Source organism: Oncorhynchus mykiss, chromosome 19, assembly GCF_057628025.1.
Source record: "Oncorhynchus mykiss isolate SJ-2025 chromosome 19, ASM5762802v1, whole genome shotgun sequence".
Classification (NCBI taxonomy): domain Eukaryota; kingdom Metazoa; phylum Chordata; class Actinopteri; order Salmoniformes; family Salmonidae; genus Oncorhynchus; species Oncorhynchus mykiss.
Genome location: NC_143040.1, coordinates 67,847,370 through 67,991,548, shown reverse-complemented (window position 1 = coordinate 67,991,548; position 144,179 = coordinate 67,847,370). Strand labels below are relative to the sequence as shown.

At 42.9% G+C, this 144,179-nt stretch overlaps 5 protein-coding genes and 1 long non-coding RNA gene across 20 annotated transcripts; 4 read left to right on the top strand and 2 right to left on the bottom strand.

The window, feature by feature from the left end:
- The first annotated feature begins 11,130 nt into the window (after positions 1 to 11,130).
- Positions 11,131 to 44,280, top strand: LOC110498209 (phospholipid-transporting ATPase IA). 5 transcript variants are annotated; one of them, XM_036955211.2, is made up of 34 exons: positions 11,145 to 11,502; positions 13,249 to 13,363; positions 13,522 to 13,621; positions 13,862 to 13,960; positions 14,212 to 14,257; positions 14,416 to 14,456; positions 16,764 to 16,837; positions 17,326 to 17,395; positions 17,526 to 17,653; positions 17,904 to 18,181; positions 19,391 to 19,518; positions 21,528 to 21,694; positions 23,557 to 23,629; positions 23,730 to 23,835; positions 26,815 to 26,897; positions 27,058 to 27,107; positions 27,219 to 27,288; positions 30,641 to 30,725; positions 31,031 to 31,170; positions 31,529 to 31,667; positions 31,811 to 31,875; positions 32,590 to 32,762; positions 33,258 to 33,441; positions 33,728 to 33,838; positions 34,095 to 34,169; positions 34,308 to 34,430; positions 34,715 to 34,793; positions 34,884 to 34,945; positions 35,167 to 35,223; positions 35,328 to 35,435; positions 35,555 to 35,643; positions 35,755 to 35,847; positions 37,809 to 37,888; positions 42,896 to 44,280. In XM_036955211.2, exons 1-34 carry the CDS (start codon positions 11,457 to 11,459, stop codon positions 42,997 to 42,999), a joined length of 3,441 nt encoding a protein of 1,146 aa, XP_036811106.2. In that variant the 5' UTR covers positions 11,145 to 11,456; the 3' UTR covers positions 43,000 to 44,280. The 5 variants fall into 5 exon arrangements, with proteins under 5 accessions (XP_090067726.1, XP_036811106.2, XP_090067723.1 ...); XM_090211597.1 differs by lacking the exon at positions 42,896 to 44,280 and adding an exon at positions 38,460 to 38,600; XM_090211598.1 differs by having other exon boundaries at positions 11,153 to 11,502; positions 13,887 to 13,960.
- Positions 44,281 to 45,443: 1,163 nt separating this feature from the next.
- On the bottom strand, positions 45,444 to 51,737 carry LOC110498208 (GTPase IMAP family member 9). The gene is made up of 3 exons (XM_021574835.3): positions 51,402 to 51,737; positions 49,621 to 49,659; positions 45,444 to 47,788 (listed from the first exon to the last, which is right to left on the bottom strand). The coding sequence occupies exons 1-3, from the start codon at positions 51,427 to 51,429 to the stop codon at positions 46,866 to 46,868; spliced, it is 990 nt and encodes a 329-aa protein (XP_021430510.3). The 5' UTR covers positions 51,430 to 51,737; the 3' UTR covers positions 45,444 to 46,865.
- Positions 51,738 to 84,348: 32,611 nt separating this feature from the next.
- pomk (protein O-mannose kinase) lies at positions 84,349 to 86,715 on the top strand. Of its 3 annotated transcripts, none has more exons than XM_021574833.3 (3): positions 84,349 to 84,504; positions 85,457 to 85,744; positions 85,864 to 86,715. In XM_021574833.3, the coding sequence occupies exons 2-3, from the start codon at positions 85,472 to 85,474 to the stop codon at positions 86,638 to 86,640; spliced, it is 1,050 nt and encodes a 349-aa protein (XP_021430508.3). In that variant the 5' UTR covers positions 84,349 to 84,504; positions 85,457 to 85,471; the 3' UTR covers positions 86,641 to 86,715. The 3 variants fall into 3 exon arrangements, with proteins under 3 accessions (XP_021430508.3, XP_021430509.3, XP_036811105.2); XM_021574834.3 differs by having other exon boundaries at positions 84,361 to 84,497; XM_036955210.2 differs by lacking the exon at positions 84,349 to 84,504 and adding an exon at positions 84,921 to 85,281.
- A 186-nt stretch (positions 86,716 to 86,901) lies between these two features.
- ivd (isovaleryl-CoA dehydrogenase) lies at positions 86,902 to 98,822 on the top strand. Its single transcript, XM_036955209.2, has 12 exons — positions 86,902 to 87,404; positions 88,274 to 88,363; positions 88,696 to 88,747; positions 88,899 to 89,068; positions 90,781 to 90,874; positions 91,017 to 91,147; positions 94,943 to 95,039; positions 95,145 to 95,238; positions 96,776 to 96,857; positions 97,072 to 97,176; positions 97,357 to 97,429; positions 97,617 to 98,822. The coding sequence occupies exons 1-12, from the start codon at positions 87,282 to 87,284 to the stop codon at positions 97,748 to 97,750; spliced, it is 1,245 nt and encodes a 414-aa protein (XP_036811104.1). The 5' UTR covers positions 86,902 to 87,281; the 3' UTR covers positions 97,751 to 98,822.
- Positions 98,823 to 110,168: 11,346 nt separating this feature from the next.
- LOC149975302 (uncharacterized) lies at positions 110,169 to 114,245 on the bottom strand. Its single transcript, XR_016489067.1, has 3 exons — positions 113,951 to 114,245; positions 113,586 to 113,678; positions 110,169 to 112,237 (listed from the first exon to the last, which is right to left on the bottom strand). It is a non-coding gene; the product is annotated as an uncharacterized LOC149975302 (long non-coding RNA).
- Positions 112,386 to 142,724, top strand: bahd1 (bromo adjacent homology domain containing 1). 9 transcript variants are annotated; one of them, XM_090211593.1, is made up of 7 exons: positions 112,386 to 112,625; positions 132,024 to 133,573; positions 136,936 to 137,294; positions 137,862 to 138,021; positions 138,392 to 138,471; positions 140,222 to 140,313; positions 140,468 to 142,724. In XM_090211593.1, the coding sequence occupies exons 2-7, from the start codon at positions 132,031 to 132,033 to the stop codon at positions 140,655 to 140,657; spliced, it is 2,424 nt and encodes an 807-aa protein (XP_090067719.1). In that variant the 5' UTR covers positions 112,386 to 112,625; positions 132,024 to 132,030; the 3' UTR covers positions 140,658 to 142,724. The 9 variants fall into 9 exon arrangements, with proteins under 9 accessions (XP_090067719.1, XP_090067716.1, XP_090067720.1 ...); XM_090211590.1 differs by having other exon boundaries at positions 136,933 to 137,294; XM_090211594.1 differs by having other exon boundaries at positions 112,387 to 112,602.
- The last annotated feature ends 1,455 nt before the right edge of the window (positions 142,725 to 144,179 follow it).

Below are 144,179 nucleotides of genomic sequence, written 5' to 3'. Positions count from 1 at the left end.
GTAAGTTGACATTACATTCACCCCTCTTGAGATGGTTGTGTTCGAGAGAAAACATGTTGCATTCCATTTTCCGACGGTGTCCGTGACCTATACACGACAGATGTTGGCACTAAATGCTATTGTTTTAACCGTTGGAGTGTTTATGAATCACCTATAAGCAGTACAGTGTGTGGTTCATGTCATCCAGCTCTTTATTATCCCTGGATTGCTGCCCTAGAGATATTAATAGCCATTTTAATCACAAGAGTGGCATTGCTTTTCAAAACTGAGACATTTGATCAAGCCAACATATTACTAACAGCGTATTTCTGGTAGGGGGGTAGGGATTCAGCTGGGGAAAGTGCCCTAACTTAGCTTTGCATATGTTTTCATTTAATATAATGGAATGATTTTCAAAGATCAAATCAATTTCATGGTTTCCGGTCCAAGCGAAGTCCAAAAACTATAGGAGCAGTCAGCTTTACGCATATCAAGAATAATTTAGAATTTAACCTTTGGCAACACCAGAGTAGTGATGCTTGGTGCAAAAGATGATGGAAATTGGAACACTCGTCAGAGTCTGGGTCACACTGTCTGCTCTAGTCCTCAAATGTTCCATTCTTAGAATTACCCATTCTAATATCTAGAATTACCCATTCTAATATCTAGAATTATTCATTCATTGTTATATCTCAAAAAGGGATGTGAAAAAGAGCACCAGCATGTCATAGCCGTAGGAAGTAGGGGTGCTGAGGGTGTACAACCCCTGAGTCAGGCCTTTATCACTCCTGTATGAGTGGAGAAAGATACTCCTCAGCACCTCTCCACATCCTTCCGGGGGCCATGCACCATGTGGTGGTCTCTGAGAGAGGTACCGATTTCGATTGGAGGTGTCCTGGTAAGAGGACTAATAATGACCAGCTTGTGACAGGGGTAAAACTCACACTTTACTGCCACAACGAACAGACAGGCACACACACACACATGCACATGCACACGCACACGCACACACACACACACACACACACACACACACACACACACACACACACACACACACACACACACACACACACACATACACACACACACACACACACACACACACAGAGAGAGAGAGAGAGAGAGAGAGAGAGAGTGCCAACCAGAAGAGGAGACTAGTAGTAGTGTTAGTGGAAGCGTTGTAGTTGTTTTCTGTAGAACATAATAAACAGGGAATATACTGTACTACCAGTGTAATAGCAATGTAAGGCTATAGAAAGGGAATGGCAGTCTGCCGCCTCACGGCCCGTTGCAGGTGCACATGAGCAGCGTCCCAGGTCTCCTCCTTGTGCTTAAACCATTCGTCCACTGCAGGAGCTTCGATCTGGCTCTGATTCCAACGTTCCAGTACCTGGAAGGGGGAGAGGTTAGTGGAGGAGTGGAGGAGTGAGTTTTGGGGCATCTCTGCCCAGGGAATGAACGCTGCCCACTCCCCTGGCCGGTCATAAGAGACTATGTCCTCAGGCATCCCGTAGTGCCGGAAGACGTGAGTGAACAGGGCCTCCCCTGTCTGTAGGGCCGTAGAGAGACCGGGCAAAGGGAGGAGACGGCAGGACTTAGAAAACCGATCAACAACGACCAGGATCGTGGTGCTGCCCTGTGAGGGAGGAAGATCCATCAGGAAGTCCACTGACAGGTGCGACCACGGCCGTTGTGGAACGGGTAGGGGTTGTAACTTCCCTCCGGGCAGGTGCCTGGGAGCTTGCACTGGGTGCCCACCGAGCAGGAGGAAACATAAACCCTCACGCCTTTGGCCAAGGTGGACCACCAGTACTTCCCACTAAGGCAATGCACCATCCGCCCGATGCCAGGATGACCAGAGGAGGGTGACGTGTGGGCCCAATAGATCAAACGATTGCGGACAGCAGACGGAACGTACAGACACCCAGCTGGACACTGGGGAGGAGTGGGCTCTGTGCGTAACGCCCGCTCAATGTCCGCGTCCAACTCCCACACCACCGGTGCCACCAGGCAAGAGGCCGGAAGTATGGGAGTGTGATCCATGGACCGATCCTCTGTGTCATACATCCGGGACAGTGCGTCTGCCTTAGCGTTCTGGGAACCTGGTCTGTAGGACAGAGTGAAAACAAAACAGGTAAATAACATGGCCCATCTTGCCTGGCGAGGGTTCAGTCTCCTCGCCGCCCGGATGTACTTCAGATTGCGGTGGTCAGTCCAGATGAGAAAAGGGTGTTTAGCCCCCTCAAGCCAATGTCTCCACGCCTTCAGAGTCTTGCCAACAGCCAACAGCTCCCGTTCCCCTACATCATAGTTTCGGTCAGCCGGGCTGAGCCTCTTCGAAAAGAAAGCACAGGGGCACAGCTTTGGTGGCGTGCCCGAGTGCTGAGAGAGGCTCTTATCCCAGCTTTGGACGCGTCCACCTCCACTATGAATGCCAAAGAGGGATCCGGATGAGCCAGCACGGCAGCCGAGGTAAACAGAGCCTTCAGGTTACCAAAAGCCCTGTCTGCCTCAGCCGACCACTGCAGTCATACCGGTCCCCCCTTCAGCAGTGAGGTAATGGGAGCCGCTACCTGACCAAAACCCCGGATAAACCTCCGGTAGTAGTTGGCAAACTCTAGAAACCGCTACACTTCCTTTACCTTGGTGGGAGTCGGCTAATTACGCACGGCTGAAACTCTCCATCTCCACCCCTGAAGTGGAAATGCGGTACCCTAGGAAGGAGACGGACTGTTGGAAGAACAGGCATTTCTCAGCCTTGACGTACAGGTCATGCTCCAACAGTCTACCAAGCGCCCTGCGCACCAGGGACACATGCTCAGCGCATGTAGCGGAGTATATCAGAATATCGTCGATATACACCACTACACCCTGCCCGTGCAGGTCCCGGAAAATCTCTTCAACAAAGGCCTGGAAGACTGATGGAGCATTCATCCACCCGTACGGCATGACGAGGTACTCATAGTGCCTTGACTCGCACTGGCGATGAGAGGCAGCGGGTATCTGCGGGTATCTGTACCTCACAGTGACCTGATTGATACTCCGATAGTCAATACACGGGCGCAGACCTCCATCCTTCTCCTTTACATAAAATAAACTCGAGGAGGCAGGTGAAATGGAGGGCCGAATGTATCCCTGCCCCAGGGATTTGGAGACATATGTTTCCATAGCCGCCATCTCCTCCTGTGACAGAGGATACATGTGACTCCTGGGAAGTGCTGCGTCTACCAGGAGATTTATCGCACAATGACCCCGTCGATGGGGTGGCAATTGAGTCGCCTTCTTCTTACAGAAGGCGAGAGCCAAATCAGCATATTCTGAGGGGATGCGCATGGTGGAGACCTGGTCTTTCCACAATAGTCGCACGGATGGAAACCCCCACACACCTCCCTGAGCACTTTCGTGACCAGCCGTTGAGATCCCTCTGTAGCCACAAAATATTGGGGTCATGACAGGCCAACCAGGGTAAGCCCAGCACCACGGGGAACGCAGGAGAATCAATAAGAATAATAAGAAAGAGACTGATTATCTCCTTGTGACCCTCCTGCGTAACCATGTCTAGTGGAGCTGTGGCCTCCTTAATCAGCCCTGACCCTAGTGGTTGACTATCTAGGGCATGCACAGGGAAGGGCATATCCACAGGAACAAGGAGATCCCTAAACTATGGGCAAAAGAACGATCAATAAAATTCCGAGCTGCGCCTGAATCTACGAGCGCCTTATGCTGGGAATGCGGGGAAAACTCAGGAAATGTAATAAACACATACATGTGAGCAACAGGGGGCTCTGGGTGAGCCTGGTGCCGACTCACCTGGGGTGACACAACTCCCTGAGGAACCCCCCCAGCACCGACCAGCAGTGTGCCCTCTGCGGCCACAGATGGTGCAGGGAATGGCCCCTCCTCTGGTCGTAGCAAGCGCAGCACCTCCCAGCTCCATGGGCGTCAGAGCGGAGGTGCTGGGGATGGAACTGACAGGCCCCAATCAGGACGTCAGCGAGCAACAGGTAGTCAGCAGGTTGTCCAGCCGGATGGACAGGTCCACCAGCTGGTCCAACGTGATGGTGGTATCTTGGCAGGCCAACTCCCGATGGACGTGAGTGAGCGATCAGTGCCCTGTCATTCTCTCCCGCGCTGGCAGCCAGGGTCCGGAAGTCCAATGCGAAATCATGCGCGCTCCTCGTCCCCTGCCTCAGGTGGAACAGATGTTCACACGCCGCTCGACCCTCAGGCGATTGGTCAAAAACTGCCCAAAATCGACGGGTGAACTCTGCGTAATGGGCTTTGCCTGAGAGGTAGGAGACGAGAGCGGACAGGAGGAGCCGGGTGGACTGTCGCCAGGTAGAGTTCCAGCTGGAGTAGGAACCCCTTACATCCGGCAGCCGTCCCATCATACTCCCTCGGGAGCGCGAGCCGAATCCCGCTGGGACCGGGTGAAGGAGGGGTGGACAGTGGGGTCTGCGATAGTGGGGCTGGGTCCTCCTCTCTCCCAACAATCCATCGTCTGCAGCACGCGATCCATGGCGGTGCCCAGGCATTGCAACATGGTTGCGTGCTGCTGGACGCGCTTCTCTATCGCCAGAGAGTGGGTGTCTGCTCTTGCTGACTCCATTCGTGGGTGAGTGATTCTGTAATCGGCCTGTGTGTAGCTGGTGTGGAGGAGTCAGGCGCAGGACAGCAGATATGATAATGAACGTACTTTACTCAAGACTATCAAATATATACAACACAATAAACTAGCCCACAATAACGAACCGTATACATACAAACAATCACTCCCAAAAAAACAACTTATTTTTAACTAAGACAAAATTATTTATAACTGAATTTTTCCAGTATAATATAGGTTCAGCAAATCCCCTTATTGTTTGGGATACCTTTAAATGTACCTTCAGGGGTGATTCAATGCAATATTCATCAATAATAAAAAAGAGACAAGACTAACAAGGGAAATCCATGAACTAATAGTACAGGTAGATAGCAATAAAAACAATACTACAGAGATACAAAATAAGTTAGAGGAAAAACAAAAAGAACTTGAGGAACTTATTCAAGAACGATCTAATGTAATCTATTACAAAAATAAAGCAAACTGGATGGAATATGGAGAAAAATGCACAAAATTCTTCCTGAATCGCCAATATAGGAACGCTAACAAAAATAATTTGCAGAAACTCGTTACTGACGGAGTCATCTATGATTCTCCAAATTATATTTTAAAAGAGGAAGCTAATTATTTTTGGCAGATGTTCTCTTTTCCATCTCATCCTCTCCCAATGAATGAAGATTATGGTAAGGAATTATTTCCAAATAATTAAAAAAAAATGGAAAACTAACAAATGTACAGAAAGGTCAGTGCGAAGGCCAAATTACAGAAGAAGAACTTGTTGAGGTGATTAAATCCTTTCAGTCTGAAAAAACTGCAGGGCTTGATGACATACCGGTAGAGGTATATCAAGTATTTTTTTTATATACTAAAAGCTTCATTGTTAGATTGTTTAAACTACTCCTATAGAGATGGTAGTCTGTCAGGTACTCAACAGGAAGGTCTGATTTCTCTATTATTAAAACAAGACTCAGATGGAAAATACAGTATAAAGACCCAGTCTATTTAAAAAAAACTGGAGGTCCCTTACACTTCAATGTTGTGAGGCAGCAAGGTAGCGGCAGGGTAGCCTAGTGGTTAGAGTGTTAGACTAGTAACCAAAAGGTTGCAAGATTAAATCCCTGAGCTGACAAGGCAGTTAACCCACTGTTCCTAGGCAGTCATTGAAAATAAGAATTTGTTCTTAACCTGTCTAGGACAGCCAGTGATTAAACATTTTTTTTTTCAAAACAACAAAAATCTAATAATAAAAATTCCTCAAGCATACAAATATTTTACACCATTTTAAACATAAAATTCCCGTTAATCCAGCCACAGTGTCTGATTTCAAAAAGGATTTACAGCAAAAGCACCACAAACGATTATGTTAGGTCACCACCAAGCCAAAGAAAAAAAAAAATCATTTCTCCAGCCAAAGAGAGGAGTCACAAAAAGCAGAAATAGAGATAAAATGAATCACTAACCTGAATGAATAAGATGACGTAAAGGCCTAATCGTGAGTGTAACTTGGCTTCTCTTACCGATGCACTCAATGTCTAAAAACTTCTTAGGGCTGCAATCCCATTTACGGGATCGATATGACAACAGCCAGTGAAAGTGCAGGGCGCCAAATTTAAAACAACAGAAATCTCATAATTAAATTCCTCAAACATACATGTATCTTATACCGTTTTGAAGGTAATCTTGTTGTTAATCCCACCACATTGTCCGATTTCAAATAGGCTTTACAGCGAAAGCACCACAAATGATTATGTCAGGTCACTACCAACTCACAGAAAAATTCTGCCATTTTTCCAGCCAAAGAGAGGACTCCCAAAAAGCACAAATAGAGATTAAATTAATCACTAACCTTTGATGATCTTCATCAGATGACACTCATAGGCACTTCCTCAGATGACACTTCATGTTACACAATACATGTATGTTTTGTTTGATAAAGTTCATATTTATATGAAAAATCTGAGTTTATATTGGCGCGTTACGTTCACTAGTTCTAAAACTTGCGGTGATTGTGCAGAGAGCCACATCAAATTACAGAAATACTCATAATAAACATTGATAAAGATACGACTATGGAAATTTAGATAAACTTCTCCTTAATGCAACCGCTGTGTCAGATTTTTTAAAAACTTTACGGAGAAAGCAAACCATGCAATAATCTAGGTACAGCCTTTAGACAACAAAGCAGACAAAAAGATACCCGCCATATTGGGTAGTCAACATTACTCAGAAATAGCATTTTAAATATTCACTTACCTTTGATGATCTTCATCAGAATGCACTCCCAGGAATCCCAGTTCCACCATAAATGTTTGATTTGTTCGATAATGTCCATCAGTTATGTCCAAATATCTTATTTTGTTAGGGCGTTTGGTAAACAAATCCAAAAACGCGTTAGTCCGAACGTCGGACGAAAAGTTAAACAATTTCCGTTACAGCCCGTAGAAACATGCCAAACTAAGTATGGAATCAATCTTTAGGATGTTTTGAACATAAAACTTCATTAATGTTCCAACCGGACAATTCCTTTGTCTATACAAATGAAGTGGAACGTAGCTACCTTTCACGTGAGTGCGCCAGACTGAGGCTGTGGCACTCTGCCAGACCACTCACTCAAAGAGCTCTCATGAGCCCCTCCTTTAGAGTAGAATCCTCAAAACAGGTTCTAAATACTGTTGACATCTAGTGGAAGCCTTGGGAAGTGAAACATAACTAATATCCCACTGTATCTTCAATGGGGGCTGAGTTGAAAAACTACAAACCTCAGATTTCCCACTTCCTGGTTGGATTTTTTCTCAGGTTTTTGCCTGCCATATGAGTTCTGTTTTACTCACAGACATCATTCAAACAGTTTTAGAAACTTCAGAGTGTAAAACCAGCTCTAGATTTGTTTCATTACTGGTAGCTAGCATGTTTTATCCAACAGTGATCATTGCTTTGGTGATTGATTCTATGGGTTGTCATGGATACAGCCAACGATGTGTGTCTCACCATGCAATAATTACTCCAATTGCATCTTCTCATTATGTATTACATACCTTTCAACATCTGTTGGAAACTGGAAAAGGGATTTTTTTCCCTTTCCATTTTACAATAAACAAAGTATTTATTGATGACAAATGTTTCTTATTGTGAAAAAAAGTTGATTGACAGAGGGCGTACTAGTAGTGGGAAAAATTGAAAATAAATCGATTTCTAGCTATTTAAGCCTAGTACGTTTTGTTTTCGTTTTTTGTGTGTGTGTGTGAATTAACTAACCAGCTAGATATCTACTTGGGACAAGCTAGGTACAGCCAAGAAGAGGATGAAGACCATTTGTGCCTTACTGAATATGCATGACGTTCATTAGGAAAACGGCCACTGTCTCGTGCACTCGTCCTAAACAAAGTAATCTCTATAAGCAACTAGGTAAGTCAAGTCTACCAAACTTAGTGCACTCTGTTTGATATAGATTCTAGTTTTGGAAAAAGAAAACTGTATGGAGATCAAATGTTTTATTTATGAGAATAATAACAGAATCTCGGCCAAAATCCATCTAGCTCAGTCTTCTCCCACTGCCGGACACTGGGCTTCCTCTCACTACCATATTTGGCAGGGAAAGGAAACTTCAACCTGATGTCTCACATTTATACATCCAGTGCAATCTGTCTCACATATCTGTGATGTTAGCGTCATGGCAGCAACATTCATCCATGTAGCAGCATTAAGACTTTTGGTTTTCCGGTTTTGCCTTCAAAATAAAAGTATGCATTAAAAAGCTATGCTTGCGGTATGAAAAAAAATCATTTTTGCACCTTAACATAGTTCATTATGCTGAAATTAAATTATAAAATTATAACGGCATCAGGGAAAAACCTAAACTAAAGGGAATTACTACTTTATATAAGATAAATAATATTATCTATCAAATGTATGTATAAAGCCATTTCTACATCAGCAGTTTTCACAAAGTGCTTATACAGAAACACAGCCTAAAACCCCAAAGAGCAAGCAATAGAGATGTAGAAGCACGGTGGCAAGGAAAAACTCCCTAGAAAGGCAGGAACCTAGGAAGAAACCTAGAGAGCAACCAGGCTCTGAGGGGTGGCCTGTCCTTTTCTGGCTGTACTGGGTGGAGATTATAAGAGTACATGGCCATTAAGGCCAGATTGTTCTTCAAGATGTTCAAACATTCATAGATGACCAGCAGGGTCAAATAATAATCACATTGGTTCTAGAGGGTGCAACAGGTCAGCACCTCAGGAGTAAATGTCAGTTGGCTTTTCATAGCCAAGCATTTAGAAGTCGACACAGCACGTGTGGTAGAGAGAGAGAAAGTGCGAGAAAGCGTGAGAGAGGGGGAGAGAGAGGCTCGAAACAAGGGAGCACGACCGGTGAACAGGTCAGGGTTCCGTAGCTGCAGATGTAGCAGTGTGATGTTGTTCCCCTAGATTATGCACCAAGTTGCACACAAGGACCAATTCAAATAGGCCAGGTCAAGAGGGGATGTTAATAATAATAATTCAGTGTGTTTTTTTTTTATTACAGCTGCATAGCTAATGTTATTCTTTAGTGTACAAACACTTTTTCATATCAATATTGTACATACATGTGATTGTAAAAGTTTTGTATATTTTGGTTTGGCCCATCGCGGGTTATCTGTATTTCCGTACCCCCTTATTGTTCTCTTTTGCCTGACCTTCGGCATAGCAAGGTATGTTGTCCTTGGCTCCGAAATTGTTCAATATAAAACCGTGGTAATGTTACACAATGTGCTATTATGCAACCATAAGTTTGTTACAATGTGGACAATATAAAGATTTATGTTAACAAGTTTCACCAAGCTCGCTAACTAGGGTATCTATTGTAACTTCTGAGTACTTGGGACAGTGTTTGAGTGAGTGTCCATGTGCTTGCGCAGGTACCTGAGAGCTAGGACTGCGCCAAGGGCTAACATATTGTGTGTTGTCTCTTCGTGTGCAGGGCAAATAAAAAATTATTCAACCAGCAGACCTTCAGTTGTGACAGTGTCCTAATTAAAAAGTACACAACGCAGAACATACCACGCTACACAGACATAACAGCAGAAACTGGATCAGCAGCAAGACCAGGTGGATTGAGGATAGGGACAGCCAGGAGTTGTCAGGCCAGGTAGTCCTGAGGCATGCTCCTAGGGCTCAGGTCCTCCGGGAGGCGAGAGAGAGATGGAAGAATTAGAGGGAGCATACCAAAGATCACACAGGAACCAGATAAGACAGGAGAATTAGATCAGACAGGACAACTACTCTGTCTGAGAAGTAGTTGGTGAACCAGGCGAGGCAGTCATTTGAGAAACCAAGGCTCAAGTGTAGATGAAGGGTAGGAGACAGGTGAAAATAATATTTTTTTTGCCTTGATACATTTGAGACATGGATTGTGTATGCCATTCAGAGGGTGATTGGGCAAGACAAAAGATTTAAGTGCCTTTGAACAGGGTATGGTAGTAGGTGCCAGGCTCAACAGTTTGAGTGTGTCAAGAACTGCAACGCTGCTGAGTATTTCACGCTCAGCTGTTTCCCCGTGTGTATCAAGAAAGGTCCAACACCCATCCAGCCAACTTAACACAACTATGGGAAGCATTGGAGTCGACATGGGTCAGCATCCCTATGGAACATATTCGACGCCTTGTAGAGTCTATGCCCGGACAAATTGAGACTGTTCTGAGGGCAAAAGGGGATGCAACTCAATTTCAGGAAGGTTTTTGTTCTGTACACTCAGTGTAGTGTATTGTGACCAAATGAGTGGGTGGAGTAAAATGTGTTGATGGGAATATAGAACTCAGTCCCTCATGAAATAACACCATATCTATATTCTATAGACCCTACTGAGTAATTTCAATCCCACATTTACATTGGCACCTAGAATAGTTTTTGCTCTATAATTTTTTTCATTGTAGCTTAATTTTACCAGTTAAGTTGACTGAGAACACATTCTCATTTACAGCAATGACCTTGGGAATAGTTACAGGGGAGAGGAGGGGGATGAATGAGCCACTTGGAAGCTGGGGATTATTAGGAGGTCATGATGGTATTAGAGCCATATTGGGAATTTAGCCAGGACACCGGGGTTAGCACCCCTACTCTTACAATAACTGCCATGGGATCTTTGGTGACCACAGAGAGTCAGAACACCCATTTAAAGTCCCATCTGAAAGACATAAGCATTCCATATAAATGGAATCGCATTGTGTCAAATCGAATGGGTGGAGTAAATTATTCACTCCATATTATTCAGTGCCCCATGAAATGACACTATATATACATTCCACAGACCCTACTGTGTATTCCTTACAATACCTTTAATGTGGCACGTAGAATAGTTTTTGCTCTACACGCCAATATGTTTTCCATATACAGTGATGTGCATTGGGGACATTTATTTGACTTTGGAACATTGCAAATGTCACTTAAATATGAATACATTTTAATCATTGTTAAATGTTTATACAATTATTTTGCATATACCATGAATAAACACAGGTTATTGAAAGTTTTATACTATTACGTGGGGGGGCTTTTATTTTGAACATTTGCGGGAATTCCGTGACACGGAAGTACTTTTTGTTGTTGTTGAGCATTGTTGATAAAATGCTGATATGATAATGCATTTTCACTGAAATCTACAAAATGAAGGGAACGGGGGGAAAAAATGATTTAACGGCTCAGGTCGACTTGATATCGTAACGAATGAACTCCTACTAGCTTCATTACCTAAGTTCGTAGTGGTAGTTCAGAAAGGAGTGTTTTTGGCGTAGCTGACGTTAACGTTGCTAGCTTGGCTACGGTAAACAAGCCATCTGGCGACCTGTCACTGCTGGTTGTGGTCACTGTCAGGTGCTTTTCACTGTGGTGAGATGCCTATCGAAAGAACTCTCTCGGATCTCCGTTCACGGTTGGGGGGTAGGTGTTCTTCGTCTTATCATATACTCCATTGATGCACTACTACTCCTAGGTACTGGCTAGCTAGTTTTAGGATATGTTCTAAAAAAAGAAAGAAGAAGATCTCAATTAACATAATGTTCACTGACTAGCTAACGTTAGTTACCGTTTCTCTAGCTAGATATGTTTGTGAATTAGCTAGCTAGGTTGATAGAAAATGTTTTTTCATATCACATCATTGTGAAAAGTAGTATGCATGGTGTTTGCTAGAGAATTGAACAATATACAGCATTTCAACTTGCACTACACTTTCTGTCTAATGTCTAGCCTATTTCTGTCCTGCTTTTCCAACCCACACCTTAAGGGTCGAAGGGCAAAGGCTCCTCCACTACTGATTGATTACACATTAATCTGAAGGATCATGCCCCTAAACCCTGCTGCTCTTCCCTGTGTTTGTCAGAGACGTAGCTAGTCACTGAACCAGTCTGATGCAGTTCTGACCGTCATCAGTGCATGTGTCTATACGGACTCTCTCAAGATATTGTATCCTGTTAATTAATTTCTGAACTGAAGCACAAAACCCTCAGAAGTTATTGGCTGCATTTTATATGGTCATGTTGATGACCGTGATCGTCTATTCTATTCACTCCATTGTCTCCAAATCTTGCATTCACTAAGAAAGCAAGGGCTGTACCAGCCCTTGATTTCTCCCCAATTTCCTCTTGAAGACAGTGCAGTGACAGAGTAATGCATGAGTAACAGTGGAATCAATTGTATTTGTCATGGTTATACTGTACTGTATGAGGATTCTGTGTGGGCAAAATCGCTCTTACTGTGTCATGAGATCACACCATGTTTATGTGGGCATGACCACTGAATTAAGCTCTTTGTTGTCTGTTGACTGTTAAATAGGCCTAGCTAGGGTTTAAAGGTTCCACAGCCTATGCAGTGAAAGTGTTGTTGGTCTAACTAAAGATTTGAATTAAAATGATTATGATTCAGGTTTGCATTGATGTCAATGGAAGATTTGTGTGTAGTGTAAGCTTCTGTTGCTCCTGCAGATAGTCAGGATTAGGCCCAATGATTTATATATATATATACACTAGATGACTAATTGGGGGTGCTGTTTTGATGCCACCGTGCCTCCATCTTGGCACTCCCCCAAAATGCATTCATTAATGTCTACATTCGTTGTTGCCAAATTTTTTCTATTGCAAACACCTTAATGCATACTTTTAAATTATATTATACGAGCTAAACATAAATAAAAAAAATAAATAAAAAAACATTTCCTTAATGTATATTTTTCTGAGATTACTAATGTTACTGTCCCCGCTACAACAACAAAAATATTTAAATACTGTACATATGATTTTTGTCCTTCAAAAGTTTAATTGAAATACAGTATAATTCTATTTATTCCTATGGCAGACTGCTCCTACTAGGGAGGGCCAATATGGCCGACCGTGCGTTCAAATCCTCTCAATGGCCAATACATAGCAAAATGCAATCTAGGGCTTATATACATCATTGATTTTGTCTAAATGAGTTTACACTCTGTAGGAGTGTGAGAAGATGCACTGTTTTTCTTAGACACTCTAATCTATTTAGCCTATAGGCCAGTGCCATACAGGGCGGCGATGGTCTTGCACCATGGTTGAATGTGCAGGAGAAAGTAATTACACACAGAAACCTAGTATGTTAAAAGCCTATCAGTTGTTGTAAAGCCTGATGGGGCAATATGTCTTTTTTACCGTTATCCCATAGGATATGAGAAGATTGAGGAAGCTACATCGAGGACCTCTATAGCTGACCTTGAGGATGCCAGACTTATATTCATCAATCAGCCTCAACTCACTAAGTTCTGCACCAATCACGTCAGGTAGCCCGAGTGTTTACATTTTATAAGTAAACTAATTTATAGGCCTATGTTATTATTTGGTAATGACCATTTTGCCCAGTCAATTCTTAGTAAACACCTGATAATTTCTCTACCGTGCTGCTGAATATTGTTGTGGGTTTCTCTCTCGCCTTTTCCAGCACAGCCAAATACAATGTGCTTACCTTCCTGCCTCGATTCCTATACGCTCAGTTCAGGAGGGCTGCTAACTCATTCTTCCTGTTCATTGCACTACTGCAGGTGGGTCTAAATAATTACACAGTGTATTTTGCACATTTCAGCACTGTTTAGCAGACAGAAATTCTCACCTATCAGACACACATCATGGTTGGTAAATGGATAGTTAACTTTTTTTTTTTGGTTTTGCCTTATTAAACGACTTAATCGAAAATCGGTTTTGTAAAAAAAAAAATGTTTTTAAAGGGTTAACTATCGATTTAACACACAGACTAACTATGTCTGTCTCCATTCTCCTGGTAGCAAATTCCGGATGTTTCTCCCACAGGACGGTGGACTACCCTGGTTCCTTTGATCCTCATCCTGTTGGTGGCAGCCCTGAAGGAGATGGTTGAGGATCTGGTGAGGACCATAGAACTAGAATGACATTAAATATATCTGTATTTCTATAGAGAGGACATCCGTTATGTGTTCTCTGAAAACGTGCCCAAGTGCATGGGCACGTCTGAAAGTCGTTCTTGTACTCGCTGACCGTGTGGTCTTTGATTTTCTTCAAACTGATTCCATGAAAAGGTCCTTTGGATGAAGGATGCTTGACATACAATAAAACATTGGACAGAGATCATTTCACTTTTGAATGTTCTTCCCAACAGAAACGTCACAAAGCAGATAGGGTGGTCAACAGGAAGGAGGCCCAAGGTAAGAAACTGTTGAAATGATTGATCTTATTACTGCTTTTCAAACAGGTGTAGGTTATTGGACAGATTTTAGTATCAGGATTTGCTAACATAGTTTTCTCTCTGTGTCCCCCTCTCCTCTTCCTGTTTCCCTATTTCTGCCTTCTCTCTCTTTGTCAGTTCTGAGAAATGGAGCATGGGAGATTGTTCACTGGGAGAAGGTATGTCACTCAATATCAGGCCAGAGTCAGGTATTTTCTGCTTACGTTCCTCTGCCTTCAGATGGGCTAAACCCTAATTGTCGTTTGATGTCTAGTGATTCAATGGTTAAGTTGAGCAACAGTCTGTCACTGAATAGGATGTACATTTTAAGTTGTCATATTTTAAGTTGTCATATTTTACATTGCCTAGTAGTTTATTCTTCGTTAGGGGGAGAGACTTAGGATTTAGACCTAGCTAATGATTTAAACACATGTAAACTCAGGGAAAAAAAGAAACGTCCTCTCACTGTCAACTGCGTTTATTTTCAGCAAACGTAACATGTGTAAATATTTGTGTGAACATAACAAGATTCAAGAACTGAGACATAAACTGAACAAGTTCCACAGACATGTGTCTAGCAGAAATTGAATAATGTGTCCCTGAACAAAGGGGGGGGGGGTCAAAATCAAAGTAACAGTCAGTATCTGGTGTGGCCACCAGCTGCATTAAGTACTGCAGTGCATTGCCTCCTCATGGACTGCACCAGATTTGCCAGTTCTTGCTGTGAGATGTTACCCCACTCTTCCACCAAGGCACCTGCAATTTCCCAGACATTTCTGGTGGGAGTGGCCCTAGCCCTCACCCCTCTGATCCAACAGGTCCCAGATGTGCTCAACGGGATTGAGATCCAGGCTCTTCGTTGGCTATGGCAGAACACTGACATTCCTGTCATGCAGGAAATCACGCACAGAATGAGCAGTATGGCTGGTGGCATTGTCATGCTGGAGGGTCATGTCAGGATGCGCCTGCAGGAAGGGTACCACATGAGGGAGGAGGATGTCTTCCCTGTAATGCACAGCGTTGACATTGCCTGCAATGACAGCAAGCTCAGTCCGATGATGCTGTGACACTCCGGCCCAGACCATGAGGGACCCTCTACCTCCAAATCGATCCCGCCCCAGAGTACAGGCCTCGGTGTAACGCTCATTCCTTTGACGATAACGCGAATCCGACCATCACCCCTGGTGAGACAAAACCGCGACTCGTCAGTGAAGAGCACTTTTTACCAGTCCTGTCTGGTCCAGCGGCGGTGGGTTTATGCCCATAGGCGACATTGTTGCCTATGATGTTTGGTGAGGACCTGCCTTACGACAGGCCTACAAGCCCTCAGTTCAGCCTCTCTCAGCCTATTGCGGACAGTCTGAGCACTGATGGTGGGATTGTGCATTCCTGGTAGATGTTGTTGCCATCCTGTATCTGTCCCGCAGGTGTGATGTTCGGATGTACCGATCCTGTGCAGGTGTTGTTACACGTGGTCTGCCACTGCGAGGACGATCGTCTGTCCCAGCTGTCCTGTCCCATCTCCCTGTAGCACTGTCTTAGGCGTCTCACAGTATGGACATTGCAATTTATTTCCCTGGCCACCTCTGCAGTCCTCATGCCTCCTTGCAGCATGCCTAAGGCACGTTCACGCAGATGAGCAGGGACCCTGGGCATATTTCCTTTGGTGTTTTTCACAGTCAGTAGAAAGGCCTCTTTAGTGTCCTAAGTTTTCATAACTGTGACCTTAATTGCATACCGTCTGTAAGCTGTTAGTGTCTTAACGACCTTTCCACAGGTGCATGTTCATTAATTGTTTCTGGTTCATTGAACAAGCATGGGAAGCAGTGTTTAAACCCTTTACAATGAAGATCTGTGAATGTCTTTGAATTGTTAGGTTCATCTTTGAACGACAGGGTCCTGAAAAGGGGACGTTTCATTTTTTGCTGAGTGTGTGTTTATCTACATAAGGTCTAGTAACTGCCGTAGTGTTCTTTGCAGGTAGAGGTGGGAGATGTAGTCACATTAAATGGGAGAGAATACATCCCTGCAGACTCGATCGTGCTGTCCTCCAGGTAGTGCTAGAATCACAGACGGTAGATTGGTAGTTTGTTGTGGTTATGCCTCTCTGCTTTAGGCTTCAGTAACCTCTGTTCCCTTCTAGCTTCAGTAGGTCACGCTATCTGTGTTAGTTGTTCTGATATCTTGTTTTGAAGTAGTCTCACTCTTTCTTCCCTTCCTCTCCTCTCCCCTTCCCGACATTCCCTGTGTTCTGTCTGTCAATGTGTCTCTGTGTGCCCATGTCTCTGTCCGCACCCCCCACCCCGACCGTTCCCTGTGTTGTGTCTGTCTGCCTGTGTGCCCATGTCTCTGTCCGCACCCCCCACCCCGACTGTTCCCTATGTTCTGTTTGTCAATGTGTCTGTCTGCCTGTGTGCCCATGTTTCTGTCCCCACCCCTTACCGTTGCCTGGTCGCTCCTGGTACGTTCTTTTGCGGGTAACTTAGGTGACGGTCGGGGATGTAGTCAGAGCCAGTGACGGGGACCACCTCCCGGCAGACCTCGTCCTGCTGGCTTCCAGGTCGGGGTCTTGTAGTCTACTGGCATTGGGGCTGAAATCAAACCCGTTGTACAGTGTTGCACCTATCACCTTTTTACTAGTCCACGTGGTTGTAAAGGACACGAGGAAGAAAGGATCCTACTTAATTATTTGAACATGCTAAATGCCAAATGCCCCATGTCATACTTGAATCCTGCGGAGCGGGACTGCTCCCCATGTTGGCAAGATCTCTGTTTGTACCAGGCATCTCTTCCTCTTTACGTTACTGTCTCAAATCAAAGGACTACCTAGGTTATTGTACTGATAACAAACCTAGTTATTAGACCACAGAGCACACTCATCTTGGAGTTTAGTGCTTTACTGTCTCCCTGTTGCTATGGCTACTGTAGCATTGTTCTCTCCCTGGATCTATTTTCTTACCCATCTCTTTCCCTGTTGTTAGATCACTTCTGTGAACACCATTCTAGATGCATTCTAGATTGTTTTGACGGCCACTTTCTTTTCACCAGCGAGCCACATGCTATGTGCTACATCGAGACTTCGAATTTAGACGGGGAGACCAACCTAAAGATACGACAGGTGAAGGTTCTTAATTCATCCACACACACACAGACACACCAAACGTACCACTTATTACGTTACACTGTGGCCCAGATAGGAGGAGTCAGCTCGTCAACTCAACCCCTGCACCTCTTCCTTCCCCAACCAGGGTCTTCAGGTCACAGCGCATGACAAGGATGCTGATAGTCTGTCGCGGCTGAGCGGGTGCATGGAGTGCGAAAGCCCCAATCGCCACCTCTACGACTTTGTAGGCGTCATCCGATTAGAGGGTCATAGGTGAGAGAGATCTACCTGTCTATCAATCAATTATATATATATATATATATAATCTGCATAGGTCCTAGCCCTTTTTACAGCGACAGTAACCCAGCCTAGACCTCCATAGAGCATTCAACAGCACAGTGCCAAGGAAAAGTTCTGTCTCAGTATTCTTTCATACAGTTTCCACCCTCTGACACAGCTTAGTGTGAATCACTACTTCCTAGGGTTGCAATAAATCTGATATCCACCGATTCGTTCTCCTCAGTCCCGTCCCTTTAGGTCCGGAGCAGATCCTTCTCCGTGGAGCCCGGCTCCGGAACACCCAGTGGGTGAACGGCATGGTGGTGTACACAGGGCACGACACCAAGCTGATGCAGAACAGCACGCGGCCTCCGCTTAAGCTGTCCAGCGTGGAGCACATCACCAACACGCTGATCCTGGCGCTGTTCGGCTGCCTGCTGGCCATCTCCCTGGTCTGCTCGGCCGGACAGACACTCTGGAAGACCCAGTACGGGGACTTCGCCTGGTACATGGACCTCAACTGTGAGTCACCTTACTTTATGTTAAGTTACTTTATGTTAAGTTACTTTATGTTAAGTTACTTTATGTTAAGTTACTTTATGTTAAGTTACTTTATGTTAAGTTACTTTATGTTAAGTTACTTTATGTTAAGTTACTTTATGTTATGTTACTTTATGTTATGTTACTTTATGTTATGTTACTTTATGTTATGTTACTTTGTTACTTTATGTTAAGTTACTTTATGTTACTTTATGTTAAGTTACTTTATGTTACGTTATGTTAAGTTACTTTGTTACTTTATGTTAAGTTACTTTGTTACTTTATGTTTTATTACTTTACGTTAAATTCTACTTTGCGTTATTCTACTTTCCGTTATGCTACTTTACGCTATGCTACTTTACGCTATGCTACTTAACGCTATTCTACGTTACTTTATTCTATTAGTACAACGTGATGTAGGATGGATATGATCATGGAGGCACTTTCTATCAGACTGATATATTATTGGATAATACCAATGAATTAATACCAATTATTGGATAATACCAATAACAACTGTAACTTGTGTATGATCCCAATTTAGTACCCAGCAATTGTCTGATGTATAATAATTTACATGGACCATTACCCTCTCAGTAAATGTAATGACATGTTGTTTTTATTTCTTTACCACTGTAGTCTTAGCATCTCCAGGTAACAACCTTTCTCAAAGGCCTGTAGAAATGTTTTTGGTTGTGTCCCCCAGACTAGTGACTTAGGACCCCGTTGCTCATTAACATAGATCTTGTTTAGAAGTAAGAGCTTGTTAAAATAGAGCTTATTTAGAAGTAAGAGCTTGTTAAAATAGAGCTTGTTTAGAAGTAAGAGCTTGTTAAAATAGAGCTTGTTTAGAAGTAAGAGCTTGTTAAAATAGAGCTTGTTTAGAAGTAACAGCTTGTTAAAATAGAGCTTGTTTAGAAGTAAGAGCTGTAGATTATTTTATATGTGAATTCCATGGCCCATGGTAAACAATGTGTCTACCTAGCTAGTCATGTTTTAAAGGCATACTGTAGCAAAACAAAAAAAACGAGTGTTCAGATTATAACTCCTTTTTTTTCAACTCTGTTTTGCACCGTTTTATCCCTAGTGAACATGTCCCAGGTCTAAAGAAAGGGTTTGTTGTGGCACCTGGATTCAAATTAGATTAAAGGTCATTTCTCTGTGTAACTTGCTCTAACTCCTTCCTACCAGATGGTGGCGCTGCCAACTTTGGCCTCAACTTCCTCACCTTCATCATCCTCTTCAACAACCTCATCCCCATCAGTCTACTCGTCACCCTGGAGGTCATCAAGTTCATCCAGGCGTACTTCATCAACTGGGTGGGAATATCACTGCACTACACAGCCTCTTACTTCATCAACTGGGTGGGAAAATCACTGCACTACACAGCCTCTTACTTCATCAACTGGGAGGGAAAATCACTGCACTACACAGCCTCTTACTTCATCAACTGGGAGGGAAAATCACTGCACTACACAGCCTCTTACTTCATCAACTGGGAGGGAAAATCACTGCACAGCCTCTTACTTCATCAACTGGGAGGGAAAATCACTGCACAGCCTCTTACTTCATCAACTGGGTGGGAAAATCACTGCACCTACACAGCCTCTTACTTCATCAACTGGGTGGGAAAATCACTGCACCTACACAGCCTCTTACTTCATCAACTGGGAGGGAAAATCACTGCACTGCACAGCCTCTTACTTCATCAACTGGGAGGGAAAATCACTGCACTACACAGCCTCTTACTTCATCAACTGGGAGGGAAAATCACTGCACTACACAGCCTCTTACTTCATCAACTGGGAGGGAAAATCACTGCACTGCTTAGCCTCTTACTTCATCAACTGGGAGGGAAAATCACTGCACTACACAGCCTCTTACTTCATCAACTGGGAGGGAAAATCACTGCACTACACAGCCTCTTACTTCATCAACTGGGAGGGAAAATCACTGCACTACACAGCCTCTTACTTCATCAACTGGGAGGGAAAATCACTGCACTACACAGCCTCTTACTTCATCAACTGGGAGGGAAAATCACTGCACTACACAGCCTCTTACTTCATCAACTGGGAGGGAAAATCACTGCACTACACAGCCTCTTACTTCATCAACTGGGAGGGAAAATCACTGCACAGCCTCTTACTTCATCAACTGGGAGGGAAAATCACTGCCCTACACAGCCTCTTACTTCATCAACTGGGAGGGAAAATCACTGCACTACACAGCCTCTTACTTCATCAACTGGGAGGGAAAATCACTGCACTACACAGCCTCTTACTTCATCAACTGGGAGGGAAAATCACTGCACTACACAGCCTCTTACTTCATCAACTGGGTGGGAAAATCACTGCACTACACAGGCTCTTACTTCATCAACTGGGTGGGAAAATCACTGCACTACACAGCCTCTTACTTCATCAACTGGGAGGGAAAATCACTGCACTACACAGCCTCTTACTTCATCAACTGGGAGGGAAAATCACTGCACTACACAGCCTCTTACTTCATCAACTGGGAGGGAAAATCACTGCACTACACAGCCTCTTACTTCATCAACTGGGAGGGAAAATCACTGCACAGCCTCTTACTTCATCAACTGGGAGGGAAAATCACTGCACAGCCTCTTACTTCATCAACTGGGAGGGAAAATCACTGCACTACACAGCCTCTTACTTCATCAACTGGGAGGGAAAATCACTGCACTACACAGCCTCTTACTTCATCAACTGGGAGGGAAAATCACTGCACTACACAGTCTCTTACTTCATCAACTGGGAGGGAAAATCACTGCACTACACAGCCTCTTACTTCATCAACTGGGAGGGAAAATCACTGCACTACACAGCCTCTTACTTCATCAACTGGGAGGGAAAATCACTGCACTACACAGCCTCTTACTTCATCAACTGGGAGGGAAAATCACTGCACTACACAGCCTCTTACTTCATCAACTGGGAGGGAAAATCACTGCACTACACAGCCTCTTACTTCATCAACTGGGAGGAAAATCACTGCACTACACAGCCTCTAACTTGGTATCTCAGAGTGACGGTCAATTTCAATTTAATTCTGGTAGTGAACACTCTAAATAGACGTTTAAATGGAATAATACCACAGGAGTAAATGTATCTACTTCAAAAGTTTGGTGAGAAGTTTTGGCAAATATGGAATTTGATCTAGTACACACGTGAGTGAGCTTACAAATTGATGTCCGTACTATGGTAGATTTGGGACATTCAATTTATGCAATGACTTTCTCCACATCTTGTTTGTGCTGCCAAGCCTATTGGGGATGTGAATGTGTTTGTGTGTGTGTGTTCAGGACATGGATATGCATTATGAGCCTACGGATACCTCTGCCATGGCACGGACGTCCAACCTAAACGAGGAACTGGGTCAGGTCAAATACATCTTCTCTGACAAAACAGGTACCCTCACCTGCAACGTGATGCAGTTTAAAAAGTGCTCCATCGCAGGTGTCGCCTACGGGTGAGAAGGACTTGCGTTAATCCAACCATTTTATAGGCATGAATTAGCATGAATAATACTATGTACTTTGCTGGATAGGTACGGTTGAAGTCAGAAGTGTACATACACTTTAGCCAAATACATTTAAACTCAGCTTTTTACCGTTTCTGACATTTAATCCTAGTAAAAAATAACCTGTTTTAGGTCAGTTAGGATCAGCACTTAATTTTAAGAGTGTGAAATGTCAGAATAATAGTAGAGAGTGATTTATTTCAGCTTTTATTTATTTTATCACATACACTCAAGTTTACATACACTCAATTAGTATTTGGTAATATTGCCTTGAACATTTTTTAACTTGGTCAAATGTTTTGGGTAGGCTTCCACAAGCTTCCCACAATAAGTTGGGTGAATTTTGGCCCATTCCTCCTGACAGAGATGGTGTAACGGAGTCAGGTTTGTAGGCCTCCTTGCTTGCACACACTTTTTCAGTTCTGCCCACAATTGTCCTATGGGATTGAGGTCAGGTCTTTGTGATGGCCACTCCAATACCTTGACTTTGTTGTCCTTAAGCCATTTTGCCACAACTTTAGAAGTATGCTTGGGGTCATTGTTAATTTGGAAGACCCATTTGCGACCAAGCTTTAACTTCCTGACTGATGTCTTGAGATGTTGCTTCAATATATCCACATACTTTTTCTGCCTCATGATGCCATCTATTTTGTGAAGTGCACCAGTCCGTCCTGCAGCAAAGCACCCCCACAACATGATGCTGCCACCGACGTGCTTCACGGTTGGGATGGTGTTCTTCGGCTTGCAAGCCTCCCCCTTTTTCCTCCAAACATAACGATGGTCATCATGACCAAACAGTTATTTTTGTTTCATCAGACCAGAGGACATTTCTCCAAAAAGTATGATCTTTGTCCCCATGTGTAGTTGCAAACCGTAGCCTGGCTTTTTAATGGCGGTTTTGGTGCAGTTGCTTCTTCCTTGCTGAGCGGCCTTTCAGGTTATGTCGATATAGGACTCGTTTTACTGTGGATATAGATACTTTTGTACCTGTTTCCTCCAATATCTTCACAAGGTCCTTTGCTGTGGTCCTGGGATTGATTTGCACTTTTCGCACCAAGGTACGTTCATCTCTAGGAGACGGAACGCGTCTCCTTCCTGAGCGGTATGATGGCTGCGTGGTCCCATGGTGTTTATACTTGCGTACTATTGTTTGTACAGATGAACGTGGTACCTTTAGGTGTTTGGAAATTGCTCCCAAGGATGAAGCAGACTTGTGGAGGTCTACAGTTTCTTTTCTAAGGTCTTGGCTGAATTATTTTGATTTTCCCATGATGTCAAGCAAAGAGGCACTGAGTTTAAAGGTAGGCATTGAAATACATCCACAGGTACACCTCCAATTGACTCAAATTATGTCAATTAGTCTATCAGAAGCTTCTAAAGCCATGACATCTTTTTCTGAAATTTTCCAAGCTGTTTTATAGGCACAGTCAACTTAGTGTATTTAAACTTCTGACCCACTGGAATTGTGATACAGTGAATTATAAGTGAAATAGTCTGTCTGTAAACAATTGTTGGAATAATAATGTGTCATGTACAAAGTAGATGTCCTAACCGACTTGCCAAAACTTGTTTGTTAACAAGAAATTTGTGGAGTGGATGAAAAACGAGTTTTAATAACTCTAACCTAAGTGTATGTAAACTTCTGACTTCAACTGTATCTCGTTGTCTTTTACTGTAGTGCTTGTCCACACAGTTATGTGGTGTAGGACAGATCTTTATTCTCATCTCAATTGTAAACATATTTAAAATTGTAGATAAACCAAACATGTCAGAATGTAATATTAGTTTTTGTTGTTGTTGTTGTCTGAAAGGCACAACACAGACAGTCCTGAGGAAGAGGGCTTTGGCGATCCGACCTTACCGGAGAATCTCCACAATGATCACGTGAGTACATAACATTAGACGATGTACTAGCTGTCAGTATCAACGTGTTTTTGTTTTTTTAATCTCTTTTGTTGTGTATTAATTGTGTTTGTGCCCCCAGCCCACAGCCACTATTATCCAAGACTTTCTGACCATGATGGCTGTGTGCCACACTGCTGTTCCTGAGAAGACTGAGGACACTATAGTCTATCAGGCCTCTTCCCCAGGTAGCTCTCAAATGCATTGGATTACACCTCTTGTACTATATTACACCTCTTCTTCCTCTTCTACAGTATTATAGCAGACGAGGTGTATTACACCCCTTCTACTATATAACACCTCTTCTACCTCTACTATATTACACCTCTTCTACTATATTGTCAATCAATCAAATGTATTTATGAAGCCCTTTTTACATCAGCCAATGTCACAAAGTGCTGTATAGAAACCCAGCCTAAAACCCCAAACGGCAAGCAATGCAGATGTAGAAGCACGGTGGCTAGGAAAAAACACCCTAGAAAGGCTGAGGGGTGGCCAGTCCTCTTATCTGGCTGTTCCGAGTGGAGATTATAGCAGAACATGGCCAAGATGTTCAAACGTTCATAGATCACCAGGTAGGTCAGATAATCAAAATCACTGTGGTTGTAGATGGTGCAACGGGTCAGCACCTCAGGAGAAAATGTCAGTTGGCTTTTCATAACAGATCATTCAGAGTTAGAGACAGCAGGTGCGGGAGAGAGAGTCCAAAACAGCAGATCCGGGAGCACGTCCAGTGAACAGGTCAGGGTTCCATAGCCGCAGGCAGAACAGTTGAGACTGGGGACAGCAACGAGTCATCAGGCCAGGTAGTCCTCAGGTCCTCTGAGAGAAGAGGGAGAAGAAGAGAAAGCGAGAGAATTAGAGGTAGCATACTTAAATTCACACAGGACACCGGATAAGACAAGAGAGACACTCCAGATATTACAGACTGACCATAGCCCCCCGACATGTAAACTATTGCAGCATAAATACTGGAGGCTGAGACAGGAGGGGTTGGGAGACACTCTGGCCCTGTCCGACGATACCCCCAGACAAGTCCAAACAGTCAGGATATAACCCCACCCACTTTGCCAAAGCACTACAATATACACCCCTTCTACTAATATTACACCCATTTTACTATATTACACCCATTTTACTATATTACACCCCTTCTACTATATTACACCCCTTCTACTATATTACACCCCTTCTACTATATTACACCCCTTCTACTATATTACCACCCTTCTACTATATTACACCCCTTCTACTATATTACACCCCTTCTACTATATTACACCCCTTCTACTATATTACACCCCTTCTACTATATTACACCCCTTCTACTATATTACACCCCTTCTACTATATTACACCCCTTCTACTATATTACACCCCTTTTACTATATTACACCCCTTCTACTATATTACACCCCTTCTACTATATTACACCCCTTCTACTATATTACACCCCTTCTACTATATTACACCCCTTCTACTATATTACACCCCTTCTACTATATTACACCCCTTCTACTATATTACACCCTTTCTACTATATTACACCCCTTCTACTATATTACACCCCTTTTACTATATTACACCCCTTCTACTATATTACACCCCTTCTACTATATTACACCCCTTCTACTATATTACACCCCTTTTACTATATTACACCCCTTCTACTATATTACACCCCTTCTACTATATTACACCCCTTCTACTATATTACACCCCTTCTACTATATTACACCCCTTCTACTATATTACACCCCTTCTACTATATTACACCCCTTCTACTATATTACACCCCTTTTACTATATTACACCCCTTCTACTATATTACACCTCTTCTACTATATTACACCTCTTCTACTATATTACACCCCTTCTACTATATTACACCTCTTCTACTATATTACACCCCTTCTACTATATTACACCCCTTCTACTATATTACACCCCTTCTACTATATTACACCCCTTCTACTATATTACACCCCTTCTACTATATTACACCCCTTCTACTATATTACACCCCTTTTACCATATTACACCCCTTTTACTATATTACACCCCTTCTACTATATTACACCCCTTCTACTATATTACACCTCTTCTACTATATTACACCCCTTCTACTATATTACACCCCTTCTACTATATTACACCTCTTCTACTATATTACACCCCTTCTACTATATTACACCCCTTCTACTATATTACACCCCTTCTACTATATTACACCCCTTCTACTATATTACACCCCTTCTACTATATTACACCTCTTCTACTATATTACACCTCTTCTACTATATTACACCCCTTCTACTATATTACACCTCTTCTACTATATTACACCCCTTCTACTATATTACACCCCTTCTACTATATTACACCCCTTCTACTATATTACACCTCTTCTACTATATTACACCTCTTCTACTATATTACACCCCTTCTACTATATTACACCTCTTCTACTATATTACACCCCTTCTACTATATTACACCTCTTCTACTATATTACACCCCTTCTACTATATTACACCCCTTCTACTATATTACACCCCTTCTACTATATTACACCCCTTCTACTATATTACACCCCTTCTACTATATTACACCCCTTCTACTATATTACACCTCTTCTACTATATTACACCCCTTTTACCATATTACACCCCTTCTACTATATTACACCCCTTCTACTATATTACACCCCTTCTACTATATTACACCCCTTCTACTATATTACACCCCTTCTACTATATTACACCCCTTCTACTATATTACACCTCTTCTACTATATTACACCCCTTTTACTATATTACACCCCTTCTACTATATTACACCCCTTCTACTATATTACACCTCTTCTACTATATTACACCCCTTCTACTATATTACACCCCTTCTACTATATTACACCTCTTCTACTATATTACACCCCTTCTACTATATTACACCCCTTCTACTATATTACACCCCTTCTACTATATTACACCCCTTCTACTACATTATACCTATTTTAATATATTCCACCTCTTCTTCTATTGCCTTTATGACGTTGTACAGTGTAATCTTTGATTCTAGAATGATTCTACAGCTTCACTCCTGAATTTGAAAATCCCCAACAATCTCAAGTTTACTTTATTACGATGTTCCTTTCCCCTGTCTAGATGAAGGGGCCCTGGTGAGAGCAGCCAGCAGCCTGGGCTTTGTGTTCTCTGGACGAACCCCAGACTCAGTCATCATACACGCTGTAAGTGGAACCAATTTATTATGTGATGCAGAATTAGAGTTAAACAATGTTTGTTTGAATCAGAGCCATATATTTAGATGAATAGTTTGGATTTCTAGCTGCTATTTATGCTACATATTACTGTATAGGAACACATGCCATTCTTTGTCTTTGTTTACAGCTGGGAACAGAGCAAAGGTTTGAGTTGCTGAATGTCCTCGAATTTACAAGGTAGTTTTTGTATGCATTTGATGAGTCGTTCTAGATGTGTCCTGTCTATTGTTGGACTGTATTTGTCTCTTGGTTCTCATTTGAAAACCCTGATCTTTACTCTTTCTTTAGCGATCGCAAAAGGATGTCGGTCATCATGCGTACACTGTCCGGGCGGATCCGACTTTACTGCAAAGGAGCGGTTAGTATGGAGGACCAAGACTACACACATTTATATTTTTCATGTGTTCCTCAAATGAACGTAATGCAACTGCAGAGTTAGCTTTTTACACATTCTTTGAAGGGTGATTGTACTTCCTGATTTGGCCTCATTTTAGATTTGGTTAATTAAGAAATGCTAGCTGCCATGACTGAATTCAAACGTTAGTTGGTTTCGGGGTGTGGTTTGATGTGGGTGTCTCTTGTGTGTCTTCGGAGTTGGGAAGAGTTAGCCAAATCATTTCGCCAAATAACCCTGCTGTAAAGGGCCGTGAGGATCTCCACTCTCCTGAAGAGACTCTGTGTCAGATATGGCCCAAAATAACACCTTTTGTGTCAATCTCTGGTGAAATAGTGGAGGGCAGTTCAGTGACTCTGAGCTGCAGCAGTGATGCCAACCCTGCAGTGGACATTTTATACTTGGTATTTCAATAATACAACTTAGGCAAAGTGTATTCGGACACAGTTATCACATCCCTAACCTCAGCTCTGAGGACAGTGAACTCCAGCGCTGAGATGAGATCATTGTAGCATCTCTCCAGATTCCAGTGTCTGCCTGGGTTCCTGTGGTGGGGGTCTGTCCTGGATGCTGGAGCTCTTCTAGTCCTCATCTACTGGATTCTGAAGAGGAGGTCCACAGGAGGAGGTGATACCATAAGTCACACATAGTGTTCACCCTGACCCCAACAATGACACGTACACAGCTGTGAACATATTGTCCAGGTCCCTTGAGTACGACACACTGGCAAGTGTGAGGGACTACGCCATTGACACGTACACGTCTCCTCAGAGAGACACTCAACCCCCACTGTATGCGAACATGCAGAGGAGAGAATAACCACAGAACCCGGACTGAAGAGAATTACCACAGGACCCGGACTGAAGAGGATTATCACAGGACCCGGACTGAAGAGGATTACCACAGGACCCGGACTGAAGAAGATTACCACAGGACCCGGACTGAAGAGGATTACCACAGGACCCGGACTGAAGAGGATTACCACAGGACCCGGATTGAAGAGGATTACCACAGGACCCGGACTGAAGAGGATTACCACAGGACCCGGACTGAAGAGGATTACCACAGGACCCGGACTGAAGAGGATTACCACAGGACCCGGACTGAAGAGGATTACCACAGGACCCGGACTGAAGAGGATTACCACAGGACCCGGACTGAAGAGGATTACCACAGGACCCGGACTGAAGAGGATTACCACAGGACCCGGACTGAAGAGGATTACCACAGGACCCGGACTGAAGAGGATTACCACAGGACCCGGACTGAAGAGGATTACCACAGCACCCGGATTGAAGAGGATTATCACAGCACCTGGAATGAAGAGGATTACCACAGGACCCGGACTGAAGAGGATCATGAAAGGACCAGGACTGAAGGGTCTTGGCACAGAGAGTCACTGCAACAAACCAAAGCTAGTCCTAACATTTATCTACCCCTGCTATCGTAACGACCTATCACCACAGGACCAGGACTGAAGGGTCTTGGCACAGAGAGTCACTGCAACAAACCAAAGCTAGTCCTAACATTTATCTACCCCTGCTATCGTAACGACCTATCACCACAGGACCAGGACTGAAGAGGATCACCACAGGACCAGGACTGAAGGGTCTTGGCACAGAGAGTCACTGCAACAAACCAAAGCTAGTCCTAACATTTATCTACCCCTGCTATCGTAACGACCTATCACCACAGGACCAGGACTGAAGGGTCTTGGCACAGAGAGTCACTGCAACAAACCAAAGCTAGTCCTAACATTTATCTACCCCTGCTATCGTAACGACCTATCACCACAGGACCAGGACTGAAGGGTCTTGGCACAGAGAGTCACTGCAACAAACCAAAGCTAGTCCTAACATTTATCTACCCCTGCTATCGTAACGACCTATCTGGAAATTTTATTTTATTTGAACCTTTCATTGAATATTGAATTTTAATGATCTTCTCTTGAAATTCTCATTATCTATGTTGATGAATACAGTATATTGGATTATGTAGCCTACATATTTATGTCTATAGTAGCTTATGTTCTAACTTTGGGATTTGCTATTTCCGCATTTTTTTATTACAACATACTTTTCTCAGCTGCTAAAATGGATTATATTAGTAAAAGCCTTTTTAAAAAATGTTTAGCTTCTGGAACAAATTGCTCTTGATATACACTCAGAGGCCAGTTTATTAGGTACACAACCCTGTTCACAAATGATTCGCTCCTACAGACATTGAGTCGTGGCCGTGGCTTGCTATATATAGCAGGCATTGAGGCATTCAGTTACTGTTTGATTGAACGTTAGAATGGGAAAAACAAGTGACCTAAGCCACATTGAGTGTGGAATGATTGTCGGTGTCAGGCATGCCGGTTCCAGTATCTCAGAAACAGACGGCCTCCTGGGCTTTTCACACACGCGTGTCTAAGGGTTTACTGAGAATGGACAAACAAAAAACATCCAGTCAGCGGCAGTCCTGTGGGTGAAAACAGCTCGTTGATGAGAGGTGGAAGGAGAAGGACAAGAGTCATGCAAGCTAACAGGCGTCCCACAAACAGGCAAATAACGGCGCAGTACAACAGTGGTGTGCAGAACGGCATCTCGAAACGCACAACTCGTCGGTCCTTGTCACAGATGGGCTGTTGCAGCAGACGACCACACCGGGTTCCACTTCTATCAGCTAGAAACAGAGCTCCAGTGGGCACGCGATCACCCTCACTGGACAATTGCCGAGTGGAAAAACATTGCCTGGTCTGATGAATCTCGGTTCCTGTTGTCATGCTGATGGCAGAGTCGGGATTTAGCGTCAGCAGCACGAGTCCATGGCTCCATCCTGCCTGGTGTCAACGGTACAGGCTGATGGTTGTGGTGTAATGGCTCGGGAGCAACGGTTGAACTCCACAGCGTATCTGAACAAAGAATTCAGGCTGTTCTGGAGACAAAGGTGTGTCTGACCCGGTACATAATTAACTGGTCACTGAGTGTAAATGATATATTTTTGTTGCTTTCAGATACAATGCATTTGAAGGAAATACTTGTTTTGATCTTTGCCATATTCTTCTTTCTCATGATAGTCACACTTGTTTTCTTATTCTATTACAAACTATTAATGAGGACCTTTTTGGAAAAGTTCAGTGTAAATTAAATGCATGTTGTAAATTAGCTCAAAGTTCAATGTTCGAAATATACAAAAAATAAAATGAGTTTGCAGCAGTGCAATGTCCATTTGTGGTAAAAAAAAATAAATAAAAAAAAAACAGTTATGATATCTTGCACATTCAAAGAATTAGCCACGTTTGTTGCAACAATCTGGGTGTGTTTTCTGACAGGACTCTGTCATCTACGAGAGACTGGCGGACAGCTCCAAGTACAAAGACATCACTCTCAACCACCTGGAGCAGTTTGCCACAGAGGGTGAGCCACAGTTCCACTGTTCTCACGCATTCCAATGGCATTGTTATAGAGCAGGACTAGCTAGCCAATGAACCTCTTCACATGCAAGTATAGTGTTGTTATTTCATGTTTTCGTAATGATCTGGTTAGATCTGATAGGTTTAACCTATATGGTAATAGCTCCACCTTGCCCTCTGATTGGCTGGGCTGAATTTATCACTATGTTTCTTATACGTATCCAATTCTCTCAGATCTGTACTGTACAGGAGCATTGTATCATCTCTCTCTGTCTGTCTCTCTCTCTCGCTCTGTGTGTGTTTTGTCAGGACTAAGGACGTTGTGTTACGCTGTGACCAACATCTCAGATGAGTCATACGAGCAGTGGGCTGAGTTGTACCAGAGAGCCGCCACCTCCCTTACCAACCGAGCTCTGAAAATGGAGGAGAGTTATGAGCTCATCGAGAGGGTAACCAATAGAAGAACCCGTCTTTACAATAAAATAAAGACACACCGTAGACCTACAACTGTTTTTTTTCTTTTCTAAAGGACCCTGTGCCTTCTGTTTGTCAGAAAATACTATCATAAAGCGATAGAGTTTCCCGTAAGACGATACAAAATGCATTCTTTCAAGAGTTTTCATGATGTAGCTACGATGTGGCATTTGGTGTAGGCTGCCTCCATATCTTTACGTGTTTGATTTAAGCTTGACGGAAAGCAGGGTGGGAAGAATGTGTACTTTTTGCTGCTGCTCCACCGATGCCATTGGACCAGGTAAGCCAAATCAAGTGCACCTCAAGTATTTGAAATGTATTTTTTTTTCCCAGAACCTGCAGTTGCTTGGTGCCACGGCCATAGAGGACAAGCTACAAGACAAAGTCCCCGAAACCATAGAGACACTGCTCAGAGCTGGAATCAAGATCTGGATCCTCACCGGAGACAAGCAGGAGACTGCCATCAATATAGGTGAGGAGGCAGACCGACTGACTGACTGGTACGCACACACACAACTCCACCTGCCAATACACACTAAAAGTGCTCAGACCCACTTAGGTCCACTATAAATCAGTACCGTCAAATTAAATCCTTCTTACCCTCTGCCTCTCAAGGTCACTCGTGTAGGCTGCTGAGGAAGAACATGGGGCTGTTGGTCGTGAACGAGGAGACACTAGAAGTAAGTGTCAATCCCAATCTCACCTTCCTGTTGTCAACAACAGAAAACAAAACATAGCAACTGGATATGAGGCCTTTTCTGTTCTGAGCATGTCGTTCATAAATGTACTATTATGACGCTAGCAACACCACGGACGAGAATTCCATTCCCAGAGGAACCACATGTACAAAAAAATCTATGTACTGTAAGTTGCTTTGTATAAAGGCATCTGCATCACAGTGCTAGCTGTGCCACCAGAGATTCTGGGTTCAAGCCCAGGCTCTGTCGCAGCTGACTGTGACCGGGAGGCCCATGGGGCGGCACTCAATTGGCCCAGCGTCGTTCGGGTTAGGGAGGATTTGGCCGGCAGGGAAATCCTTGTCTCGTTGCGCACTAGCGACTCCTGTGGCGGTCCTGGTGCAGTGCACGCTGACCTGGTCGCCAGGTGTATGGTGTTTCCTCCGACACATTGGTGCGGCTGGCTTCCAGGTTGGACGTGCATTGTGTCAAGAAGCAGTGTGGTTGGGTTGTGTTTCGGAGGACGCGTGGCTCTCGACCTTCGCTTCTCCCGGGTCCGTACGGGAGTTGCAGCGATGAGACAAGACAGTAACTACTACCAATTGGAAACCACGAAATTGGGGAGTAAAAGGGGGTTAAAAAAAATAAAGAAAAAGCTATAAAAAAAATAAAGGCATCTACTAAATGGCATTCATTCAATAACCTACTATATCCTAGGGGACGCGAGCGGCTTTGAGTCATCACTGTGGCATGCTGGGAGAGGCGCTCCACAGGGAGAACGACGTTGCCTTGGTGATGGATGGCGAGACGCTGAAGTACGCCCTCAGCTTCGAGGTGCGCCAGTACTTCCTGGACCTGGCCCTATCCTGCAAGGCCGTCATATGCTGCAGGTAGCCAATCACAGGACCCTTCCATTCAGACTGTTGCTGAAGAAGGAGAGAAACCCTCCTGTCGGTGTTCACTCCAGCCCTGTTCCTGGAGAACCACCCTCCTGTCGGTGTTCACTCCAGCCCTGTTCCTGGAGAACCACCCTCCTGTCGTTGTATTCACTCCAACTTTGTTCCTGGAGAGATACCCTCATGTTAACTCCAACTCCAGTTGGAACTAACCTGATTCAGCTAATTATTAGAATCAGGTGCACTAGTTTAAGGTTGGATTGAAAATCTACAGGACTGTAGCTCTCCATGCACAGGGTTGGAGTTCAAACCTACAGGACGGTATCTCTCCAGGAGCAGGGTTGGAGTGAAAACCTACAGGACGGTATCTCTCCTGGAACAGGTTTGGAGTGAAAACCTACAGGACGGTATCTCTCCTGGAACAGGGTTGGAGAGCCCTGCTATAAACAATCATATTCAGTGATGATTCAATATCACGTGTGTGCCCAGGGTGTCTCCACTGCAGAAGTCGGAGGTGGTGGACCTGGTCAAGAGGCAGGTGAAGGTGATCACCCTGGCCGTCGGTGACGGTGCCAACGACGTGGGCATGATCCAGACGGCTCACGTTGGCGTGGGCATCTCTGGCAACGAGGGCCTGCAGGCCGCCAACTCCTCCGACTACTCTATCGCCCAGGTAACCCCTCTTATCACCTTAACACATCATTACTTCTGAATGTATTTGAGGACTGGTTTTTAGGGGGCAATAATATAATTTATGGCATTATTTAACAAGGGCAAATCGACGAAATGATATTGTGGATATCACCTAACCCTAATATGTGGCATCTGGTCTCTGTCTCGCTCCGTCTGTCTCGCTCCGTCTGTCTCGCTATTCTGTCTCGCTATGTCTCTCTGTCTATGTCTCTCTGTCTATGTCTCTATCTTTATGTCTCTCTCTGTTTCGTTCCCTGTCTTTTCAGTTTAAGTACCTGAGGAATCTTCTTCTAGTCCATGGGGCGTGGAACTACAACCGAGTGTCCAAATGCATCCTGTACTGTTTCTACAAGAACATAGTGTTGTACATCATAGAGGTAGGGCTGCTTCAGTAGGGCTGGTTCAGTAGGGCCGCACAATTCTGGTCAATTTCACTAAAGATCTAGAGTTTCCAGAAGTCCCGGTTGGAAGATTCCCAGAATTAGGAAGGAATAAGCAGAAAATCCTCCAACCAGGATAATGTCTCATTGGGATGTTGTGAAAGTTCCCATAATTCTGCAACCCTTTGAGATCAACATGGATGTCAGTGTGTAATAGAGAACCTCAGTCACTCATTCATCTTGTTTTTTTTAGATCTGGTTTGCGATCGTGAACGGGTTCTCTGGTCAGATTCTATTTGAACGTTGGTGCATTGGTCTTTACAATGTGGTAAGTGTGTGTACACTCCTTATTCAACCCTTACATGGAGTTCTCCCTGATTTACCCCCTGGTAAAATACGACTGATTCACTTTTTAGTCTTTGTGTGTGTACGTGTGTGTGTGTACGTGTGTGTGTGTGTGTGATAGATCTTCACAGCGATGCCTCCTCTGGCCCTGGGTATATTTGAGCGCTGCTGCAAGAAAGAGAACATGCTAAAATACCCAGAACTCTACAAGACCTCCCAGAACGCACTGGGTTTCAACACCAAGGTACAACCTCCATCCATTAACCCCGGTCATTATTGCCTTGTGAAAAGGAGACGAGGGGCCTTTCTCATTTATCAATCGTGATCAGGACGAATTTGGGCGTGTAACATTTGCATAATACATTTTCTTTCTTCACATTTCAACATTTGGGCATGTTACCAAATGTTCAAAGATAAACGAATAATGCCTGCACAATCAAAATGTTTATAGCATTAGGGACTTAAGGTCCATGTGGAAGTTGGAACTAAGCCCTCTTGGTTCATTTGTTTCCCCCTGTCCCACTGCAGGTGTTCTGGGCTCACTGTCTCAACGGCCTCCTCCATTCTGTCATCCTCTTCTGGCTACCCCTGCTGATCTTCCAACACGGTACGCTGTGTGTTTCTGTCCCGTCTGTCCAGCTGTCTCGGTCCGTTCTAGTATTAAACAGTCCTGCATGTTTGGTTTCTTTTATTCCAGATACTGTGTCTTGGAACGGGAAGACTCCAGACTATCTTCTCTTAGGAAATATGGTTTACACGGTAGGTTGACTGCATGCCCAAAATAAAGGTCTGGTTTGTTTTTGGATAGTCTTCCCAGCTCTCAATGAAATATCTGAAAACACTTTGGTAAAATTGTTTCTGAATTTAGTATACACACAGTAGCAAGACTTCGATAGAGACACGACACCTCCTGATTTTCTATATCCTCATGAAATGTTGCCTGGTAAAGTGACTTGTTTTCTCTCTTCTCCGTCCTCCAGTTTGTGGTGATAACCGTTTGTCTCAAAGCTGGACTGGAGACTTCGTCATGGACACTGGTGGGTTCAGTAGGCTTCCCATTTCTGTCATTCAGAATATGACGATGAGAAACAATTGCAAAGTGTGATGTTTTTCCTGACCTGCTCTGTTGCTCCCTCTGTAGTTCAGTCACATAGCCATCTGGGGCAGTGTGTTCCTGTGGGTGTTGTTCTTCTGGCTCTACTCCACCTTGTGGCCAGTTATAGCTATTGCACCAGACATGTCTGGTCAGGTAAAGTACGGATCACTCTATCTATGTTCAACAATATGCATTTGTTGGACAAATATGTTGCACAATAAGCAACACAGAAGCAAACTTACTATTTGTGTGTGTGTGTTTGTGTGTTGCAGGCAGAGATGCTGTTCACCTCAGGAGTGTTCTGGATGAGTCTCCTCTTCATCCCCGTCACCTCACTGCTGTTTGACGTGGCGTTCAGAGTGTGAGTCCAGACCTTAATACATACAGTGCTAGCTTCAGAGGAACAACTACTCTTTACACAGCCCTTTCATTCTATAATAGAATTTACTTCTCTCTCTTCTCTCTCGCTCAGGGTAAAGAGGTCTTTCTGGAAGAACCTGGTTGATGAGGTGCAGGAGCTGGAGTCTAAGGCTCAGGACCCTGGAGTAGTGGTTCATGGGAAAAGGTATTTTTATACCGTCTAACTGTATTGCGAAAATACTATTTTAAAAAATTGTCACTTGCGCCGAATACAAGTGTAAACCTTACAGTGAAATGCTTACTTACAAGCCCTTAACCAACAATGCAGTTTTAAGAAGAAAAAAAAGTAACAGATAAGATAATAACAAATAATTAAAGAGCAGCATTATATACAGTGCCTTGCGAAAGTATTCGGCCCCCTTGAACTTTGCGACCTTTTGCCACATTTCAGGCTTCAAACATAAAGATAGAAAACTGTATTTTTTTGTGAAGAATCAATAACAAGTGGGACACAATCATGAAGTGGAACGACATTTATTGGATATTTCAAACTTTTTTAACAAATCAAAAACTGAAAAATTGGGCGTGCAAAATTATTCAGCCCCCTTAAGTTAATACTTTGTAGTGCCACCTTTTGCTGCGATTACAGCTGTAAGTCGCTTGGGGTATGTCTCTATCAGTTTTGCACATCGAGAGACTGACATTTTTTCCCATTCCTCCTTGCAAAACAGCTCGAGCTCAGTGAGGTTGGATGGAGAGCATTTGTGAACAGCAGTTTTCAGTTCTTTCCACAGATTCTCGATTGGATTCAGGTCTGGACTTTGACTTGGCCATTCTAACACCTGGATATGTTTATTTTTGAACCATTCCATTGTAGATTTTGCTTTATGTTTTGGATCATTGTCTTGTTGGAAGACAAATCTCCGTCCCAGTCTCAGGTCGTTTGCAGACTCCATCAGGTTTTATTCCAGAATGGTCCTGTATTTGGCTCCATCCATCTTCCCATCAATTTTAACCATCTTCCCTGTCCCTGCTGAAGAAAAGCAGGCCCAAACCATGATGCTGCCACCACCATGTTTGACAGTGGGGATGGTGTGTTCAGCTGTGTTGCTTTTACGCCACGTTTTGCATTGTTGCCAAAAAATTCAATTTTGGTTTCATCTGACCAGAGCACCTTCTTCCACATGTTTGGTCTCCCAGGTGGCTTGTGGCAAACTTTAAACGACACTTTTTATGGATATCTTTAAGAAATGGCTTTCTTCTTGCCACTCTTCCATAAAGGCCAGATTTGTCCTATTGTCCTGATTGTTGTCCTATGGACAGAGTCTCCCACCTCAGCTGTAGATCTCTGCAGTTCATCCAGAGTGATCATGGGCCTCTTGGCTGCATCTCTGATCAGTCTTCTCCTTGTATGAGCTGAAAGTTTAGAGGGACGGCCAGGTCTTGGTAGATTTGCAGTGGTCTGATACTCCTTCCATTTCAATATTATCGCTTGCACAGTGCTCCTTGGGATGTTTAAAGCTTGGGAAATCTTTTTGTATCCAAATCCGGCTTTAAACTTCTTCACAACAGTATCTCGGACCTGCCTGGTGTGTTCCTTGTTCTTCATGATGCTCTCTGCGCTTTTAACGGACCTCTGAGACTATCACAGTGCAGGTGCATTTATACGGAGACTTGATTACACACAGGTGGATTGTATTTATCATCATTAGTCATTTAGGTCAACATTGGATCATTTAGAGATCCTCACTGAACTTCTGGAGAGAGTTTGCTGCACTGAAAGTAAAGGGGCTGAATAATTTTGCACGCCCAATTTTTCAGTTTTTGATTTGTTAAAAAAGTTTGAAATATCCAATAAATGTCTTTCCACTTCATGATTGTGTCCCACTTGTTGTTGATTCTTCACAAAAAAATACAGTTTTATATCTTTATGTTTGAAGCCTGAAATGTGGCAAAAGGTCGCAAAGTTCAAAGGGGCCGAATACTTTCGCAAGGCACTGTACCAATAGCGGGGCTATATACAGGGGGTACCGGTACAGAGTCAATGTGTGCATGCTTTTTGTTTCTCTGATGTACTCTTCTCTCTCTCTCTCTGTGTGTGTGTGTGTGTGTGTGTGTGTGTGTGTGTGTGTGTGTGTGTGTGTGTGTGTGTGTGTGTGTGTGTAGCTTGTCAGAGAGAGCTCAGCTCCTGAAGAACAGCATATCGTCGGCATACAGCACAGATTCCGTCCCTCAGAACATGCTACGTAAGTCACACGCCTTACAGAATGTGGTGCTTCACACCTGTCCTCTTCCTTCTGTAGTACAGTAAAACATCACCATCTATGACAGTGTCTAAACCCAGAAGGCGCAACATCACAAAACGTCCGGAAACGCTTGCGAAACAAACCAAACAGACCAGGCCGGGGTTTGAGAAGTCAATCAGAGAAGTGTAAAATTCATCCTAAAGGCACAACCTAGATTGGAGCCAATGTCTTAAGTAGTTTAACATGTTATTACTCCAACCTCGTGAAGGTGACAAACTGACATGTTTTTCTTTTAGTCAAAAAAACAACTACATGTATATATCGAAGGAGTGCCTTTTGATATTGATGGCCTGCACATGGGATAGATAGAAGACCGTTAGACCCGATGACGTGCTTCTACGCATGAGCTTTGCTAGCCAACGTCGCCATGACATCGCCTACAAGTGTGATCGGGGATTTCTATTGGAGAATCCGTTTGTCTAACTTCATACTGTACCGTCTTTGACAACACTCTGACTACATTTCCCACAATGCCATGTGTCCCTCCCTCACTGCCTCCATACACATGCAGGCATGGAGGGGGTGAGATTGTCGTTGTCACTCGAGGTGTGAAGGTTAGTGAGCCCCTCACAAGGTTGGATCTGTGTAAAGTAGGTAAACTTCCCTGGAGTCATAGAGCTTTGACAGTGGTTAGAATCGTCCCTGTAGTTTGAATAGATGGACCTGTGGGCTAGAAGAATAGAAATTGTTCTTAATATGAGAAGAAACTATTGTGTAGGATATGAATTGTGTTAGGATATACACTATACAGTGGCTTGTGAAAGTATTCACCCCCTTGGCATTTTTCCTATTTTGTTGCCTTTACAACCTGGAATCATTTGATTTACACAACCTACCACTTTTAAGTTGCAAAATATGTTTTATTGTGAAACAGACAAAAATAAATAAACTTGAGCGTGCAGAACTACTCACCCCTCCAAAGTCAATACTTTGTAGAGCCAACTTTTGCAGCAATTACAGCTGCAAGTCTCTTGGGGAATGTCTCTATAAGCTAGGCACATCGAGCCACTGGGATTTTTACCCATTCTTCAAGGCAAAACTGCTCCAGCTCCTTCAAGTTGGATGGGTTCCGCTGGTGTACAGCAATCTTTAAATCATACCACAGATTCTCAATTTGATTGAGGTCTGGGCTTTGACTAGGCCATTCCAAGACATTTTAAATGTTTCCCCTTAAACCACTAGAGTGTTGCTTTAGCAGTATGCTTAGGGTCATTGTCCTGCTGGAAGGTGAACCTCCGTCCCAGTCTCAAATCTCTGGAATACTGAAACAGGTTTCCCTCAAGAATTTCCCTGTATATAGCGCCATCCATCATTCCTTCAAATCTGACCAGTTTCCCAGTCCATGCCGATGTAAAAACATCCCCACAGGTTGATGCTGCCACCAGCATGCTTCACTGTGGGAATGGAGTTCTCGGGGTGATGAGAGTTGTTTGGTTTGCACCAGACATAGCGTTTTGCTTGATGGCCAAGAAGCTCAATTTTAGTCTCATCTGACCAGAGTACCTTCTTCCATATGTGTGGGGAGTCTCCCACAGGCCAAACATCTTTGCTTATTTTTTTCTGTACCACTTTTCCATTTTAATTTTTTTGAATTCTTTGAAACAAGTAAAAAAAAATTCACTTCACCACTTTGGACTATTTTGTGTATGTCATGTGAAATCCAAATAAAAATCAATTTAAATTGCAGGTTGTAATGCACATTTTTTGGGGGGAAAATGCCAAGGCGGGTGAATACTTTTGCAAGGCACTGTATATACAAAAGTATGTGGACACCCCTTCAAATTTGTGGATTCGGGTATTTCAGCCACACCCATTGCTGACAGATGTATAAAATCGAGCACACAGCCATGCAATCTCCATAGACAAACATTGGCATTAGAATGGACATACTGAAGAGGTCAGTGACTTTCAAGATGGCACCGTCATAGGATACCATTTTTCCAACAAGTCAGTTTGTAAAATTTCTACCCTGCTGTATTTGTGAAGTAGAAACGGCTCAGACGCGAAGTGTTAGGCCACACAAGCTCACAGAACGGGATCACCGAGTGCTGAAGCGCGTAGCGCGTAAAAATCGTCTCGGTTGCAACATTCACTACCGAGTTCCAAACTGCCTCTGGATGCAATTTCAGCACAAGAACTGTTCGTCGGGAGCTTCGTCGGGAGCTTCATGAAATGGGTTTCCATGGCCAAGAAGCCACACACAGCCTGAGATCATCATGCGTAATGCCAAGTGTCGGCTAGAATGGTGTAAAGCTCTCCGCCATTGGACTCTAGGGCAGTTCTCTGAAGTGATAAATCACGATTTACCATCTGGCAGTCTGACGGACAAATCTGGGTTTGGTGAATGCCAAGAGAACGCTACCTAGAGAACGCAGTAGTACCAACTGTAAAGTTTGATGGAGGAGGAATAATGGTCTGGGGCTGTTTTTCAAGGTTCAGGCTAGGCCCCGTAGTTCCAGTGAAGGGAAATCTTAACGCTACAGCATACAATGACATGCTATACGATTATGTGCTTACAACTTTGTGGCAACAGTTTCGGGAAGGCTCTTTCCTGTTTCAGTATGACAATGCCCCCATGCACAAAGCGAGGTCCACATACAGAAATGCTTTGTTGAGATCGGTGTGGAAGAACTGGCCTGCACAGAGCCCTGACCTCAACCCCATCTGAACACTTTTGGGATTAATTGAAACGGCAACTGCGAGCTAGGCCTAATCGCTCGACCTCACTAATGCTCTTGTGGCTGAATGGAAGCAAGTCCCTGCAGCAATGTTCCAAAGTCTAGAAGAGTGGATGCTGTTATAGCAGCAAAGGGGGGACCAACTCCTTATTCATGCACATGATTTTGGAATGTTTGACAAGCAGGTGTCCACATACCTTTGGTCATGTAGTGTACAGTGCATTCGGAAAGTATTCAGACCCCTTGACTTTTTCCACATTTTGTTACGTTATAGCCTTATTCTAAAATGTATTTAAATGGTTGTTTTTTCCCCTCATTACACACATTACCCCATATTGACAAAGCAAAAACAGATTTTTAGAAATGTTTGCTAATCTATTAAAAATAAAAACTGAAATATCACATTTACATAAGTATTCAGACCCTTTACTCAGTACATTGTTGAAGCACCTTTGGCAGCGATTACAGCCTCAAGTCTTCTTGGGTATAACGCTACAAGCTTGGCACACCTGTATTTGTGGAGTTTCTCCCATTCTTCTCTGCAGAACCTCTCAAGCTCTTTCAAGTTTGATTGGATATTTTCAGGTCTCTCCAGAGATGTTAGATTGGGTTCAAGTCCGGGCTCTGGCTGGGCCATTCAAGGACATTCAGAGACTTGTCCCAAAGCCACCCCTGCGTTGTCCTGTTGGAAGGTGAACCTTTGACCCAGACTGAGGTCCTGAGCACTCTAGAGCAGGTTGTCATCAAGGTTCTCTCTGTACTTTGCTCCGTTCATCTTTCCCTCGATCCTGACTAGTCTCCCAGTCTCTGCCGCTGAAAGACCACTCCACATCATTATGCGGCGTTCACCATACTTCACTGTAGGGATGGTGCCACGTTTCCTCCAGACGTGACGCTTGGCGTTCAGGCCAAAGAGTTAAATCTTAGTTTCATCAGACCAGAAAATCTTGTTTCTGATGGTCTGAGAGTCCTTTAGGTGCCTTTTGTCAAATTCCAAGCGGACTGTCATGTACCTTTTACTGAGGAGCGGCTTCCGTCTACTGTAAAGGTTTGATTGGTGGGGTGCTGCATAGGTGGTTGTCCTTCTGGAAGGTTCACCCATCTACACAGAGGAACTCTGGAGCTCTGTCAGAGTGACCATCGGGTTCTTAATCCCTGACCAAGGCCCTTCTCCCCCGATTGCTCAGTTTGGCCGGGTGGCCAGCTCTAGTAAGAGTCTTGGTGGTTCCAAACTTCTTCCATTTAAGAATGATGGAGGCCACTGTGTTCTTGGGGACCTTCAACGCTGCAGATGTTTTTTTGGTACCCTTCCCCAGATCTGTGCCTCGACACAATCCTGTCTCGGAGCTCTACTGACAATTCCTTCAACCTCATGGCTTGGTTTATGGTCTGACAGGCACGGTCAACTGTGGGACCTTATATAGACAGGTGTGTGCCTTTCCAAATCATGTCATATCAATTACATTTACCACAGGTGGACTGCAATCAAGTTGTAGAAACATCTCAAGGATGATCAATGGAAACAGGATGAACCTGAGCTCAATTTCAAGTCTCATAGCAAAGGGTCTGAATACTTATGTAAATAAGGTATTTCTAAAAAACAGTTTTTGCTTTTTTATTATTATTATGTTTTATTATTGTGTGTAGATTGATGAGGAAAACAATTTAATTTAATCAATTTTAACAAAATGTGGGAAAAGTCAAAGTGTCTGAATACTTTCTGAAGGCACTGTGTAGGTAGCTGCTGGAACCCTCCCTAGTCTGACTCACATCGTGTGTTCCTCCCTAATCCATCACATCCTGTGTTAGACGTTTATCTTCACCTAATATTGAGTTATTAGATCTATATGTCTAACTTAGCTGTGGGTTGTTGCTCTAACTGTCCTGGATTTCTGATAATGTAGTGTGTGATAATGTACTGTGTGATAATGTACTGTGTGATAATGTACTGTGTGCAGTAGTGCTTCGTGTGTAGCCTGGATTTTATCGAGGGGAAGGGAACAAACTTTGCTACAGGATTTGTGTGTGTTCGACTTGACTGCACCTGTGTTGAATTGTGGGTGAATTGTGACAGACTTACTGATCTACAAATAATAATGAGTAGTTATTTATTGTAGATCAGTCAGTAGGCTGTCGGCTGAACAAGCCCTTTGAGATGGGTGGGGTTATACATCCTTATTTCGAAACTCTCACTAGGTGGTCAGCGTGAGATTTTGTAATGGCGTCTGAGATTTTTATATATAAGTATCATGTGCTTGTTTTCCCTTAGACGGCTATGCCTTCTCTCAGGAGGAAAACGGAGTGGTGTCACAGTCTGACGTAATCCGGTCGTACGACACCACCAAGCAGAGGCCTGCTCAGCCCCAGTGGTGAAGCCTCTCCTCTCCCCCTCAGCGATGCCCCCCTATCACATGCTGCACTCAGCCATCCCCATTGGAGGAGGTTGACAGGAAGTCACCTCACAAAGTGAGGCCGGTCAACTTCCACCAGAAAGTCTGGAGTGAAGGCCCCATCCAGAAACAACCCCCAAAACCCATAACCTCCTGAGGAACTTCTGTTGATCTGAGAAGACTGGATAGGTGTCAACAATATGGGGAAAATTCCCCTCGAGGGGGGGTGGTATGTATGTCATATTGGTTATACCTGACCTATCTTTCAGATCTACTGAAGTGCAGAGGAGGCAGGAGGTGGAGCTAAGGGCTGTTTCTGGAAAGCACCGAAGAGAGAAAAAAAATAACATTGCAAGATGACATTTACAGAAAGTGTTTTCACTGTTGGTTTGTCCCCAAGCACTGACTTTTTAATGTGTCTTTGTCCTGAAGACTTGACCTGTTTTTATATTTGTATGTGGAAGAGTTCCCATTCTAAGCAACGGGTGGCCTTGGAAGAGGGAACGTCTCATATTTTATTTTTTGGTGTGGCATAAGACCAAACTCGAACAAGATGTACGTGCCACATAAAGAGCAGTGTTGGACCAAAACGATCCACGAATCATCCCTAAACCTGACATTTGTAAGAGAATGGGAAACCCTGTGATGTTGCTTGCCAAAGAGTAATGTGTGTAACCAATGGGGGTTTGAATGTAGTCATTTGCACTCCAGAATGATACCGCGAGTAAGCACTACGGGTTAAGACTTGATGATGGGCTTCTCATTTTAAGATTATATCTCTGAAAGATTCCTTGCATTCCATGTTTCTCTCTAGTCAATCCATCCCAACAGTGCCTTTCAGAGAGTTTCTCTCATGCAGTAGTGTAATGCTATAGCGTGTGTGCATGTGTTTCTTCTTCTCCTGCATGGTTTAAAATCCGTCCATGGCTCTTTTCACTGCAATGCAAATGTTCTCTCACTGACCGGGAAAAAGAAGAATGCATTAATTTGTTCATTTGAATTGTATCTATGTTGTGTGAGGGATGAATGTTTCAGAGTATTTCTGGGGAAACAGAAATACCACTCAAACTGCATGTCCGTAAAAGCTGAAATATACCTTGGTTTTTGTTCAGAGAAAAAAAAAAAGTATTAATGTGTTCTTATGTTCCTTGAGTCAAAAAGAAGAATTCATAATTTAACAAGTTTACTTTTTCTATAACTTATTTAATATTTCCTTCTCAGATGCATAAAGGGACTACTGAATAAAACCACCGCAACACTCAAATGCAACCTTTCTTCTAGTCTGTGCACTCAGATTTCTTTGCTCACACTTTTCACAGATATTTTTAACACTATATTGATGAGTATACAAGTGTACCTCACTCACATATCTGTATAAGCAGTGTGTGCTTATTGAATTGGAGGTATGCTGAGCTTGTTCAAGATGTGTCAATGTCCAACCACATGTTTAGCCCAGAACCTGTACCAGAGTAGTTTAGTTTCACTTTTGTAGTGTGAACATTCATTGTTTCGTTCAATGCTAATGTACGCACTTGAGAAAAACAAACAATGTAAATTGTCCCCCACGAATGGCCCAGCGCCAACCTTGGGCCAATCAGTGTAATTTTGTAAATTGCGGATTGTCCCCCACGAATGGCCCAGCGCCAACCTTGGGCCAATCAGTGTAATTTTGTAAATGGCGGATTGTCCCCCACGATTGGCCCAGCGCCAACCTTGGGCCAATCAGTGTAATTTTGTAAATGGCGGATTGTCCCCCGCGAATGGCCCAGCACCTACCTTGGGCCAATCAGTGTAATTTTGTAAATGGCGGATTGTCCCCCACGAATGGCCCAGCGCCAACCTTGGGCCAATCAGTGTAATTTTGTAAATGGCGGAATGTCCACCACGAATGGCCCAGCGCCAACCTTGGGCCAATCAGTGTAATTTTGTAAATGGCGGATTGTCCCCCACGAATGGCCCAGCGCCAACCTTGGGCCAATCAGTGTAATTTTGTAAATGGCGGATTGTCCCCCACGAATGGCCCAGCGCCAACCTTGGGCCAATCAGTGTAATTTTGTAAATGGCGGATTGTCCCCCGCGAATGGCCCAGCGCCTACCTTGGGCCAATCAGTGTAATTTTGTAAATGGCGGATTGTCCCCCACGAATGGCCCAGCGCCAACCTTGGGCCAATCAGTGTAATTTTGTAAATGGCGGATTGTCCCCCACGAATGGCCCAGCGCCTACCTTGGGCCAATCAGCGTAATTTTGTAAATGGCGGATCTCTACGGCAAGACACATTCACCCAAGTTGAATCAAAATCAGGCCAGTAGTGTCTGATATATCACGTGGGTTAGCTAGACTCATATCCCTGAGCAAGTGTGCCATTTTCTTTTCGGAGTCAAATAGATCAAGAGATATAAACATGTGCCCGTTATAGAGACAACAGAGACAGTTTCACTTTTTATTGTGCAACTAGATATATAAAACATATATAAAAAAAAACATATATAAAACATATTCCACTGGAAATTCAGCTAAAGTCACAAACATTTCATAATTCCCTTTTGTTAACAAAAACAATTATGAATTCCTGTTTTTACTAACATGAGTGACGCAGTGGTCTAAGGCACTGCATCTCAGTGCAACAGGTGTCACTACAGTCTCTGGTTGGAATCCAGACTATATCACATCCGTCCGTGAATCGGAGTCCCAAAGGGCGGCGCACAATTGGGCCAGCGTCGTCCGGGTTTGGCCGGGCTAGGCCGTCATTGTAAATAAGAATTTGTTCATTAACTGACTTGCCTAGTTGAATAAAGGTTCAGTAAACATGTACACACAGGGATGTTTATTTGGTAACTTCATTGCTATTTAAGCTTCTACACCCAAAATATTTTCATTATTATTTTATGAAAATGAAGGCACTGTTAAAGGACTAAAGAATAATTGAACAAAGTGGTAAACAAAAGTAAGTTGTAACAACTAAAACATTGGTAAGTGTTTCCCTGGATTTTTTTTGTAACAATGGTGACAAGGTCGCAGAGGGACCTAAAAAACGTTTTGTAGAACGAAGGTCCGTTCTGGGGACTTTTCAAAAGGATTCTACTCCAAAATGAATAAAAATGCAATTATGCTGTCACCATCTAAAATATAAATACCCCCTCCAGAAATGATCCAATAACATATTGGTTCATATTAGCAAGCAGGTGTGCTATTTATCAATAACAAGTTTTACCTGTAGCTGATGATATAGTGGCTATATCATTAGCTAGATCACAAACTATAAACCTTATCTTATTGCTAGTTAGCAATGTATTGATGAATTGAATGTCCCCGAAAAAAAAACATTCCACTGGCACTCATTCAAGTTACATATAGCATCGGTCTCCCCTATGCATTCAACGCCATTGGCGAGCTCTAAAACAGATCATCCCAGCTGGTGCTAAAAACTCAGGTTTTAATAGGGTGCAGTCCGCACATTTTCTGGAGTTCAGAAATAAAATGTAGATGCACTCGAAAGCTGTGATCCTCCTCTTTTTAACAGTAGCCATCAAAGCTGAATGTTGTGCAATGACTGGGGCATGCAAGTTTCTTTCCTTGTGGCACTCTCAATTTGAAAGCGCCTCAAGATAAATATTATTTTCTCACATAGAATGCGACAAGTTGACCAATTGAATAGGTAAACAATTCCACAATGGGGTTGTCTGATTTTGCAGTTGATTACTTGTGTTGTTGGAAAAATGTATGTGGACCAAAGAAATTCATTATAATAACAAATTTGGAAAAGCCAAAGCTGCAAGGGCACAGCTCCGCCTGGCTCTCATTAGGTTCATAGGTGCCAGGTTTCAGATGTGTCTGGAACAGGCCCAATTTTACACTGAGGCAAGTGTGCCAGCTCCACTTCTTTGTGTCTTGAAAATCTTAGCTATTATGACACCTGCTATTATGAGACCTGCTACTCCTACAATAATTAATGTTATTCCAATAGCATTTCCCACGGTTCCCCCTACAGTAGCTACTAAATACACCCCTCCTATGAATAACAGAATAGCACCAAGCAATATCACAAAGAACATTATCTTTCTCCACACCTTCTCTACTCCCTCCTGTCTTATTCTTTGCTCTATGATTCTTTCCTGCTCCTGCCTCTGCTTTTCTTCCTCCGCTTTCCTCTTCTCCTCCTCCTCTTTGATCTTTTTCTGAGCCTTCTCATACATGTCATTGGTGTAGTAATTTCCTCCATTGTTCTCCACCATGTCTTTGATCTTCGCCAGAAGCTCTGTAACCTGAGTGGGGTCTTTATCGTTGTTATTGAACGAGTGATATCTGCCCCCGCAGGTGTTGAGAAGTTTCTGGATGTCCTTGGACTTTCTCAGAACGTTGACCACTTCTTGACCATTCAGCTGATCTTTACAGGTGAACAGCAAGAGGGTGTGCAATGAAGCGTCCTCTCCAAAGTTCTCCTGGATCCACTTCACGGTGTTCCTCTCCTCCTCTGTGAACCTCCCCCCCAGCCTGATCACCAGCAGGAATGCGTGGGGTCCCGGAACAGACAAATTGACACACTCCCCTACTGTCTTTTTCACTTCTTCATCTGTCTTCACTGTGTCAAAGATGCCAGGAGTGTCAACAATATGCACCCGCATCCCACAAACCTCTCCAATTGTTTTGTAACACTTGTCTGTCACAGAATTAAGAGAGGCGTTCACTTCAAACACCTTTTTCCCCAGGATGGTGTTTCCGGTTGCACTCTTCCCTGCTCCAGTCTTACCCACCAGAACAATCCTAAACAAATCTAAAAAGACAGGACTGTTCACTACAAGATGTTCTGTTGTTTTATTCTTCCTTAGAGAGGTACAGTGCATTCGGGAAAGTATTCAGACTCCTTGACCTTTTCCACATTTTGTTATGTTACAGCATTTTAATTACATTTTTTTTCCCCCTCATCAATCTACACACCGTAATGACAAAGCAAAAACTGTTTTTTTTTTTTTTAAATTGCCAATGTATTTTCAAATAAAAAACTGAAATATCACATTTACATAAGTATTCAGACCCTTTACGCAGTACTTTGTTGAAGCACCTTTGCTAGCGATTAAAGCCTAGAGTCTTCTTGGGAATGACGCTACAAGCTTGGCACACCTGTATTTGGGGAGTTTCTTCCATTCTTCTCTGCAGATCATCTCAAGCTCTATCAGGTTGGATGGGGTGTGTTGCTGCACAGCTATTTTCAGGTCCCTACACAGATCTTCAATCGGTTTCAAGTCCGGGCTCTGGCTGGGCCACTCAAGGATATTAAGATACTTTTCCCGAAGCCATTCCTGCGTTGTCTTGGGGGTGTGCTTAGGGTCATTGTCCTGTTGGAAGGTGAACCTTCGCCCCAGTCTGAGGTCCTTAGAGGTCTGGAGTAGGTTTTCATCAAGGTTCTATCTGTACTTTGCTCCATTCATCATTCCCTTGATCCTGACTAGTCTCTCAATCCCTGCCGTTGAAAAACAACCCCACAGCATGATGCTGCCACCAATATTTATTTATTTTTTATTTCACCTTTATTTAACCAGGTAGGCCAGTTGAGAACAAGTTCTCATTTACAACTGCGACCTGGCCAAGATATAGCAAAGCAGTGCGACATAAACAACAACACAGAGTTACACATAAACAAATGTACAGTCAATAACACAAAAGAAAAGAAAGATATGCTTAACCGTGGTGATGGTGCCAGGTTTCCTCTACACGTGACACTTGGCATTCAGGCCAAAAAGTTCAATCTTGGTTTCATCAGACCAGAGAATCTTGTTTCTCATGGTCTAAGAGTCCTTTAGGTGCCTTTTGGCAAACTCCAAGTGGGCTGTCATGTGCCTTTTACTGAGGAGTGGCTTCCATCTGGCCACTCTGCCATAGAGGCCTGATTGGTGGAGCGCTGCAGAGATGGTTGTGCTTCTGGAAGATTCTCCCATCTCCACAGAGGAACTCTGAACCTCTGACAGAGTGACCATCAGGTTCTTGGTCACCTCCCTGACCAAGGTCCTTCTCCCCTGATTGCTCAGTTTGGCCGGGCAGCCAGCTCTAGGAAGAGTCTTGGTGGTTCCAAACTTCCACTGAGGCCACTGTGTTCTTTGGGACCTTCAATAATGCATAATTCCTTCGACCTTATGGCTTGGTTTTTGCTCTGACATAGACTGTCAACTGTGGGACCTTATACAGACAGGTGTGTGCTTTTCCAAATCATGTCCAATCAATTGCATTTACCACAGGTGGATTCCAAGTTGTAGAAACATCTCAAGGATGATCAATGGAAACAGGATGCACCTGAGCTCATTTTTGTGTCTCATAGCAAAGTGTCTAAATACTTATGTAAATAAGTTATTTAAGTTTTTTATTTTAATAAATTTGCAAAAAAAATCTAAACCTGTTTTCACTTTGTCATTATGGGGTATTGTGTGCAGATTGATAATTGATTTTAGGATCAGACTAACGTAACAAAATGTGGAAGAAGTCAAGGCGTCTGAATACTTTCTGAATGCGCTGTAGATTGAGTATAGATCTGAATCGGCTCAGTTGATGGAAATGGGAAAAATCAAAGTCCTTATAATCTCGGGTGGTATTTTTGGAGATGAATTAACTCACCAGTAGAGGAGGTCTTGTCTTGGGTTACCAAGGGAACAACTGAATGGTGTAAGACAAAATAATACACAGTGAGACATTTTTTTTATAATGGCAATAGGGAAAAAAAAGAATAACTCATTATTTACAGCAATAATTTTAAGTGACCACAAAAAAATATCAAATACTTAGGATGCTTAATTAAGTGACAACAAACAACACATATATAAAGGTAACTTTATCCTATTACTGAACAATATGAAAGCAGATCTAATTCTATGGAACAATTTTCACATACAGTATATCTTACAAGTAGAATAAACCTCGTCAGAATGGCATGGCTCCCAATGTTTTTACATGTATTCTCTGTAATACCAATTACCCCACCTGGGATATTCTTTAAAAAGTATACTCAGTCATAACAGACGTTATATAGGCAAATAAAACTCATAGAATAAAAAAAGGGAAATGGTGGTTTTAATCTTGCAGGTTTGGAATTGTATCATCTCGCCACCCAGGGCTTTTAACTTGCAACATATCGTTAAACGCACTAAAGAGGAACAACGGGTACATATTTTCATGCATCTGTTTTCAAAGGATAAACATAAGAACATGACCAACTTCATAGTTAATAACACTAAAACAATATGGGATAAAATGAAACGTATTCTACAAGAACCAATATCACTCCCTGAAAACACAACCCTATGGAACAGCCCTTGGATAGCTATTCAGAATTCAGAGATAAATTGGCCCGCGTGGAAATGAAAGGAATGCATACCATAAATGACTTGGTAAAAGGAAATACATTTATTTTCAAGACATAATTAAGAAGCCATTTTGGATTGACCAATGTAGATATTTTCAAATACATGCCATTTAAAAGTGTAATATCAAGAAATGTGTATTTGAAATATTTTGGACACCTATTTGAGTCAGAAAAGGATGTTCATATGATAAGTAAACTGTACAACTACCAAGACATAAAAATATCTGATATTGGCACAAATTGGAGGGAATGCTGAAAATAACGAACGAGATTACAGCAAACGAAAATGTTGCTTAATCCACTATAAAACGAATGTATAGAACGTATTATACAAGAGACACAATCCACAAGTTCTACAGCACAACGGACGAGTCGTGTCTTAAGTGTAAAACTAACAACGACTGAATAAATATTACAATGCAAATATAATTTTAATGTGTCTGTCTGCATATTTCCAGACATAGCGTATGAGGGTGCAGTGAAATACCCGATGTATTGGACGATACTTTTCTCGTCAATCATTTCGAGAAAAAAAAACGTATACTTAAAAACTGAAAATCAACTAATCTTCCATCGTTAACACAATGGAAAGGTCAATGCTTTATTATCTAAACGTTGAAAGTGCGTTGGCAAGGGGAAATATTTTGTGGTGGCACAGTTTGAGGCCATGTTCCGGAGTCTGATACGGGCGCTGGATACGGGGATGTGAGCAGGTGATGTAGTTAATGTTTGTGTGTGTCTGTACGTTGTCGTTTGTATGTGTATGTTTTGTATTGTAAAAAAAAAAAACATGAATAAAATCTTACTAAAATTTGAAAGACATGTCACATGCAATACATCAATAATCAGCAATAATCAGATGCGTTGAACGGGTCCTAGCTTGACTTCAGGCTCTGTTTAATGTTCAATATAAGAGATCAAATTTAAACTACTCAATTCAGTACATTTGGAAGCATGACAACATTGAATCAGTTTAACACGGATAATATTGCAAAATGTAAATATGTATACTGTACAGTTGCTGTTCAATACTCACTCTCGTCCTCAGCCATTCTTTCAGTCATTCTTTATCTCCGATATTCTACACACACCAAGGCAATAATATTCTACACACACCGAGGCTATACGTGACTATACCTCACTCCTTCCTCTATAGATATACAGTATGATATCAGAACTGTCATGTGACGTTGTTGTGGCCAACCCCATGTTTCAATGCAGGTGCAGAGGGACAAATATAAACCCTGTACAAAGCAGAGGTTTGACTTTCAGTTTTGCGAACACTTGATGTTAACAAGGTCTATTTCATAGTCCTAACATTTTAGTAATTCTTTTTTTACAACAATCAACATGATCAACATCGTCATCATCTGTCTTCCTCCTCCTTTTTTACAGACACATCAACATCAATCTTTCTTGCATCTCTCACCTTTATGTCAGGTGATATCATTAAACTCTATACCTGACATAAAAGCAACAACAGGAAATGTAAAAAAAAAACTAAAAAGCACATACAGTGGCTTCAGAAAATGTTCATACCACTTGGCTTTTTCCACATACACACAACACACATTAATGTCAAAGTATAATTATTTAGAGAAATTTTGACAAATTAATTAAAAATGAAAAGCTGAAATGTCTTGAGTCAATAAGTATTCAACCCCTATGTTATGGCAAATACTTATTTTCCACCATAATTTGCAAATAAATTCATAAAAAATCCTACAATGTGATTTTCTGGAGAGAAAAAATCTAATTTTGTCCATCATAGTTGAAGTGTACCTATGATGAAAATTACAGGCCTCTCTCATATTTTTAAGTGGGAGAACTTGCACAATTGGTGGCTGACTAAATACTTTTTTGCCCCACTGTACGTACATACATACATACATACATACATACATACATACATACATACATACATACATACATACATACATACATACATACATACATACATACATATATCCATTTTGAATTCAGGCTGTAACAACAAAATGTGGGAAAAAAATCAAGGGTTATGCATCCTTTCTGAAAGGCATTATACACGTGATTAAAGAACATCACATATCAGGAATCACCTCAGGGAGGATTGAAATCATGCAGCAGTGTCTAGTGTCTGGGTCTTTTTCCTGATCTCACCCCACATGGTTCAATAGTTTGATTGACTGGAGGATGAATGAGTTCCTGTATCGGTTTACTTTGCATAGTGGTTCTCTGAGCGTCTTTCTGAGGGCAGGACTATGTATTCTGAGTGGAGGACATGGTTGGAGTCCGTGGAGATGTTTGATGCTAGTCTGTTCACGCTCTTGATGTAATTTACTGTTGAAGCATTGTTATAATTAGTATAATTATTATTATTAGTAGTAGTATTATTGGTATTATTATAATTAATAGTAGTATTATTAGTAGTATTATTAGTAGTGGTATTATTATTGGTATTATTATAATTAGTAGTAGTATTATTAGTAGTATTATTAGTAGTAGTATTATTATTGGTATTATTATAATTAGTAGTAGTATTATTAGTAGTGGTATTATTATTGGTATTATTATAATTAGTAGTAGTATTATTAGTAGTAGTATTATTATTGGTATTATTATAATTAGTAGTAGTATCATTAGTAGTGGTATTATTATTGGTATTATTATAATTAGTAGTAGTATTATTAGTAGTAGTATTATTATTGGTATTATTATAATTAGTAGTAGTATTATTAGTAGTGGTATTATTATTGGTATTATTATTGGTATTATTATATTTGGTATTATTATTATTATTATTATTATTGGTATTATTATATTTGGTAGTATTATTATTATTATTATTATTATTATTATTATTATTGGTATTATTATAATTAGTATTGTTATTATTAGTAGTATTATTATTATTGGTATTATTATAATTAGTATTGTTATTATTAGTAGTATTATTATTATTGGTATTATTATAATTAGTATTGTTATTATTAGTAGTAGTATTACTATTGGTATTATTATTATTACTATTGGCATTATTATAATTAGTATTACTATTTGTATTATTATAAATCGTATTATTATAATTTTTATTATTATTATTATTATTATTATTATTATTATTATTTGTATTTGTATTTGTATTTGTATTATTATAAATAGTATTATTATACTTTTTATTATTATTATTATTTGTATTATTATAAATAGTATTATTATACTTTTTATTATTATTATTATTATTATTATTTGTATTATTATAAATCGTATTATTATAATTGTAATTATTATAAGTAGTATTATTATTGATGCAGTCTTCAGAAGGCGGAGGATATCTTGTTTGGTGTGGTACGTCATGCAGTGTTGTCATGCAGTATTGTCATGCAGTGTTGTCATGCAGTGTTGTCATGCAGTATTGTGTGATGGACAGGATGGTCGGTGATGCTCAATGTCATTTTTAGTTGTTGTTTGTCTCAGGCAATTTAAGACCACAGCTCTTTGAAACCAAACAGATCAGAAAGATGTGAAGTATATTTCTCTAGCAAAGGAGAATTGTTAACAAGAAAGGTTCACTCATTAGACTCTGGTCTGTGCCCCATGTGCCTCTGTCTTCCTGGTCCCCATGCAGTACATAGCCCTCTGACCCTGTAACGGTGGTCTGCGCCCCCTGGGCCTCTCTGTCTTCCTGGTCCCCATACAGTACATAGCCCTCTGACCCTGTAATGGTGGTCTGCGCCCCCTGGGCCTCTCTGTCTTCCTGGTCCCCATACAGTACATGGCCCTCTGACCCTGTAATGGTGGTCTGCGCCCCCTGGGCCTCTCTGTCTTCCTGGTCCCCATACAGAACATAGCCCTCTGACCCTTTAATGGTGGTCTGCGCCCCCTGGGCCTCTCTGTCTTCCTGGTCCCCATACAGAACATAGCCCTCTGACCCTGTAACGGTGGTCTGCGCCCCCTGGGCCTCTCTGTCTTCCTGGTCCCCATACAGTACATGGCCCTCTGACCCTGTAATGGTGGTCTGCGCCCCCTGGGCCTCTCTGTCTTCCTGGTCCCCATACAGTACATGGCCCTCTGACCCTGTAATGGTGGTCTGCGCCCCCTGGGCCTCTCTGTCTTCCTGGTCCCCATACAGTACATAACCCTCTGACCCTGTAATGGTGGTCTGCGCCCCCTGGGCCTCTCTGTCTTCCTGGTCCCCATACAGTACATAGCCCTCTGACCCTGTAATGGTGGTCTTCAAAACAACACTGTACTTCAAAACAACACTGTACTTAAAAACAACTGAAAAAGATCTAAATGCATATTCCCATGAAACTGATTTAGATCAAATGATTGGCATAAAGATGCTTTATTATCATTCATGATTGACAGTGTGAAATGTGAAGGACATGCATCGACGCCGTCATCCCCATAGTGACCGTACGTACATATCCCAACCAGAAGCCATGGACTATAGGCAATATCCACACTGAGCTAAAGGGAAAGGAAAGGAAAGGCGGGATAACTAGTCAGTTGTACAACTGAATGCCTTCAACTGAAATGTGTCTTCCGTATTTAACCCAACCCCTCTGAATCAGAGAGGTACTGCCTTAATCGACATCCATGTCTTCGACGCCCGGGGAACAGTGGGTTAACTGCCTTCCTCAGGGGCAGAATGACAGATTGTTACCTTGTCAGCTTGAGGATTCAATCTAGCAAACTTTCGGTTACTGGCCCAACACTCTAACCACTAGAGGCTGGTGCTTCCGCTTTAAAGGAGCGGGACTCTAATCCGAATGCTTATAAGAAATCATGTTATGTCCTAAGAAGAACCATCAAACAGGCAAAGCTTCAATACAGGACTAAAATAGAATCCTACTACACCGGCTATGACGCTTGTAAACAGGACTGTATCACGGGTAACAAAGGTAAACCCATACGCGAGCTTCCCAGTGGTGTGACCCTACCAGAAGAGCTAAATGCCTTCTATTCTCACTTCGTGGCAAGCAACACTGAACCATGCATGAGAGCATCAGCTGTTCTGGATGACTGTGTGATCGCACTCTCCGTAGTCTATGTGACTAAGACATTTTCACAGGTTAACACTCACAAGGCCGCAGGACCAGACAGATTACCATGGCACGTACTCAGAGCATGTGCTGACCGGCTGTCAAGTGTCTTCACTGACATTTTCAACCTCTTCCTGACTCAGTCTGTAATACCTACTTGTTGCAAGCAGACCACCACGGTCCCTGTGCCCAATAATGGCAAGGTAACCTGTCTAAATGACAATCTGCCTGTAGCACTCACATCTGTAGCCATGAAATGCTTTGAAAGTCATCAAATCAAATCAAATCAAATGTATTTATATATCCCTTCGTACATCAGCTGATATCTCAAAGTGCTGTACAAAAACCCAGCCTAAAACCCCAAACAGCAAGCAATGCAGGTGTAGAAGCACGGTGGCTAGGAAAAACTCCCTAGAAAGGCCAAAACCTAGGAAGAAACCTAGAGAGGAACCAGGCTATGTGGGGTGGCCAGTCCTCTTCTGGCTGTGCCGGGTGGAGATTATAACAGAACATGGCCAAGATGTTCAAATGTTCATAAATGACCAGCATGGTCCAATAATAATAAGGCAGAACAGTTGAAACTGGAGCATCAGCACGGCCAGGTGGACTGGCGACAGCAAGGAGTCATCATGTCAGGTAGTCCTGAGGCATGGTCCTAGGGCTCAGGTCCTCCGAGAGAGAGAAAGAAAGAGAGAAAGAGAGAATTAGAGAGAGCACACTTAAATTCACACAGGACACCGAATAGGACAGGAGAAGTACTCCAGATATAACAAACTGACCCTAGCCCCCCGACACATAAACTACTGCAGCATAAATACTGGAGGCTGAGACAGGAGGGGTCAGGAGACACTGTTGCCCCATCCGAGGACACCCCCGGACAGGGCCAAACAGGAAGGATATAACCCCACCCACTTTGCCAAAGCACAGCCCCCACACCACTAGAGGGATATCTTCAACCACCAACTTACCATCCTGAGACAAGGCTGAGTATAGCCCACAAAGATCTCCGCCACGGCACAACCCAAGGGGGGGGCAACCCAGACAGGGGATGATCACATCAGTGACTCAACCCACTCAGGTGACGCACCCCTCCCAGGGATGGTATGAGAGGACCCCAGTAAGCCAGTGACTCAGCCCCTGTAATAGGGTTAGAGGCAGAGAATCCCAGTGGAAAGAGGGGAACCGGCCAGGCAGAGACAGCAAGGGCGGTTCGTTGCTCCAGAGCCTTTCCGTTCACCTTCCCACTCCTGGGCCAGACTACACTCAATCATATGACCCACTGAAGAGATGAGTCTTCAGTAAAGACTTAAAGGTTGAGACCGAGTTTGCGTCTCTGACATGGGTAGGCAGACCGTTCCATAAAAATTGAGCACTATAGGAGAAAGCCCTGCCTCCAGCCGTTTGCTTAGAAATTCTAGTCATGGCTCACACCCTCATCCCAGACACCCTGGGCCCACTCCAATTCGCATACCGCCCCAACAGATCCACAGAAGACACAATCACTATTGCACTCCACACCTGCCCTTTCCCATCTGGACAAGAGGAACACCTATGTGAGAATGCAGTTCAATGACTACAACTCAGCATTTAACACCATATTCCCTTCCAAGCTCATCACTAAGCTAAGGACCTTGGGCCTGAACACCTCTTTCGGCAACTGGATCCTGGACTTCCTGATGGGCCGCCCCCAGGTGGTAAGGGTAGGCAACAACATATACGCCACGATGACCCTCAACACGGGGGCTCCTCGTGGGTGGGTGGGTGCTTAGTCCCTTCCTGTACTCCCTGTTCACCCATGACTGCGTAGCCGTGCATGACTACGTCATTAAGTTTGCAGACGACACGACGGTGGCAGGACTGATCAACTAATCACAGCCTATAGGGAGGAGGTCAGAGACCTGCTGGTGTGGTACCAGTACACCAACCTCTCCCTCAACGTCAGTAAGATAAAGGAGCAGATCGTGGACAACAGGAAACGGAGGGCTGAGCACGCCCCCATTCACATCGACAGGGCTGAAGTAGAGTGGGTTCCTCATGTTCCTCTGTGTCCACATGACTAAGGATTTAACATGGTCCACACACACCAACACAGTCTTGAAGAGGGCACAACAACTCCTCCTCCCCCTCGGGAGGCTAAAAAGATTTGTCATGGGCCCTCAGATCCTTAAAAAGTTCTACAGCTGCACCATTGAGAGCATCTTGACTGGCTGCATCACTGCTTGGTATGGAAACTTCTTGGCATCTGATCGCAAGGTGCTACAGAGGGTAGTGCTTACGGCCAAGTACATAACTGGGGCCGAGCTCCCTGCCATCCAGGACCTCTACACCAGGCGGTGTCAGAGGAAGGCCCTAAAAAATTGTGAAAGACTCAAGCCACCCAGGACAGGCGGTTCTCTCTGCTGACGCACGGCAAGCGGTACCCTTTACACCAAGTCTAGAACCAACAGGACCCTGAAAAGCTTCTACCCCCAAGCCATAATACTGCTAAATACTGTAGTTAGATAGTTAACCAATAGCTAGCTAAACTATTGACCTTTTCTGCACTAACTTTTTTGACTCCTCACATACTCTGCTACTACTGTTTATTATGAGTCACTTTATTCCTAGTTGTACATATCTACCTCAATTACCTCGTACCTCAGCACAATAACCGGTACTGGTACCACATGTAAAAGCCAAGTTATCGTTACTATTTATTATTACTTTTATTATTATGTGTTTATTTTTCTATTATTTCTCTATTTTCTGTCTCTCTGCATTGTTTCGGAAGGGCCCATGAGTAAGAATTTCACTGTTGGTCTTCACCTGTTTGTTTACGAAGCATGTGAGAAAAAAAAATAGCTTGTTTTGATTTTGAAGGGAAGGTGACCACAAACATGTGTGGGTAAAGTAGAGATAAAGAAACACATGTGCAGGACGTGATTTGAATCTTCAGTTCTGGGGAAAAGGCTTCAAGGGGTGTAGGGAGTGTAGGGGTGTAGGGATGTAGGGATGTAGGGATGTAGGGGTGTAGGGATGTAGGGGTGTAGGGATGTAGGGATGTAGGGGTGTAGGGATGTAGGGGTGTAGGGGTGTAGGGGTGTAGGGATGTAGGGGTGTAGGGATGTAGGGATGTAGGGATGTAGGGATGTAGGGGTGTAGGGATGTAGGGGTGTAGGGATGTAGGGGTGTAGGGATGTAGGGATGTAGGGATGTAGGGATGTAGGGGTGTAGGGATGTAGGGGTGTAGGGATGTAGGGGTGTAGGGATGTAGGGATGTAGGGATGTAGGGGTGTAGGGATGTAGGGGTGTAGGGATGTAGGGGTGTAGGGATGTAGGGATGTAGGGGTGTAGGGATGTAGGGGTGTAGGGATGTAGGGATGTAGGGGTGTAGGGTGTAGGGATGTAGGGATGTAGGGATGTAGGGGTGTAGGGATGTAGGGGTGTAGGGATGTAGGGGTGTAGGGATGTAGGGATGTAGGGGTGTAGGGTGTAGGGATGTAGGGATGTAGGGATGTAGGGGTGTAGGGATGTAGGGATGTAGGGATGTAGGGGTGTAGGGATGTAGGGGTGTAGGGATGTAGGGATGTAGGGGTGTAGGGATGTAGGGGTGTAGGGATGTAGGGACTGGGGTGTAGGGATGTAGGGATGTAGGGATGTAGGGGTGTAGGGATGTAGGGGTGTAGGGATGTAGGGGTGTAGGGGTGTAGGGATGTAGGGATGTAGGGATGTAGGGGTGTAGGGATGTAGGGGTGTAGGGATGTAGGGATGTAGGGGTGTAGGGGTGTAGGGATGTAGGGGTGTAGGGATGTAGGGATGTAGGGGTGTAGGGATGTAGGGGTGTAGGGATGTAGGGATGTAGGGGTGTAGGGATGTAGGGGTGTAGGGATGTAGGGATGTAGGGATGTAGGGATGTAGGGGTGTAGGGATGTAGGGATGTAGGGGTGTAGGGATGTAGGGGTGTAGGGATGTAGGGGTGTAGGGATGTAGGGATGTAGGGGTGTAGGGGTGTAGGGATGTAGGGGTGTAGGGATGTAGGGGTGTAGGGATGTAGGGATGTAGGGATGTAGGGGTGTAGGGATGTAGGGGTGTAGGGATGTAGGGGTGTAGGGATGTAGGGGTGTAGGGGTGTAGGGGTGTAGGGGTGTAGGGACTGGGATGTAGAGGTGTAGGGATGTAGGGTGTAGGGATGTAGGGATGTAGGGGTGTAGGGATGTAGGGGTGTAGGGATGTAGGGATGTAGGGATGTAGGGGTGTAGGGATGTAGGGGTGTAGGGATGTAGGGGTGTAGGGGTGTAGGGGTGTAGGGACTGGGATGTAGAGGTGTAGGGATGTAGGGTGTAGGGATGTAGGGATGTAGGGGTGTAGGGATGTAGGGGTGTAGGGGTGTAGGGGTGTAGGGATGTAGGGATGTAGGGATGTAGGGACTGGGGTGTAGGGATGTAGGGGTGTAGGGATGTAGGGTTGTAGGGGTGTAGGGATGTAGGGTTGTAGGGATGTAGGGGTGTAGGGATGTAGGGGTGTAGGGATGTAGGGGTGTAGGGGTGTAGGGATGTAGGGGTGTAGGGATGTAGGGGTGTAGGGGTGTAGGGATGTAGGGGTGTAGGGGTGTAGGGATGTAGGGGTGTAGGGATGTAGGGATGTAGGGATGTAGGGGTGTAGGGATGTAGGGGTGTAGGGACTGGGATGTAGAGGTGTAGGGATGTAGGGTGTAGGGATGTAGGGATGTAGGGGTGTAGGGATGTAGGGGTGTAGGGATGTAGGGTTGTAGGGGTGTAGGGATGTAGGGATGTAGGGGTGTAGGGATGTAGGGTTGTAGGGATGTAGGGATGTAGGGTTGTAGGGGTGTAGGGATGTAGGGATGTAGGGGTGTAGGGATGTAGGGTTGTAGGGATGTAGGGATGTAGGGGTGTAGGGGTGTAGGGATGTAGGGGTGTAGGGACTGGGATGTAGAGGTGTAGGGATGTAGGGGTGTAGGGATGTAGGGATGTAGGGGTGTAGGGACTGGGATGTAGAGGTGTTGGGATGTAGGGGTGTAGGGATGTAGGGGTGTAGGGATGTAGGGATGTAGGGACTGGGATGTAGAGGTGTAGGGATGTAGGGACTGGGATGTAGGGGTGTAGGGATGTATGGATGTAGGGGTGTAGGGGTGTAGGGATGTAGGGACTGGGATGTAGGGATGTAGGGATGTAGGGGTGTAGGGATGTAGGGGTGTAGGGATGTAGGGGTGTAGGGGTGTAGGGATGTAGGGGTGTAGGGGTGTGGGGATGTAATGATGTAGGGACTGGGGTGCAGGGGTGTAGGGATGTTGGGACTGGGGTGTAGGGGTGTAGGGATGTAGGGGTGTAGGGATGTAGGGACTGAGGTGTGGGGGTGTAGGGGTGTAGGGATGTAGGGTTGTAGGGACTGGGATGTAGGGGTGTAGGGAGGTAGGGATTTAGGGGTGTAGGGAGGTAGGGATTTAGGGGTGTAGGGAGGTAGGGATTTAGGGGTGTAGGGATGTAGGGATGTGGGGGTGTAGGGACTGGTATGTAGGGATGTAGGGGTGTAGGGATGTAGGGGTGTAGGGGTGTAGGGACTGGGATGTAGGGGTGTAGGGGTGTAGGGGTGTAGGGATGAAGGGGTGTACGGATGTAGGGGTGTAGGGGTATAGGGGTGTAGGGGTGTAGGGATGTAGGGCTGTAGGGACTGGGGTGTAGGGGTGTAGGGATGTAGGGATGTAGGGACTGGGTTGTAGGTGTGTAGGGATATAGGGGTGTAGGGACTGGGATGTAGGGGTGTAGGGATGTAGGGACTGGGATGTAGGGGTGGAGGGATGTAGGGGTGTAGGGATGTAGGGATGTAGGGACTGGGATGTAGGGGTGTAGGGATGTTGGGGTGTAGGGATGTAGGGGTGTAGGGGTGTAGGGACTGGGGTGTAGGGATGTAGGGACTGGGATGTAGGGATTTGGGGTGTAGGGATGTAGGGGTGTAGGGATGTAGGGGTGTAGGGGTGTAGGGACTGGGATGTATGGGTGTAGGGAGGTAGGGATGTAGGGGTGTAGGGACTGGGATGTAGGGATGTAGGGGTGTAGGGGTGTAGGGATGTAGAGGTGTAGGGATGTAGGGATGTAGAGGTGTAGGGATGTAGGGGTGTAGGGGTGTAGGGATGTAGGGGTGTAGGGACTGGGATGTAGGGATGTAGGGGTGTAGGGACTGGCATGTAGGGATGTAGGGATGTTGGGGTGTAGGGATGTAGAGGTGTAGGGATGTAGAGGTGTAGGGATGAAGAGGTGTAGGGATGTAGGGGTGTAGGGACTGGGATGTAGGGATGTAGGGGTGTAGGGACTGGGATGTAGGGATGTAGGGATGTAGGGGTGTAGGGGTGTAGGGGTGTAGGGATGTAGGGGTGTAGGGACTGGGATGTAGGGATGTAGGGGTGTAGGGACTGGCATGTAGGGATGTAGGGGTGTAGGGGTGTGGGGGTGTAGGGATGTAGGGGTGTAGGGATGTAGAGGTGTAGGGATGTTGAGGTGTAGGGATGTAGAGGTGTAGGGATGAAGAGGTGTAGGGATGTAGGGGTGTAGGGACTGGGATGTAGGGATGTAGGGGTGTAGGGACTGGGATGTAGGGATGTAGGGATGTAGGGATGTAGGGATGTAGGGGTGTAGGGGTGTAGTGATGTAGGGATGTAGGGGTGTAAGGGTGTAGGGATGTAGAGGTGTAGGGATGTAGGGATGTATGGGTGTAGGGATGTAGAGGTGTAGGGATGTAGGGACTGGGGTGTAGGGGTGTAGGGGTGTATTGATGTAGGGGTGTAGGGATGTAGGGATGTAGGGGTGTAGGGGTGTAGGGATGTAGGGACTGGGGTGTAGGGGTGTAGGGGTGTAGGGATGTAGGGATGTAGGGGTGTAGGGATGTAGGGGTGTAGGGATGTAGGGGTGTAGGGGTGTAGGGATGTAGAGGTGTAGGGATGTAGGGGTGTAGGGGTGTAGGGATGTAGGGGTGTAGGGATGTAGGGATGTAAGGATGTAGGGGTGTAGGGATGTAGTGATGTAGGGGTGTAGGGATGTAGAGGTGTAGGGATGTAGCGGTGTAGGGATGAAGAGGTGTAGGGATGTAGGGGTGTAGGGACTGGCATGTAGGGATGTATGGGTGTAGGGACTGGGATATAGGGATGTAGGGGTGTAGGGACTGGGATGTAGGGATGTAGGGATGTAGGGGTGTAGGGGTGTAGGGATGTAGGGACTGGGGTGTAGGGGTGTAGGGGTGTAGGGATGTAGGGATGTAGGGGTGTAGGGATGTAGGGGTGTAGGGATGTAGGGGTGTAGGGGTGTAGGGATGTAGAGGTGTAGGGATGTAGGGGTGTAGGGGTGTAGGGATGTAGGGGTGTAGGGATGTAGGGATGTAAGGATGTAGGGGTGTAGGGATGTAGTGATGTAGGGGTGTAGGGATGTAGAGGTGTAGGGATGTAGCGGTGTAGGGATGAAGAGGTGTAGGGATGTAGGGGTGTAGGGACTGGCATGTAGGGATGTATGGGTGTAGGGACTGGGATATAGGGATGTAGGGGTGTAGGGACTGGGATGTAGGGATGTAGGGATGTAGGGGTGTAGGGGTGTAAGGGTGTAGGGATGTAGAGGTGTAGGGATGTAGGGATGTATGGGTGTAGGGATGTAGAGGTGTAGGGATGTAGGGACTGGGGTGTAGGGGTGTAGGGGTGTATTGATGTAGGGGTGTAGGGATGTAGGGGTGTAGGGGTGTAGGGGTGTAGGGATGTAGGGACTGGGGTGTAGGGGTGTAGGGGTGTAGGGATGTAGGGGTGTAGGGATGTAGGGGTGTAGGGATGTAGGGGTGTAGGGGTGTAGGGATGTAGAGGTGTAGGGATGTAGGGGTGTAGGGGTGTAGGGATGTAGGGGTGTAGGGATGTAGGGATGTAAGGATGTAGGGGTGTAGGGATGTAGGGGTGTAGGGTGTAGGGGTGTAGGGATGTAGGGATGTAGAGGTGTAGGGATGTAGCGGTGTAGGGATGAAGAGGTGTAGGGATGTAGGGGTGTAGGGACTGGCATGTAGGGATGTAGGGGTGTAGGGACTGGGATGTAGGGATGTAGGGATGTAGGGGTGTAGGGATGTAGGGGTGTAGGGGTGTAGAGGTGTAGGGATGTAGAGGTTTAGGGACTGGGATGTAGGGATGTAGGGATGTAGGGGTGTAGGGATGTAGGGGTGTAGGGGTGTAGAGGTGTAGGGATGTAGAGGTGTAGGGATGTAGAGGTGTAGGGATGTAGGGGTGTAGGGATGTAGGGGTGTAGGGGTGTAGGGATGTAGGGGTGTAGGGATGTAGGGGTGTAGGGATGTAGGGGTGTAGGGATGTAGGGATGTAGGGATGGGGTGGAACGGGGTGGTTACCTTCCGATTCAGCCTCTGCCTTTTTATATGTTTGATTTAATGCTTTTAGATCACATTACTTGCAGGTTTCAGCAGATGAAGGAAACTAAATCAAATATTGTTTTATCTAAAGAAGCATTGAATATCTATTAGAGCAGAACCAACTCCCCTGCGTTTCCACTTTGATTTGACTATTTGGCCATTTTCTGATGTTTTGTGGTGTAAAAGTGATTGCATTGAGCATAATATGTCAATCGTGTTACTCATAAATACTGTAAGTAGGCTAGAAATGTTTTAGCACATTAAAAAAATGCATTCCCTCTGTCACAAGGAGAGTAAAGGCTCATTTAAGAAAATATTGTGAACCCCGTTACGGTCAACCCCGTTACGGTCAACCCCGTTACGGTCAACCCCGTTATGGTCAACCCAGTTACCGTCAACCCCGTTATGGTCAACCCAGTTACCGTCAACCCCGTTACGGTCAACCCTGTCACTTTTCTAGTATTTCTTTCCCAAATTAACCTCTTGAAATTGTCAAATAAAAGTGTCATTAAGTTGAACGTCCTGTTTATAACAAAATTGTACAATTAGGTGAAATAAATGGTTATTTTTGACCAAATTACACTACCAGGCAATATTCGTGGAATGAAACTACTATACTGCCACTACTATACTGCCACTACTGTACTGCCACTACTATACTGCCACTACTATACTGCCACTACTATACTGCCACTACTATACTGCCACTACTGTACTGCCACTACTGTACTGCCACTACTATACTGCCACTACTGTACTGCCACTACTGTACTGCCACTACTATACTGGCACTACTATACTGCCACTACTATACTGCCACTACTGTACTGCCACTACTGTACTGCCACTACTATACTGCCACTACTGTACTGCCACTACTGTACTGCCACTACTATACTGCCACTACTATACTGCCACTACTATACTGCCACTACTATACTGCCACTACTGTACTGCCACTACTGTACTGCCACTACTGTACTGCCACTACTATACTGCCACTACTGTACTGCCACTACTATACTGCCACTACTATACTGCCACTACTATACTGCCACTACTATACTGCCACTACTATACTGCCACTACTGTACTGCCACTACTGTACTGCCACTACTGTACTGCCACTACTATACTGCCACTACTGTACTGCCACTACTGTACTGCCACTACTGTACTGCGACCACTGTACTGCCACTACTGTACTGCCACTACTGTACTGCCACTACTGTACTGCCACTACTGTACTGCGACTACTGTACTGCCACTACTGTACTGCCACCACTACTTCTGGGCTACAAACCATTTCAAAATAAGATCTGTGGGGTTTTTTCTCTCACAAAGCTCTGCTGGTGGTTCAGACTCTGGTCTTGTCCCATCTTGATTACTGTCTGGTAATATGGTCAGATGCAGCAAAGAAGACCTAGCAATGCTGCAGCTAGCTGAAAAGAAAGCAACAATAATATAGTTAGTCTTATGAGAGTAATTGTGTTATACCTAGTTTTTCAGAGATGCCTCAACCCCCCCCACACACACAACTCTGTGTGTTTATGTCTCTGCTAAGGCATTGTGGTTTGCCCTCTGCAGCACAGCAATAACGATCGCAATAACCTGTACTTTCCATCCTGTTGCAAAAACCAAAGCATTCTCATGTCTTGTTGAGAAACTCTAGCAATGGCTGCCTCATCTCTGAAAAACTATCAGCAGTATAATGACTAAAATCTCCAAGTGTCACAATAAACAGCCTGAATAAAGACAATGTGTTTATTAGGATATGTTTTATAAAGCATTTTTAGCCCAAAGTGATGCAAATATGACTGGACATGTTTAAAAGCCTAGTGGAGTCAAAAACATCAAGAAAGAGATTACCAAAAGTCATTGCAATAACAGCTAGTTTTCGGTTTTCCCCTCCCCACTCAGACCACTCAGACCACTCCCAGACAGTCCTAGAAAAATTCATGATTGAGAAATCGGTCTTGCTAATAGCTAAGAAGCTATTTCTGTTTAAAAAAAATGTTTTAATTAAAAACAATCTCATTAACGTACTTAATTGTTACAGAGAACACCACTACTACTACCACCACTAATACTACCACCACTAATTCTACCAACTATACTACTACCACCACTACTACTACCCACTACTACTACCACCACTAATACTACCACCACTAATACTACCAACTATACTACTACTACCACCACTAATACTACCACCACTAATACTACCTACTATACTACTACCACCACTACTATTACCCACTACTACTACCACCACTAATACTACCACCACTAATACTACCACCACTAATACTACCAACTATACTACTACCACCACTACTACTACCCACTACTACTACCACCACTACTACTACCACCACTAATACTACCAACTATAATACTACCACCACTAATACTACCAACTATACTACTACCACCACTACTACTACCCACTACTACTACCACCACTACTACTACCACCACTAATACTACCACCACTACTACTACCCACTACTACTACCACCACTAATACTACCACCACTAATACTACCAACTATACTACTACCACCACTACTACTACCCACTACTACTACCACCACTAATACTACCACCACTAATACTACCAACTATACTACTACCACCACTACTACTACCCACTACTACTACCACCACTACTACTACCACCACTACTACTACCACCACTAATACTACCAACTATACTACTACCACCACTACTACTACCACCACTAATACTACCACCACTACTACTACCCACTACTACTACCACCACTACTACTACCACCACTACTACTACCACCATTACTACTACCACCACTACTACTACCACCACTACTACTACCACCACTGCTACTACCACCACTACTACTACCACCACTAATACTACCACCAATACTACTACCACCACTACTACTACCACTAATACTACTACCACCACTACTACTACCACCACTAATACTACCACCAATACTACTACTACCACCACTACTACTACTACCACCACTACTACTACCACCACTTCTACTACCACCACTAATACTACCACCAATACTACTACTACCACTACTACTACTACCACCACTTCTACTACCACCACTACTACTACCACTAATACTACTACCACCATTACCACCACTACTACCACCACTAATACTACTACCACCACCACTACCACCACTACTACCCCCACTACCACCACTACTACTACCACTAATACTACTACCACCACTACTACTACTACTACCACCACTAATACTACCACTAATACTACTACCACCACTACCACCACTACTACTACCCACTACTACTACCACCACTACTACTACCACCACTAATACTACCAACTATACTACTACCACCACTACTACTACCACCACTAATACTACCACCACTACTACTACCCACTACTACTACCACCACTACTACTACCACCACTACTACTACCACCATTACTACTACCACCACTACTACTACCACCACTACTACTACCACCACTGCTACTACCACCACTACTACTACCACCACTAATACTACCACCAATACTACTACCACCACTACTACTACCACTAATACTACTACCACCACTACTACTACCACCACTAATACTACCACCAATACTACTACTACCACCACTACTACTACTACCACCACTACTACTACCACCACTTCTACTACCACCACTAATACTACCACCAATACTACTACTACCACTACTACTACTACCACCACTTCTACTACCACCACTACTACTACCACTAATACTACTACCACCATTACCACCACTACTACCACCACTAATACTACTACCACCACCACTACCACCACTACTACCCCCACTACCACCACTACTACTACCACTAATACTACTACCACCACTACTACTACTACTACCACCACTAATACTACCACTAATACTACTACCACCACTACCACCACTAATACTACCCCAAATACTACCACCACCACTACTACTACCACCACTACTGCTGCCACTACTACTACTACTACCACCACTACTACTACCATTGACAGCACCACCAGTAACTTCAGTCACCACTTTTACTTCTACTATTACTACTGCAGTCATTACTACTACTACTATAACTTATTTCACAACTGCTGTAGAGTCAAAGGTAAATGGTTATCGAGTTTCACTTACAGTACCAGGCTTTTCCTCTGACTCACTCAAGAACATAGTCTTGAAGCCTCGCTGGTAGTTTAGTACACATGGCTGCTCTGGTGATCTAACTGTTGTGAGTCTCTTTGACTGAGGGTTCTGGTGATCTAACTGGTGTGAGTTTCTTTGACAGAGGGTTCTGGTGCTCTGACTGGTGTGAGTCTTTGACGGAGGGTTCTGGTGATCTAACTGGTGTGAGTTTCTTTGACAGAGGGTTCTGGTGATCTAACTGGTGTGAGTCTTTGACGGAGGGTTCTGGTGATCTAACTGGTGTGAGTTTCTTTGACAGAGGGTTCTGGTGATCTAACTGGTCTGGGTCTCTTTGACAGAGGGTTCTGGTGATCTAACTGGTCTGAGTCTCTTTGACAGAGGGTTCTGGTGCTCTGACTGGTGTGAGTCTCTTTGACAGAGGGTTCCGGTGATCTAACTGGTGTGAGTCTCTTTGACAGAGGGTTCTGGTGATCTGACTGGTTTGAGTCTCTTTGACAGAGGGTTCTGGTGATCTGACTGGTTTGAGTCTCTATGCCAGAAGGTTCTGGTGCTATGACTGGTTTGAGTCTCTATGACAGAAGGTTCTGGTGCTATGACTGGTTTGAGTCTCTATGACAGAGGGTTCTGGTAATCTGACTGGTTTGAGTCTCTATGACAGAGGGTTCCAGTGCCATGACTGGTTTGAGTCTCTATGATAGAGGGTTCTGGTGATCTAACTGTTGTGAGTCTCTTTGACAGAGGGTTCTGGTGATCTAACTGGTGTGAGTCTCTTTGACAGAGGGTTCTGGTGATCTGACTGGTTTGAGTCTCTATGACAGAGGGTTCTGGTAATCTGACTGGTTTGAGTCTCTATGACAGAGGGTTCCAGTGCCATGACTGGTTTGAGTCTCTATGATAGAGGGTTCGAGTGCTCTGACTGGTTTGAGTCTTTATGACAGAGGGTTCTGGTTCTCTGACTGGTTTGAGTGTTTCTGACAAAGGGTTCTGGTTCTCTGACTGGTTTGAGTCTCTTTGACAGAGGGTTCTGGTGCTCTGACTGGTGTGAGTCTCTTTGACAGAGGGTTCTGGTAATCTGACTGGTGTGAGTCTCTATGACAGAGGGTTCTGGTGATCTAACTGGTGTGAGTCTCTTTGACAGAGGGTTCTGGTAATCTGACTGGTGTGAGTCTCTTTGACAGAGGGTTCTGGTGCTCTGACTGGTTTGAGTCTCTTTGACAGAGGGTTCTGGTGATCTAACTGGTGTGAGTCTCTTTGACAGAGGGTTCTGGTGATCTAACTGGTGTGAGTCTCTTTGACAGAGGGTTCTGGTGCTCTGACTGGTTTGAGTCTCTTTGACAGAGGGTTCTGGTGATCTGACTGGTTTGAGTCTCTATGCCAGAAGGTTCTGGTGCTATGACTGGTTTGAGTCTCTATGACAGAAGGTTCTGGTGCTATGACTGGTTTGAGTCTCTATGACAGAGTGTTCTGGTGCCATGACTGGTTTGAGTCTCTATGATAGAGGGTTCGAGTGCTCTGACTGGTTTGAGTCTTTATGACAGAGGGTTCTGGTGATCTAACTGGTGTGAGTCTCTTTGACAGAGGGTTCTGGTGATCTGACTGGTTTGAGTCTCTATGCCAGAAGGTTCTGGTGCTATGACTGGTTTGAGTCTCTATGACAGAAGGTTCTGGTGCTATGACTGGTTTGAGTCTCTATGACAGAGGGTTCCAGTGCCATGACTGGTTTGAGTCTCTATGATAGAGGGTTCGAGTGCTCTGACTGGTTTGAGTCTTTATGACAGAGGGTTCTGGTTCTCTGACTGGTTTGAGTGTTTCTGACAAAGGGTTCTGGTGATCTGACTGGTTTGAGTCTCTATGCCAGAAGGTTCTGGTGCTATGACTGGTTTGAGTCTCTATGACAGAAGGTTCTGGTGCTATGACTAGTTTGAGTCTCTATGACAGAGGGTTCTGGTTCTCTGACTGGTTTGAGTGTTTATGACAAAGGGTTCTGGTTCTCTGACTGGTTTGAGTCTCTATGACAGAGGGTTCTGGTTCTCTGACTAGTTTGAGTCTCTATGACAGAGGGTTCTGGTTCTCTGACTGGTTTGAGTGTTTATGACAAAGGGTTCTGGTGCTCTGACTGGTTTGAGTCTCTATGCCAGAGGGTTCTGGTGATCTGACTGGTTTGAGTCTCTATGATAGAGGGTTCTGGTGATCTGACTGGTTTGAGTCTCTATGACAGAGGGTTCTGGTGATCTGACTAGTTTGAGTCTCTATGACAGAGGGTTCTGGTGATCTGACTGGTTTGAGTCTCTATGCCAGAGGGTTCTGGTGATCTGACTGGTTTGAGTCTCTATGATAGAGGGTTCTGGTGATCTGACTGGTTTGAGTCTCTATGACAAAGGGTTCTGGTGCTATGACTGGTTTGAGTCTCTATGATAGAGGGTTCTGGTGATCTGACTGGTTTGAGTCTCTATGATAGAGGGTTCTGGTGATCTGACTAGTTTGAGTCTCTATGACAGAGGGTTCTGGTGATCTGACTAGTTTGAGTCTCTATGACAGAGGGTTCTAGGCCCAGATTCACAAAACCTTCTTAAGAAGAAATTTCTTCTTAACTGCCATTTTTTTTTTTTTACTTAACTACAGATTTAAGAAGAAAGTTAAGCAAAGTTGCTATTCCTCAAAAATATTATAGGAAATGCTCTTGCGCTATTTCTTTTATTTCTCCTCCTCTTTCTCCGGAGGGTTCTGGCGCTCTGTCATTTGTCATGTTTTGTCTGTGTTCTGTCTCTTTGTATCTCCTCTTCGACCTCCCAGTCTGAATCAGAGTCAGTGATTGTGACTTCCTCTTGTCTCTGTACTTGGCTGTTCTGTCGGGTCTGAGATGCTTTCTGTTTCCGTAGGAGCGGGCTCCTACTGGTGTGATGCCATCAACTGCAACTGCAGGGCTCTGCAGAGAGTGGTGCGGTCTGCCCCTCACGTCACCAGGGGCAAGCTACCTGCCTTCCAGGACACCTACAGCACCCGTTGTCACAGGAAGGCCAAAAAGATCATCAAGGACAACAACCACCCGAGCCACGGCCTGTGTGTATTGTTGTGAATTGTTAGATATTACTGCACTGTTGGAGCTAGAAACACAAGCATTTCACTACACCGGCAATAACATCTGCTAAAGATGTGCATGTGACAAATCAAATTTGATTTGATATCATATGATCTTGGTTCATCTCTGATTCTCACTGTTGATGGCTGCCATCCTATTGCCCTCTCCATGCACACTCTCGCTCCCAGAATGAAGGAAGTGGTGATGCCATTTTGTAGTAACATGTCTTCTGCTGTGGCTGTCTGTGTTTCAGGCCATGCTGGACATTATTGGGAGTCACTGGCTGAAGGGCTGCTTAAGTTGCAGGTAGGATGGAGCGTAGGACACGTCCCATGTGTAGCTGAGCAGGGGAGCACTGGACAGGTGTATTTCTTAGGTTCAGGAGAGCTATGTGATGGTCAACACCTGTTTGTGCTGTGGATCTCAGCATGTTTTTGACTAACGGAATAGTCTTCTCAGCCATTCCGTTTGACTGGGAAAACCCTGTACTTGAATTTGTGATTTTGAAATCCCACTCTTTTGCAAACTGAGCCATCTCAGCACTTGCACAAGGTACATGGTCTGCAATACCATGTCTAGCAAACACAGCGTTCCACTTTGCTATCACATTACCTGATGTCTTGTCCGACAGCCTCAGCACCTCTGGATATGTGGAGTAGTAGTCCACTATTAGGAGGAATGAGCATCCTTGGAACTCCAAGATATCAGCAGCGATTTGTTTTTTGCCATGGAATGTCAGGCACTGAGTGTGGTAGGAGTGGTTATTTTTGGTTGCTGGGAAGTTTTTCTTGAAAAGAAGTGCACAACTTGAACATCATGCATACATCATCATCGAGGCCTGACCAGTACATGAAAGCTCTTGCATGCTCTGAACAAGCGTTGAATGTCCTGATGTGCAGTGTGAAGCCTTTTAAGTACCTCAGCTCTAAAGTCTCTGGGAATGATAATGCATTTGTTTACCATGAGTAGTCCATCTTCAATGTAAAGAAAGTCTCAGATATGCCAGTAGGTCTGTGCTTTGATTGGTGCACATTTCCTGTCTAGCCATCCATCTCTGTGCAGGTTCCTCAGCAGCTAGCTGTATCTCGCTGTCTGTGGCTGTTCTCAGCTGTTGCATAACAGCGCCCTCCAGTGGATAATGTGTGGAAACGGCATACATTACTTTCTCGTCACAGAGGTCACACTTCATGTCTGACAGTCTAGGGTACAGGCCTGGATAGTGTGTCTGCTATTAACATGTGTAGATGGAGTGTAGACGATATGAATGTATTATTTCTGTCTTTGAAGCAGCATCCTTTGAAGATGTGCAGGCGCCTTTCCAATGGGCTTGGTGATTATAGCCTCAAGTGGTTTGTGGTCGGATTGAACTCAGACCTGGAAACCATAGACATACTGGTGAAACCTCTAGTCCGAACTCTATTGCCAGGACTTATTTTTCTATTTGGGCATAATTTTGTTCTGCCCCAGACAGAGCTCTGGATCCAAAGGCTATAGATCATTTCGCAGTCCATCTATAAACCGTTTACCAGTCCATCTATAGACCATTTACCAGTCCATCTATAGACCATTTACCAGTCCATCTATAGACCATTTAGCAGTCCATCTATAAACCGTTTACCAGTCCATCTATAGACCATTTACCAGTCCATCTATAGACCATTTACCAGTCCATCTATAGGCTATTTACCAGTCCATCTATAGACCATTTAGCAGTCCATCTATAGACTGTTTACTAGTCCATCTATAGACTGTTTACTAGTCCATCTATAGACCATTTACCAGTCCATCTATAGACCATTTACCAGTCCATCTATAGACCATTTAGCAGTCCATCTATAGACTGTTTACTAGTCCATCTATAGACTGTTTACTAGTCCATCTATAGACCATTTACCAGTCCATCTATAGACCATTTACCAGTCCATCTATAAACTGTTTACTAGTCCATCTATAGACCATTTACCAGTCCATCTATAGACCATTTACCAGTCCATCTATAGACTGTTTACTAGTCCATATATAGACCATTTGCCAGTCCATCTATAGACCATTTACCAGTCCATCTATAGACTGTTTACCAGTCCATCTATAAACCGTTTAGCAGTCCATCTATAGACCGTTTACCAGTTCGTCTATAAACTGTTTACTAGTCCATCTATAGACCATTTACCAGTCCATCTATAGACCATTTACCAGTCCATCTATAGACTGTTTACCAGTCCATCTATAGACTGTTTACCAGTCCATCTATAGACCATTTACCAGTCCATCTATAGACCATTTAGCAGTCCATCTATAGACCGTTTACTAGTCCGTCTATAAACTGTTTACCAGTCCATCTATAGACCATTTACCAGTCCATCTATAGACCATTTACCAGTCCATCTATAGACTGTTTACCAGTCCATCTATAGACCATTTACCAGTCCATCTATAGACCATTTACCAGTCCATCTATAGACCATTTAGCAGTCCATGTATAGACCATTTACCAGTCCATCTATAGACTGTTTACCAGTCCATCTATAGACTGTTTACCAGTCCATCTATAGACCGTTTACCAGTCCATCTATAGACTGTTTACCAGTCCATCTATAGACCATTTACCAGTCCATCTATAGACCATTTAGCAGTCCATGTATAGACCGTTTACCAGTCCATCTATAGACTGTTTACTAGTCCATCTATAGACCATTTACCAGTCCATCTATAGACCATTTACCAGTCCATCTATAGACCATTTAGCAGTCCATGTATAGACCGTTTACCAGTCCATCTATAGACTGTCATGGTCGTTGTATGGAGGAGACCAAAGCGCAGCGTGGTAAGCGGGCATACTTATTTTAATGAAGAAAGAATACTGAACAAACTATACAAAACAACTAAATGAACCGTGAGGCTAATATGAGAAGTGCAGAACAGGCAACTAAACATAGAATAAGAACCCACAAACTACCCAAGGAATATGGCTACCTAAATATGGTCCCCAATCAGAGACAACGATAAATTGAGAACCAATCTAGGCAACCACAGACATATAAACACCCTGACTTACAAAACCCCCTAGACATACAAAACCCCTAGACATACAAAAAACCCTAGACAATACAAAAACGAAACAAACCACCCTCGTCACACCCTGACCTAACCAAAATAATAAAGAAAACAAAGATAACTAAGGTCAGGGCGTGACAATAGAACATTTACTAGGCCATCTATAGACTGTTTACCAGTCCATGTTTGGATCAGCTTGCATTTCAATCTCTTGGGTTAGGAAACGTCAGGGGATATACTGGGTTAGGAAACGTATCTTGCCCAGTAGCCTCTGTAGAACCCTGTCTTCTGGTGAAGGCTTCTGTGTGATTGCTGTCACCTTGGAGTTGTCTGCTTTAACCCTGTCAGCACTGACGATGTGCCCTAACGTACTTCACTTCACTCACTATGTACTGCATGTTGTCAGCATTGAACTTCACATTCAGACGGATGGATCTGTCCGTCACCTGCTTCAGGATGCGGTCATGCTCTTCTTTGGTCGATGCTGCAATTACATAGACACCATCAATTTCACCAAAAGTCTCTGAATTGATCTGTTGAAACCTCACTGGAACATTTAATGCCAAAAGGTTTAGCGATTAAACCAGTACCTCCCCATGGTGTATTGAATGTGTAGACGTTGGTGGATTCCTCATCCAGATTGATTTGCCAATACCCATTCCTTATCATCTAGTGAAGATCTAGTGAAGATCTAGTGAAGATCTAGTGAAGATCTAGTGAAGATCTAGTGAAAATCTAGTGAAGATCTAGTGAAGATCTAAGGAAGATCTAGGGAAGAGCTAGTGAAGATCTAGTGAAAATCTAGTGAAGATCTAGGGAAGATCTAGTGAAGATCTTCTTGTCTGCTGGTTTGCATTGCACATCCTCTGAGGTGGGTATGAAGAAGTCTTGGCGCTGTATGGTCTTGTTCAGGTTCTTAGGATCCAAACACACCCTAAAAGAGACATTTATTTTTATTTTCTGTTACGACCAGGCTGCTCACCCACGGTGTTGGTTTGGTTGCTTTGCTGACCACACCCCTCTGCTTTTGATTGCCCTATGTCTATTTCAGCCTGTGAAATACAGCTTATGGAATTTTCATACATCCATGAAGAACAAGAGTGGACTTTTTCAAATGAAATCAAATCAGATTTTATTGGTCACATACACATTGTTAGCAGATGTTAATGCGAGTGTAGCGAAATGCTTGTGCTTCTAGTTCCGACTATACAGTAATATCTAACAAGTAATCTAACAAATTCACAACAACTACCTAATACACACAAGTGTAAATGGATGAATATAATATGTACATATACAGTTGAAGACGGAAGTTTACATACACTTGGAGGATGGAGACATTAAAACTCATTTTTCAACCACTCCACACATTTCTTGTTAACAAACTATAGTTTTGGCAAGTCGGTAAGGACATCTACTTTGTGCATGACACAAGTCATTTTTTCAAAAATTGTTTACAGACAAATTATTTCACTTACAATTCACCTTATCACAATTCCAGGGGGTCAGAAGTTTAAATACACTAAGTTGACTGTGCCTTTTAAACAGCTTGGAAAATTCCAGAAAATTATGTCATTGCTTTAGAAGCTTCTGATAGGCTAATTGACATAATTTGAGTCAATTAGATGTGTAATTGTGGATGTATTTGAATGACTACTTTAAAACTCAGTGCCTCTTTGCTTGACATCATGGGGAAGTCAAAAGAAATCAGCCAAGACCTCAGAAAATAAACTGTAGACCTCCACGAGTCTGGTTCATCCTTGGGAGCAATATCCAAAAGCCTGAAGGTACCACGTTCATCTGTACAAACAATAGTACACAAGTATAAACATCCTGGGACCACGCAGCTGTCATACCGCTCAGGAAGGAGACGTGTTCCGTCTCCTAGAGATGAACATGCCTTGGCGTGAAAAGTGCAACTCAATCCCAGAACAACAGCAAAGGACCGTGTGAAGATGCTGGAGGAAACAGGTACAAAAGTATCTATATCCACAGTAAAACGAGTCCTATATTGACATAACCTGAAAGGGCGATCAGCAAGGAAGAATCCACTGCTCCAAAACCGCCATAAAAATGGCAGACTACGGTTTGCATCAGCCCATGGGGACAAAGATCATACTTTTTGGAGAAATGTCCTCTGGTCTGATGAAACAAAAATATAACTGTTTGATCATAATGAACATTGTTATATTTTTAGGAAAAAGGGGGAGGCTTGCAAGCCAAAGAATACCATCCCAACCGTGAAGCACGGGGGTGGCAGCATCATGTTGTGGGGGTGCTTTGCTGCAGGAGGGACGGATGCACTTCACAAAATAGATGGCATCATGGAGGAGGAAAATTATGTGGATGTATTGAAGAAACATCTCAAGACTTGGTCGCAAATGGGTCTTCCAAATGGACAATGACCCCAAGCATACTTCCAAAGTTGTGGCAAAATGGCTTAAGGACAACAAAGTCAAGGTATTGGAGTGGCCATCACAAAGCCCTGACCTCAATCCTATAGAAAATTTGTGGGCAGAACTGAAAAAGTGTGTGCGAGCAAGGAGGCCTTCAAACCTGACTCCGTTACACCAACTCTGTCATGAGGAATGGGACAAAATTCACCCAACTTGATCCTAACTTGATCCTAATTTTTACTAGGATTAAATGTCAGGAATTGTGAAATACTGAGTTTAAATGTATTTGGCTGTATGTATGTAGGTGTGTATGTATGTAGATGTATGTTAACTTCCGACTTCAGCTGTATGGCTGAGCGATGGCGTGCGGCTTAGACAAGATGCAGTAGATGGTATAGAATATAGTATATACATATGAGATGAGTAATGTAGGATATGTAAACATGATTAAATTGGGGTTATTTAAAGTGACTAGTGATACCTTTATTGAGTCAATTTATTTAAGTGGCCAGAGATTTGAGTCTGTATGTTGGCAGCAGCCTCTCTATGTTAGTGATGGCTGTTTAAAAAAAGTTATTCAGGATTGGTGGGTCCCCCTGTGGGAAGGTTGAGCTAAAGTAGGCTAATGCGATTAGCATGAGGTTGTAAGTAACAAGAAAATTTCCCATAACATAGACATATCTGATATTGGCAGAAAGCTTATAATCTAACTGCACTTTCCAATTTACAGTAGCTATTACAGTAAAATAATACCATGCTATTGTGTGAGGAGAGTGCACAGTTTTGAACATGAAAAGTTATTAATAAACAAATTAGGCACATTTGGGCAGTCTTGATACAAAATGTTGAACAGAAATGCAATGGTTCATTGGATCAGACTAAAACTTTGCACATACACTGCTGCCATCTAGTGGCCAATATCTTAATTGCACCTGGGCTGGAATAATACATGATGGCCTTTCTCTTGCATTTCAAAGATGATGGTACAAAAAAACAGTTGTTTTTTTCTCTGTATTATCTTTTACCAGATCCAATGTTTTATATTCTCCTACATTCCGTTCACATTTCCACAAACTTCAAAGTGTTTCCTTTCAAATGGTACCAAAAAAAAATGCATATCCTTGCTTCAGGGCCTGAGCTACAGGCAGTTAGATTTGGGTATGTCATTTCAGGCAAAAAAAAATAAAAAGTGGCCGATCCTTAAGAGTCCTCTTTGAATAAAACTATATTTCTCCCCCTGATTTGCTTTGGGGTCTGTGTTATCGAAGAGTAACATCAACTGCTAACAGAGTAATGTACTATTATGTTAAAAATGCACTATGCAGAAATCGCTCTACCATTTCCTGGTTGCTAAAATTCTAATTATTTGCCTAATTTGAGTTTATGTGACAAAACAAGCAATGTGTAGTGTAGAGAAACATTGTACCATCTAAACCGCTGTGAAATATATTTTCAATTACCAAAAATATTGCATTTTCAGCTGTTTGAAACTAGTGTACAAAACCGAAAGTAAAAGAGGCCACAAAAAAAAACATAATGGAATGCATAGAAATACTGCACATAGAACAGATATACCGCTTATTCTACTTGCTTTTAATGAGAATGACAAGTCTATAACATGCATTTCTATATGAATTTGGTCAGTCACCCAAAAATATTTAATATTGCACCTTTAATGGTGTATAGCTCCATCTTCTAAAATCTGTAGCTACAGATTATCTCACCACCATGCGTTTCCATCTCCTCCTCTCTCTCTTTCATGCCTATCTTGAGCGCGTAAAGAGAGGGGCTGCCAACAGTTTAATTAAATACGTTGGGTTGTGAAAACATGTTACTGTCAATGTTCCCGAACAGATTTAAGTACAGGGTAGCTGCAGGAACAGGGTTGGAGAGCCCATTGCATGCAGAGTTTGGGCGGAATATCATCTGTCGTTCAGCAAGTGGCTGCATGCTCCTCAAATAGTGGTTGATGCCTGGGTGTTGTTGAGGAATATTTACTATATGCTGAATCCTATGTTTATGCATATATGCTTATGTTAAATAATACATTAATGCTATGTTAATTCCTTATGTGAACAATGGAGGAACTGTAGCTGAATAGTAAAATGCCAGTGTTTGGTAACTTGAGGGTAACCAGCTTTGCATAACTTGTATCTGAGGAGCCATGAGATAACAGGATGTAGGGAGGGTTTGCGGCAGAATCAGGCAATTGGCAGAACGCCCAGAATATTGTGCATTTGACTGAGAGCAGGTGCTGTGGGAACACAAACAGTTTCTGCAAAATATATAGAGAACAAGGCAGTATACTGAACAACGCAGTTCCTAGGCCATCATTGAAAATAACAAATTGTTCTTAATTAACTGACCTGCCTAGTTAATTAAATAAAGGTTAAAAAAAATAAAAAATAAAAAATAGACACTCCTTATAACTATGGTGTGTGAACAAAGGTTTATTGAGTCCTACTCTAGCTGTGTCTGGAGTGGGTCTCTGTTGCTGCAGCTCGTAATAAAGAACAACATCTCTTAAGGCTGATTTTTCCCATAACAGTGTTAAATACGTTTTTTTATAAGCCCAATCATTTTTATATGCAATCCAGTGTGAAAGCAGAGTTTTGATGGTTGCTGCTAAAAAGAGGAACGAGACGTTCACAAAAGATCGAACTGTTTAGCACTAATGACCATTGTTACATTTGGAGGAAAAAGGGGGAGGCTTGCAAGCCGGAGAACACCATCCCAACCGTGAAGCACGGGGGTGGCAGCATCATGTTGTGGGGGTGCTTTGTTGCAGGAGGGACTGGTGCACTTCACAAAATAGATGGCATCATGAGAAGGGGAAATTATGTGGATATATTGAAGCAACATCTCAAGACATCAGTCAGGAAGTTAAAGCTTGGTCGCAAATGGGTCTTCCAAATGAAAGAGGACACTTCAGGGGAAGCAGAGAGGATGAGGAAACATCAGGGAAAGCAGAGAGGACGAGGAAACATCAGGTGAAAGCTCCATCTACTACACAGAAACGAATGCCTTATTTGCTACGTGGGGTTTATCTTATCGAATAAAAGGATGCTTAATGCTTAAGAGTTTACTGATATGCGTAGGAGACGTGACATCCTGGCAACTATGAGAAAAAACACTTCATATCGGAGTTGTCTTTGGATGGCTATGCATATTCATGTTATGAGGCTAGTAGCATAGCATCTCTCCCCATGGAATACAGGCAGTTGACGTCAACAACCCTCATCGAATATTCAAAAAAGGATTACAATAATGAGATGTAATCACAAATCCAAAGAAAGGAGAGACATGCATCTTGTCAGTATATCCATCATCTTTGGGGAAAGTTGTTTTGCTGTTGTCACCAATCCCAGGCTGCCAGAAAACATCAACGACTTTATCCCCATCATCCTAAACTCTTGTTCAACTACTCTTTGATTAAATTGGTTTAATTAAATGTTTACATTGGCTTCAAGTGTTTGTTTTTTACTGAACGTTGATAGATGACACTTCTATGGGATTAGACGTTTCACAGTGTAATCAGAAGCATAAAGGCCATTTTCCAGTTGGTTTTGGCTCAGAGTAAAACACACCAATCCCTGTCCTAATTTCAACAACGTGTACCAATGTGATATAAATTGTATTTTTTAGTAGTAAATCTCAGTTGTATTTTTAGACCTATTTTCAACTTCAGTACCAAAAATGTTGTGGCTGCTCCACATATGATATAGTAATTACAAAAGTGTACAATGCTAAAATTCGAGCTTGTGTTTAAAAGCTCTCGTATGGTGTTTGTCATTCGACTTTTGGTGGGAACTCTGCTGGCCCAAAGGTTCCATGGCCATAATAAAGCTAGATTATGAATCAGAATGTCATGGGAATTTTAGAACACAATTCATTTGGACCAGGATAACAGAGGACCTACTGCCTGACGTCTCTGGATCTGCAGATAGATAAAGCGAAGATATTGACTCAACACTCACCAGCCATTTTTATTTTATTCAACTAGGCAAGTCGGTTAAGATCAAATTCTTATTTTACAATGACAGCCAGTGGGTCAGTTGCCTTGTTCAGGGGCAGAAAGACAGATTTGTACCTTTTCAACTCTGGGGTTGCAATCCAGCAACCGTTTGGTTACTGTCCCAACGCTCTAACCACTAGGCTACCAGCCACCTCGAACAGTGATGGCAACGCAGTAGTACTGGAAATGACACCCTTCAAGTACTGAGGAAATGTCCAAATGAATTAAATGCCCTTAATTTGCATTGCGAATGTTGCTTTGATGGATACTACATTTGACTGGTTGTGATTAACAGTATAAACGTAAGAGTGGTAATGTAACGAAGCAACAGTATTTTGACCCAGCAGATGGCAGTAATCCACCTTCAATAATGAGCAAGAGTGCAGGAGGTTTAGGCTTGAGATCCAAAGGTGTAGAATTCACACAACATGTGCCTAAAATCCAAATCAAGCAGATTGAGTGCCATGTGTTGAAGTTACTCAAATCAAATCAAATGTATTTATATAGCCCTTCTGACATCAGCTGATATCTCAAAGTGCTGTACAGAAACCCAGCCTAAAACCCCAAACGGCAAGCAATGAAGGTATAGAAGCACGGTGGCTAGGAAAAACTCCCTAGAAAGGCCAAAACCTAGGAAGAAACCTAGAGAGGAGCCAGGCTATGAGAGGTGGCCAGTCCTCTTCTGGCTGGGCCGGGTGGAGATTCAAATTTTCATAAAAGACCAGCATGGTCATATAATAATAATCACAGTAGTTGTCGAGGGTGCAGCAAGTCAGCACCTCAGGAGTAAATGTCAGTTGGCTTTTCATAGCCGATCATTAAGAGTATCTCTACCGCTCTTGCTGTCTCTAGAGAGTTGAAAACAGCAGGTCTGGGACAGGTAGCACATCCGGTGAACAGGTCAGGGTTCCATAGCCACAGGCAGAACAGTTGAAACTGGAGCAGCAGCACGGCCAGGTGGACTGGGGGACAGCAAGGAGTCATCATGCCAGGTAGTCCTGAGGCATGGTCCTAGGGCTCAGGTCCTCCGAGAGAGAGAAAGAGTGAAAGAGAGAATTAGAGAGAGCATACTTAAATTCACACAGGACACCGGATAAGACAGGAGAAGTACTCCAAATATAACAAACTGCCCCTAGCAGACACATAAACTACTGCAGCATAAATACTAACCCCACCCACTTTGCCAAAGCACAGCCGCCACACCACTAGAGGGATATCTTCAACCACCAACTTACCATCCTGAGACAAGGCCGAGTATAGCCCACAAAGATCTCCGCCACGGCACAACCCAAGGGTGGGGCGCCAACCCAGACAGGAAGATCACATCAGTGACTCAACCCACTCAAGTGACGCACCCCTCCTAGGGATGGCATGGAAGAGCACCAGTAAGCCAGTGACTCCCCTGGAAGAGCCCCTTTTTAAACCCACACCCACATTTCTGAAACGTTTTAATTGCTGTGCTCTGCTCACTATACTCAACCTAAAGTGCAACACATCCGGTTTTGTAAAAAATAAATATGAACACAGAGCAGTTTACAAGCTACATGTAAAATATAACACCAGAATTGGATAACCTTATGAGAGAGAGAGAGAGAGAGAGAGAGAGAGAGAGAGAGAGAGAGAGAGAGAGAGAGAGAGAGAGAGAGAGAGAGAGAGAGAGACAGAGAGAGACAGAGAGAGAGAGAGAGAGACAGAGAGAGAGAGAGAGAGAGAGAGAGAGAGAGAGGTTAATCTCTAAACCTACATTGGAAACACATTACATTTTTTTAATTTAATACTGTATGTATTAGTCACAACAGATGATGGCAATGCACCATTCGACACATATCTACGATTGATATCAGCGCTGTCAGCGCTGTCTCAATGCATCTTGAAATGGCCTATAGTGGTGACAGAATGTACTGTCAAACAAAGCTGAGAGAGAGAGAGGGGTTACCGGAAAGTTAGCTTCATCCAATGCACTGTAATTAGCATGTATATTAGTCTAGGTTACCTTTAGCTGGCTTTGTTTCAAAGCTTTTATGATCTACATTGAGATAATTCATAGGACGAACTACACTACTGCCAGAAAGCATGTAATGCACCCAGAAATGTCATATCTCTGTTGAAGATGCAAAAAGCATTTGTGGACACCATTTTGAGATACTGCATGTGCTATTATTTCATTGTGTCTAGGAAAGTATATCCATCAATTTCCACGATTATGTTGGGAAATTGAAATCTTTGTGATCAACATCAGGAAAAGTTTTGTAATCTATAGTCTAATAGCTGCAAAACGATGTATAGCCATCAATCTGAAAGCCTCAAATCCAATCTCAATAACAAACTTGAGGACTGAACTATCTAACTACATCCTATTAGACTATATATTATCAAATCGAACATAAAGCAGACATATTTGACAGCATTTGGAAACCGTAGGTTGACCAAAGTGCTGCATAGTGGACGTTTTGTTTTGTGTTGTTTTTGTTTGTGTATGTCAGTTTGTTTTGGTTCGATTTTTTGGCCTTAGTGTTTTGCTTGTGGATCCCTCTGTGTGAATGAATGTAGATTTCTGTGGGTGGGTGGGGAGCGGGTGGGAGGGAGATGTATATTGACGCTGTGAGATTATACTTTTTGTATTTATTTATTGTTTTTAAAAAAGGTGTGTATTTAGTCCCCCTCTGTCTCCCTGTTCACCCACGACTGCGTGGCCACGCATGACTCCAAACCATCATCAAGTGATGTGTTATTGACTGTACGTTTGTACGTTTGTTTATGTGTAACTCTGTGTTGTTGTTTTTGTCGCACTGCTTTGCTTTATCTTGGCCAGGTCGCAGTTGTAAATGAGAACTTGTTCTCAACTGGCCTACCTGGTTAAATAAAGGTGAAATAAAAAATTTAAAAAATCAAGGCCTAATCACCGACAACAATGAGACTGACAACAATGAGACTGCCAACAGAGAGGAGGTCAGAGACCTGGCAGTGTGGTGCCAGGAGAACAATCTCTCTCTCAACGACAGCAAGACAAAGGAGCTGATCGTGGACTACGGGAAATGGACAGGCGAGCATGCCCCCATTCACATCGAAGAGGCTGTAGTGGACTGGGTCAGCCCAGTACATCACTGGGGCCGAGCTCCCTGCCATCCACGACCTCCATACCAGTCGGTGTAAGAGGAAGACCCGAAAATCTTTCAAAGACCCCAGCCATAGACTGTTCACTCTGCTACCGCACGGCAAGCGGTTCTGGAGAGACATGTCTGGGCCCAAAAAGCACCGGAACAGCTTCTACCCCCAAAATATGTTATTTTTTTATTGTCACGTAGACCAGATCGGTAAAGTGAAAAGTCTTGTTTTACAGGATCAGTCATAGTAGTACAACACCCATAGAGCAAATTTAGGGTCAAGTGCCTTGCTCAAGGGCACATTGACATGTTTTTCATCTTGTCGGCCCAGGTATTTGAACCAGCGACCTTTCAGTTACTGACCCAACGCTCTAACTGCAAGGCTAACTGCCTATTTGCATTGACTCTTTTTTGCTCTGACCCTCTTATGCTGACTATGCACAGTGAACACTCACTGAACTTGGGACTGGTACTCCGTGTATAGTCATCATTGTAAATAAGAATTTGTTCTTAACTGACTTGCCTAGTTAATGAAAGGTTAAATAAATAAAATAAATAAATACATATCCCTGTTATTGTTATATTGCGTTATTATTTTTCTACTTTTATTAGCCAATTGTGTTACTTCTGCAATGTTGAGGAAAGGCTCGTAAGTAAGCATTTCACGGTAAAAGTGTACATCTGTTGTATTCGGCGCATCTGACAAAATGTGATGTGATTTGCTCCGAGGGGACTTTTATTATGAAGTTGAACTTCAGGGTAGAAGTTTTACCCGGATGTAATTGTTCAACGTTGGAGAAATTAATGACAACAATATACTGTTGATAAAGAACAATTCCTAAATAGATAAGAAACGAGGTCGGAGCGTCTTCACTCATCATGTAAAGTAAGGGGTAAGTTAGTTACTAGCTGCTAACCTGTAGTTCCCACTCGGGTCCTAACGTTATTCCTTTACTATGTTTAAAGGCGAATTGGCTTTGGATGCCAAAAACAGCCAAATACTCCATCTAAACGAGAATCGAATCTCAATTGCGGTAGCTACCTTTCTCGAAACATAAATCCCTCTACTGGTATGTTCATATCGAATACAAATAATGTCACAAACGCAAAATACACATGCATGTACACCAGAGGCTGGAACATGCGTTGTAAAAAATGTCGATTTTGTCTGTGTAATAACACTCATCCTATAATATGAAAGATCAAGGTACAAAACCGTACTGCAAGCGATGAGTGTTAATCTTCAGACCGATCGTCGATGCTCTTGACCAAACTCCCCCTTACAGAAGACACTTTCGTCCAATCACTCATGTGTAAAGGAACTGAGAGTCATGATCAAGGGCTAGCTAGCATGCAGCTGCTTAGCCGGGTGTTGGGTTGGCTAGTAACTGCTTGTTGTGTTGTGAACACGCCTTAGGCTGTGAATAGGGCATGCTTTGTGTGTGTAATATGATTTATGTATGTGTAATGGAGGTCAAAACGTGCCGTAAACTCACTCCACAGTTAGTTTGAATTGAGTTGTCCAGGAGGGAGGTCACGTGTGTTGCGGTGCAGGAAACCACTGGTTCGAGCTCGGTATTGGGCAGTCTGAAAGTGGCTGTTAACGTTGACGTCGGTTTCATATGTAGTTAGCTAGCTATGCAAAGACCGAGGGTGCTGGAAGTATCAAGGTTCGTTTCTGTTCTCATTGTGGCCCACTGCAGAGCTAGGTTGCTGCAACTCCTAAATGCCAGGGAGGGAGACTGCTTGTAATTTAAGACTTAATGTCATAGCTACAGTAGCTAAGCCAATTTTTAGGTCTGTGGGTTTCTAAAAGTTGCCTAATTCTCTTCCTTTTGTGAGCAGGCTCAGGACAGCAACATGGGCAGAAGCAACAGCACTACCTCGCGCGGTGTTCCAGTGGTGCTGGTGTGCCTTGGTGCTCTGCTATTGGGCAATGTGGTGATCTACTTGTACCTGGACTCGCTGCAGCAGAGTGGCGACGGCGACCCCCACCTGACTCCTCATGGGGCATGTCCGCCCCGTCACTTTAGGATGGCCAACATGAGGAACTGTTCGCCCTGGCTGGAGTGTCCACAAGTCCGCACAGAGGTGCGCAAGTTGAAGATGATCGGCCAGGGAGCTGTTAAGCAGGTTAGCCACACAACAACAGAGAAAATCGAAACATATGCCCAATTTCATTTGACGTAACAAACCTGAATACATAACAAAACCTGAAGTGTTTATTCAGTGTCCTCCTCCCCCTCCCATAGGTTTTCCTGTCCGAGTGGAAGGGTCACAAAGTAGCCCTGTCCAAGCTCTCCTCTCCGGAGTACCAGGAGGACTTCCTCCATGGGCTCTCCATGCTCCAGGCCCTCCAAGGGCCCCATGTGGTGGTGCTGGTAGGCCTGTGCTCAGAGGACCACACCCTGGTCACAGAGTACCATCCGCTGGGCTCTCTGCTCAACCTGGATGCCGTGCTGGCCCAGGAGAGGCACCGCGTACGGGACACCTGGCAGACTCGCCTGCGGCTGGCACTGGACTACATCTCCATTCTCCATTACCTCCACACCAGCCCCACCGGGACCAGAGTCATGTGTGACTCGAATGACCTGGTGAAAACCCTGTCACAGTTCCTGCTGACCAGCGACTTCCACCTGGTGGTCAATGACCTGGATGCCCTGCCAGAGGTCGGGGCCCCTGCAGGCTTGCTAGTGAGATGCGGCCACCGGGAGCTCACAGGGGAATTTGTGGCCCCAGAGCAGCTGTGGCCCCATAGTGACGGCCAGCCATTTGTCGATGAGCTTATGCCGGGGTACGACGAAAAAACGGACATTTGGAAGATTCCAGATGTTACACGTTTCCTGATGGGGAGGGTAGCGGGAGGTGACGTGGTCCACTTCCATCTCTTTCAGATCAACGGGGAGTGTAAGAGAAGAGACCCTCATCTTCGCCCCTCTGCAATGGATGTCCTGAGCGTGTACAGATCAGTCTATGCAACCATGATGAGAGACAGTCCCGGTCCTGGTGGCTCCAGAGACATGCTTTAATCTCACTTTGTCTTTGTACTGATAAGAAACTGGACCGTGTAATTAAAAATAAAATATATTTTTTTGTCACAGTTTTATAATTTACCCTTTGAGATGTTACTTTTGAAAATCAAATAACAATTTATTATTATTATTATTATTATTATTATTATTATTATATTTGCTCACTTTTATCTTCGATGCATTTGTGTTGAAATAATCTGTACAGTCTCTGCTGCAAGTAGCCCATAATGTCATATGATGTGCTCCAGGACACAGGGTGGCGCTAACGCACCCGTTATTCCATTAACAGCTGACAGAAAACCTTCGCGCATAATAGAGGGAATTCCCTTCCAAACATGGGGTGTATTAATTAAAAACAATTGTTGCAAAACAATTAGTATTTTGCAACAGAAACCGTTTACGCCAAACGGAAAACGTTTTGCAACAGAAAACGAGAGTTTCTATAGGACAAACTCAGGTAGGTCCCGCCCCGTTCGGTTCTTAACCGGTTTCCGTTGCAAGACGTGATGAATACATCCCTGTTTTGTGGATTGTTGTAGCACATCGGACACTTCCCGTTTTCCGTAATTGTGTAATTATCCGACCTTTCGCTGATCTTGACTGTTTCGGAGGATACAGTCTAGTACCGCAATTTAACAATGTTTGCAGTCAGGAGTGCATTCCGCCTGGGTGCAAGAATCACTGAGATTTCAAGACGAGGATGCGCTGCCGGTCTTCCCGTGGATGATGTCGTCAACGGGCTTACCGAGGAGCAGATACAAGTAACGTTAGATAACTGAAGTAGCTAACTTTCAACTAACGTTAGCTAGCTAACGACCAAAGACAGCTGACATTCAGTCAACAAGCTCAAATGAAAGTCTGTATTGTGGGGTTGTTGTTTTTTTAAATGAAGGAACAAAACAGAAAGGTGTCAAGGACGCGTAGCAAGTGTTAAAGGCCAAAATGACGGACTGCTACTGTTATGACATAACTGTTGTGTCGAGAGTCTTTATTTAGATGGCTTTTGGTTGTACTAACTACCTATATTGCCTGGACATCGAGACGCTCGTTGTTCAGCTCAGTTAGGCTATCAGCTGTAGCTCACTAGTAGTCGGTTCAGAGCAAATTTATGCACGGGGCAAACGATGCTTTCAGACCTCTGGTAGCTACTGGTATGATCCTAGACAAAGGTTACATGCGGACAGCTAACGTTGGTGTGGACGAGGGGTGGGTTTCTTGTGCAGCTTTTGATTGGGTGAAAGTTCGTGCATGCATGTGACGCTGCTTCGCTCTGAAGGGGAATAAACTACGTTTTGCATAACAATATCAAAATATGTTCAAATGTATTTATATAGCCCTTCGTACATCAGCTGATATCTCAAAGTGCTGTACAGAAACCCAGCCTAAAACCCCAAACAGCAAGCAATGCAGGTGTAGAAGCACGGTGGCTAGGAAAAACTCCCTAGAAAGGCAAAACCTAGGAAGAAACCTAGAGAGGAACCAGGCTGTTGATACTATCTAGTAGTTATTGTATTGATACATTTGTTTTTTAACAGTACTCTTAACAGTATACATGTGAACATATTCCGTTTGAAATTCATGTCGATACATTTTTCTTTATATTTTCGCTGTCATTCCCTATTTTGTCCAGCTCCGACAGACAATCCGGAGGTTCCTAGCCGAGAAACTGGCACCCATTGCCGATGAGATTGACAAGAGCAATGAATTTGTTGGGATGCGGGTGAGATGATGAAATATACTATTCTAATAAGAATTAGCAAGCTAGGACAACCTTACCATAACACGATGTAGTGTGTGGTATTCCTCTTGAATAATTGTATTATCTTAATGTTTGCTGCACTACAAACAGTATAATCCACCTCAAATGAATAACAACGCATCATTAGGATCCATGACCTAAATCATACAAATACTGGACATTGAATTACAATAGAGCTTAATGTTCTTCATGTAGGTCTACATTGAGTGTGTATTTTGGGACTAAAAATATGAACTTTGTAAGGCCCCTGGTTTACACCTGGTAACCTCTTGGGTTGTTTTTTTTTCATGCAGGACTTTTGGAGGGACATGGGTGATATGGGACTTCTGGGTATCACTGCCCCATGTAAGAGATGGATTCTGATTTGGGTTGATGTATCACTATGCTATTTATCCCGGCGTAAAAATAGTTTACTGGTAGTTTCATCAATGACCATGATGGTGATCTGATGTAGAAGTAGCATCATAACTATGTTAACCCCCCCCCCCCCCCACAGTGGATTATGGTGGTTCAGGATTGGGTTACCTAGATCATGTGATTGTGATGGAGGAAATGTCGCGAGTGTCGGCAGCTGTCGCCCTCAGCTACGGGGCCCATTCAAACCTCTGTGTCAATCAGATGGTGCGCCATGGCAACACGAAGCAGAAGGACAAGTACATGGCCAAGGTGTGGATGATAATTGTAGTCCCATGCATGCTTAACGCACTCTGAAGTATACAGGCAGCCTCAAAGTGCAATAGCCAGGTGTTCTTTTTATTTCTTTGATATGAAATGTATACCGTTGTCTTTTCCCAACTCAGGACAGGAGAGCATGTTTGTGTCTACTCTATACAGGCAGTTTCACATTGAAATAGCTATGTTTCAGTGCATTCAGAAACTATTCAGACCCCTTCACTTTTTCTACGTTACAACCTTATTCTAAAATGGATTAAATTGTTTTTTCCCCTCATCAATCTACACACAATACCCTATAATGACAAAGCAAAAAAAGTAACTATCACATTTTACTTAAGTATTCAGAACCTTTACTCAGTACTTTGTTGAAGCACTTTGGCAGCATTTACAGCCTTGAGTCTACTTGGGTATGACGCTACAAGCTTGGCACACCTGTATTTGGGGAGTTTCTCTAATTCTTCTCTGCAGATCCTCTCAAGCTCTGTCAGGTTGGATGGGGAGCATCGCTGCACAGCTATTTTCAGGTCTCTCCAGAGATGTTCTATCGGGTTCAAGTCCGGGCTCAGGCTGGGCCACTCAAGGAAATTCAGACTTGTCCCGAAGCCACTCCTGGGTTGGCTTGGCTTTGTGCCTAAGGTCATTGTCCTGTTGGAAGGATAACCTTTTGCCCCAGTCTGAGGTCCTGAGTGCTCTGGAGCAGATCAAGGATATCTCTGTATTTTGCTCCGTTCGTCTTTCCCTCAATCCTGACCAGTCTCCCTGTCCCTGCTGCTGAAAAACATCCCCACACCATGACGCTGCTACCACCATGCTTCACCGTAGGGATGGTGGCAGGTTTCCTCCAGAAGTGACACTTGGCAGAGAGTTCAATCTTGTTTTTAGGTGCCTTTTGGCAAACTGAGCGGGCGGTCATATGCCTTTTTACTGAGGAGTGGCTTCCATTTGGCCATTTTACCATAAAGGCCTCAACGGTGGAGTGCTGCAGAGATGGTTGTCCTTCGGGAAGGTTCTCCCATCGCCCATAGCGGAACTCTGGCTCTCTGTCAGAGTGACCATCGGGTTCTTGGTCACCTCCCTTCTCTGCCGATTTCTCAGTTTGGCCGGGCGACCAGCTCTAGGAAGAGTCTTGGTGGTTCCAAACTTCCTCCATTTAAGAATGATGGAGGCCACTGTGTTCTGGGGATCTTCAATGTTGCAGCCTTTTTGTGTGGTACCCTTCCCCAGATCTGTGCCTCGACACAATCTTGTCTCGGAGCTCTACAGACAATTCCTTTGACCTCATGGCTTGGTTTTTGCTTTGACATGCACTGTCAATTGTGGGACCTTTATATAGACAGGTGTGGGCCTTTCCAACTTTCCAAATCCTGTCCAATCAATTAAATTGACTACTAGTGGACTCCAAGTTGTAGAAACATCTCAAGGATGATCAATGGAAACGGGATGTTCCTGAACTCAATTTTGAGACTCATAGCAAAGGGTCTGAATGCTTACGTAAATATGCTATTTATTTGTTATTTATTTTGAATACATTTGAAATCATTTAAAAAAACTTGTCGTTATGGGGTATTGTGTGTAGATTGAGAAACAATTGCTTTAATACATTTTAGAATAAGGCTGTAACGTAACAATGTGGGGAAAAAGTCTAGGTCTGAATACTTTATGAATGCACTGTATGTCTTATCGTTCTAATATAATGTCCCCAGCTCATGACAGGAGAGCACGTGGGTGCCTTGGCAATGAGTGAGCCCAATGCCGGATCCGATGTGGTGTCCATGAAACTGAAGGCCAGGAAAGAAGGTGAGCCCTCTGGAATACTCTCCTTAAAATCCCTTTCCGTAGTAGCACAAGTTCCCTGAGCTAGTTCCTTACCTTTTTTTAAAATGGGCATAATTGCTCATACTGCTGTCCGTCTCCTCTCTGGGTTTTTATTTTGCTGAAGGTGACCACTACGTTCTTAACGGTGGAAAGTTCTGGATTACCAACGGGCCAGATGCAGACGTTCTCATTGTGTACGCTAAGACAGACCCGGAGGCTCACCAAAAGGGCATCACAGCTTTCATTGTGGAGAAGGCAAGTATTTATCTCAGGCAATGAAACCAAACGCCTTCCATATTCCACTTACAACAGCTTCACCAGTTATGGGTCTGGGCCTGTTTACATTTGACCAGTTATGGGTCTGGGCCTGTTTACATTTGACCAGTTATGGGTCTGGGCCTGTTTACGTTTGACCAGTTATGGGTCTGGGCCTGTTTACGTTTGACCAGTTATGGGTCTGGGCCTGTTTACGTTTGACCAGTTATGGGTCTGGGCCTGTTTACGTTTGACCAGTTATGGGTCTGGGCCTGTTTACGTTTGACCAGTTATGGGTCTGGGCCTGTTTACGTTTGACCAGTTATGGGTCTGGGCCTGTTTACGTTTGACCAGTTATGGGTCTGGGCCTGTTTACGTTTGACCAGTTATGGGTCTGGGCCTGTTTACGTTTGACCAGTTATGGGTCTGGGCCTGTTTACGTTTGACCAGTTATGGGTCTGGGCCTGTTTACGTTTGACCAGTTATGGGTCTGGGCCTGTTTACGTTTGACCAGTTATGGGTCTGGGCCTGTTTACGTTTGACCAGTTATGGGTCTGGGCCTGTTTATGTTTGACCAGTTATGGGTCTGGGCCTGTTTACGTTTGACCAGTTATGGGTCTGGGCCTGTTTACGTTTGACCAGTAATGGGTCTGGGCCTGTTTACGTTTGACCAGTTATGGGTCTGGGCCTGTTTACGTTTGACCAGTTATGGGTCTGGGCCTGTTTACGTTTGACCAGTTATGGGTCTGGGCCTGTTTACGTTTGACCAGTTATGGGTCTGGGCCTGTTTACGTTTGACCAGTTATGGGTCTGGGCCTCTTTACGTTTGACCAGTTATGGGTCTGGGCCTCTTTACGTTTGACCAGTTATGGGTCTGGGCCTGTTTACGTTTGACCAGTTATGGGTCTGGGCCTGTTTACGTTTGACCAGTTATGGGTCTGGGCCTGTTTACGTTTGACCAGTTATGGGTCTGGGCCTGTTTACGTTTGACCAGTTATGGGTCTGGGCCTGTTTACGTTTGACCAGTTATGGGTCTGGGCCTGTTTACGTTTGACCAGTTATGGGTCTGGGCCTGTTTACGTTTGACCAGTTATGGGTCTGGGCCTGTTTACGTTTGACCAGTTATGGGTCTGGGCCTGTTTACGTTTGACCAGTTATGGGTCTGGGCCTGTTTACGTTTGACCAGTTATGGGTCTGGGCCTGTTTACGTTTGACCAGTTATGGGTCTGGGCCTGTTTACGTTTGACCAGTTATGGGTCTGGGTCTATTCCCTCTTTTTTTTGTTCGGCTTTGAGCAAATTTCAGGTCTGCGGAGTGCAAACTTAAACGTTTTGAAAAGTCTGTGCAACTTCCAGCGTGTGTTTACTGTGAACTCTGAAGCTGTACCCGCTTTAAGTTAGTTTTAAGTGGCCAAGTAGGCTACTGTGTCTATTTGATCATAATGTAGGCCTACCAGAGTGGCCTACAATGGGGAAAATGCATCCTATAACATTTTAACATGGAAATAGCTGTTCTATCAATCAGCCTACAGTAGCAGCCAATGTTTGGTGTTCAATGTAGGCCTACATTCCATGAGACTTTTTTTAAACATACAGGGTTTGGCATTAACCTGTTTATCCACTTGTCCTTCAGACAAGGTGACTGGAAATGTTGTTTAAGCAAACCACTTTACAAAATAAAATGCATTATACCATTTACAGAGAAACAGACAAATTAATGTCCCCTCTGCCTATTGGCAGAGGGAATACAACACTACAACACTGCCCCTTTAAGACAAACTCTTTACCTGACTCGTTTTTCAAATATGTCTAGGAATGTACATGTTTTGTGCTCTTGTAGGAAGCAATCACTCCCCTATTGCTGACTACAAATTATCTATAACTGGGCTAATGACTCACTAACTAGCAAAGGATATGAACAAAATGTGCACACGTGGCTACATTCAGCTCTCGCTTTGAGCTCAAAACAAGCGCATCTACTCACAACTGCTTATGCTGTAAACACAGTCCAGTTCAAAGTAAATGGACAGATCCATATATGGTCTGTTTGCATATAGGCCTATTGCAGCTCTGATTGGTTATGCCGCACCGGTCTGTGTAGAGTACGGCCTGAGTCCTGTGTGTCAATGCAATAGATTCCTACTCCAATGCGTTCTGCCTACAACAAAATATCTTGCGTAGTTTTTGTTTCGGGTATGTTGTATTGAAAGTGGCTAATATTGCGTTGCTTCGATCACAATTGCCACAGTAAAGGGAAATGTTGCGTGTTTACTGGGAAAACTGTGGAACAGTGGTCACCAACCTTTTCTTAGTCAAGATCACTGAGTCAAAAATGCAAGCTGAGATCTACTGCTCAGATTATATTTATATATATATATATATATATATGACTTAAACGTAAGCCTATGCAACATTAACCAATTAAAAACAGTACTGTAGCAATGAGGTTTGTGCAGTAAGCTGTAGGCCCAATACATTAATACCGCATATTGGCTTTTGCTTGAATTGCCCTGCATAGTTCGGGACATGTTTTTCTAAATATTTTTCTCAAATTCTATTTCAAAATTTGAGGCAGGCTATATGATCACACTGGTAATCGATCCGTTGTTGTATTACTTGAGGCCCAGCTCAGTAAACATACTTTTACATTTTTATTTTACTGGCCTGAGGGAGAGGGCAGCAGACTGACGGTCTGCCTCTCAACATCCCTCCCCTCTCCCTTTCCTCCGCTGACACTGACCAAAAAGGGACACTGTCTTTCAGCTGATGGCGAAACTCGAGTCTCACCACATCATTTCTGCCTACAAATTCATGTTACTCCTATGAACAGAGAAAGTCAAATATTCATTGATTATTAAAAGACCAAAGCCGCGAATTATAACAACGCCTGTGGAAATAGGAAGAATATGCATTTTATGTCTTAAGTGTTGAATACAGTCTCTCTCTAGTCATGTTTGTAAATCTCAGTGTCAACTTTGCTTTCTTTTATGCCTGCTAAATTACTGGAGACACAGTAATATGAGCCATCCGATTGGCCAGCGGTAAGCCTATAGTGCACTTGATTTGCTCTCCGGGCCCGCCGGGAAGGCAGCGTTTGTACCTTCAGACACATGAAATGGTTCAAAATGGTAAGTTTGCCTACCCATTGCACATGGCAGCTAAATTGGCTGCACCTACTGGCAATAGAGACAAATAAAACAAAATAGGAACACAAGGCTTTATCGTTGGGTTTTTTACAGAAATGTTTGGCTATCGACTAGGATTGCCTTGGAGGACGATAGACCGGTTGGTGACCACTGCTCTAAAAAGTTGAGTCCAATCTCTGGCTTCTCTCCATGGGCTGATATTTGTTCTGCACGGCAGTCTGGGCTACCGCACGGCAGTCTGGGCTACCGCACGGCAGTCTGGGCTACCGCACGGCAGTCTGGGCTACCGCACGGCAGTCTGGGCTACCGCACGGCAGTCTGGGCTACCGCACGGCAGTCTGGGCTACCGCACGGCAGTCTGGGCTACCGCACGGCAGTCTGGGCTACTGCAAGCCCGCATGCAGTTTTAGAGGGACCGTTGTTCTGGACCCGTTTATACTTAACACTTTATTTTATTATGATCAATAATGGAAATGCTTCTGTCTCGGCCTCTACATGGACTTTCCCGACATTACCCAGGTTTCCCAGTAATCGTGTTTTTGGAGGATTATGGATTTCTGGAAAACCTGGGAGTTTTGTGAAAGATACTAGAATTTTGCAACCCTAGTCTGGACATATTGGTAAATTGTGTCCAACTTTTATTCCTACAGGGTATGCCAGGGTTTAGTACAGCACAGAAGCTGGATAAACTGGGAATGAGGGGATCCAACACTTGTGAACTTATCTTTGAGGACTGCAAGATTCCAGGTGTGTGTGCCTGAGCGTGTATGCACATTTGTGTGAGTGTATTCAGTAATATTTTGTATCATAATGAATTATGTTTTCAATTGCAACGGTGTCTTTTGATTACAGTGGAGAATGTCTTGGGTCCTCTCAACAAGGGAGTCTATGTGATGATGACTGGACTCGACCTGGAGAGACTTGTGCTCGCAGCAGGACCTATCGGGTAAATATACATATTCTAACACACCTATTCTGTCTACATCTATCTAAACAGCAAAAAAGTGTCCCCTTTTCAGGGCCCTGTCGTTCAAAGACATTCACAGATCTTCATTGTAAAGGGTTTAAACACTGTTTCCCATGCTTGTTCAATGAACCATAAACAATTAATGAACATGCACCTGTGGAACGGTCATTAAGACACTAACAGCTTACAGACCGTAGACAATTAAGGTCACAGTTATGAAAACTTAGGACACTAAAGAGGCCTTTCTACTGACTCTGAAAAACACAAAGAGATGCCCGGCGTCCCTGCTCATCTGTGTGAACGTGCCTTAGACATGCTGCAAGGAGGCATGAGGACTGTAGATGTGGCTAGGGCAATGAATTGCAATGTCCGTACTGTGATACGCCTAAGACAGCGCTACAGGGAGACCGTACGGGCAGCTGATTATCCTCGCAGTGGCAGACCACGTGCAACAACACCTGCACAGGATCGGTACATCCGAACATCACACCTGTGGGACAGGTACAGGATGGCAACAACAACTGCCCGAGTTAAACCAGGAACGCACAATCCCTCCATCAGTGCTCAGACTGTCCACAATAGGCTAAGAGAGGCTGGACTGAGGGCTTGTAGGGTTGTTGTCTGGTGAGGACCTGCCTTACATCACCGGCAACAATGTTGCCTATGGACACAAACCCACCGTCGCTGGACCAGACAGGACTGGCAAAAAGTGCTCTTCACTGACGAGTCAAGGTTTTGTCTCACCAAGGGTGATGGTCGGATTCGGGTTTATTGTCGACGGAATGAGCGTTACACCGAGGCCTGTGCTCTGGAGCGGGATCGAGGTAGAGGGTCCTTCATGGTCTTGGGCGGTGTGTCACAGCATCGTCGGACTGAGCTTGTCATTACAGGCAATCTCAACGCTGTGCGTTACATGGAAGACATCCTCCCTCGTGGTACCCTTCCTGCAGGCTCATCCTGACATGACCCTCCAGCATGATAATGCCACCACGCACAGAACGAGCAGTATGGCTGATTTCCTACAAGATAGGAATGTCAACCTTCTGCGACAGCCAGCAAAGATCCCGGATCTCAATCCCATTGAGCACGTCTGGGATTGGAGGGCTAGGGCCATTCCCCCCCCCCCCCCCCCCCCCCCCCAGAAATGCCTGGGGACTTGCAGGTGCCTTGATGGAAGAGTTGGGGTAACATCTCACAGCAAGAACTGACAAATCTGTTGCAGTCATTGAGGAGGAGATGCACTGTATTACTTAATGCAGCTGGTGGCCACACCAGATACTGACTGTTACTTTTGATTTTTGGAGCCCCCCCCCCCTTTGTTCAGGGACACATTATTCAATATCTGTTAGTCACATGTCTGTGGAACTTGTTTAGTTTATGTCTCGGTTGTTGAATCTTATGTTCATACAAATATTTACACGTGTTAAGTTTGAAAATAAACGCAGTTGACAGTGAGGATGTTTTTTTTTTTTTGCTGAGTTTGTTCTGCAATGAAGATAATGCTCCCCTCTTTCAGCATTATGCAAGCTGTGATGGACTTTTCCGTTCCCTACCTGCACGTTAGAGAAGCTTTCGGACAGAAAATTGGACACTTCCAGGTGGGTAATCAACCAAACCATTCTCAGGCGGTCAAATAAGGAAGGGCACTTGTGTCAATCATATTCCACTTACAACAGACCTATTTCTCTTACACACACCACTTCCTTTAAGGTTATAAAATGACTACATTTGATGTGAGAATGAATAATGCTTTCAAGTATAACACTTAGTTTGCCTTTTCTGGAATTGATGTTTTTTTATCCTTCCTACCAGTTGATGCAAGCCAAGATGGCTGACATGTACACCCGCCTGGGTGCATGTAGACAGTATCTGTATAACGTGGCACGAGCCTGTGACAAGGGACACTCCAATTCCATGGTGAGCATTCTGGACAACAACAACAGTCCATTTTATTCATGTGAAATTCATAGATGTAATGTAACAGCAAATATATTGGCTGAAAGTGTTGATGACAAATGTAATGTTACGTTTTATAATGTAATGTGATAGGAAAAAAAAATATTGGATGGCACAGTATTATCTTGGTGTTTATTGTAGGACTGTGCTGGGGTCATTCTTTATTGTGCTGAGAATGCCACTCAAGTTGCTCTGGATGGAATTCAGTGCCTGGGTAAGAACCAAGCCATGCACTTTTATAGAAACATGTTGATCTTTGTAGCTAATGTTAACATTGCATGCTCAACTGTTTTACACTTGTGTTCATCCCAACTATAATCTGTCTGGGGAGGTGGAGGGATTGGAGGGCTTGATTTTCATTTCATTTATGACAAGTCATTGTTGCGTTTCTTCACCTACAGGTGGCAACGGCTACATTAATGATTACCCCATGGGCCGTTTCCTGAGGGACGCCAAGCTGTACGAGATCGGAGCAGGCACCAGTGAGGTGCGCAGGCTCATCATTGGTCGAGCCTTCAATGCCATGTACAAGTAGACCTTGAAAGCTGAAGAGAAGTACACGCATTGGATCACGACTCACCCAAAGGCCTTACACGAAATACCATTATACACTCTTAGAAAGGTTTCTAAAAGGGTTCTTTGCCTGTCCCTGTGTAGGAGAACCCTGTATTGGTTCTAGGTAGAACCCTTTCACCCAATGAAGAACTGTTTTAAGAACCCTTTAGTGAAAAGTTTCTACCTTGGACCAAAACAGTCCCTGTAGGAGAAACAGCCAAGGGAACACTTTATGATTCTCCATATCAGCTTTAGTCACGGGCAACAAGCACCGGAGTAGCACCAACGAATGATGATTCATCTGGTGTGGACTTAGATCTCTGCCTCCAGTGTTTTAGATACAATAAGTAGTCTGGTATCAACCTAATTAAACTGTATTTATCATACTTTTAACATTTCTTGTTATTTCAGTAACAATTTAATTTATGCCATTTTTAATAGGGTTTTATTGATTCTACCTTGCAGTGAAATGACCTTAGTCTATATAGTGGAGGAATCTAGTAGTGTGTGTGTCTGAAGCAGGGAACCATACAATATGCTCTGTTATGCAAATAGTTATTGCAAGCAGCAGCATTTTTAAATCCATGACAAACTTCAGATTAAAATTCCCCCCTTCCGTTAGTTGTTGCCTTCCGTTGGTGTTTCCTGGGTACATGGCTTTGTACACAAGTGGCTACCATTAACGACTTTTAAAACTATCGCTATCTTTTTGTTGTCACGCTTTCTTATTTTTTTTCAAAGTATTTGTAAACTTTCCATTTCTCAGTGGTGTTGAGCTGTGTAGAAAATCTTCTCCATGAATGAATGTGAAGTGAAGCTAGTCAGCAAAAACAATGTACTTGTACCAAACAATGATTTTCTATAATGGAAATATCATTGTTTTACTTTTAAGAGCATATTCAAATGGTTAAATCAACTAAAAATTGTCTGATAGGAAGAACAAAAAAAAATGCAAGATTTGTTCATTCCTCAAGATTTTGTTTCAAACTAAGTATCCAAATTGGTTGGTGTCCTGTTTGTGTAGAATAAAAAATTACTTGGATTTTGCACTAGTGGGCCATGTCTTATTTAAAAATCAAACGGTGCGCCATGTCTAATATTAAAGAAGTCTTGAGGTATTGCTCGCCGGAGGTAGAATACCTCATGATAAGCTGTAGACCACGTTATTTACCAAGAGTTCTCATCTATATTATTTGTAGCTGTGTATTTACCACCACAAACCGATGCTGGCACTAAGACCGCACTCCACAAGCTGTATAAGGCCATAAGCAAATGCTTTTCCAGAAGTGGCGCTCCTGGTGGCCGAGGACTTAAATGCAGGCAAACTTAAATCCGTTTTACCTAACTTCTACCAGCATGTCACGTGCAACCAGAGGAAAAAATGTAACTCTAGACCACCTTTACTCCACACACAGAGATATATATATATATATATATATATACACACAAAACTCTCCCTCCCCTTCCATTTTCCAAATCTGACCATAATTATATCCTCATGATTCCTATTTACAAGCAAAAACTAAAGCAGGAAGTACCAGTGACTCGCTCAATACAGAAGTGGTCCAATGACATGGATGCTACGCTACAGGACTGTTTTGCTAGCACAGACTGGAATATGTCACTGGCTTCATCAATAAGTGCCTCAATGTATTTTTATACCCCAACCAGAAACCATGCATTACAGGCAACATCCGCACTGAGCTAAAGGGTAGAGCTGCCACTTTCAAGGAGCGGGACTCTAACCCAGAAGCTTATAAGAAATCGCAATCTGTTTTTAATATCCCGTTGGTAGGATATACGTGCTCGTAGTTCCTCTATTTTATTATCGATCGATTGATTGTACGTTGGCTAATAGGACTGATGGTAAAGGTAGATTACCCTCTCGGCGACGGATCCTTACAAGACACCCGGACCGTCGTCCATAAAATCTCCGTCTTTTCTGGGATGAGGATGAGGGCTTGGTCTGGAGTAAATCCTTCCCATCCGACTCGTTGAAGAATTAGAATTCCTCCACTACGGGGTGAGTAATCTCTTTCCTGATATCAGGAAGCTCTTTTCGGACACGACACGGTGGCAGAAACATTATGTACAAAATAGAAATTGGCCTATAACAGTTAGGATCAGCTTTATCTCCCCCTTTAAATAAAGGATGCATCGTGACTGCCTTCCAAGCAATGGGAACCTCCCCAGAGATGAGAGACAGGTTAAAGAGGTCAGAGATAGGCTTGGTGATGATAGGGGCAGCAACCTTAACTTTTTTGCAATCGGTGTCCCATCCATGGGAAGGTTGAGCTAACGTAGGATAATAGCATGAGGTTGTAAGTAACAAGGACATTTCCCAGGACATAGGCATATCTGATATTGGCAGAAAGGGTACATTCTTGTTAATCTAACTGCTCTGTCCCATTTACATTAGCTATTAAAGTGAAAGAATACCATGCTATTGTTTGAGGAGAGTGCACAGTTTTGAACTTAAAGTTATGAATAAACAAATTGGGCACATTTGGGCAGTCTTGGTTCATTGGATCAGTCTCAAACTTTGTACAAACACTGCTACCATCTAGTGGCCAATATCTAAATTGCACCTGGGCTAGAATAATACATTATGGCCTTTCTCTTGCATTTCAAAGATGAGGGTACAAAAATTGTTGTTTTTTCTTTTGTATTATATTTTACCAGATCTAATGTGTTATATTCTCTCATTCCTTTCACATTTCCACAAACGTCAAAGTGTTTCAAATGGTATCAAGAATATGCATATCCTTGCTTCAGGGCCAGAGCTACAGGCAGTTAGATTTGGGTATGTCATTTAAGTCAAATTGTGGGGGGGGGGAAGCATCCGGTCTTTAAGAGGAAAGGGTCTGAACCAGATGTTTTTTTAGGGTCAAGTTTAAGGAGCTCCTTTAGCACCTCAGACAAAGTGACTGCCTGCAGGGAGAAACTTTGTAACGGGGCAGGGGAAAAAGAGGGAGGAACATCAGGATTAGTCGCATTAGAAGGGGTGGGAGATGAGGAAATGTTGGATGGGCAATGAGGCATGGCTGAGTCAAATAGGAATCAAGTGGTGATTAAAGAGCTCATCCCATGTGCTCCTTGTCAGTAAGGTGGCGGCAGGTAGCCTTGTGGTTAGAGCGTTGATTAGACCGAAAGGTTGCAAGATCGAATCCCCGAGCTGACAATGTAAAAATCTGTCGTTCTGCCCCTGAACAAGGCAGTTAACCCACCATTCCTAGGCCATCATTGAAAATAAGAATTTGTTCTTTAACTGACTTGCCTAGTTAAAGGTCAAATTTTAAAAAGTAACAGCCACATCAACTTTAAGCGACACAGGCAGTTGTGAGGAGGGTTTATTCTCCAGGTCTTTAACTGTTTTCCAGAACTTCTTGGGGTTAGACCCACAGAGAGAGAACTGCCCCTTTAAGTAACTAACTTTGGCTCATATATCCTGAGTGCACTTATTTCTAATTTGCCTAAATGAGAGCCGATCAGCCTGAGTGTGCGTGTGCCGAGCGATTTGCCAAATGGAATTCTTGAGGTGGAATAACTTTGCCAGATCACGGTCGAACCAGGGGCTGAATCTGTTTTTAATTCTCATTTTCTTTATGAGCGCGTATATGTGAACGATACCACTGAAAATATCAAAAAAGAAGGTCCAAGCCTCTTCGACAGAGGGGAATAAGCTGATTCTATACCAATTTACTGAGGCCAGGTCACGAAGGAAGGTTTGCTCATTAAAGTTTTATAGCGTCTATGACAAGTCAGGACAGGTTGTTTCACTGAGCAGCCATTACGAACACAGGCTGTAAAACAGTGATCACTAAGGTCATTACAGGTATCAGTCTGGTGTTTCTATCAGGATTATTTGTAAGGATAACATCAAGGAGAGTAGCCTTTTCTGGTTGTTTGAAGTCATACTTTGGGGGATTGGTAATAATCTGGGAAAGATTTAGGGAGCCATTGCTGTAGATTTAAGCATGTCCCAATTTAGGTCACCTAACAGGATATATTCAGACTTAGTGTAAGGGGCCAGGAGAGAGTTTAGGGCATTTAGGGTACAGGTCAGTGCTGATAGTGGCCAATAACACCCGGAAACAGTCAACAAAGAGTTATTTGAAAGTTTAAATTGCAAATCTAGAAAATCAAATTGTTTGGGGACAGACTTGGTGGAGACAACCAAGCCCTGAAGATGTTCCTTGGTTAAGATTGCCACTCCACCACTTTTGGAAGATCTGTCTTGCCGAAAGAGGTTCTAACCAGAAAGGTCAACATCAGTGTTCAAAACACTCTTTCTTAAAACGGATGATGCGAATTCTCGCAGCTTTTCGCAACTTTTTGTTAAAAATCGTGCAACATTTCAACGTCCTGCTACTCATGCCAGGAATATAGTATATGCATATGATATATGTATGTGTGTATAGTATGTGTGTATAGAAAACACTCTGAAGTTTCTAAAACTGGTTAAATGTCTGTGGCTATAACAGAACGTGTTCAGGAGTAAAAATCCCAGGGAAAAATATTCATCCGCCAGTCTTTGAGATGTCTAAGGCGATAGACAATAGATGAGGTTCCGTTTACAACGCCTACAGCTTCCACACGATGTCGCCAGTACTGGCATTTCATTGCAAGTTTATCCTTGGTGGGATGACGTATAGGCACTTCCTGTCTTGGGGTGCACCCAGGAAATTATGAAAGTGAAAAAAATGGACGATGATTTCAAGACTTGCTGCTATCAAATACAGATCGCCCGTGATCAATTTGATCAATTATTAACGTTTATTAATACCTAAAGTTGGTTTACAAAAGTAGTTTGAAGTGATTTGTAAAAGTTTATAGGCAACTTTTTTAATTTTAAAAAGTGACGTTGCGTCTTGTAAAGGTGAATTTTCCTTGGATCAGACGGCCTTCATAAATGGACATTTTGGGCATACTTTGACGGATTTAATCGGGAAAAAGACCCAATTGTGATGTTTATGGGACATATAGGAGTGCCAACAAAGAAGCTCGTCAAAGGTAATGAATGTTTTATATTTTATTTCTGCGTTTTGTGTAGCGCCGGCTACCGCTAAATCTTTTGTTTAGGTCTCGTTCAGGTATTTTGGGGGGTGCATGCTATCAGATAATAGCTTCTCATGCTTTCGCCGAAAAGCATTTTACAAATCTGACATGTTGGCTAGATTCACAACGAGTGTAGCTTTAATTGAGTATATTGCGTGTGTGTTTTAATGAAAGTTTGAGTTTTATCGAGTACTATAGGTGGCGCTCTGAAATTTCCGCTGATTTGGTTCCTGTGCAGGAACCAACATCCGTAACAGGTTTTAACCACGTCTCAGTAATGACCAACACATCTGGATTGGAGCTGTCAACCCACACTTTCAATTGATCAATTTTAGGTAATAAGCTTCTAGTGTTAACATGCAGAAAACCCAGGCTTTTACGAGAGCAGAAATCAGTGAAGCAGATATCAAGAGCACAAAACAGAATTGGGGCAAGCAACAGTAGATGGGCCAGGGTGTACATGCACATTTCTATATATAATCAGCAATAATACAACCAGGGCACGGCAGAGGACAGGTAAAGCTCTGCAGTGTTGTTTTATAACATTTGAATGTGAATTAGATGGCAACAAGATCATATTGTACAGCAATTTCATTAGGTAACATGAATACAAAGCCAGTGAGAGGTGGTTACAATAGGATGGGAGGCCAAGAGTCCGTGTAACCAATAGAGTGTGGGAACAAACAGACTGTCACGGTTGGGTAAACAAGCAAGTTCTAAGTCGACAAAGCACGCAGGAGTCATGAGGCAAATTGCATTTTTATTTAAAAATATATATATTTCACCTGTATTTAACCAGGTAGGCCAGCTGAGAACAAGTTCTCATTTACAACTGCGACCTGGCCAAAATAAAGCAAAGCAGTGCGACACAAACAACAACACAGAGTTACACATCAACAAACGTATAGTCAATAACACAAAATAAAAGAAAAATAGAAAGATCTATAAAGCACAAGTGAAAAATGTAACAACTTGGGATTAGCCATTGTAAGTTCAGAGTCACTCGCCTCAACAGTGCGTATGTGCTGGAGGCGAGCGAAAGCTCGGGGGAGTGTGTTGGGGGTACCTGTACCAGACAGGGGGAGACAGACCAGGGAGAGAGGGGGGAGTGTGTCGGGGGTACCTGTACCAGACAGGGGGAGACAGGCCAGGGAGAGAGGGGTGAGTGTGTTGGGGTACCTATACCAGACAGGGGGAGACAGACCAGGGAGAGAGGGGTGAGTGTGTTGGGGGTACCTATACCAGACAGGGGGAGACAGGCCAGGGCAGACGGTGAACAGATCGTCAGTTGGAATCCAAGCAGCAGAGCAGCAGGCAACGGGAGTAGGTGTCACACCCACTTGGGAGAAGCTTTTTTTCGGGAGGCAGATTCCTTGTAGAAAATCCCAGCTAGCTCACTAATGTAGCTAGCTATATCTTTTCAGTGTCAGCGAATGGTCCTTGACGACGTCCAAACAAAGTTGTCCTGTGGCTGTTGTATTTTGGGGATTCGGAGGAGGATATCTTCTCTGCCCAGATGGAGGGGGCTTCAAAGGCCTCTGCATTTGGCTGGGGAGGGGCTGTGAAACTCTCCTGCCATTGTTAGGATCAAGAGTTTTCACACTTCAGTGCAAGTTTCAGTCAGATTCTTTCCTAGCAGTTTGTTAGACTTATTTATTAAGCTTCATATAGCAAAAATAACCTAGAGATTAGTTTGTATTTTACTTTTTGGCTTCAGAAAGTAGATTCAGACCGAACATTACTCACTCAATTTTATGTTGGATGGTAGTTCCAGGTTCCGCTGTGTTTCTTCTGCAGGTTTTGGCTTGTTTAGAAGTATTTTTTTATGGATAGTCCTTGATATTAAAAGTCCATTCAGGTAATTTTGTCCACAATCAAAGGTTTTAGGTATGCAATTGTGAACTGAAATGAAGGTTTTGATGTTGAGGTTAGGGTCCTGTATAAGTCCTTGCAAAAACAATTCAGGTTTATCTACATTTATCCAACTCCATTTCTATATTTTTGCAGAAGAATTTAGGAGCATATGCTCTATGTGTGTATTCGCTTTCACGTCCTGCTAGGCGATTGAATAAGTGCATCGACGACATCGTCCCCACAGTGACCATACGTACATTTCCAAACCAGAAGCCATGGATTCCAGGCAACATCCCCACTGAGCTAAAGGCTAGTGCTGCCACTTTCAAGGAGCGGGACACTAATCTGGACTCTTATAAGAAATCCCGCTATGCCCTCCGACGAACCATCAAACAGGCAAAGAGTCAATACAGGACAATGATGGAATCTTACTACACCGGCTCTGATGCTCGTCAGATGTGGCAGGGCTTGAAAACTATTACAGACTACAAAGGGAAACCCTGCCGCAAGCTGCCCAGTGGGGCGAGCCTACCAAATGAGCTAAATGCCTTTTATGCTCTCTTTGAGGCAAGCAACACTGAAACATGCATGAGAGCACCAGCTGTTCCGGACGACCGTGTGATCATGCTCCGATGTGAGCAAGACCTTTTAAACAGGTCAACAGCCACAAAGCCACAGGCCAGATGGATTACCAAGACGTGTACTCAAAGTATGTGCAGACCAACTGCCAAGTGTCTTCACTGACATTTTCAACCTCTCCCTGGCCCGAGTCTGTAATACCTACATGTTTCAAACAGACCACCATAGTCTCTGTGCCCAAGAAAGAAGGTAACTGCCTAAATGATTACCGCCCTGTAGCACTCACGTCGGGAGACATTAAGTGCTTTGATTGGCTGGTCATGGCTCACATAAACATCATGCCAGAAACCCTAGACCCACTCCAGATCCACAGATAACGCAATCTCAATCGCACTCCACACTGCTCTTTCCCACCTGGACAAAAGAAACACCTATGTGAGAATGCTGTTCATTGACTACAGCTCAGCGTTCAACACCATAGTGCCCACAAAGCTCATCACTAAACTAAGGACCCTGGGACTAAACACCTCCATCTGCAACTGGATCCTGGACTTCCTGATGGGCCGCCCCCAGATCCTCAAAAAGTTCTACAGCTGCACCATCGAGAGCATCCTGACCGGTTGCATCCCCGCCTGGTATGGCAACTGCTCAGCATCTGACTGTAAGGTGCAACAGAGGATAGTGCGTATGGTCCAGTACATCACTGGGGCCAAGCTTCCTGACATCCAGGACCTACACTACCGTTCAATAGTTTGGGGTCACTTCTAAATGTTTTCCATGAAAACATACATGAAATGAGTTGCAAAATGAATAGGAAATATAGTCAAGATGTTGATATGGTTATAAATAATGATTTTTAATTGAAATAATAATAGTGTCCTTCAAACTTTGCTTTCGTCAAAGAATCCTCAGCAGAAATTACAGCCTTGCAGACCTTTGGCATTGTCACGCCCTGACCTTAGTTATCTTTGTTTTCTTTATTATTTTGGTTAGGTCAGGGTGTGACAAGGGGTGGTTTGTTGTGTTTTTGACCTGTCTAGGGTTTTTGTATGTTTATGGGGTTGTTTACAAGTCTAGGTGTTTTGTATAGGTCTATGGTTGCTTAGATTGGTTCTCAGTTAGAGGCAGCTGTTTATCGTTGTCTCTGATTGGGAACCATATTTAGGCAGCCATATTCCTTGGGTAATTCGTGGGTGATTGTCTATGTATTAGTTGCCTGTGTCTGCACTTATTCTATATAGCGTCACGTTCGTTTTGTTGTTTTTGTAAGTTTGTTGAAGTGTTCTTCGTTTCATTAAAATAGAAGATGTATTCACATCACGCTGCGCCTTGGTCTCATCCATACAACGAACGTGACAGGCATTCTAGTTGTCAATTTGTTGAGGTAATCTGAAGAGATTTCACCCCATGCTTCCTGAAGCACCTCCCACAAGTTGGATTGGCTTGATGGGCACTTCCTACATACCATACGGTCAAGCTGCTCCCACAACAGCTCAATAGGGTTGAGATCCGGTGACTGTGCTGGCCACTCCATTATAGACAGAATACCAGCTGACTGCTTCTTCCCTAAATAGTTCTTGCATAGTTTGGAGCTGTGCTTCGGGTCATTGTCCTGTTGTTGGAGGACATTGGCTCCAATTAAGCGCTGTCCACAGTGCTGCAAAATTGTGAGTGACAGCCTTCCTTCTTCATGATCCTTTTTACCCTGTACACATCTCCCACTTTACCACCACCAAAGCCCCCCCAGACCATCACATTGCCTCCACCATGCTTAATAGATGGTGTCAAGCACTCCTCCAGCATATTTTAACTTTTTTCTGCGTCTCAAGAATTTTATTCTTTGTGATCTGAACACCTCAAACACAGATTTGTCTGTCCATAACACTTTTTTCCAATCTTCCTCTGTCCAGAGTCTGTGTTCTTTTTCCCGTCTTAATATTTTTTTTGGGGGGGCCAGTCTGAGATATGTATTTTTCTTTGCAACTCTGCCTAGAAGCCAGCATCCCAGAGTTGCTTCTTCACTGTTGACGTTGAGACTGGTGTTTTGGAGTACTATTTAATGAAGCTGCCATTTGAGGACTTGTGAGGCGTCTGTTTCTCAAACTAGACACTAATGTACCTGTCCTCTTGCTCAGTTGTGCACCGGGGCCTCCCACTCTTTCTATTCTGGTTAGAGCCAGTTTGCACTGTTCTGTGAAGGGAGTAGTACACAGTGTTGTACGAGATCTTCAGTTTCTTGGCAATTTCTCGCATGGAATAGCCTTCATTTCTCAGAACAAGAATAGACTGACGAGTTTCAGAAGAAAGTTATTTGTTTCTGGACATTTTGAGCCTGTAATCGAACCCACAAATGATGATGCTCCAGATACTCAACTAGTCTAAAGAAGGCTAGTTTTATTGCTTTTTTAATCAGAACAACAGTTTTCTGCAATGCCAACATAATTGCAAAAGGGTTTTCTAATGATCAATTAGCCTTTTAAAATGATAAACTTTGATTAGCTAACACAACGTGCCATTGGAACACAGGCGGGATGGTTGCTGATAATGGGCCTCTCTACACCTATGAAGATATTTCATAAAAAGATCAGCCGATTCCAGTTACAACAGAAATTTACAACATCAACACTTCTTTGGGATAGGGGGCAGTATTTTCATGTCCGGATGAAAAGTGTGTCCAAAGTAAACTGCCTGCTACTCAGGCCCAGAATCTAGGATATGCATATTATTAGTATAGTTGCATAGAAAACACTCTGAAGTTTCTAAACCTGTTTGAATGATGTCTGTGAGTATAACAGAACTCATATGGCAGGCGGAAACCTGAGAAAAATCCAACCAGGAAGTGGGAAATCTGAGGTTTGTAGTTTTTCAAGTGATTGTCTATCCAATATCCAGTGTAAATGGGGTTAGATTGCACTTCCTACAGCTTCCAGTAGATGTCAACAGTCTTTAGAAAGTTGTTTCAGGTTTCTATTGTGAAAGGGGTCAGCCTGAAAGCCATTAGTTGTGGCCGTGAGCGCGACGGTCGTTCACTTTCCTTTCTAACGACAACGGAATTGTCCAGTTAGAATATTATTGAAGATTTATGATAAAAACATCCTAAAGATTGATTATACACATTGTTTGACATGTTTCTACGAACTTTAATGGAACTTTTTAGACTTTTCGTCTGGACTTAGTGCCCGTGCTGTGTGCATTTGGATTAGTGAACTAAATGCGTGAACAAAAAGGAGTTATTTGGACATAAAAATGGACTTTATCGAACAAAACAAACATTTATTGTGGAACTGGGATTCCTGGGAGTGCATTCCGATGAAGATCATCAAAGGTAAGTGAATATTTATAATGCTATTTCTGACTTGTTGACTCCACAACTTGGTGGGTATGGATTGTTTTGGTGGCTGAGTGCTGTACTCAGATTGTCGCATGGTGTGCTTTCGCCGTAAAGCTTTTTTGAAATCTGACACAGCGGTTGCATTAAGGAGAAGTTTATCTTTAATCCTATGTATAACACTTGTATCTTTCATCAAAGTTTATGATGAGTATTTTTGTAAATTGTTGTGGCTCTCTGCAAATTCACTGGATGTTTTGGAGGAAAAACATTACTGAACATAACGTGCCAATGTAAACTGAGATTTTTGGATATAAATATGAACTTTATTGAACAAAACATACATGTATTGTGTAACAAAGCCCTATGAGTGTCATCTGATGAAGATCATCAAAGGTTAGTGATTAATTTTATCTTTATTTCTGATTTTTGTGACTCCTCTCTTTGGCTGGAAAATGGCTGTATGTTTTTTGTGACTAGGCGCTGACCTAACATAATCACATGGTATGCTTTCGCTGTAAAGCCTTTTTGAAATCGGACACCGTGAGTGGATTAACAAGAAGTTTCTTTAAAATGGTGTATAATACTTGTATGTTTGAGGAATGTTAATTATGAGATTTCTGTTGTTTGAATTTGGCGCCCTGCAATTTCACTGGCTGTTGTCAAACCGATCCCGTTAACGGGATTTGATCCCTAAGAAGTTTTAACAATGTGTCTATACTGTATTTCTGATCAATTTGATTTTATTTTAATGGACAAATTTTTTTGCTTTTCTTTCAAAAACAAGGACATTTCTAAGTAACCCCAAACGTTTGAACAGTAGTGTGTGTACTAGGAAGTGTCAGAGGAAGGCCCAAATAATTGTCAAGGACTCCAGTCACCCAAGTCATAGACTGTTCTCTAGGACCCAAAGGCTCCTCAACAACTTCTACCCCCAAGCCATAAGACTTCTGAACAACTAATCAAATGGCCTCCCGGACTATTTACATTTAGTTTTTACACTGATGCTACTCAATGTTTGTTATCTATGCATAGTCACTTTACAAATGACCTCGACTAACCTATACCCCCGCCTATTGACTCGGTACCGGTACCCCCTGTATATAGCCTCCTTATTGTTATATACATTTCTTGAATTGCATTGTTGGTTAAGGGCTAGTAAGTAAGCATTTCACGTTAAGGTCTACTACACCTGTTGTATTCGGCGCAAGTGACAAATACAATTTGATTTGATTTCCTGTATTTTTGTAAGTAATTAAACTGGAATATGGTGAAGTATAAGCAACTAGCGTAAATCAATGGATCTGATTCATTTGATTCGATGCCATTCCATCACAGAATCTTCCATTTAATGCATCTTCTACCCTGCACAAAACAAATTCATGCTGGTAATATAAGCTATTCAGAACTTCTCTTCTATATTACGTTTTTCATACATATTTTTCTCACTGCCAATTGCTTATGCAAAACGTCACCAAATAGGTGCAATATTGAAAAATACTTTGCTTACAAATATAACTGGGTGTGCAGAGCCGTGGCGGAGTGGTAACACTCCCCCCGCCCTCAATACCCATGCGACTTTAAACACAACGTGCAACAAAATGTCAAATTCTAAAATGACATGGAGGCGGCTTACGGTAGAGAAATTAACATTAAATTCTCTGGCAACAGCTCTGGTGGACATTCCTGCAGTCAGCATGCCAATTGCACACTCCCTCAACTTGAGACCTCTGTGGCATTGTGTTGTGTGACAAAACTGCACATTATAGAGTGGTCTGTTATTGTCCCCTGCACAAGGTGGGTGGGGTTATATCCTGCCTGTTTGGCCCTATCCGGGGGTATCATCGGATGGGGCCACAGTGCCTCCTGACCCCTCCTGTCTCAGCCGCCAGTATTTATGCTGCAGTAGTTTGTGTCGGGGGGCTAGGGTCAGTCTGTTATATCTGGAGTACTTCTCTTGTCTTATCCGGTGTCCTGTGTGGATTTAAGTATGCTCTCTCTAAATCTCTCTTTCTTTCTTTCTCTCTCGGAGGACCTGAGGCCTAGGACCATGCCTCAGGACTACCTGGCATGATGACTCCTTGCTGTCCCCAGTTGACCTGGCCGTGCTGCTGCTCCAGTTTCAACTGTTCTGCCTGTGGCTATGGAACCCTGACCTGTTCACTGGACGTGCTACCTGTCCCAGACCTGCTGTTTTCAACTGTCTAGAGACAGCAGGAGCAGTAGAGATACTCTTAATGATCGGCTATAAAAAGCCAACTGACATTTACTCCTGAGGTGCTGACTTGCTGCACCCTCGACAACTACTGTGATTATTATTATTTGACCATGCTGGTCAGTTATGAACATTGGAACATCTTGGCAATGTTCTGTTATAATCTCCACCCGGCACAGCCAGAAGAGGACTGGCCACCCCTCATAGCCTGGTTCCTCTCTAGGTTTCTTCCTAGGTTTTGGCCTTTCTAAGGAGTTTTTCCTAGCCACCGTGCTTCTACACCGGCATTGCTTGCTGTTTGGGGTTTTAGGCTGGGTTTCTATACAGCACTTTGAGATATCAGATGATGTACGAAGGGCTATATAAATACATTTGATTTGATTTGTGCACATTTGAGAGAAATTAGCTTTTTGTGCGTATGGAAAAATTGTAGGATCTTTTATTTCAGCTCATGAAACATGGGACCAACAATTTTACATGTTGAGTTTATATTTGAGTTCCGTCTAGATTGTCCATTTTGCGAACGAAATGAACCTTCCAGTTGATCCAATCTTCCAGCTATTATTCAACTCTCTAACCTCTAGTTGTCTAGGCTTATTTGTTTTATTGATGTAGTTTTGTCCTTGAGCTTTTCTTGTCTATTATGGTTCCATGTTTTGTGATGGACCCCAGGAAGAGTAGCTGCTGCTTTTGCAACAGCTAATGGGGATCCTAATAAAATACCAAATATCCCAAACGCGGTCCTGGGGCCGTCCCTGGATACACATTTTGGTTTTTTGCCCTAGCAATAAACAGCTGATTCAAATAACCAAAGCTTGATGAGTTGGTTATTTTAATCAGCTGTGCAGTGCTATGGCAAAAACCAAAATGTGCAGGATCGAGTTTGGGAGACCTTTGGTCTAAGCTACCTACTTCCCTCTGAGCAAGAACCACACTGTAATAAGTAATAAGCAAAACCCTTGCATCTACACAATGAACTAACAATATAGCCTATTTTATGACATGGGTGTAAAAATGAAGTCTGAATTTGGTGTACTTTTGCCCCCATGTGGTGATTTGTAGCTTGCCATTTAGTTACTTTAGTTGTGTATGCAATGTAAGGGATTTTGCCATGTCAGCAGCTATCATACAATTATAACAATTCAGTTCATGATTTGGGAAGGGGAGGGGCAATAGCTCAATTAAACATTATTTTGTGAAACACTTATTTTATGTACTTTATAAATAAAATAAAGGCAGAGGATAGAATTGTTTTTATAAATTGTGTTTGTGGCAAGGAGAAACAGCAATTACTTCACATTTGACATATTGTTGTCTCTCCCTCCTCCATGTTATCTCCCTCTTACACTTTGGCGTCTTTGAGCCTTTATCTTCTCCTCTCATATTACAAAAGCCTTTGACCAGCTCCTTCTCCAAGTCCATCTCTCAGCAGTCTGCAACAGAGAAAGCACACTGGCTACCATTACTCAAGTTCCACTTGCAAGTGCTCAAATCATGGATTGTCAGCTTGTTTCCACTACTCCTTCAACTCCTATTTCCGACCTCTCTGCTCTCATGAAATGACTCAGCCCTGCCTGATCCAGATGGCTGAAGGCGGTTTGAATCTCAACAGTCTCAAAATGAATCACCCTGCTATTTGCTCTGGAAAAGTGCTACCCTGTCAACCGTTAATGAACAGTCCAACTCCCCCCAGATAGGCCAGATAGCAACCGTTACTTTTTACTGTAATGTTTTGAACGACTTCCAAGACAATTCAACCAAGCCACTTACCCTACTTCGACCCATCTCAAGGCAAAAGGTCTGAATACTTATGTAAATAAGGTATTTGTTTATTTTTATTTTTTATTTGCAGGTATTTCTAAAAAACTGTTTTTGCTTCGACATTATGGGATATTGTGTGTAGATTGATTGAGGATAAAAAAAAAAATGTTTTACTTATATAAATGTCATTAAGTATAATACATTTAGTATCCATGTAAACATGTACATTTTCCATGCACCCACATTTTTGTCAATCACAGCCTCAGATAGGTGTGATGTGAGTGACAAGTAGTTTTTGCAGATCCGTTTTCGGTAACCTCTTTAATCATCTTTCCAACATCATACATTTCTGAAACCCTCAAGATGTTTCCTAATCACACAACCAACAAGGACACATGTGTATCATATTCACAAGAGGCATGCCACTAATTTGTGTACACTGAGACAAAGCCATATTTTCAGTTCGCATTTTGATAAACTTGGACAGCAGGTTAGATAAACTGGGATGGTCTTAATAGTACTGATGGTCTTAATAGTAATGATAATTCAATTTTGTGTGATTAGGAAACATATTGAAGATTTGAGAAATGCATCCCGTGTTAGGCTAATATACTGCATAGATGTCAAAAGAGGTTACAGAAGACAGGAAATGCAAAGTGTCCCACTTTTTCTGAATTCCCCCTACTATAGTTCTGCTTGGTGCAAGATAGCAGTACTACAAGAACCAGAGCCCTGTCTAATCTAATTACAGGGTCCCTAATGTAAACTGGATCTCTTTCCTACATTGGAAAAGCCTATAAGACTGTCCCACTTTAGCTACTCCTTGCTGTCCTACATTAAAACTATGGTTGGTAATGTGGGATTACAAAATTGAAACATAATATTGGAAACTTTTGTGTTTTAATGCACCAGTACATAGTATGCATATTTACATCACAATTTTTTCCCAGTGCAATATTTCTGACCTTTTTATAAATGTAACATCAAAACAGGAAAAAAAAGCTATGTTACTGATCTTACCATGGGCTACGCAGGGTGAGCGCTCTGTTAGAAGCTTGTATCACCCCTTATGTCGCAACAGTTAAATTATGTGATTTTGATCATGTGGTTCCTCTGCAAGGGAACAACAACAACAGTTGTGATTTTCAATTGTCAGACTAAGAAATAAACACGTCAGGATTAAATTGTCCCACTTCATGATGTCCCAGTTTTTCTGAATTCACCATACTGTATGTCCATGGCCCTTTAAGAAACTCCATGTTTTCGAAAACATGTGATACGTCAACATTTAAAAAAACGATGATGACGATGTTATGTAAAAAATTAAATAAATAAAAAAAAGGAAAAGAAAAACTCCGAAGTGAATCGAGGTCCATGTAGCCTACCGTCCGCAGGTAAGTGCTCTCCTTTCATATCTTCTTTCTCCGGCGATGGTTACGGCAGTGACTAGTGTTATTGAGCTCGATATCCGTAGCCGCCTCGCAATTTGAGGGTCTGTAACTGGATGAAACTAGATCCATTTGCAACTGTACAATACGTGTTTCATATCTCCATGCGGAGTCTCATACACCTGACATGTCTTAATAAATATCGCACTTTTTTTGGGGTGATTTTCCTGCAATCAGCTGTTTTTGACGCTTCATGCGCAGTGTTCGGGCGGAGTTACCAGGACTCGAGTTTGAGTGGCTGGTGAGAACAGAAAGTCCAGTGACATCAAGCCCTTCGGAGTAGGCTAGAGGATGAACACATACAGTTGAAATCGGAAGTTTACATACACCTTAGCCAAATACATTTAAACTCCGTTCTTCACAATTGCTGACATTTAATCCTAGTAAAAATTCCCTGTCATATCAGGGATCAGTTAGGATCACCAGTTTATTTTAAGAATGTGAAATGTCAGAATAATATTAGTGATTTATTTCAGCTTTTATTTCTTTCATCACATTCCAACTGGGTCAGAAGTTTACATAAACTCAATTAGTATTTGGAAGGATTGCCTTTACATTGTTTATCTTGGTCAAACGTTTTTGGTAGCCTTCCACCACCTTCCCACAATAAGTTGGGTGAATTTTGGCCCATTCCTCCTGACAGAGCTGGTGTAACTGAGTCAGGTTTGTAGGATCCTTGCTCGCAAATGCTTTTTCAGTTCGGCCCACACATTTTCTATCGGAATGACGTCAGGGCTTTGTGATGGCCACTCCAGTACCTTGACTTTGTTGTCCTTAAGCCATTTTGCCACAACTTTGGAAGTATGCTTAGGGTCATTGTCCATTTGGAAGACCCATTTGCAACCAAGCTTTAACTTCCTGACTGTTGTCTTGATGTTGCTTCAATATTTACACAATTTTCCTGCTTCATGATGCCATCTATTTTGTGAAGTGCACCAGTCCGTCCTGCAGCAAAGCACCCTCACAACATGATGCTGCCACCCCCGTGCTTCACGGTTGGGATAGTGTTCTTCGGCTGGCAAGCCTCCCCCTTTTTCCTCCAAACATAACAATGGTCATTATGGCCAAACAGTTCTATTTTTGTTTCATCAGACCAGGTGACATTTCTCCCAAAAGGTTTTTTTTAATTCCCCATGTGCAGTTGCAAACTGTAGTCTGGTTTTTTTTTTTATGGTGGTTTTGGCTTCTTCCTTGCTGAGCGGCCTTTCAGGTTATGTCGATATAGGACTTGTTTTACTGTGGATATAGATACTTTTGTACCTGTTTCCTCCAGCATCTTCACAAAGTCCTTTGCTGTTGTTCTGGGATTGATTTGCACTTTTCGCACCAAGGTGCGTTCATCTCTAGGAGACGGAACGCGTCTCCTTCCTGAGCGGTATGATGGCTGCATGGTCCCATGGTGTTATACTTGCGTACTATTGTTTGTACAGATGTGGTACCTTCAGGCATTTGGAAATTGCTCCCAAGAAGAACCAGATTTGTGGATGTCTACAATTTTTTTCTGAGGTCCTGGCTGTTTTCTTTAGATTTTCCCATGATTTTCCCAAAGAGGCACTGCGTTTGAAGGTAGGTCTTGAAATATATCCACAGGTACACCTCCAATTGACTCAAATTATGTCAATTAGCCTATCATAAGCTTCTAAAGCCATGACATCATTTTCGGGAATTTTCCAAGCTGTTTAAAGGCACAGTCAACTTAGTGTAAACAATTGTTGGAAAAATGACTTGTGTCATGCACAAAGTAGATGTCCTAACCGACTTGCCAAAACTATAGTTTGTTAACAAGAAATCTGTGGAGTGGTTGAAAAATGAGTTTTAATGACTCCAACCTAAGTGTATGTAAACTTCTGACTTCAACTGTATATGTTTACACTGAGCTGCTTTGAACTCGTGTCACAGCCGATGAGACTACTTGACAAGTTGTTGCTATATTGAGTCATTCTCCAAAACATATGTTTTTTTTTGTTGCCATAACAGATTAAACCATTTGCAACAGTCAAGGATGACTGTGCCTTTTAAACAGCTTGGAAAATTCCCGAAAAGCTTTAGAAGCTTCTGATAGGCTAATTGACATCATTTGAGTCAATTAGAGGTGTACCTGTGGATGTATTTCTAGGCCTACCTTCAAACTCAGTGCCACTTTGCTTGACATCATGGGAAAATCTAAAGAAATCAGCCAAGACCTCAGAAAAAAATTGTAGACCTCCACAAGTCTGGTTCATCCTTGGGAGCAATTTCCAAACGCCTGAAGGTACCACGTTCATCTGTACACACAATCGTACGCAAGTATAAACACCATGGGACCACACAGCTGTCATACCACTCAGGAAGCAGGCGCGTTCTGACTCCTAGAGATGAACGTACTTTGGTGCGAAAAATGCAAATCAATCCCAGAACAACAGCAAAGGACCTTGTAAAGATGCTGGAGGAAACAGGTACAAAAGTATCTATATCCACAGTAAAACGAGTCCTATATCGACATAACCTGAAAGGCTGCTCAGCAAGGAAGAAGCCACTGCTCCAAAACCGCCATAAAAAAGTCAGAATACGGTTTGCAACTGCACATGGGGACAAAGATCATACTTTTTGGAGAAATGTCCTCTGGTCTGATGAAACGAAATTAGAACTGTTTGGCCATAATGACCATCGTTATGTTTGGAGGAAAAAGGGGGAGGCTTGCAAGCCAAAGAACACCATCCCAACCGTGAAGCACGGGGGTGGCAGCATCATGTTGTGGGGGTGCTTTGCTGCAGGATGGACTGGTGGACTTCACAAAATAGATAGCATCATGAAGCAGGAAAATGATGTGGATATATTGAAGCAACATTTCCAGACATCAGTCAGGAAGTTAAAGCTTGGTCGCCAATAGGTCTTCCAAATGGACAATAACCCCAAGCATACTTCCAAAGTTGTGGCAAAATGGCTTAAGGACAACAAAGTCAAGGTATTGGAGTGGCCATCACAAAGCCCTGACCTCAATCCTATAGAACATTTGTGGGCAGAACTGAAAAAGCGTGTGTGAGCAAGGATCCAACAAACCTGACTCAGTTACACCAGCTCTGTCAGGAGGAATGGGTCAAAATTCACCCAACTTATTGTGGGAAGCTTGTGGAAGGCTACCCAAAACATTTGACCAAGTTAAAAATGTTCAAGGCAATGCTACCAAATACTAATTGAGTGTATGTCAACTTCTGACCCACTGGGAATGTGATGAATGTGATGAAATAAATAAATCATTCTCTCTACTATTATTCTGAATCACATTCTTAAAATAAAGTGGTGATCCTAACTGACCTAAGACAGGGACTTTTTACTCTGATTAAATGTCAGGAATTGTGAATAACCGAGTTTAAATGTAGTTGGCTAAGGTGTATGTAAACTTCCGACTTTAACTGTAAATGTCATATTTCCGTTTTTTATTTTTTTATAAATTAGCAAACATTTCAGAACCTGTTTTTGCTTTGTCATTATGTGGTTGTGTGTGGTTGTGTGCGTGTGTGTGCACATTGATGAATGTACACAGGAAAAAAGTAATTTAATCACTTTTATAATAAGGCTATAATTTATCCACATTTGGAAAAGGTTAAGGGGTCTGAATACCTTCCGAATGCACTGTATTACAAAACATGTTTGCTGTAACAATCAGTCCCTTGCATCAATTTTTTTTCTTTTAAATGTGTGATATAAACTCATTGATTCTTGAAGAATATAACTTGTACATGCCTCATGAACTTAAATGCCCAGTGCAGTCCAAAAATGTAATTTTCCTGTGTTTTTATATGTTTCCACACTATGAGATTGGAATAGTACTGTGAAATTATGAAAATTATGATAAGGCCCTTTTAGTGTAGGAGTTGTTTGGAATGAACGCTCAAAATTGTATCCTGTTTTGTTGGGATTGAGTTTTAGCCAGGTGGTAAATGTAGTTAATAGATCAATGAGAAAGAGTTCCAATCCTCTCTGCCAGTAACCGCTAGTTTTCAGTTTTCCCCTTCCCACTCAGACCACTCACAGACAGTCCTAGCTAAATTTGTGTTAATTTTTGACCATTTTAATTGAAAACAATCACAGGTACTTCATTGTTACCCAGAAAGGATTTCATATTGAGAAAAAATCATCTGCATTGAACCTTCTTTAAAATAAACTAAGACCATCAGAACCCAAAATATAAGCTTGTTTTACTCAATTCTTTTGGAGACAATGTAATTGTAAACAAACACTCTATAGCCATAACATAGTTAAAGCTATAATTCTGATCTCACGGATGGTCTGTCCTTGCATCCATAGCCCCCGTCTATGAATTTGCGAGTGGTTACATTTCTCCAGCTCCATCCATAAGAAGTTTAACCAAAAAGGTGGCGGGGTGAGCTCTTTATTGTTTGATTGCCCCTTTTAATGAAATGTTGCGAATCGGTTATGTGAAGGCTGTGACAAGATGTCACTTTGCAGTAGCCTCCAGAAATGTCAGAGCCTATGTGTAATGCACCATGAATGGAAGCATAAAGCCATACAGGAAGTCTTCTTCCACAAAGTGCCCTGCAGGTTACTTGCACTGCCTGCTTTGTCACTCTCTTTATTCTGAATTAATAATCCTCTTTTAAATATGCAATTCATGAAAAAGCAGAAGAATCTGTGCACTTGGATAGTAATAAGAGTTCATGTGGAAAAGTGCTCTTTGGTCTTTGGACATCAGATGCAATATTGTACAGTTGTACACTGGAGCAACAAGAATATCTGAGATGGTTTTGTTTTGATTACTGAGCAGATGGAAGCCATAAGACTCTGAACTTACCCTAAGTGATTGTTTTGTGGACGATCGTTGGCCCCTAACTTAATAGCCGAGGTAGCAGAGCCTGCGTTTACAGTTGCCCAGTTCTGATCTTTATGAAGCAAAGCCAGGTCAGACAGGAAACCCCAGTTTCATCAGCTGATGTTGCACCAATTAGATTCATCACCCTACCTTAACATGGAGGTCTATGTAGTTAGATTCATCACCCTACCTTAACATGGAGGTCTATGTAGTTCTATTCATCACCCTACCTTAACATGGAGGTCTATGTAGTTAGATTCATCACCCTACCTTAACATGGAGGTCTATGTAGTTATATTCATCACCCTACCTTAATAACATGGAGGTATATTTAGTTAGATTCATCACCCTACCTTAACATGGTCTATGTAGTTAGATTCATCACACTACCTTAACATGGTCTATGTAGTTAGATTCATCACCCTACCTTAACATGGAGGTCTATGTAGTTATATTCATCACCCTACCTTAACATGGAGGTCTATGTAGTTAGATTCATCACCCTACCTTAACATGGAGGTCTATGTAGTTAGATTCATCACCCTACCTTAAAATGGAGGTCTATGTAGTTAGATTCATCACCCTACCTTAAAATGGAGGTCTATGTAGTTAGATTCATCACACTAGCTTAACATGGTCTATGTAGTTAGATTCATCACCCTACCTTAACATAGAGGTCAATGTAGTTAGATTCATCACCCTACCTTAAAATGGAGGTCTATGTAGTTAGATTCATCACCCTACCTTAACATGGAGGTCTATGTAGTTAGATTCATCACCCTACCTTAACATGGAGGTCTATGTAGTTAGATTCATCACACTAGCTTAACATGGTCTATTTAGTTCTATTCATCACCCTACCTTAACATAGAGGTCAATGTCGTTAGATTCATCACCCTACCTTAACATGGAGGTCTATTTAGTTATATTCATCACCCTACCTTAACATGGAGGTCTATGTAGTTAGATTCATCACCCTACCTTAACATAGAGGTCTATTTAGTTAGATTCATCACACTACCTTAACATGGTCTATGTAGTTAGATTCATCACCCTACCTTAACATGGAGGTCTATGTAGTTAGATTCATCACCCTACCTTAACATGGAGGTCTATGTAGTTAGATTCATCACCCTACCTTAACATAGAGGTCTATTTAGTTAGATTCATCACACTACCTTAACATGGTCTATGTAGTTAGATTCATCACCCTACCTTAACATGGAGGTCTATGTAGTTAGATTCATCACCCTACCTTAACATGGAGGTCTATGTAGTTAGATTCATCACCCTACCTTAAAATGGAGGTCTATGTAGTTAGATTCATCACCCTACCTTAAAATGGAGGTCTATGTAGTTAGATTCATCACACTAGCTTAACATGGTCTATGTAGTTAGATTCATCACCCTACCTTAAAATGGAGGTCTATGTAGTTAGATTCATCACCCTACCTTAAAATGGAGGTCTATGTAGTTAGATTCATCACCCTACCTTAAAATGGAGGTCTATGTAGTTAGATTCATCACCCTACCTTAACATGGAGGTCTATGTAGTTCGATTCATCACCCTACCTTAACATGGAGGTCTATGTAGTTAGATTCATCACACTAGCTTAACATGGAGGTCTATGTAGTTAGATTCATCACCCTACCTTAACGTGGCAGTTTATTTAGTTGACCAGTTTCTGCACATCCTCTGATGGCCACAATGCGCTGGTGGTTCTTGGTGACATGCTGTTGCTGTAACATGCGTTTACTCGCCATCGCCATGCGTGTCTGTTTTTCTGAATTCCCACCCCAGCCTCCACCTGTTTGGGCTATGCTTTTGTAATGGTTGAGCTTTGCTATGGCAGTGAGCTTCCCTGAAGCTGCAGAGCCTAATGCCAATGTATTGCCAACCTAATGTATTGTCATTTACTTTCCAGTAAGTGGTTAAATGAATATGTGATGTTTTCTGTCTGAATTCCACTAAATGGTCTTTTGAGCAATCAGGTCAGCTCTTTTGCCAATAATTGACAAAATATCAGGATTGGGCTGCCTGTGTAACACAGCCAGAGCTGGATGCAGATGGGTCACATGGATGCTCAGCATCGGGGTCTGTTCCAAAGGGTGCAGCATTACAGAACGTCCAGAGAGAAATGTATTCAAATCAAATCTTGGGTAGACCCGATGTGACTAACTGGCAATGATATGACGGACTGGCAATGATATGACTGAGTAATCTATGAAGTTCTGAGCGTTTCACTGAATACACTATTGTTCTCACTGGTAGTGGCACTAAAAAAAAACAGACTAAAGCCATCGTTAATTTATTTTTTTGCTAATTTATTCTCATCCATTTTTCTTCGATCACGCTATCAGTTTAGGGGAATGTGTTTTTATTTTTTTATTTTAATCAATTTCAATCTTGATGATTCTCATTCACTTTTATCAATATCTGAAATAGCTTGTCAAGACCTTTACTGTTCCTCTTAGCTCCAAGCCATACAGTAGTAAAGCACTGGCAGCTTGTTCCTATTTATTGTGTTGCACTGAAAATATATATATATAAACGCAACATGCAAGAATTTGAAAGATTTGACAGTTTGCCCACACGACACCATACACCCTGTCTGGCCGGTACAGTTGAAACCGGGGGTTTCATCTGTGAAGAGTACACTTCTCCAGCATGCCAGTGGCCATGGAAGGTGAGCATTTGCCCACGGAAGTTAGTTACCATGCCGAATTGCAGTCAGGTCAAGACCCTGGTGAGGACGACGAGCATGTACAGTGGTTCCTCCTTTAAAAGTTGCGGCAGACTGCGGCACACCCTGCATGCTGCTGCAGCATTCTGTGGCACGTCATTTAATTCTCAGCCATTTCTTCTGTTACTGCAAGTTATTGCTAGTTTGACCACCAGAGGGCATCTTTGAGAAGCATTTGATGGTATTCTGTATTGACATTACCAGAGAATTTAACCTCTCTGATCTCCCAAACCCGGATCCGGTATCGTGACTACAGCCTCAAGCTCATTACCATAACGCAACGTTAACTATTCATGAAAATCGCAAATGAAATTAAATAAATATGCCATCTATCAAGCTTAGCCTTTTGTAAACAACACTGTCATCTCAGATTTTCAAAATATGCTTCTCAACCATAGGAAAACAATCATTTGTGTAAAAGTAGCTAGCTAGCGTAGCATTAGCATTAGCGTTAGCATCCAGCACGCAACATTTCAACAAAAACATAAAATCCTTAAAATAAAATAATTTACCTTTGAAGAACTTCGGATGTTTTCAATGAGGAGACTCTCAGTTAGATAGCAAATGCTCAGTTTTTTCCAAAAAGATTCTTTGTGTATTAGAAATAGCTCCGTTTTGTACATCACATTTGGCTACAAAAAAAACCCGAAAATTCAGTCCTCAAAACGCTAACTTTTTTCCAAATTAACTCCGTAATATCAACTGAAAACATGGCAAACGTGGTTTAGAATCAAGCCTCAAGGTGTTTTTCACATATCTCTTCGATGATATATCGTTCGTGGAAGCATGGTTTCTCCTCTCAATCAAATGGAAAAAAACTTGCAGCTGGCTTTGCGCACCAATTTCGACGCAGGACACCAGGCGGACACTTGGAAAATGTAGTCTCTTATGGTCAATCTTCCAATGATATGCCTACAAATGCGTCACAATGCTGCCGACATCTTGGGGAAACGGCAGAAGGTCTAAGCTTATTCCTGTCGCATTCACAGCCATATAAGGAGACATTAGAAAACAGAGCTTCAGAAATCTCATCTTGGTTTCGCCTGTAGAATGAGTTCTGGGGCACTTACAGACAATATCTTTGCAGATTCTGAAACTTCAGAGTTTTCTTTCAAAAACTGTCAAGAATATGCATAGTCGAGCATCTTTTCGTGACAAAATATCGTGCTTAAAACGGGAACGTTTTTTATCCAAAAATGAAATAGCGCCCCTAGAGATCCAACAGGTTAAAACCTTTTTTGTAATTACATAGTATATGGGATTGATTTTAAGAAATTTGGCTTAATTAATTAGATTAATATTATGGTGTTTCCATTCAGAGAAAAATTGTCAGTTTATAAATTCAGACCGTTTCGCTCTCGGAGCGCACAGTAGACTTTCGGGCCAAGGACTAGGGTTCCTTTGAGGGTTCTGGTCTTACAACGGCCACCATATGGCCACGCTACAATCCTCAAACACATCAGCCACTACCTGGAATCAAGCCAAATGCCACAGCTGTGAAATGTACTGGTCTGTTTCGAGGGAAAACGGCCACTGAAACCTACCAACGTCAGCTGTTGGTGGATCCACAGCTGCAATAGATTTGAAGGGCTCCCTGGCTTCTCTCTCATCACACTTGAGTATTTACAGGGTGAGGGACAGTAACTCCTGTTTTAGGAGTCAGCCGCTGTCACCCCGAGGGGTTTTGTATGTCTCTTATCGTTCACTGAAAAGCACAGAGCACATGGCATAAAGTGTCCTTCAAAGTGACAGATGAATTAAATTGGGCATCTCCCCACTTCAGATCTTCGGAAAGACAGACCCTACTAGTCAGAGGTCTATTGTTCCTGATGGTTTTTGAGAGGCATGTCAACCTTTTTTATACTTGCGTAGAAAAGCTGTCAACTAAGGGCCAGGTTGTAACTGAAAAATGTCCATGTGAGTTGATGTGATGAGATCTAAAATGCTGACCGCAAGTAGACTCCCAATCACTCTCTCTCTCACTCACTCACTCACTCACTCTCACTCACTCACTCACTCACTCACTCACTCACTCACTCACTCACTCACTCTCTCTCCTCACTCTCTCTCCTCACTCACTCTCTTTCTCTCACTCACTCACTCTCACACACTCACACTCTCTCTCACACTCTTACTCTCACTCACACACAGTGGTTAGTTTCAAGACCTCTCTCTCTCTCTCTCTCTCTCTCACACACACACACACACACACACACACACACACACACACACACACACACACACAACGCAGTAGTTAGTTTCAAGTCTCCTCTCACTTGCTCACTCTCTCAGCTCCATCTGTCACTGTCCCTGGCATCTTGCCCTGCTCTTTGAAGATGAGCTGAAGCTGACTAGACTTCCTGTGTCACCTCCTATCTGAACAGAGGTTGTGAACTGTCATCTACAAATCATCTACAAATCTGTGCACACGAATGTGTACAAGTGAATGTTCACATTTGCTGCCTGTTGAGTTCATGGCAAGCATCAAACAGTTTTGAAGTTTGTGTACGTCTTCTGTACATTCAAGCATTCAACACCTGACATGCTGCGCCAATATTAATGGTAAATAACTTTTGGATGTAGTAACTACACTACCGTACTTTATTAACTGATTTTGAAGCTTTTGTAAACTTCTGAAATTGGTGTCATTTGTATCTCTCTCTCTATCCTGCTTTATAGTTATCATGAAAGTTGTTTCAAAGCAGTGGTAGAAAAAGTACTAAATTGTCATACTTGAGTAAAAGTAAAGATACCATAATAGAAAATGACTCAAGTGAAAGTGAAAGTCACCCAGTAAAATACTTGAGTAAAAGTATTTGGTTTTAAATATACTTAAGTATCAAAAGTAAGAGTAATGAATAATTTAAAAATTCCTTCTATCAAGCAAACCAGACGGCACAATTTGTTTTCTTTTTACCGGTAAATTTAAACAATTTTTTTTTTTTTTACGGATAGCCAGGGTTATACTCCAAAATTCAGACATCGTTTACAAACAAAAGCATTTGTGTTTATTGAGTCCACCAGATCAAAGGCAGTAGGGATGATAAGTGATGTTCTCCTGATAAGTGTGTGAATTGGATCATTTTCTGTTCTGCTAAGCGTTCAAAATGTAACGAGTACTTTTGGTTGTCAGGGAAAATTTATGTAATAAAAAGTACATAATTCGCTTTAGGAATGTAGGGAAGTAAAAGTAGTCAAACATATTAATAGGAAAGTACAGATACCTCCAAAAACTACTTAAGTAGTACATCATTCAAGTATTTTTACTTAAGTACTTTACACCACTGTTTCAAAGGGATGCTTTTTTTTCTCATGGCACCTGGTTTGCATTCATTAATGCACGCAATGGAAAAGGTTTTTCAACAGAAAATAAAAATGAACGTTTCTTATTGGAAAGATCCATGTTGATTTGTAGACCCTCGCGGTTTCAGTCCATTTTCTTCCATGTGGAGCTTAAAGAGCAACTGAATGTACCTATTCCGCATGTGTTTCTCTATTGCTCATTAAGAAAAACTTAATTTCAGTCTTGGGGATGCGGTTCGATGTGGCAGTTACTGATGTTTGTCCCCGATTAGACACCGTAGTAACAAAGCCAGTATCACTTCCTCAAAATAGTCAGAATGAATCGAAGTTAACTCAAGAAATCTGAAAGTCATTCAGACATTTTTTGCCGAGGAGGTTTTCAGTGGTGTAAAGTACTGAGGTAAAAAATACTTTAAAATACTACTTACAGTAAATAGTTTTTTGGGGGTAAATGTACTTTACTTTACTATTCATATTTTTTTATACATCTTTTACTTGTCCGCAACATTCCTAAAGAAAATAATGTACTTTTTACTCCATAAATTTCCCCTGACAACCAAAAGTACTCATTACATTTTCGAATGCTTAGCAGGACAGGAAAATGGTCAAATTCTCACACTTTTAAAGAGACCACCCCTACTGCATCTGATCTGGTGGACTCACTAAACACAAATGCTTCATTTGTAAATTATGTCTGAGTGTTGGAGTGTGCCCCTGGCTATCTGTAAAATAAAAAAACATTCTGCCATCTGATTTGCGTAATATAAGGAATGTGAAATTATTTAGACTTTTACTTTTGATAATTAAGTATATTTCAAACCAAATTATTTTAGACTCTTTTAACCCTCAAGTAAGTCCTGACGAACTCGCTGAATTTATGAACAAAATGATCCTATTTACACTTTTTGGTAAATTTTGACACTATAATAAATGTTTCTGACTCATATTGATGACACATAGGCCACTTAGTATCAGTTGTTTATTTCCTTCAGTTGCGCTTTAATGAACAGGTATGACTCATTTGAAGATATGAGGAAGATGTTTTTTGTTCATATTCACTCATTCAGAATAGGGGAATTGGTGCATGATATTGTCCCATTAAAACTGGAGTCAGAATTAATCTATACTGTCATTAAAAATCATTGCACAAAGACATTAACGTTGGTTCCAGTCAGAAAGGAAAGACTTAGGTGTTAAATGTCATGCTAAGTGAGGGGAAAGTGCTCAGAATGCAATTTAGGTGCTGATTCAGTGTAGGGGGTCAAGCTCTCTGCTGTCTGCCTACTGTATTTAGCAGTTTTCATACTCCATTAAATCAGACATGAGGCCTTTTACAGCTGTTTATCATACACTACACATTTAATATTGATGAGACCAATTATGATTTACCCCAATAAGTGTGATTTTTGACATGGTGCCAACATTATACTAAAATTACCATAAAGTTGTCTCAGCCTAATTATTAGCTCAACATTATACAATTTACTTGAAGTGCGAAAATATATCAGAGTTGCGTGGCAACCCAAGCACCTAACTCCGGGCAAACGCTCGGCCACGCCCATGGACGTCAGATCCCGATTTATTGTGGGAAAGAAACTGAGTACCTCCCCGACTATTTCTAGAATGCAAACGCATTCTAACCGATCTGATTGATCCCAGAAACCGATGGGTTGGGCTAGATCCAGAATAAGTCATCATTGTCTTTGATACTCTGATTGGTTAGAGATGATCCAATCGCTGATTTACTTTGTATTGTACAACACCCCTTCATTTTGACTTCACCACAAACGAGTTCACCACATACGACTTCAATAATGGCAGTCTCAGACTGAAGCATGCAGCGAAGATGGAGCAGTGAAAGAATTCACTTCCGAGTCCTCAGGCAAACATCAGAGAGCCTTTATGTTTAGAATGGCTATGGTTGAGAAGTAAGCTATAATAACCTAGTGGATGTTCAAAATGTTATTCAAAGCAATAGGAGCAAAAGAGGCATGGATTTCATATAGGTTTAATTAGGCCTATACTTTCATTGCTGGATATTGATTTGAAATGTATTTCACCGTTGTATTGTTTTGATATGTGGACATTGGATAGCCTGAACTGAATTTGTTCCATCCCATGGAGGAAATAGACTTTGATTGGACAACCTAGATATCAAAGACTCGCAATACCGTCGTTGTCATTGGTTTACATTTAGTTTGGAGATTTTCCGATTGGGGTTGATTCAATGAAGACTTTGTAACAAAGTTTCCGCTTGATATTGATTTTCTCATAGGTCAGGGCGCCGCAGTGTCGTGAAGCAGGTTTGATTCATGCAGCAAGTTTTAATTGTCGGAGAAAACTTGATCGTTCAAGGTAGAACAGAGCGATATTGCAATTACTGGCAGTTCATTTTGACCTCGGTAAACTTCGATAATAGGAATCTTTTGAGAAAATCGTAGCTCTTATTAACGATATTTTACTCGATGTCCCAGCGCAACAGCAGTCTCTTAATGCAGCGCATGGATATTATCTCCAGCATGCTACTTCGGAAGTAGGTCACAGTTTTACGACGTCTCTATTGGGCGCTCGTTTTTTTCTAAATTAAACCTCGACTCTGGTCATAATTTATAAAAGGTGTATTCTGAATTAAGAGTGGACTCAAACCGATCTTCCATCGGGACCGAAGGTAAAATTGCATAGCGCATATACGTCATATTTAATGTAAATGCTAATTGAGTGAGTGACGATGTAATAACATGCTTATAACCGCTTTATTACGCTTAGTCAGTGATCATAGTCATTCCTCGCCTGCAACCACCTGAACCCCTACTTCTGATATTATACCACAGCCTGTCATCCTGTTAGAATATCCCATGTCGATGGCCGAACTCAATAATTCAGAACAGATTCTGGCAACGCATTATCAATCTCATAATTTGGGTTTCTGGGCAGACCATAATGACCGCCTATAATATGAAATATTCGATTAGTAGTAATGAACATCCATATGAGTTATTAGTTAATCATAATGTGTGTTTCCGATCTAGTGGCTGTATAGCCTCGTGCTCATCATGGTGATAAATAAATCTGATAAACCCGGACGGTGATAATACGGAACGTGATGATATGGATTCCATTGATATAACGCCCTATGGGAACTGCACTGTAGCGCAAGGTCGCTTCCCTCAACATATCCATGGTATTTTGCCTCTCTCTCTCTCTCAGTATTATTTGAGTTCTGGGCAGGTTTTGTGTGGGTTACACGATGATACCTTTAGATTATTAGGCTATTCCATATCCAGCAGTAGGCTATTTGTCACAATCTACTTGCAATGTGTTGGTCACTCATTGTGGCCAAACTGCAAATATTTCCCCAACACCAACTTTTGGTGTGATTGAAAGTAAAAAAAGAAAGAGGAAATATTATTTAGATGCTATAGGCCTAGCATAGAAATATGTTTCTTATTCAGAGTTTGACCCTTTCTCAATATAGCGTGTCTGTAGAAAACAATGTGCTTCAGTTACACTTGATCCGTTGCATAGCCTTCTGTCGTATCCCAATGAAGCAACTTGATTTGATATCCATAGACAGAAACTCAATGTGTGTCTCCTTCTGTTCTCTCGTTATCTGTAAATTAAATTAGGCTTTCTCATGTATTACATTTCATGGTCCACAGGAAATAATGTCCAACCAAATTGTGGGATGTTTGGAAGTGCAAGGCTAAAAACGTTTTTTTTTTTTAGAATCAAGTCGACTTACCGTTATTGTGGTTGTCATTTAAAACGTATGTCTGCTATAGAATAGGAAAATACGGAAGAAAGAACAACCAATCTTGTATAGAGTTGGTTTGTTTTTTAGAAGAACAATCACATTTTGATTTGGTTATGCTCTTAATACTTGTGGTGGATTATTCTCTTAAACACATCTTAGTATTGATTTGTAAATTAAATGATCATAAACTTTAAAAAACAATATTACCAAAACAACAGGCATCTGTTTTTAAGTTTTTCTTCTTCTTCTAGTCTTATGTCTTATCTTATTCTAATCTTGACTCAGTAGTGGGTTTGAAAAGGTCGCTATTTGTTTCTGAAAGATTGGAGGAAACCAGTGAAAGGATATTGTGAAGATAAAAAGGACCAGATCTGTAAGCCAGTTCAGTTTCTTTCAAATACTGTGCTTGATTGAGCTTGCTTGGCATAATTAACTCAATGGAATAGTTCCAAAAGTGCAAACCCTACTTATCTGGCACTCCAAAGCTCGTACTTGAGAGAACCCAGATCTGTAAGCCACTTGTGTTGGGTAGTAATCATGCATATGGGGCGGCAGGTAGCCTAGAGCGTTGAGCCGGTAATCGAAAGGTTGCTGGATCGAATCCCCGAGCTGACAAGGTAAAAATCTGTCGTCCTGCCCCTGAACAAGGCAGTTAACCCACTGTTCCCTGGTAAGAATGTGTTCTTGACCGATAAAGATGAAATAAAATTACAAAAAAATTCAAATGAGGCATAGAGACAGGTCTCTCCTGTACTTCTGTTCTGACTGATTTGTGGGAATAACACAACTACATCAATAGGAAGGCAAACTGGGTTCCTGTAAGGTAGGGATGTTTAGGTCTTGGATGTGTGAATAAAACCTCCTCCATTCATGTCATAAGAATTTCCCACTGCCTCATGATATCAAACAAATGAATTGGGGGGTGACTAGTTAGTTTACAGTTATGGGTGTTTTCCTGCATTGATTTCAGGGAGTAGTAGTCACACCAACATTTGAATGGTTGCAGATTGATTTTATGAAATGTTCAACGACGATACTGATTATTGGAGGACCCAAAAAGCCGATACCTTTATTTTTATTTATTTTATTTATTTGTAATAATGACAATTTCAACAATACTGATTGAACACTTATTTTAACTTAATACATCAATAAAAATCTATTTAGCCTCAAATAGATAATGAAACATAATGAAACATGTTCAATTTGGTTTAAATAATGCAAAAACAAAGTGTTGGAGAACAAAGTAAAAGTGCAATATGTGCCATGTAAAAAAGCTATCGTTTCAGTTCCTTGTTCAGAACATGAGAACATATGATGGTTCCTTTTAACATGAGACTTCAATATTCCAAGGTAAGAGGTTTTAGGTTGTAGTTAATATAGTATTTATAGGACTATTTCTCTTTATACAATTTGTATTTCATATACCTTTGACTATTGGATGTTCATGCAAAGCAATGGGAACAACCACTCCAAGTCTCAGAGCGAGTGACATTTGAAATGCTATTAGTGCGCACCCCGCTAACTAGCTAGCCATTTCCCATCGGTTACACCAGCCTAATCTCGGGAGTTGATAGGCTTGAAGTCATAAACAGCGCAATGCTTGAAGCACAAGGAAGAGCTGCTGGCAAAATGCACTAAAGTGCTGTTTGAATGAATGCTTACGAGCCTGCTGGTGCCTACCATCGCTCAATCAGACTGCTCTATCAAATATCAAATCATAGACTTAATTATATTATTAGTAATACACAGAAATATGAGCCTTTGTTCATTAATATGGTGGAATCTGGAAACTATCATCTCGAAAACAAAACGTTTATTATTTCAGTGAAATACGGAACCCTTCCGTATTTTATCTAATGGGTGGCATCCCTAAGTCTAAATATACCTGTTACATTGCACAACCTTCAATGTTATGTCATAATTACGTAAAATTCTGGCAAATTAGTTCGCAACCAGCCAGGCTGCCCAAACTGTTGCATATACCCTGACTCTGCGTGCAATGAACGCAAGAGAAGTGACACAATTTCACCTGGTTAATATTGCCTGCTAACCTGGATTTCTTTTAGCTAAATATGCAGGTTTAAAAATATATACTTCTGTGTATCGATTTTAAGAAAGGCATTGGTGTTTATGGTTAGGTACAGTCGTGCAACGATTGTGCTTTTTTTCGCAAATGCGCTTTTGTTAAATCATCCCCTTGCATTGCATCGATTATATGCAACCCAGGACATGCTAGATAAACTAGTAATATCATCGACCATGTGTAGTTAACTAGTGATTATGATTGACTGATTGATTTGTTTTTTTATAAGATAAGTTTAATGCTAGCTAGCAACTTACCTTGGCTTCTTACTGCATTCGCGTAACAGGCAGGCTCCTCGTGGAGTGCAATGAGAGGCAGGTGGTTAGAGCGTTGGACTAGTTAACTGTAAGGTTGTAAGATTGAATCCCGGAGCTGACAAGGTAAAAATCTGTCGTTCTGCCCTGAATAAGGCAGTTAACCCACTGTTCCTAGGCCGTCATTGAAAATAAGAATGTGTTCTTAACTGACTAAAAAAAAAAAAAAAATATATATATATATATATATATATATATATATATATATATATATATATATATATATATATTTAAATACTGATTTCAAGTTCACAACAATCGGAAATCGGCCCTAATTAATCGGGCATTCCGATTTAATCGGTCGACCTCCAGTTCATAGTATGATAGAAGATTAAGTGCCGTAAGAGAAAGCAAGTCATCATAAGGCTTCAGAAGACTATGGGTCATTTCAGGTTTTAGGTTTTGTATTGGAAAAAACGACTTCTATCCGGGAGTCTTTGATATGAATGGCCACTGTGGAAAGTGGCGATTTTCCTATTTGTGAATGACAATCCACTCTTAGACATTATGACTAGAGTGTGATTGTATTTCCTGAGAGCTAAACGTTTATTGCAATTTATTCTGTGAGGATGTAGATAAAGTAGAATCTGAAGCTTGTTTGATGAGTCACTTGGATCTGCACAATAGGATAAGGGCAAGATTTTGCTTTCCTGGAAATATGAGTGTGTGTGTGTGTGTGTGTGTGTGTTGGGTAATTCCTACATCGATATGATCCTATGTCAGTCAGCAGCGGTATCTTTCTGAACTTTTTGAAACCCATATCCCCTCTGTACTAACCGTTTCTACTACAGGCTTACTCTTTAAGCCAGTTACCAGTTGCAAAATATGTGGTCAACCACATCAGTGTTTCAGCAGATAAAATATAGCTGTTTTTTTATGGCCATAATAAAAACTGTATTGAGCCAAACTTTATTTTTGGGCATTCATCCACTGTCATGTCGGTTTTTGCAAAAAAAAAAAACTCTCCCCATGTATTGATTTCTTGGTCTCCTTCCCCAGGGTCTGTATGAAGGGATGTGATGACCCATGCAGATACCGCCCCAGTGACTCCTGGGAGCAGGTAGGTCTTCCACATGCGGAGGCCATGGCGGGGGGAGCCCAGCCAAAACTAAAAAGAGGGAGGCCCAAGGAGGTAAAGAGAGGCAGTGTGAAGGAGAGCAATGAACTGTGGGAAGAGGAGGAGGGCAGGAAGCTGGATCTGTGCGAGGGGGACAGCCTCGACTGTCGAGTCCTTCTCACTCGTCTGGAGTCGAGCGGTGATGAGGACAAGGAGAGCTGCTTGGAAGCTCCAATAGAGACCAAAGAAGAAGGGAGCCATAGCCTGGTGCGTGGAAGGACCAAGCCCTGCAAGTCTAGACAAAAGACCTGCAAAGCCTATCGGCTAGCGCCGGAACCAAACAATCAATCAAAAGTGTTATGCACATTACCTGTCGTGGAACCTCGCAAACGGAGGCTGGCCTCTCTCAACGCAGAGGCTGTGAATACTCTGCTCTTATACAGAGAACATCCGCAAGTGTCCAGACTCGTAAATAAGCTACATTCCAATGGGAATCTGGCAAAGGATGCAATCATTTTGGGCCATAACACCCCAAGTGGTCCTAAGGTGGCAAAATCAGACATTTGTGGAACTAGAAGTTCCAAAACATACCAAAAGACTATGAAGATGGAGGATGTGGGTCTGCTGAGTCTGTACGGTCCCACCCCTCGGCGTCAGGCCAGCCTCAATGCTTCTGCTTTGCTCAAGATCACCAGCACCTCTTTCAAAGCCAAACACCGGGGGACCAAGGCCAACTGCAACCAGCTGAGTGGGGTAGTGAGGATCAAGCTAAAGAAACGGCATCATCATGAAATCCATCACAGGCAATCCCAGGTCCAGCCACAGCTGGTTCAGAAATGCTGTAATCTCTGTAAAAGGGAATACTTCCACCCAGAACCACAGTGGGAGGGGACTACAGGGGGGAATGGCTCCATCAGATCTGACTTCCAGTGTGGATCCTTCCTTGGCTACCCGATGAAGTCTGTGGAGGAGCCAGTCGAGACCCAGACGACTCCTTCTTTCTGCTGCTGCTCCCAGGAAAGGTTGGGGGTGTACTGCCACCGACTGGCCCTGTTCCTTGGCCAAAAGAGGTTTGGTGACGACGAACTTGAGGAGCATTCGCTCTCCAAGGGCCGCCTCCTCTCTCCCCGTTCCCTTGCCCACCCACATGCCCTGACCATAGGCCCCTACCCTTACCCATGTTTCTCAGGCTATTATGTCCACTTTGCCCACCACAAGACCTCCTCTACCCTCATGACCTCCATGAGCTCCAGCCCCATGCCCTACCCGCCCTCTTCTGTGGCCTCCATCACGTTGTGCCCTGGTGGGGTCCAGAGTCCCAAGCTACTGTCCCCGACCGGCTCCCACCCCTCAGGAGTCTCCCACCCGGTCTACTGCTATGGAGAAGCCTGCAGAATCAGTCGCTACCCCTACAGAGCAGTAACAACGCTCGCCAGCAGGGGGTGCTGCTATAATGCAGGTTGCTCCAGCTGCAGCCATAACACCAAGTTGGGTAAGAGAAGGCAGAAATGCCTATAGATATGTAGTAATAATGATGTGAATGGGTCATGATGATTGCAGAGTGTTAACTGCATATTTGAGATGGCTCAGTGACCTTTTTTAGTCAATTAGTCAACTCAGCTACAATCTGCCGAGAAAATTCTCATGTTTTTACCTTTTTTAGAATACAGAAAATCAGAAATGTCACAGGTGAGGCATGAATCTAAAGTTTTCAAGAAAGTTGTTCAGTTGTGTTCTAGGATGAGGTGTTCTAGGGTTAGGATTAGGTGTTCTAGGGTTAGGATTAGGTGTTCTAGGGTTAGGATTAGGTGTTCTAGGGTTAGGATTATGAGTTCTAGGGTTAGGATTAGGTGTTCTAGGGTTAGGATTAGGTGTTCTAGGGTTAGGATGAGGTGTTCTAGGGTTAGGATTAGGTGTTCTAGGGTTAGGATTATGAGTTCTAGGGATTCATTCAGTGGGATCTAAAAGCCCAGTGGGGTTTAAATCCACAGTCCTGAGCTGAACTTTGTTTCTTTATCCCTGCCCGCCACTCTAGCCATTAGTTGTGTGAGTAGGTCCAATGAGTAATCACCACAGATTGTGTAAATAGGATGTACTGGATTTACTATTGAAGCTGTGGACTATTCGTCTGGAGATGCCAAGCTGTGCTCTCTGATCATCCAAACCCCATTTACTCCCAGTGGTCATATATACACTACCGTTCAAAAGTTTGTGGTCACTTAGAAATGTCCTTATTTTTGAAAGAGGAGCACATTTTTTGTCCATTAAAATAACATAAAATTGATCAGAAATACAGTGTAGACATTGTTGATGTTGTAAATGACTATTGTAGCTGGAAACAGCTGATTTTTAATGGAATATCTACATAGGCGTACAGAGGCCCATTATCAGCAACCATCACTCCTGTGTTCCAATGGCACATTGTGTTAGCTAATCCAAGTTTATCATTTTAAAAGGCTAATTGATCATTAGAAAACCCTTTTGCAATTATATTTGCAGAGCTGAAAACTGTTGTTCTAAATTAAAGAAGCAATAAAACTGGCCTTCTTTAGACTACGTGAGTATCTGGAGCATCAGCATTTGTGGGTTCGATTACAGGCTCAAAATGGCCAATTAACTGTCTTCTGAAACTCGTCAGTCTATTCTTGTTCTAAGAAATGAAGGCTATTCCATGCGAGAAATTGCCAAGAAACTGAAGATCTCGTACAACGCTGTGTACGACTCCCTTCACAGAACAGCGCAATCTGACTCTAACCAGAGTAGAAAGAAAAGTGGGAGGCCCCAGTGTACAACTGAGCAAGAGGACAAGTACATTAGAGTGTCTAGTTTGAGAAACAGACGCCTCACAAATCCTCAACTGGCAGCTTCATTAAATAGTACTCGCAAAGCACCAGTCTCAACGTCAACAGTGAAGAGGCAACTCTGGGATGCTGGCCTTCTAGGCAGAGTTCCTCTGTCCAGTGTCTGTGTTCTTTTGCCCATCTTAATCTTTTATTTTTATTGGCCAGTCTGAGATATGGCTTTTTCTTTGCAACTCTGCCTAGAAGGCCAGCATCCAGGAGTCGGCTCTTCACTGCTGGCGTTGACTGGTGTTTTGCGGGGTACATGTGGAATCATTTCAGCCTGTCTTGTGTGTACAGTATCGAGCGCTGCTATAAAGCTTAACAAACCATATATATATATACACACACACACACACACACACACACACACACACACACACACACACACACACACACACTCACACACACACACACACACACACACACACACACACACACACACACACACACACACACACACACACACACACACACACACACACACACACACACACACACACAAGACAGACTGAAATGATTCCACATGTCATTTCAGCCAGGAGTCCCATAGCCCCTTTACAGTACTTGAGTCACTGCCTCCGGAGCAGTGGATGACGACAGAACAGGGCCACTCTTACTGAGGGAATTTGTTCTCAGCTGGTCTGTGGTCAGATCGTATTTGTCGGGGACCACAGCAGCACTCATGACTTCCTTTAAGGATGCTGGTTACAGATCAATATGGCGTGTCGTTGGCTAGCCCGCTCAGAGGCGCTATTAGCTGAGGTAAATTGGTATTTGACAATGTCTTGTTGCCTCTGTTGAGCTGCCTGCTTTGATGTGACACAGAAATGGACCCTTTTCCCCAGAGGAGTGATGGAGACTTATTTTTTAATTTCCTACTACCACAAGCTATCCGTATCATCCTAGCTGGACTTAATGTTCAGGTGAACCTGCACTACACTAGTGTGGTGGGTTGATTCCTTTGGGGTTTTCAAAGACTCCACACACACTCCTACATTACATTACAGCGTCTCCACTACCATTGTGTACAGAGCCAATCACGCATCAGCTGATGGAATCCTAGATTTCCAGGAACAAACAGTAGTGGTAAATGAGTGCTGACTGAGATGATGGGAGGCAAGTAACATAAATGCTATAATAAAAAATTATAATAATAAATAAAAATAAATAAATAAAATAAAAAAAATATATATATAAGTAGAATATTTGCATAATAGGTGGCTAAAACGCTATTAACTAAAAAACATCTCTCCACGGCATCACTATTACAGTATCATAATTATTCCATTATTCCAGAAGGTTCAGTTGTGTCAAGTCGGATAACAGAAAGATTTGAACATATAGACAGCAACATTAACACATAATGGAATCAAATGCTGACAAGGTATAATATACAAGATAAAATGGAAGTCACAGCATCCGTTTTCATTTCAAAGCCGTACTGATGCTTGTACAAAACTTGTAGCAGCTCTGTTGGTTCGCGCCCTCAAGGCAGTGCTGCTTATTGGCTGTTCAGTGGATGTGTAACATCCAAGATGATTTTATTGCCCCTTTTTACTTGTGCGCTCTTTGTAAATGTCTCAGAGAGCTTTTTGCTTGTACAGATAGATAGATGTATGTTCTCTCCCTCTGATCACTTTCAATATCCTTAGCCAGCTCTCTGCTTCCACACTGCCTGTCTGGGGGACCATCAGGCCACAACAAATGGCCATCTCTGCTACTCTGATGTGGCCATCCCCGTGGCCATCCCCGTGGCCATCCCTGTGGCCAGCCCTGTGGCCAGCCCCGTGGCCATCCCCGTGGCTCAAAGCTACAATTAAGACAGAGAATACAGATCGTGTTCTTATCTCTACTGCACACAGCGTCAGTGGCGCTGAAACAGTAAGACGCCACTGACGTCAGTGGCGTATCTTTTTTATGTCAGGAAAGGAGAGGATGAATGTGAAGTAAGATGTGAGTTTAAGAGACTGATTACTCCAGTGTCTGACTGTTCCACTTTTCCCCACAGAAGACTACTCCTCGCCTTTGGAGGACCACAGCCCCCCCTCTGTCCCAGTTTCCCCCACACAAGGCTGCCTTGCCACCGCCAGCGCTCCCCCAGCCGGCCAATCAGTGCCCCACCTCCAGAACCCTCTATCGGACCCCAGCCAACCGAGGATTACGCTGCAAGTGACCCGGGAGTGTCCTCAGCGTGCAAAGCCACCCAGCAGCTCTCGGTCTGGGGTATGTGGTGACTCCCATATTCGAGACGAGCATCAGCTGGGGCCTGCCGCCAGCGGAGCTGCCAAGCAGCAGAGGATCACCCGTCGCCGGGCAACCAATGGCTGGCTGCCCGTGGGCGTGGCCTTCGAGAAGGAGGTTTTCACTGTGGTATGTGTCGCTCTGTGTTAAGAGATACTGGTTGTGCCTTGTAAGATAGCTAGCTGAGGCTACAGAATATTAGAATTTCCTCTAAAGGAAAACTTAGTCTGTATGTATGGTATTATTACCATCCACTCTTACTTCTGTGCTAAAAACAATGCTAATAACCGGCTGATTAGCATGTGCTAATAACAGTTCCAATAACCGGGTGATTAGCATGTGCTAACAATACTGTTAATAACCGGGTGATTAGCATGTGCTAATAACAGTTCCAATAACTGGGTGATTAGCATGTGCTAACAATACTGTTAATAACCAGGTGGTTACCATGTGCTAACAATACTGTTAATAACCGGGTGATTAGCATGTGCTAACAATACTGCTAATAACCGGGTAATTAGCATGTGCTAATAACAGTTCCAATAACCGGGTGATTAGCATGTGCTAACAATACTGTTAATAACCAGGTGGTTACCATGTGCTAACAATACTATTAATAACCAGGTGGTTACCATGTGCTAACAACAATGCTAATAGTATGTGCCATCAACAATGACATATTGACTATGTTTCCAGGGGGAGGAGACGACAGTGTTGCGCAAATGTTTTGAAGGAGTACAGCGGGACGGGGAGGTCATTCGGGTTCGAGACACAGTCCTGCTGCGCTCCGGTACCAGGAAGAAGTCTCTGCCCTACGTAGCCAAAATCTCAGCCCTGTGGAAGGACCCCGAATCAGGTGAAGTTCTGCCTCTTTCACACGTAGCTAAACTGATACAAATGGATGATACAAAACTATAGCCTTGTTTTAAAAAAAAAACGCTTCAAATAGTGTTGGTTTTGTTTTAAATACTTGGTCGGCACTCAAGTGAACTTGCCTGGCACAGACAGTGTGCCAGGCAACTGATGGCCAGGTTTTGTACTTTTTCATACTACTCCATCTGGCATTCCAGTCAGCAATCAAATGTCTGCCGCAAACTTTTGTAGAATGTGACAAAAAAAAGTTGAAATGATTATGAATGGGCTCCCTACACATCTCATCAAATGTTCAATTCGACTTTGGTAATCCTCTTCTCACTCTGAAAATGGCACTGTTTGTGTGTCCTCAGGAGAGATGATGATGAGCCTGTTTTGGTTCTACCGCCCAGAACACACACAGGGAGGACGAAATCCCAACACACACTGTGAGGTGAGTTCTCCGGAAAGCACAGTTCACACTGTGAGGTGAGTTCTCCAGAAAGCCCAGTTCACACTGTGAGGTGAGTTCTCCTGAAAGCCCAGTTCACACTGTGAGGTGAGTTCTCCTGAAAGCCCAGCTCACACTGTGAGGTGAGTTCTCCTGAAAGCCCAGTTCACACTGTGAGGTGAGTTCTCCTGAAAGCCCAGTTCACACTGTGAGGTGAGTTCTTCTGAAAGCCCCGTTCACACTGTGAGGTGAGTTCTCCTGAAAGCCCCGTTCACACTGTGAGGTGAGTTCTCCTGAAAGCCCAGTTCACACTGTGAGGTGAGTTCTCCAGAAAGCCCAGTTCACACTGTGAGGTGAGTTCTCCAGAAAGCCCTGTTCACACTGTGAGGTGAGTTCTCCAGAAAGCCCTGTTCACACTGTGAGGTTAGTTCTCCTGAAAGCCCAGTTCACACTGCGAGGTGAGTTTTCCTGAAAGCCCTGTTCACACTGTGAGGTGAGTTCTCCTGAAAGCCCTGTTCACACTGTGAGGTGAGTTCTCCTGAAAGCCCAGTTCACACTGTGAGGTGAGTTCTCCTGAAAGCCCAGTTCACACTATGAGGTGAGTTCTCCTGAAAGCCCAGTTCACACTGAGAGGTGAGTTCTCCAGAAAGCCCAGTTCACACTGTGGATGCCATCTACAATGTTTGTGCAGACTCAGCCTGGGAAAAGAGATGGCAAACACACTATTTCCATTTAATGATGTATTTCCTGGAGAAATAGTCTGTACAGGCTTTTGTCAATATCCCCCAGGAACAAACACACTTTGTTCACCCAGGCTATGAATAATAAACAGCAGCCTTATTCACCATGCTCTGCGAGAGAGAGTTGGGGCGTGTTCAGTGGGGAGAAAACGTTTTGAAACCGGGCGGCACTAGCTGAACTCGTCCAATGAAAAAAAAGATTTTCATTAGGGTTGTAAAATGTTTTATTACAGTGTGCTCTGCTGGATACCCTGGGCTTCGAGAAGACCAAAGCTACTGCTCTGCTTTACGGAAGTCTCTGAAATGATAACCAGCTAGGAATAAATCAAAACTTAGACTGCACCATTTTTTAATTCCCAATGCAAGGGTGATTTCCTGATGAAGACGTTGGTTGAAAAGAGCTATGCAGACTTTTCTGTGTGCAAACTGATATTTTAGAAATGGTTAAGGGTTTGGTTAAGGGTTTGGCTAGTCAGTTTGCACATCAGAAAAGTCTGTATAGATCTTCCCAAGTGGGTCTTTATGATGATGATGATGTCAGACACGTAGTTAAGGGATCGTTCAGAAAGGACGTATTTTGATATATGTAAATACAGTATGTTCAATATGCTGAACTATCTCTTTACGCTGCTGCTTCTCTCTGTTGATTATCTATGCATAGTCACTTTAACTCTACCTACATGTACATATTACCTCAATTACCTCAACTAACCGGTGCCCCCGCACATTGACTCTGTACCGGTATCCTCCGTATATAGCCTCACTACTGTTATTTTACTGCTATTCTTTAATTATTTGTTACTTTTATCTATTTTTTACTTAGCACTTATTTTTTCTTAAAACTGCATTGTTGGTTTTTAAGGGCTTGTAAGTAAGAATTTCACTGTTGTATTCAGTATTTCACTGTAAGGTCTACACCTGTTGTATTCGGCGCATGTGACAAACAACATTTGATTTGTTTTGGTTCATGAGATTCAGTTTTCTCTCCTCTTGTCATCCAACTTCATTTCCAGAATGAAATTTTTGCATCCCGGCATCAGGATGAAAACAGTGTGGCCTGCATTGAAGACAAGTGCTACGTGTTGACGTTAGCACAGTACTGTAGGTAAGGTCTGTTCATCTCTGATGGGATATGGGGTGTGAGAATGAATAGTATGTGGGAGACACAAGATGGATTCTATTACATTTTATTTGTTGCATTGCATTTGTTCACTTATTTGCGTAGTCTTTTTGACATGTCCTTTGGCTTGGTGTTTCAGATATTGTGCTTTGGTGACTCGTCGGCGGGAGGATCTCCCTGAAAGTGCCACCAGAGTGGTGCCGCCTTCTGTCGAATACGCCGTCCCTGCCCACTGCTGTGTCCCAACGGACATCGACCCCGACCTGGTGTTCATGTGTCGCCACGTCTACGACTTCCGCTATGGACGCATCCTGAAGAGTCTGCAGTAGCACTTCTGTGGATGGTGGTAGAACGGAGGAATCTTAAACAGTGGAAGAGAGAGCTGAAAAGACAGGATTTTGAGACCGACCAAGCCACTCTGTTTTGAAAGGAGTGGAAGATGTTGACAGTTTTAGGCAGAGGAAGTCTCTAAGTCTGGAAGTGCTTTTGCTCAATGTCTCTATCTCTCACTCTTGAGCGATTTGCGAAGGGTCACACTTGGTCAAAGAGGAATTGTGTTTTATCATCCCAAGCACAAATCCCCTTTAATAAAACTGATTTGCCAAATTATAATTTTATTTTTTGCATCGTCCCATGACTTTGCCTGTATCTATGTGGGTTAATAGTTACGTTGTGTTGCCAGATGGTATCAGTTAAGACTTGTTTTGTATTTAATGGGATGACTCATGAATTAGATGGTGGCTTAACATATTTATCTGTATTGATTTAGTCTTGAGTTTAAGGTTTAATTGGCTTAAGTGCAGAGAAATATTTATTTCTATATGGAGAATTTTTTTATTTAATTTTTTAAAAGTAATTTAAGAGTGCATTATTTAGTATTTTCAAAGCAAGGAAGTCGACTACGAGATAATTATCATTCCTAAGTAGAAATGATCCAGGCGTTCGCCAAACACTAACTCTCTGTCTGCATTGTCTTAGAGGTAAAGTACCAGTGAATCCCAAACCAGCCTCTCGCCTATACCTCACCCCTACCAACTATACCTCACCCCTACCAACTATACCTCACCCCTACCAATTCATGGCCCTACGTAGTCACGTGTTGCTGACAAAACTCCCAGAGTGGCGAGGGGATTAAATAAACACATTAACTTCGAGACACACTCTTGACTTGAATTATGCAATTCATGTATGACATTTAAATAATAAGAGAATGAAATTCAAATTCCCCTGGTCATTTTACAAGATATAAATCGGACACAACAAATACTCCATTCTCTTGTATGAAATTGTACAAAATATATTGTGTTTACATGTTGGAATAGCTCTTCGCTTTGGAACCGGCAGCTTTGCTGGCTTGGTCGAAGTGGCTATCGAAGGGGCTGATCATTGTCACACCCTCGGCTTTGGGACACTTGTTCATATGAAGGAGGTGAGTGTGAAAGTGCAAATGGAGGGGAGAGGGGAAGGGACTGGTTTGGGATTCAGCATGAGAAATGATAATTGTATGTCCCTACTACCCTGCCTTGAATTGACCAATGAACGGGGGTTTGAACACAACACGCGCACTGCCATTAGCCATAATAACTTGCCTTACATCCCGCCGGTCGACATCTAGGATGCAAGCTACAATACGTTCAGTTCACACCTCACCAAAAAACCTGCCTTCCATCTAAACCAAGTTTGCCAGTGGGTGGATCTACAGTTCAGTACAAGCCCCTCCCCATGTTACTGTGCACTAATCCATGTTCCATTATGAGATCATCGACTGTGTCCTTAAACTGAACATGCTACTGATTCGTTAACATGGAAGTCACACTGTGGATTTATGTACATGTGTGTTTGCTTAGATCAGAGGGAATCAAAGTTTGGTATCACAGTTCCTGGAAAAGCTTCCTGTCTGATCAACACACACACACACACACACACACCTGCTTCTAAGATGTATCTCGATATATAGGGCACAAGCCATAGGAGTACCTTCCTTACACGCTCAAGTCCTTTTTATGTCCAATCAAGATGTGATCGATTTTTCTTACATTGACTGTTGTGCCTGCCTGTCTCAGTGGACTCTGTGTCCAATAACTTTCCATGAAAAGTAGGCCAAGATTATTGTTATTTTTTTATGTCTTTTTTAAATGCCTTTTTTTTTCATGAAATTCTGTTAATTGCTAAGAAATGTTTGTACCAACAAGGGTATAGAATGGGTATAAAATGTCCCATTCAACTCATTCCCCGGTGTAGAAAACTCTCAATTCCAAGTTTCTTTGTTCTTGTGTGCATATGTTCCGAGTTTTAGAGGTTCTGGGAATTTTGGGAAAGAATATTCATAGCACCGTGTTTGTATTATTTAACATGTAATATACAAATATTTGAATGGAATAAATAATTAGTTTTAACCCAAGAGTCTCATTTGATGATGTTGCAAAGTCAATAGGGCAAATCTTTGCATATGTTTTTCTTTCTCTTTTTCTCCCCCCACTTAAAAAAATAAATAAATATATATATATAAGTTTGTGTGTAATTTCCTTCTGGTCTTGTAAGGAGGGTGAGCTGTTGCTAGGAACAGGCTGAGAAGTGTACTAAGAACAACCCACCACAAGGTGTCATACTAGTTCATCTCTGTGTTTTATTTAACATCTCTGTTTTCTGACAAATACAATATTGATGTCTCCATGGGCCGTATGCATCAAGCATCTCCGAGTAGGATCAGTTGTGTCTTTTTTAGAACACAATTCATTTTGATTACATGGACCGTGAGACCTGATCCTAGATCAGCACTCCTACCCGGAGACACTTGATACCCACAGACCCAAAAGTTATTTCATATGGATCCTCCAAACCAATAAATATTGGAACAATATGAGAAAATATATTTAATTGTTGACCTTTCACAGTTTCCTCACATTTCTCCGCTTTCTACCGAAACAGTGGCAGGGAGGCAATCGGTAATCGTTTCAACTGTGGGATTGCCCCTTTAGTAAGGCATGATAATGTACCGGAAATACAGACGTGATGTAGAGACGCCATGAGGAGTGTGAAGAGCAGACAAAGACATCTGTTTTTCTGCCCACTACTCCCAAGTCTGCGCCAAACCCATCCTTTAACTAGAAAACATGGATCCACCTCTCCTTGTGAATTAATGGAGGCCATTCATGTCTTCTTGTTGAGTGGATCAGGAGATGGGGGTGTCCAGGAGATAGAGACTTTCATCCAATACAGTAATTAGGGGTGTCATACATATTCATGAGGCTCTCTTACCACTCAATCAGCTTCTGGGTTTTGAATACCATGGTACATTTGCATGTCTAACAGCATGTGTGTTTGATGTTTGATGAAAGCTTATGAAGGGTAAACTTCTTACTTTTATCCCCTTGTAACTGTGATTGACCCAAACTGTACAACATCTGTGCACTGAAACATGCGGAGGACAGAAGTCCATTTGCACTAGGGAACTTGTACAAGTGTATTTCTACAGCAGCTTGTGGAGGTATGAGTGGAAATACACACACACATATACACACACACACACACACACACACACACACACACACACACACACACACACACACACACACACACACACACACACACACACACATACACACACACACACACGTTGACACACATACACACACACACACACACACACACACACGTGGACACACATACACGTTGACACACATACACACACACACACACACACACACACACGTTGACACACATACACACACACACGTTGACACACATACACACACACACACACACACACGTGGACACACATACACGTTGACACACACACACATTGACACACGTGAGAGAACACATGCATACAACTACACCCAAGGCAATAG

What these genes read in the sequence shown, in the direction of transcription:
- ivd (XM_036955209.2), top strand. Translation starts at nt 87,282, where the DNA reads ATGTTTGCAGTCAGGAGTGCATTCCGCCTGGGTGCAAGAATCACTGAG. An exon ending in TTACCGAGGAGCAGATACAA is followed by an intron (nt 87,405 to 88,273) that starts GTAACGTTAGAT and finishes TATTTTGTCCAG; the next exon opens with CTCCGACAGACAATCCGGAG. An exon ending in ATGAATTTGTTGGGATGCGG is followed by an intron (nt 88,364 to 88,695) that starts GTGAGATGATGA and finishes TTTTTCATGCAG; the next exon opens with GACTTTTGGAGGGACATGGG.
- pomk (XM_021574833.3), top strand. Translation starts at nt 85,472, where the DNA reads ATGGGCAGAAGCAACAGCACTACCTCGCGCGGTGTTCCAGTGGTGCTG. An exon ending in GCCAGGGAGCTGTTAAGCAG is followed by an intron (nt 85,745 to 85,863) that starts GTTAGCCACACA and finishes CCCCTCCCATAG; the next exon opens with GTTTTCCTGTCCGAGTGGAA.
- LOC110498208 (XM_021574835.3), bottom strand. Translation starts at nt 51,429, where the DNA reads ATGACTGAAAGAATGGCTGAGGACGAGA. An exon ending in AAGAATGGCTGAGGACGAGA is followed by an intron (nt 49,660 to 51,401) that starts GTGAGTATTGAA and finishes TACACCATTCAG; the next exon opens with TTGTTCCCTTGGTAACCCAA. An exon ending in AGACAAGACCTCCTCTACTG is followed by an intron (nt 47,789 to 49,620) that starts GTGAGTTAATTC and finishes CTGTCTTTTTAG; the next exon opens with ATTTGTTTAGGATTGTTCTG.
- LOC110498209 (XM_036955211.2), top strand. Translation starts at nt 11,457, where the DNA reads ATGCCTATCGAAAGAACTCTCTCGGATCTCCGTTCACGGTTGGGGG. An exon ending in CAACAGGAAGGAGGCCCAAG is followed by an intron (nt 14,258 to 14,415) that starts GTAAGAAACTGT and finishes TCTCTTTGTCAG; the next exon opens with TTCTGAGAAATGGAGCATGG. An exon ending in TAGGAAATATGGTTTACACG is followed by an intron (nt 34,946 to 35,166) that starts GTAGGTTGACTG and finishes TCCGTCCTCCAG; the next exon opens with TTTGTGGTGATAACCGTTTG.
- bahd1 (XM_090211590.1), top strand. Translation starts at nt 132,031, where the DNA reads ATGAAGGGATGTGATGACCCATGCAGATACCGCCCCAGTGACTCCTGG. An exon ending in AGAAGGAGGTTTTCACTGTG is followed by an intron (nt 137,295 to 137,861) that starts GTATGTGTCGCT and finishes CTATGTTTCCAG; the next exon opens with GGGGAGGAGACGACAGTGTT. An exon ending in ACGTTAGCACAGTACTGTAG is followed by an intron (nt 140,314 to 140,467) that starts GTAAGGTCTGTT and finishes TTGGTGTTTCAG; the next exon opens with ATATTGTGCTTTGGTGACTC.